This window comes from Phocoena phocoena, chromosome 5, assembly GCF_963924675.1.
Source record: "Phocoena phocoena chromosome 5, mPhoPho1.1, whole genome shotgun sequence".
NCBI lineage: Eukaryota > Metazoa > Chordata > Mammalia > Artiodactyla > Phocoenidae > Phocoena > Phocoena phocoena.
The window spans coordinates 39,879,638-39,999,174 of NC_089223.1; the positions used below are offsets into that span (position 1 = coordinate 39,879,638).

At 40.3% G+C, this 119,537-nt stretch overlaps 1 protein-coding gene across 1 annotated transcript; it reads right to left on the bottom strand.

Moving 5' to 3' along the window:
• Window positions 1–33,378: 33,378 nt before the first annotated feature.
• Window positions 33,379–89,172, bottom strand: GPAT3 (glycerol-3-phosphate acyltransferase 3). The gene is made up of 12 exons (XM_065877695.1): window positions 89,032–89,172; window positions 81,384–81,450; window positions 51,687–51,957; window positions 48,371–48,445; window positions 47,751–47,840; window positions 45,122–45,215; window positions 40,611–40,726; window positions 39,720–39,775; window positions 39,089–39,174; window positions 38,090–38,218; window positions 37,510–37,589; window positions 33,379–33,490 (listed from the first exon to the last, which is right to left on the bottom strand). The coding sequence occupies exons 1-12, from the start codon at window positions 89,170–89,172 to the stop codon at window positions 33,379–33,381; spliced, it is 1,317 nt and encodes a 438-aa protein (XP_065733767.1).
• Between the last annotated feature and the right edge of the window lie 30,365 nt (window positions 89,173–119,537).

Here is a 119,537-nt window from a genome sequence, read left to right on the forward strand (position 1 = left end):
GTGTAGTTGAGGGAAAAATGATGGCAGAAAGAAGACGCTCAATGTATACTGTCATCTTTTTGAACACCAGCGTGATGTGAACTAAATGGCACCTGTGTAATTTTAGCAGCATACTCTGCACATGGTTAAAAAAAATCAATTTTTCTTAAGAATCAATTTTTCTTAAGAGCCAAAGGGTTAAGGAGAGGTCGCAGGCACAATTGGAGAGCCTAAAAGCCAGATATTATTTTTGAGAGACTATAATAGCCTGGTGATCAGTTCAAGAAAATCACAGTCATTCAAGATGATGTCTTACATGTACTGGCTTCTCTGTAAAATGAATTTACCTTTTCATTATTATTTACTGAGTGAGCCAGTATTTCATTTGTATGGATTTTATCCAGCAACTAGTGGGGAGAAAACACAGAAAATCTAATAAAAAGATGAAGCTGCTGTACAATATTTTGAGTCTGTGTCCTGCCTTTTGAGGTCACGTTTCTGTCTTTTTTATGATGTTCGTTTTAGAAAATGAAAAAAAATGTGTACATACGCAGGTATGCATTTTATGTATTACAACTGACAGCAAATTCAACCTGACAAGTATAGAGACATACTTATCAGGAATGACAGCAATAGAATAGTGGCAAAAATAAAATCACAACGTCACAAGCGTTTATCATTTGAGTAATAATGTAGAATCTTGTCTGCCTGGTATAAGCATTTCAGTTCTACCATTTCAGGATGGGTGATGGGATATATTACAGTTAGATTTGGCATGTGGTGCCATTCTTCATAAAAAGTTGAACCTCTAGAAAAAATGTTCATTAGCAAGTCATCTCCTCTTGAAAGGGACCTTCACTAAACCCCCAACTTTTCCATTTCTCACCATCTACGGCTAATTCCTGTGTGATAGGGAGCTTCCCAATCAAACATCTTGTTTATAAGATCATTGCATCATGCTGCCATCCAGGTCAGAGTTCACTAAAAAGTATTTTAAAATTAAAATCTCTTGGGCTTCCCTGGTGGCGCAGTGGTTGAGAGTCTGCCTGCCGATGCAGGGGACAGGCGTTTGGCCCCAGTCCGGGAAGATCCCACATGCCGCGGAGCGGCTGGGCCCATGAGCCATGGCCGCTGGGCCTGCGCATCCGGAGCCTGTGCTCTGCAACGGGAGCGGCCGCGGCAGTGAGAGGCCCACGTACCACACACACACACACACACACACACACACACACACACACACACACACAAAATTAAAATATCTCATGCAATGATTTCCCATCCTGTGCACCCCAAGAGGCTACAGTGTCGCTATAAAGTTCTATTACTCCATTTTGGATTTTCCCAATTAATAGATACTAAAAATATAGCTACTGGAAGCAACCCAAGTGTCCAACGTCACGTGAATGAATAAGCAAAATATCGTATATACATACAGTGGAATATTATGCAGTCCTAAAAAGGAAGAAAATTATGACAAATGCTGCAACATGGATGAAACTTGAAGACATTATGCTAAGTGAAATAAACCAGTCTCAAAGACAAATATCATAAGATTCCACTTATACAAGGTACTTAGAATAGTCATATTCATAGAGACAAAAAGTAGAATGGTGATTACAAGGGGCTGAGGGGATGGAGGAATAAGGAGTATTGCTTAATGGGTACAGAATTTCAGTTTTACAAGATAAAAATAAGTTCTGGAGATGGATGGTGGTGATGGCTACACAATATTATGAATGTATTTAATACCATGGAGCTGTACACTTTAAAAAGGTTAAGATGCTAAATTTTATGTTATGTGTATTTTAGCACAGTTTAAAAATTGGAAAAATGTATGTATATAGCTACCATCATATAAGGTTTCTTTTGTTGTTGTTGTTTGAGGGTTTTTTGGTTTTGTTTGTTTGTTTTGGCTGCACCATGTGGCATGCGGGATGCAGGATCTTAGTTACCGGACCAGGGATCAAACCCATGCCCCCTGAAGTGAAAGCATGTAGTCTTAACCAGTGGACCACCAGGGAAGTCGCATATAAGTGTTCTTAAACTTTTTTTTTTAACATCTTTATTGGAGTATAATTGCTTTACAATGGTGTGTTAGTTTCTGCTTTATAACAAAGTGAATCAGTAATACATATACATATGTTCCCATATCTCTTCCCTCTTGTGTCTCCCTCCCTCCCACCTTCTCTATCCCACCCCTCCAGGTGGTCACAAAGCACAGAGCTTAAACTTTTTAACACAGCAGAGTCCTCATACAGAAAAAGGTCAGAACCACCAGTTTGGTGGGAAAAGTATGAGTGGGAAACATAGAAGCTGAGTTTTACCATCTCTCAGGCACTAACTAGGTTTTGGAACCTAAGCAAGTCATCTGTCATCTCTATGCCGCAGTCTTTACATCGGATAAATGAAAGCAGGTGAAGGAAACTTGCTGAGCAGTGTAAACCCTTCAAAGAAGATAGCTATAACTTATCCAGCCTCCTGCCCTATTGCTAGTAACCAGTACTCCAGGTATCGAATCAGCAACATTCATTTCTCGAGTAAATACCAAATCCACCTGGAAACATACTTATGACCCCAAATTCACTAATAAGTGGTATTCATTCCAGTCCTATCACTGGTTGTCAATACCTGACCATACTGTGGTTCCCTAACTCTTCAACTGCTGTGTGAGTAGTGGAAAGTTTACCTGTCATATGACATTGCTTCAGCATCCCAATACCTGAAGCGATATTCCCTTTTCATCAGTGAACCATCTGGGTGTCTGTCCCACCCAGATCCAGAGCCACAGAAGCAGTCCTGAACCTTATGGTCCATCAGGAGATAGTCAACAGTCACTCAGTCCTCAAAGGCTGCCAGAGTAGAGGGAAAAGCTGAGCCACGTGAAGCTGGTTGGGGAGATGGGGCAGATGTTGGCTTGCTTCCCCACCAACTATTACAAAACCTCCACTCTCATATACCTATTGCTTATTTCCCCTAGTTTGAGAATTGAAGCTAAATCCTAAATCTTAGCTCAAGCTGAAAATCAAAATTCAAGTTAAAAATCAACAATAAAATCTGCAGTAATTCTGAACAACTGTGGTCTTTGAAAAAACACAGCTTTTGTCCACTTTAAAGATAAGTTTCAGAAATTCAATACTAAAAACCTATCTGAAACCACAGCTCTGTGACCCATCTAGATGGATATAAAATAACATTATTGCTTGTACGAAATAACATTAAGGAGGAAAGATGGAATATGAAATGGTATTTTTAAGACAAAGCAATTGATTGATTATAACTAGGCAGAATGCTTATATGTACATTAATAAAGAGATTATTCTGAACAATAAAAATGGTTTACTATTTATTATTTTTTGGTAAATTTAAGTTTGGAAGGAAGTTAGAATAGAAGACAGAGATGTGCAGAAAGATTCAATACAACTTAAGTGGAACCAGTTTTAAACAAGGAACCTGTGATACTAACTCATAAAAAGCTCCCTTAGAAACCTCTGACATCTTTAGGATCAAATGTCCATAATCCAGTGGCCATTTCATTATCTAAATCCAGTGGGTCTAAATGTCCATTGATGGATGAATGGATAAAGAAGATGTGGTACATATATATAATGGAATATTACTCAGCCATAAAAATAAATGAAATTGGGTCATTTGTAGAGATGTTGGTGGACCTAGAGTCTGTCATACAGAGTGAAGTAAGTCAGAAAGAGAAAAACAAGTATCATATATTAATGCATATATGTGGAATCGAGAAAAATGTTACAGATGAACCTATTTGCAGGGCAGGAATAGAAACACAGACGTAGAGAATGGACATGTGGACACGGGGCAGGGAAGGGGAGGGTGGGATGAATTGGGAGATTAGGTTTGACATAAATACACTACCATGTGTAAAATAGATAGCTAGTGGGAACCTGTTGAATAGCACAGGCAGCTCAGCTCAGTGCTCTGTGATGACCTAGAGGGGTGGGATGGAGGTGCAGGGAGGTCCAAGAGGGAGAGGATATATGTATACATATAGCTGACTCACTTCATTGTACCACAGAAACTAACACAACATTGTAAAGCAATTATACTCCATAAAAATAAAAATTAAATAAATAAAAATAAATCCAGTGTGTGTCATCCTTGTCACACGCTCCACCATCACCTTTATTTTTGTTGTTTTTTGCTCTGCCCAGATCAGAAGCTGCAGGTTGTTAGAGAACCAAAAGTGCAGCCACACTGGAAGTAGGAAACACCCCGAAATATTCGTTCAGACAGTATTACCTGTCAGAGCTGGAGGGACACAAAGCAGATCAGAGAGAAGGGTCTCTGCCATATGTTAATGCTGACCTTCTCAGGAGCAACGTGCTCTCTTTAGCTTCTACACATGTCTAATCACAAGGGATTTGTCTAGCTACACGAATTTTTCATATTTGTCAGCTAAGTCAGTGCTCCAAATGCACAATGCAGCACTTAGAAACATTATGTGAATTTATTAAATTCTCTGGAGGACTTTGGGTCCATAAAGCAGTAAATTGATTACAGGGAATCGAGGCCATAATATTTTCATCAGCAACAGAAGCAGTCGGGCTCCCATATTGTCCATGGCATGTGAAGAGAAACTGTTCCTCACTTAAGCCAGAAGGCTGAGCAGCAAAGGAGAAGGCTCTGGGATGCCCCAACATGATCTGTCATCTCATCAGTTTCTTTTAGAATGCCAGCTTTCTGGTTTATTAGTAACAAGAACACATGTGAGAAATATAAATGGCCTCTCTCCACTCTGGATTTGCATATGAATGCTTTCAGAATTAGCCCTTGAGATCACCTGCTCATTGACTTTACCATGAAATTGTCTATTGACATTGCCATCAAAATGAGGAGCATTGATTACTAGTGAACCAAGAGGAACCGAGGTGTCAATGGTGACGACACAATTTTGATACCAAGCATCCTTATACATTGTTTGATGACCATGTGACTAACTACCTATACCCCCTTCCAAAGAGGGAAAAGACCATCCTAACACTCAGGCTCTTAAGAGGTCCCCAGTGGAACCTATGCAATTATTATGTTGATAGAACTGTTGGGATTTCAATAGGCTCCTAATAATCCTAATTATAATTCCTGTTTTTAAGTGAGAAAACCAAGGCTTACAGTAGTTAACTAAATTGCCCCAAATAACAGAGCTGATAAGTGGTTAGTTAAGCTGGGATCCGAACCAGAACTGTGTGTTTTCAAAGATATCTTGTTCTATGACCCATTTCAGTATAATTCCTGTATAATTCTTCTAAAAGCTTTGACTCTTGTAAAAAGTAATTAGGTATCTTTCTGCTGCTGCATGGGGCAACATTTACCATCTTGAATCTTTCTCGATGATGAGGAGAGGATAAACCTGTGGGCAATCTTGTTAGTGTCTTAGCGCAAGAGATGTCATTTTCAAGCCTTCTCCTAGAATATGACTTTGACCATTTCGCTGTGTCTTTGAACCTTCTACAGGCATCCTGGAAAAGGATATGATTATAAAATTCAGGTATGATGAGTGATAATTTTTTAAATCTATCACTAGATTTTAATAAACATCGAAAATGACTGTAGTTCTTCCCTGTTTGAAGGGTGGTAGTACAAGGGACACAATCAGAGGGTGAGCAATTCTCACTCTTCTGTAGCCTCCGACTAGAGAATGTTTCTGTATGAGAGAAGCAGGGACCTTGCTACAGAAAGGACAACGGATTTAGGGAGTATTGACCTCCTCTCCTTGCACCACAGCCCTTGGACTGAGACCTTTAGTTGTGATGGAGGAGAAGCAGAGTCTCCATAAGGCCTGAAAACAGCTGAACTAAAGGCTAACATGGAAGGAAGGGCTCTGTTTCACTAATTTGTGGATTCCCAGCGCTTGGCCGACTGCCTGGTACATAGTAGACCCCCAATAAGTGTTTATTAAATTCAATTGAAATATTAAGATAGCTCAGCAGTTTGTCAAGTTATACAATATCAGAATATTAAAAATTACTTTATGAGGTGTTTTTAAATGTAATAATTTGCAAACATGAATGTATTTCATGAGGTAGTTCGCAAAGCTAAGTCCAGCACTTCCCAGTTCATCTTAAAGCTGTATATTTAAGCAACTCTTGACCCTACAGCAACAGCTATCCATTATATCCGAATATTTCCTGGCATATGTGCCTGTCCAAAATAGTCTTTCAAAACTGGAATTATCCAGGCCACACCAGAGCATATAATAGACTTAGAATTAGCCATCATTTTTGTGTATTTTTTCTTCCCCGTACTATTGGCTGCAGTTGTATGAATTGCAAAGATTTTATCTCCCTCTGAATTTTTTGCTTATGGAGGGGGGTGGCTGGCTTTTCTCGCCTTATTGCTTGTCTGATGCTAAAATCCTATCAATCCTTCAGAAACTAATCTAATTCATTTTGAGATTAATGCTGTGAACTCAATACAGTCCAAACCCAAAAAGCGTCAATTGCTTCGTGAAACAGCACCACCTACTGGCAGAAGTGTCACATTGCGCCATCATATTCTCAGCCCTGAAACCCGTCCAAAATTGCTGAACTCTCTCCCTTTGGGAAATTTTGACAAGTAACTTCACAAACAGAACAGATTAGAAAGACTTAAAACTTAATAAAATTTTTACTGTATCTTACCTTCATGGAAAGTACTCCCTGCTTACAATATTTGTTAAAAAAGAGAAAAATATCTGATCTCTACCTCTTTTCATTGACCATAAAATTATAAAAGATAAAAGTTTCCTTCAAGTCTGACACCAGCATCAGATCGGTTCAAACCAAGCATTCATGTCTTTGCGTTAAATGAGTTCAGCAGTACTATCCCATGTGTAGTAAATACAAAGTACCAAAACTAGCTTTAATAATATTCATAGTTAGTTTTTTTGCTGTGAATATTTCTTTATTCCTGATCAGAACATTCAGTCAACAAATATTTACTGACACCACAGTGAACAACCTGGGTCTTATCCCTGCCACACAGAGATTATAGCCTAGGAGAAAGAATAGAAGGGGGATTCAAGGACAACTTTCTAGCAGGCACTGCTTGTACCCCACCCATAACCCCTCAACCCACACTGAAAGTCACTGTAGTCTCAATAGATAGTTGTAGCCACACTGATGTTTTTCTACACCAAGTACTTGCATCTCCCTAACTGAGGACTTCTGTTATGTACAAAATGGACCAGCTAAAAGTGTCAGGGAATTAACAGCCCCAAAGCAACCCTCAATCTACGAGGGATGGGAGTTGGTGGATAAATATGCCAGCTTCCTTGCCCCGTAATAGATAATCCTGAAGTGTATTCCACTCAGGCTCTTAAGAGGTCCCCAGTGGAACCTATGCAATTATTATGTTGATAGAACTGTTGGGATTTCAATAGGCTCTACAAATAACATCCATCTTTTCCACAAATGATGTTAGACGATTAAGAAAAAAGATCAGGGACCTCCCTGATGGCGCAGTGGTTAAGAATCCGCCTGCCAATACAGGGGACATGGGTTCGATCCCTGGACCGGGAAGATCCCACATGCCGCAGAGCAACTAAGTCTGTGCGCCACAACTAGTGAGCCCACGTGCTGCAAATACTGAAGCCCGCATGCTCTAGGGCCGGTACTCCACAACAAGAGAAGCCACCGCAATGAGAAGCCTGCACACCACATGGGAGAGTAGCCCCTGCTCGTGGCAACTAGGGGAAGTCCACGCGCAGCAACAAAGACCCAACGCAGACAAAAAACAAATTAAAAAAAACAGAAAGAAAGATCAAAGAATACGGCAAATAAGGGACTGGATATCACGTTGTTAAAACTGGAAGATGTGGCTCATCTCTTTAGGTAAGGGGATTCCATTATACTGAACCTAAGAGTTAAACTACTTCTGAGTCACAAGCACCACTGGAAAGGGACAAGCCTCACAGAGACAGGGCCTGTCCCTGGTATATTTATGGGAAGGAGGATCAGAGTAGAATGCAAGCTTCCTGCAGACAGGCTCACTCCCAAGAGAAAAGGGGAGAGTCTGGACCGTAGCGTCATAGTTCATCCTTCCACATCCAGCAGTCAGATAAGAGACTCCTCATCGAGAGAGGAACAAAGGGGCCGAAAAGGCCAAACCTATTATACCAGAGGAGCTCCCTTCACACAGGATGAAACATCAACAATGGCCAGAGTGTCCCCAACACCACCAACCGACACCACGTCCCTGTCAACAGCACTTTAACATAGTTTTGCTAGTCCCATGATTCCTCCACAACACCACTCAGTATAATAAGTAAAAACAAAGCCTTATAATTTCCACACTCCCAAATACCCTTTCCAAGTGATACTGGCCCCCAATTAAGAACAGAGTAATTGATTATATGAATAGACAATGATCATTAAATCAATGGTCTCTAAGACATTAATAAATGGATTTCAGCCATGTAGTGCCTGCCTATAAAAGGTACTTAAGAAAAGCTTTACTTTTTTCTGAGTTTTGTTTTAAAAATTGATTTTTGTTTTCTGATTTTTTTTGTACCCTAACTAGGTGCTAATACCACTACACATTTATTGAACCCTCACAATAACCTTATGAGGTGAGTACTGGTATTACTCCCACTACTCAGATCAGAAGACTGAGACTTTGGTTAGCAACTGTGCTGAAAGTCAGACAATTAATAAGAGTGGAGCCAGGATTCAAACCTTGGTCAATATAGTGCCAAAACCCATGCCCTTAAGCACTACCCTATTCTTCTCCTCTAATCATTAAGCTAAATGTAGGGTCTTAAAATAAATCATTTAATTTGCTTTAAATTAGAAATGCCAACAGGACAATGAGCTCTGAAACTGACTAATGAATAATGTAAATTGATTCCAATATTGTTTGATGATTAATTAGCCCTCAAGTGAACAAACCAAACTCTGCTTGGAACAAAAGACTAGAAAAACTAGAAAGAGGAAGAAAATGCTTCCATCTTTTTAGACAAACCATTGCCAAGTATCTTTCACTCTGAAATTCATCCCAGTAATATCACTAACTCTTTGAGGTTCTATCAATATTTACCCCTATTCTCTGTACAAATGAGATTCTCTTATTTCAGTGGTTTTTAATTTTACATAAGCACCACTTGTGAAATGTACAGAATTCTAAAAATGCTACAAGTTGAACATATATGCAATTCATACTGCAATTACAGCCCCTTACTACTTAGTATTGTAATTATTTTTCATGTCTTTAAGTTCAGAGAAGTCAGGGACATATTCCTAGGACCTAAAATGATACCTGACAAATATTAGGGGTTCAAATAACTGCTTATTTGAATAAATGATTGAATGTCTCTGAAGTGTTTGACTTACTAAAATAAGTTTCTCAGAGGGTTCTTTTCTTTAGAAAATTTTCAAAGATATGTTAAGTGAACCCAAAATAGATAAATTCAAGTGAACTGACTTTGTGGCCAAGTTTTTTTTTTTCTCCTTAATGGAAATAAATTGTTGGACCAGGAGTAGCCACTCTATCTGGACCTAAGAGGAATGCACACTGTCTAGAAATCCTAAGCTTGGTGTTGAATTCATCAACTCAATGCATCTTTGAGTTGCCTCATCTTGAAGAGGGGGTAAGTTTGTGCTGTCACATTGTACTCAGGAAAGTTAAAGTGTTTTCGCCCTTTCAGAGTTGTGTGCACAGGGAAAGGGTATGGATGTGTGCTGGTGTCCAAGTAGTGGAATGTAGTGGGTTGGGTTGCTCCTTTAGTTTGCTCATTTGCCCAGCAAGCATTCCCACATATTCTGTCACTACGGTAACATATTCATGTTGCTAAGGTCCCTTCTCCTCCACCCCCAACCACAGGCATGATCACAGATTCAAGGTGGCTGTTCATGGTGCCCATTCCCCATGCCAATGGCACTTGGCATGTGCCTCATTTGGGTCACATGCCAAGCCTTGTGCATGATTGGTACAAGGCTTGGCATGTGACCCAAATCAGGCCAGAGTTTGTACCTCAGTCATAATGCAGAAATGATTTGAAATCTGGACCTCTGACAACACTCTTCCCTGAAGCAAGAGAGGATAAAACCGAACAGAAATGAGAAACAGAGGAGCAGGTCCTGGTCACACTGGGTCCTGGATCTAGCCTCCAAGGCCATGGCTGCTACTTCCTCAGTTCTGTGAGATAACACCTTTTCTTACTTAATCAGGTCTCTTTCACCTGACACTGAAAGAGACCTGATTAATATACCAGGGCTCTGCCATAGCCAGATAATGTAATCTCCCTTCATGACACTAGTTCTATGGGGAGAGTTTTCAAGTCCAGACAGCCCAAAAGTCCTCATAAACTTTTTAAACAATCTTTCTGGCAAGCTGAAATGAGTTGAATTCAATACATTCATAATACTGACCACAAGATGGCACCTAAAGCATTCTTTCAAAGACTTCTCAGCCACTCAGGATGATTGCCAATGTCTAATGTCCTATTTATGCCCCACATAGATTTTATTAGACTGCAAAATCATTCCATTCTAGATGATTCCATATGCATTCTGGTAGTTACAGTGTACCTCACAGAGTATCTTGCACTTAATGGTCTTCAGTGGATGGTCAAATTACCAAAATGTTGAACAAATGTAAAAAGGTGAGGTTTGGTAATTTCTTTCAGGATAACAGGTCAACCTACAATGTGTTTGGGAAATTTAGTCATATCAACAAGTTGTAGGACAGCTGAGATCTCCAAACCCCTATTATGCACCCATGAAATTAGCCTGATTATCCGTTCTTTCTTCATGGCAAAACACAACTTTATATTATTTTTAAATCGTTTTCCCTGTTGACAACTTAGAGTCACAAGTTTATGTCCCTATCTCTAAACCAGATTTAATGTCCACCAATTGGCCCAAGAAGTCTTCTTAAAGCTTGCCTTCAGGTTTCAGTTACAACCTACTACACATAAGGTCAACACAAAAATATACTACATCTTACAGAGTGTATCACTGAATTATATTTTAATGTGAGTTTATGAAAATAAAGGACAAAGCCTCTTGGATAAAATGCAAAGTTCCTACCACCAGAATGAACGTTTGAACACTCTTTATGGGGAAAAGTCCTTCTCAATTACCTCTCCTTTGATAGTAAAACACCATCACATGTTATATCCTGACCACAATCTGTAATTTTCCTTTTTAGCACTTGGCACAATTTATAATTATACATTCCTATTTAATTATCTGCTTAATATTATTCTCCCTCTCTCTACAGTTACTATCTCCATGAGGGAGGAACTGTATCTATTCTGTACCACTATGTACTTAGCACCAATACCAATGACTGGCATTCAGTAAATATTTATTGAATGAGTAAACAAATGAGAGTGTCACAAATTTGAGTCAATATCCTAAATACAGAGAGTTACTATAAAGCAGGTGCAATTATTTATCAGGACACGATTTATGTCTTGATAAACAATGGCAGGTTCACAGAACAGTTCCAGAGTCCAACCCAAATCCCTCTATTCCTTCATTCATCATGACTTTGTTGAGTGACTATGCTGTTTTAACTGACATATCCCTCTAGGAAGATCTCCCTTCTCCCCCAGCAACACATGCACGCGTGCAAACACACACACACACACACACACACACACACACCTCTAGGCGCTGTCTTCTTGATCAAAATAGTAGTAGAAAGAGCTTCAATCTAGAAATCTGCATCTCTTTCATTTGTAACAGCCTAATTCACATGGATCAATTAAGGGAACATATGCAAATGTGTTTACATGCATAGGAAAATAAGATAGCATTTTTATTGTTAATAAAATATTATTTCCAAACCATTTTCCCATTTCAGGGCTTTTCTCCCCTTTCTCCACTCCCCTTCTTCAATTCCAGAAGCCTGATGACTAATGGGGCTTTTGGGAAGGGGGGATTTGCTTGTTTTTTGTTTTTTTAATGGTAGAACAAAGAGTCTGATAACCCAAATCCCAAGAGGAAGTTACAGACTGAAAATAGTTTAATATTTTAAAATTAATATGATAGTTTAATATTAAGAAGCAGGGGACATGAGGGTCTGTTCTCAGGAAGGCCCCGAAATGTCTCTCTCAGTTTCAATAGCACCTTGGATATACTCTAGTACAGCACATAACACACAGCATTCCTGGTAATTGTGTCTGTCTGTCTCCCAGACTAAGCCATGTGGTCTATTATCCTAGTGTCCACAGGAATATAGTCCGCCAGCCCTTCTTGAGCTGTCTCCTCTCAGGCTGGTTTTGTCGCGTTCACAATTCATCCTACCTTTCTTTGTTTCACAGGCCTCAGTCCCCACTGCATGCAGAAGTGTCTTGTGCATCCCCGCCTTTCCTTTAGTAGCCACGACCATGCAAGTCATCGTGGGTCCAGCTCATCCTCCCTCCAAGGCTTCTCCAAGTTCCTCATTGGCTCCCATTCAGTTCCACGAGCCCGTTGGTAACTGTTCTGTAGAACTGCACACGTGCGCGTGGGTGAGCTGTGGGAGGAGATTCTGCCTACGCACACCACACCATTCTGCTCTTCCTCAGCTGTACCACATTACCGTGGGGCTGGAAGAGAAGGACTTCTTTCAAGGCTTGCTGCCTTCAGGCTTCTCCTGAGATATAAGGGGCAGGTCCTCTCTGCCCTGACATCCTCCAAGACGTATTAAAAATGTCTCTCCTTTCTCATCCTCTACCTCCACCACATGGCTCAGTGTAGGACGCCCATCTCAAACACTCAGTAGCATCAACGTCTCAGTCATGTTCTCTCTGAAACTTCGCTCCCCACCAGTCACTTAGACTTTAATGCCTGTCTGATGGGGAACCACTCCCACAGCATTGCACATCCTTCTCCGGACTACAGTTAGAAAGTAAACTCAATGCTTAAGAACTCCTTTTCTCTCTCAGAAGTCTGACTCTTCCAATAGGAAGCCTGATTTTTAAAAGTCAGGCTTTTTTAAAGTCAATTCAGAAACTCAATTTTTACACTTTTTGGGGCCAAATCAGTGAATGCTACAAATAGGCAGTAGCCTATGGGGCAACAAGAAAATTTCAGGACAGAAAAGCATTGGTTATTATTTTGTAATTTTATCTTGTCACCCTAGTCTCTGTGTTATGTGAGGACTTGGAAATGAACAACGGAGGCATTTGGGTATGGTTTTCTAAAGTCAAATAATGCATTAAACTAAGTCAGCAGAAGTCTTGGGAACTATATCTAACATCATTGAAAGTCAGAGCTGGAAAGATCTGGAGAATTCATCTTTGTCTAATCCCCTCACTACAAAGGTAAGGCACTGAAGCTTCTGGGAAGCGGGGAAGAGATGGAATCAAATGATTTGCCCAAGGACATGGAAACAGACACTCCCTTTTTATTTTTAGCTACCATCTATTCAGTGCTTGCTCTGTGGCAAGCACTCTTCTGTCACTACATAGTCATTGTCTCATTCACTCCTCCCAGCACCCCTGAGAATTGGTATGATTCAGCTCATTTTACAAAGCAGTAACTGGGGCTTACAGAGGTTAATTTATTTGCCCAATGTCATATAGCTCTTAAATGGAGAGCCAGTTTTCAATGTCATGATGTTGGATGCCAGAGCCCAGGATTCTAACCTGAACCTACTGTTTCAGATACAATACAGAGAGCTGAAAATAGAAGGAAAAATAAGGTACCCTACCTGGCCCTGAGCTGCTGGATCTGCTGACAATACAAGCTACTGTTGGTCTGCTACTGTGACCTGCAGTGATATTTCTATCAGGTCAGGAACAAGGATTTCTCCTTGGAAATCTACCAGTAGCAACTACTCACTCAGGCAGTGTCGTTTTGTGCAAAGATGACAGGCCTTAGGGTCAGGTTCTGGTTCTAACCTCAACTCTGCTACCCACTCATCAGTTATGAGTCCTGTGTTAGCCTCTCTTCCCTACCTGCAAAAGCATAAAATGCCCATCCCAGTTAGCTCATAGGACTGTGGTGAATTTAAAAGAAGATTGTAGACTAGAAAGCCCTCAGCACAAGGTGAAAAAATATTGTAAATACACATCAGAAGTCACATTGCATGTTCTCCCACAAAGGTTTTCAAAACTCTTTATAAATAATTACAGTCAGTTCATGAAAGTTTTGGAAAGGAAGGCACAATGTGGTTCATAGTGGGAGGGGGAGGAGGAGGAAAGAAATGAACCACAGATAAAATGAATAGCATTAGCCGTGTTCTGGCTTGTAAGTCGATCGGTGGTCCCACAGGTGTTCAAATTATTAGTATGCTTCTTAATATATATGTGATACAGACATTCTTTTCTATTAATGTATTGAATAATAAATGTTTGAATTTTTAACAAAGAAAGGAAGGCATTACTGGAAAAAAGCTGTAAAGCAAGAGGTTAGAAATATGTGGACTCTTTTCTGAGGAACTTTTATGTTTAGGGTTCTTATATGGAGGGAGCTTAAGACCACACAGGTTTTGTGGGTAGAGGGGGGTTGAAAACAACATCCTTAACCACTGACTTCTCTAAACTCAGACCCCACCAAGTTTCAGCCTCAGTTCAATTAGGTGCTCACTTTCCCCATTTGAATGGAGGAGACCATTTCCTCTTCCAAGAAAAAACTCTCATCTAGTCTAGAGAGATAACATATGTGTCATAACTATAAATTTATTTGGAAGAACAACTGGGCTTTACATAGGCCATCTGGAGAAGACAAATATTTCATGTAAGCATTCGGGAAATTTCACTGACAACATAGTCAGCTAAATGAACTGTCTTCAGCATTGCCAAAATGAGAAAATTCCATCACACATGAGGAAGGTATCTCAACAATCACCTCAAAATAAATACAAATCAATCTTTTAATTTAACTAAAACATACGTAAAGGGCAGCTGTATGTCTTTTCAATGTACTGACAACCACATACACAGCCTCTGCAGAGAGATGAATTGAGTTCAACTCCACAGGGACAGCTCCGAAATCACTGCATTCATCTTTTCACGTTTAAAGAAATATGTCTTCCTGCAACCTCCCCTGCTTTGCACACCTTCCACTCCACTGAACACTGGATGTGACATCATGGAAGAGTGTTAGACAGTAGATCAGAAGTCCTAGTCCTACCCTCACTAATTCACAGAATGACCTCAAATCCTGTTACCATTCTGTTTTAGATTATCCCCTCTAAAATAAAGAAATAATTCCTTCCCAAACAAGTTTTAAATGATACATTAAACAAGATGGACTTAATTGGTATTTATATGACATTCCATCCAAAAACAACAGATTGCACTTTCTTCTCAAGGGCTCATGGAACATTTTCCAGTATAGATCATATCTTGGGTCACAAATCAAGCCTTGGTAAATTTAAGAAAATTGAAATCATATCAAGCATCTTTTCCGAACACAATGCTATGAGACTAGATATCAATTACAGGAAAATATCTGTAAAAAATACAAACACATGGAGGCTAAACAATACACTACTAAATAACAAAGAGATCACTGAAGAAATCAAAGAGGAAATCAAAAAATACCTAGAAACAAATGACAATGAAAACACGAAGACCCAAAACCTATGGGATGCAGCAAAAGCAGTTCTAAGAGGGAAGTTTATAGCAATACCATACTACCTCAAGAAACAAGAAACATCTCAAATAAACAACCTAACCTTACACCTAAAGCAATTAGAAAAGGGAGAACCAAAACCCCCCAAAAGTTAGCAGAAGGAAACAAATCATAAAGATCAGATCAGAAATAAATGAAAAAGAAATGAAGGAAACAATAGCAAAGAAAATTAAAGTAAAACCTGGTTCTTTGAGAACATAAAGAAAATTGATAAACCATTAGCCAGACTCATCAAGAAAAAAAAGGAGAAGACTCAAATCAATATAATTAGAAATGAAAAAGGAGAAGTAACAATTGACACTGCAGGAATACAAAGGATCATGAGAGATTACTGCAAACAACTATATGCCAATAAAATGGACAACCTGGAAGAAATGGACACATTCTTAGAAAAGCACAACCTTCCAAGACTGAACCAGGAAGAAATACAAAATATAAACAGACCAATCACAAGCACTGAAACTGAAACTGTGATTAAAAATCTTCCAACAAACAAAAGCCCAGGACCAGACAGCTTCACAGACAAATTCTATCAAGCATTCAGAGAAGAGCTAACACCTATCCTTCTCAAACTCTTCCAAAATATAGCAGAGGGAAGAACACTCCCAAACTCATTCTACGAGGCCAGCATCACCCTGATACCAAAACCAGACAAACATGTCACAAAAAAAGAAAACGACAGGCCAATATCACTGGTAAACATAGATGCAAAAATCCTTAACAAAATACTAGCAAACAGCACATTACAAGTATCATACACCATGATCAAGTGGGATTTATCCCAGGAATGCAAGAATCCTTCAATATATGTAAATCAATCAATGTGATACACCATATTAACAAATTGAAGGATAAAAACCATATGATCATCTCAATAGATGCAGGAAAAGCTTTTGACAAAATTCAACACCCATTTATAATAAAAACCCTCCAGGAAGTAGGCATAGAGGGAACATAACTCAGCATAATAAAGGCCATATATGACAAACCCACAGCCAACATCGTTCTCAATGGTGAAAAACTGAAACCATTTCCTCTAAGGTCAGGAACAAGACAAGGTTGCCCCCTTTCACCACTCTTATTCAACATAGTTTTGGAAGTTTTAGCCACAGCAATCAGAGAAGAAAAAGAAATAAAAGGAATCCAAATCAGAAAAGAAGAAGTAAAACTGTCACTGTTGCAGATGACATGATACTATACATAGAGAATCCTAAAGATGCTACCAGAAAACTACTAGAGCTAATCAATGAATTTGGTAAAGTAGCAGGATACAAAATTAATGCACAGAAGTCTCTTGCATTCCTATACACTAATGATGGAAAATCTGAAAGAGAAATTAAGGAAACACTCCTATTTACCATTGCAACAAAAAGAATAAAATACTTAGGAACAAACCTACCTAAGGAGACAAAACACCTGTATGCAGAAAATTATAAGACACTGATGAAAGAAATTAAAGATGATACAAATAGATGGAGAGATATACCATGTTCTTGGACTGGAAGAATCAACATTGTGAAAATGACTGTACTACCCAAAGCAATCTACAGATTCAGTGCAATCCCTATCAAACTACCATTGGCATTTTTCACAGAACTAGAACAAAAAAATTCACAATTTGTATGGAAACACAAAAGACCCCAAATAGCCAAAGCAATCTTGAGAAAGAAAAACGGAGCTGGAGGAACCAGGCTCCCTGACTTCAGACTATACTACAAGGCTACGGTAATCAAGACAGTATGGTATGGGCACAAAAACAGAAAGATAGATCAATGAAACAGGATAGAAAGCTCAGAGATAAACCCACATATCTATGGTCAACTAATCTATGACAAAGGAGGCAAGACTATACAATGGAGAAAAGACAGCCTGTTCAATAAGTGGTGCTGGAAAAACTGGACAGCTACGTGTTAAAGAATGAAATTAGAACACTCCTTAACACCATACACAGCAATAAACTCAAAATTGATTAAAGGCCTAAATGTAAGGCCAGACACTATCAAACTCTTAGAGGCAGAACACTACATGGCATAAATCACACCAAGATCCTTTTTGACCCACCTCCTAGAGAAATGGAAATAAAAACAAAAATAAACAAATGGGACCTAATGAAACTTAAAAGCTTTTGCACAGCAAAGGAAAACATAAACAAGACGAAAAGACAACCCTCAGAATGGGAGAAAATATTTGCAAATGGAGCAATTGACAAAGGATTAATCTCCAAATTTTATAAGCAGCTCATGCAGCTCAATATCAAAATCACAAAAAACCAAATCCAAAAATGGGCAGAAGACCTAAATAGACATTTCTCCAAAGAAGACATACAGATTGCCAACAAACACATGGAAGGATTCTCAACATCACTAATCATTAGGGAAATGCAAATCAAAACTACAATGAGGTATCATCTCACACTGGTCAGAATGGCCATCATCAAAAAATCTAGAAACAATAAATGCTGGAGAGGGTGTGGAGAAAAGGGAACCCTCTTGCACTGTTGGTGGGAATGTAAATTGATACAGCCACTATGGAGAACAGTATGGAGGTTCCTCAAAAAACTAAAAATAGAACTACCATACGACCCAGCAATCCCCCTACTGGGCATATACCCTGAGAAAACCATAATGCAAAAAGAGTCATGTACCACAATGTTCATTGCAGCTCTCTTTACAATAGCCAGGACATGGAAGCAACATAAATGTCCATCAACAGATGAATGGATAAAGAAGATGTGGCACATATATACAATAGAATATTACTCAGCCATAAAGAGAAATGAAATTGAGTTATTTGTAGCGAGGTGGATGGACCTAGAGTCTGTTATACAGAGTGAAGTAAGTCAGAAAGAGAAAAACAACAAATACCATATGCTAACACATACATATGGAATCTAAAAAAAAAAAAAAGTTCTGAAGAACCTAGGGGCAGGACAGGAATAAAGACACAGACATAGAGAATGGACTTGAGGACACAGGGAGGGGTAAGGGTAAGCTGGGACGAAGTGAGAGATAGCATGGACGTATATACACTACCAAATGTAAAATAGATAGCTAGTGGGAAGCAGCCACATAGCACAGGGAGATCAGCTCGTTTCTTTGTGTTCACCTAGAGGGGTGTGATAGGGAGGGTGGGAGGGAGACACAAGAGGGAGGAGATATGGGGATATATGTGTATGTATAGCTGATTCACTTTGTTATACAGCAGAAACTAACACACCATGGTAAAACAATTATACTCCAATAAAGGTGTTAAAAACAAAGAAATGTAATCAGGGTTAAAAAAAAAAAAGAAATAATTCCTTCCCTATTTACATCTTAGAGTTTTTTGTGAAGATACTTTTAACACCTCACGTTAGCATAATATTTTACAATTTAGTAAGTGTTTCAAACATATTATTATTTCATTCACAACAAATTTATGCCCATTTTATAGATAAGAAAATTGATGGTGTATTAGGGGAAAAGCAGGGCTATAATAAATAAGCTGTAAAACGTCAGTGGCTTAACACAATAAGGTTTGTTTCACATTCATGTAACAGTGTAAGGCAGGTATTCCTGGACACTGATTAGCTTTCCAGCATGAGATGATTGAAGAGCCCAGGCTCCTTCTGTCTTGTGGCTCTATAAGGCCCTAGGACCTTGGAGTCTCCTGCCTCCAGCTAGCAGACAGACAAGGAGAGAGTGGAGAAACCCACCCTCTTCTAAGCAACCTCTTCCTGGCAGTGACTCAAATGAGTTCCACTCATATCTCCTAGGTGAGAACCAGTTAATGGCTCCACCTAGAAGCAAGGGGTCACTGAGCAATGTAGCTCCTGGTTGGCAGCCACTTCTGTTATGATGCCATTCGGTGGAAGAGAGAGCATAACTTATGGTGAATAATCATCTCTGCCATGAGAGAGAGGTTATGTATTTACCTCAAACCTGCACAACTAGTAGGTAAGTGCATTAGCTATCTATTTCTGCACAACACACTACAACAAACTCAGTAGCTTAAAGCAACACCCATTAGTTTTCTTACAGTTACTCTGGGTAAGGAATCTAATCATGGGTTAACTGGTCTCTGCTTCAGAGTCTCACTAGGCTACAGTCAAGATGTCAGTCTGGGCTGTGGGCTCATCTGGAGGCTCAACTAGGGAAGGATCCACTTTCCCACTCACATGGTTCTTAGCAGCATTTGGTTGCTTCCAGCTGCAGGATTCATGGCAGCTTCCTTCTTCAAAGCCAGCAATGAAGAAAGACTCTAGAGTAAGTCAGCTAGCAAGACAGAGTGATATACAATGTAATGTAATCATGGGAGTAAAATCTCATTACCTTTGCTATATCCTATTGGTTAGAAGCAAGTCACAGGTCCACCTACACTCAAGGGGAAGAGACTACGCAAAAACATGAATATCAGGAAAGGGAACATGGGGGCTACCTTAAAATTTGTCCGTCACAAAAAGAAACTCAAGCCCAGATTTCCTGACTACGAATCTAGTGTTCCTTCTATTTAATTATGTGTCCAGCTTTGGATTCCAAAGTTATTATCTATGATAATGTGGATAATATTTGCATATAACATACCCAGTTGTTATGAGGAACAAATGAAATAGTGGATGTGAATACACTCTATAAGCTATAAAGTACTCTGTAAATTTAATGGGTATTTATTACTATTTTATCCCCTTGACTGTGATGTTTCTTTACTCTTCTTGTCTGTTTAAATCCTACTCTTCCTTCAAGGACCATCTAAATGTTACCCTGTGTCTTCCACAAAGCATGTGTATCAGTTGGTACTGGGTTCAGTTTCACATAACAAAAGAACAAAATGATGGCTCAAATAACATTGAAAGCTGAGCTCATAATATAGATCCACAGTCACTGGAGATCCAGATTCCTTCCAGATCTCTGGTCTGCTTGGTCTAGAGTGTGGCTCTTGTCCTCAAGGTCCACGATGGTTACTAGAGCTCCAGCCAGCACAACCCCAAACTAGGCAGCTAGGAAGAAAACATTTATTTTATAGATGCTTCCCCAGAAGTCCCACCCAATACTTGGACTGATGTCCTCTTAACAAGAACTCAGTCCCATAGCTATACCTGGTTACAATAGAGACTGAGAGTTACAGTTTTCAGTTGAGTATGCTGATATCTTGAATAAAAGTGGGGTTCTGTCAATAAGAAGGAGGAAGAAAATAAATGTGGGGACAATAAATAGTTTTTGCTGTGGGATGTTTTGGAAACATCAAGTATACACATCTACCCAGAGGAAAGACGATAAATAAGAATTTTGGTAGTTTGGAACCATATTGTGGGGAGCCTAGAATTTCAGGCTAAGGAACTGGCCTTCATTTGGCACCTAATAAGGAACAAGGACACTATGAAAAGGGTATTTTAGGAAGCTGAATCTAATGGTGACTTCATATTTGGAGAATTTTATTTCTAAGACTACTGTAATCTAGCAACAGAGTGAAAAGGTTTGAACATTCCCTGAATGGTGATGACAGAGAAGAAGAAAATAAGGGAGTGATCTTAAAGGAAGAATCCAGTTGTGTGTAGAGGGCTGGAGAGTGTAAAGAAGGTTCAGATGTTGCCAGCCAAGTTGATGGGGAGACAAAGGTGAGACAGAAGAACCAAAGGACATACAGTATCAATAAATTAGAAAAGCAATTAGAACTCCAAGGCAAACCACCAGAATTAAGGAAAATAAATGATGAGGAGGGTAGTAAGTTTGAAAAATAAAGCAGTTAAATATGTATGAGAGAAATATCTTAAATATATACCATCTCTCAAGCTGTGGGGCCTTAGATAGGCCCCCTACCCTCTGTGGACCTCACTTTTCTTCACCTGAAAATGAGGATAATAATTCTTACATTGCAGGGTTAGAGTTCCTGGTATACAGAATTCACAGTAGCAATGACACCTACTTTTTCAATTCAAAAGATTAAGAGAGGCACATCTGGCAGGTGACCACATGCCTGGCTGTGTGGCTCAAACAGACACCTGTTGAAGCAGGTCAAGTTCCTTTCTCTTCCAGGAAATTACATGAATCTAGTGGCTTTAGTGGGAAACCCAACACTGGGGGACAAGCAAAGAGAAACAGTCTCCCTTACCCCTGTTTGAACTCAGGAGTCTTCAAATGCCAACCACTTCCACTGGCCACTGACAAACATGTCAGTGTGTGTCGGCAACTGCCAGCATGGCTGGGGCCGCATCCAGTCCCTCCATGAGAGCACTACTAGCCAGCTCACAGGCCACGCTCCAACCACCACAATGAGAGGCTGGGGACATCTACCCCAAGACCAGAAAAAGATCTGCAGGCAACCTTAACACCTGCCCCAAGGCCACACCCACAGACCAGCAGGTGAGACACCCAACGTGGAAAATTAACATTTGTTTCTGTCCAATCAGAGGGTTGTCAGGAAAAGTTCTACTTCAGTGACCACTGCGTGAATGAATGAATCAATGTCTCCAAGCTTTTGTTTAGAAAGTTGAACTATAGATACAGGACAGGTGATTAATCCACAAAGTATTTTGAACTGTCACAAGATGATCCACTCTCTCAATTTCGTCTGTAAATATAATATGACAACAGCAGAACAAAATCTCCTGAATTGGAATTTATTAGGAGTTGAGAGAAGGAAGAAATTTAAGACCTTTTGGCCATGTAGCAATTTCCCATTATTTAAAAAAAAAAAAGGAAGTTGCTTATATGACATTACTTACTTTCTTAGTAGAAGACGAAGTTGAACTTTTGGCCTCAGACTTTGGCTTGTGTCTATGAAACTGGATTTTCTTCTAATGATGTAAGCAATTATTTGATGAGACCACTTTAGAAAGAAATGAGATCAGTACTAGGAAGTAAATGCTTCTTGCTCCAAAGCAAATCTCACTAGAATTCACATAACCACTTGGAAAATGCTACACTTAAAAAAAAAAAAAAATCTGACTTGGTGTCATTTCAGTGATGACTATACCTTTTGTTAGCTGAATGACTTGTGCTGCCAAGACACATGATTTCCATCCAAAACTACCTCAACGATGTGCTAAAAATAGCGAAGCAAAATGAACTGAGCACAGGCAACCAAAGCCAGACTGAGTGTTGGGGTCACAGTATAAATAGAAGAAAGAAAAGATGGAGAGAAAACAAGGTCAAAAAGAAAACCAAAATGGTTTTCTTTAATACAGACTGAGATTCCCAGGGTACAGTGAGGAAAAGGGTTACTTGTTACATTGCTTTATGGAAAGCTGTCATGGTTTACACATTCTGAGATTTTCTGAGAGTTGTATTCCTGCAGATCAGCATTCTCTCCTAAAAATAGGGGTTTGTTTACAGAAGAAAAGCACTGATACCTGCCTTCTCACTGGTCCCCCTCAAAGTGTAACTATAGCATTGTGGAACCTCTAACTCCCAGTATTATTAAACCCCTTTGAGAGTCTATTCAATCACACCTTTTATGTTCAGGTCAGTGTTGTGTTCTATGCCAAAATCTACCACTCTGCAGCATTACAAAATGTGTGTGTTTACTGTTGAACATGGGGACTTGCCTCAGGCGATAGGGGTGGAATCAGGTGTAGATTAACAACGAGAGATATTTGAGGCCTCAAATGTTCTTTTTCTCCAGGTCACTCTAAAAGGGGAGAGGGAGACTTCTGGAACGTCTTCCTCTACTTCCTGTGAGTTTGTGATAATTCTGCCCTGCCTCAGACTGACTGGCTGTCTGCCCTGGTCCTGACCAGAGATTTTGTACTCTGCAGCTGCTGTAAGAATCCATGCCTCTGTGGCTTCCATTGTCTGGGGTAACGCCCCACACTGGCTTCTCTACCTCAGACAGGAGTTCTGCATCAAGCAGGAAGCTGCCAGAAGCTCCTGGACACAATTATCTATCTTAGCTAGACTCAGGTTTAATTACGCTAATATTTAATTAGCTCAATAGTTGATGCTGTCCAAAAAAGTACTCTGAGGGAGACATTTAAATTCTATAAACATTGTCAGCAAGGTTTATTGTACTAGCTTTATTTTATTTATTTTTAATACAGCAGGTTCTTATTAGTTATCTATTTTATACATATTAGTTATATATGTCAATCCCAAACTTGCTTTATATTTAAACGATTAAAATTAGGCCCTACTTGCAACTATACCCCAATAAAAAATAAAAATAAATAAAAATTAGGCCCTACTTAATTGAAAGGGATGCATATTCAGGGGCTTCCCTGGTGGCACAGTGGTTAAGAATCCGCCTGCCAATGCAGGCGACACGGGTTCAAGCCCTGGTCCAGGAAGATCCCACATGCCGCGGAGCAACTAAGCCCTTGCGCCACAACTACTGAGCCTGCGCTCTACAGCCTGTGAGCCACAACTACTGAGCCCACGAGCGACAACTACTGAAGCCCACGCGCCTAGAGCCCGTGCTCCGCAAGAGAAGCCACCGCAATGAGAAGCCCGCGCACCGCAACGAAGAGTAACCCCTGCTCGCCGCAACTAGAGGAAGCCTGCACGCAGCAACGAAGACCCAATGCAGCCAAAAATAATTTTTTTAAAAAAATGCGTATTCATTGCTCCAAGCCTGAGCTTTCCCTTTTGTCTTGCAGAGCCCTAGGGTTTCACAGGGTTGCCCCAGAATATCAATGGAGGCAAAAGGAGACAGGGTGAATGGAGCTCTGGGTATCTGGAATCCTATCCCTGATCCAATGAAAGTATTATCTTTTGAAGTTCTAAGGGCAATTTCAGTTGGGGGGAAAAAAAAGAATTCCCTAGCTAAAAAAAGAAAAGTGCTTGTGTATGTACATGTATACGTATAAAATACTATACATACATTTTTATAAAACCATTTGTTTTAAGACTGTTTCATTTTCAACATACTATAGCTGTAAACTTGAACTCACTCTAAATGTGAACCCATCTAGCTTAAGTAGGAGGAAAAGATTTTATTGACTATTGTATCTGGAAATTCATAGGGTTTTCTGGCTTCAGGCATGAGTGAATGAAGGGTATCAAACTATACCATCAGGATGGGTCTCGCTTTTTCTCTCCACTTTCCTCTATGTTCGCTTTATTCTCACAAGGTACTTTCCATGTGGCAGCAAAGAAGATCCCCAAGATCTCTAGATCGGCATGGTTCTCCTTCTCCAATCTCAGAAAAAATAAGAAGCTATCTCTCTATATCCCTTTTGCTCTTTCAAAAGACTCTCCTTGACACTCGTAGGTCATGTGTACACCCTGGGAACAAAGGAAGTCCTCTAACTGGCCATCCTTGGGGGGATGTACCAACCTCTGTGGCAGAGGAAATCGATTGCCCTATACTGTAACATGGCAACAACAGGAAAGAATACAGGTAAAAGTAATAACATTTACCCTCTGCATCGCGGTAGTATCAGACCTCAGTTTTCAAAAGAAAGCATAGTCCTAAAACATCTTTAATATTCTTTGTTCATTAAAGCCAAATTAGAATTTATCCAGGAAAGTCACCCAGTTATGTAAAGAGACATGAAATATGTATACTTATGTATGTGTAATTTAAAGAAACATGTAAGATTGAAAGTAAAGGTTGAAAAATGATACAATATGCAACCACTAAGCAACCCCCCACCGTCCCAAAATTCAAAAAGATGGAAATGGCTCTTCTACTTCCCCTTTCTCTGCTTCTCCCTTTCCTGAACCCTTCAGTCCTAAAGCCACAGGTGGTGCAGAGTAAGGTGGGCCCCATGCTGGTGGCGGGAAGCCTGCGGTGGACCAGAGCAGGTGTCAGAGCCTGTGCAGGGGCCAGAGAACGTCCATGGAGGAAGGACCCACAGACTCATTTCAGGGGGAAGTGACATGATTCGATTATGACGCTAAAGGATTAGACCAGCTGCAGTTCATCAAATAGACTATTTTGGAGAGATGAGCAGAGGCAGATTAATCAGTTGGAAGATTCTTACTGTAGCCCAGGTGAAAGACGATGACTGCTTGGGCTCAGGTAGTAACGGAACGGTGAGAAAGAATAAATGGCTCCAAAAATAAGAACAGGAAACGTTTCAGAGGCAAACAATTCTGTGCTTATAAACAACCCTCTCCTATTGAATTTTTTGTTTTGTTTGGGCAGGGGGAAGGGAGGGCGTGGTGCATGTAGGTGCACATGCAGAACAAGGAATCCAGTCACCTGCATTTTCCCTAATTTCATCAGAGAGCACTTACCCTCTGTAGCTCGCTGCTCAAATGTCCTCCCTTCCACACCCGCTTTCATCCCCTGCATTAACCACTTCTTCAGACTCCACAGCATTTTGCTCCTGGGCCAGAAAAAAAAAAAAAAAAAAAGGCCTTGCCTTGCCACTTCCTCTTGTGGTTAGTGGTGTTCGTCTTCAGGTCCAGATTCTAAGTTCCTGCAGTGTGGATTCCTGTCTTGGGCAGCACAGAGCCTCAGTACCAGCAGAGTGAATCATTATATGCATTTCATAAAGTATGTGTTAAATATCTAAACAAAATCACTGTTTAACAGGAGCATTTTCAAAAGAGAGGTATTGGGCTTCCCTGGTGGCGCAGTGGTTGGGCGTCCGCCTGCCGATGCAGGGGACACGGGTTCGTGCCCCGGTCTGGGAGGATCCCACGTGCCGCGGAGCGGCTGGGCCCGTGAGCATGGCCGCTGAGCCTGCGCGTCCGGAGCCTGTGCTCCGCAACGGGAGAGGCCGCAACAGTGAGAGGCCCGCGTACCGAAAAAAAAAAAAAAAAAAAAAAAGAGAGGTATTAAACCAACGGATTTATTGGGCGAAGCTACAGCATCTCATTCGTCACTCTACTGGTTAACCAAATTACTGTAGAACCTGCTGAATAAGTCCTTCCTCTGCCGCATCCTGAACAAAATTCTGGCTCTTCGGGAACAATTTCAGAACCTGCTTTAAACAATCAGCGCTGAAAATTCCTTCCAGTTAGGAAGTTTGGAACTCTTTCACTTGTGCCTGATTTAGTAACAACCAGATGTCAGGGCTGCCTGTATCAGCAGATGGTTGCTATAATAAGCAAGCTTTAACCAAGGTCAAACCTTACGTCTGCTCAGCAATGAGCACTGTCAGGTGTGCATTCCATAGAGATTAGGGCCCCCCCCCCCTTCTCCCAGTCACAGAGCTCGATTGCACTGATGCTATACTCTAGCTGTAAGAGAAGTATACTTTCCTCTAAGCTCCTTCTAAAGAACGCTTAGGCATTTACTATCCCAGGCTTATATAAAAAAATTAAAGATCACTCTGAATTCCTTGTGATGGTTTTGTCCAAACATGTTTCTTGATTTTTTTTGTTTTCCACCTGCTTTAGTGGATTTCCGTAAGCCCATCAACTTTGTCTTCCTTTGTCATTGCTGTGTCCCCAGACCCAGAACAGCCACACATAGCAGTCACCAAATACAGGTGTTTTACTTCATAAAGCTTGAGAAACAGTAATGTGAATGCTTTCCCAAGAAGGCTTTCGTTCCCAGTTGATTTTTACAATTGTCAAGAACTTAAGTCAAGGGACACAATTTTCAACTCTACTCAAAAAAAATTAAATTCACTTATTTTTAATAGTAATGAGTATCATATTTCACCTTGTGAAGAGACTGACTCTTTGGTCTCAGTCTTCCAGGCATCTCACACCCTAATCATAGCTTAGAGCTCAAAGGGATTCAAAATATTTTAGTTCACCAAGACAGAGTATAAATACTCTATTTTCAAAGCTATCTTGGGCATCTTTTCCAGACATAGAGCCAAGAGGCCAACAAGTAGCCAGAACTGCTATATGCTTCCTACAACAGTAGGAGGCACCCATAATGGGGATTTTTGACTCCCATGAAGGGCCATCAAAGGCTTTGATGGGACCCCAGCCCAGGCTGTAACATGGGCAGTCAGAGAACTTGACAGTCACCCAAATATGCAGAAAATACCACTGCACCTGCTTTCAGCTGCCTTCATGCTGTTAGGTTTTAGCAGTATGGATGCTAAAAACCTCATAACTTTCCCTGTGTTGGTCCATATCTTCCTGTATATCGCTTCAACTTATAAAAAGCCTTCAGCAGAGTATTTAATTTTCAAATTAAGTTATGATTTTAAAGAAGTATTTTTGTTCTTTATATTAAAATAATGACTCAGAGAAACTATATTTCTTTTGAAAGTTGTTGCTTTCTAGAACTTTTATTTCTACCAACATGTACACACCCTCTTTCTATATGATAAAAGACAATTATTTTGATGGCTTCCATAAACTAGCAAGAAGGTTATGACCACTCAAGCCAAAGACTGAAGGAAGATAGGTTATCCCAGTAGATAAGCAGAGCAGAGAGGCCAGCTGTTGGCTTTCACCTTGAGGGTGTTGGCTGAGCCAAGCAAACTTCAGCAGTGGCTTCCAGAGCCTCAAGGACCTAAGGGACAAGAGACAAAGTTGAAGGCCAGCCCATGGTGGGAAGTCTAACTAGAAACCCTTCTCTGAAGGGTGGGATCTCAAAGGGCTACACCCTTTAAGTAAGAAGAAAGTAGAAATCATCCATCCCTCACTCCCAGATGCCAGCCTGATAAATTGTCTGTGTCAAACCTTAGTGCTAAGTGAAAGGGAAAAATAATTCCCCCTAAGGATTTAAAACCACTTGGCAATTAAAAGGCAAAAACTACTTATAAACATAACAACATGGAAGAATCTCAAAAACATTATGCAGAGAATTCAAAACCACCAGATGGCCTCATTTGGGTTTACAGGCTAAATTCTCACTATTTACATGGTTCAATAAATCTCAAGCCAATAAATTAAAGTGGTCCTGGATTGACTGTGCCCTAGAGCAGGGGTAGGCAAACTATTCCAGGTGAAGGGCCAGAGGGTGAATAGTTTAGGCTTTGTGGGCCATCCAGTCACTGTTGCAACTACTTAATACTTAACTCTGCTGCTGTAGCGCAGAAGCAAACACAGACAGTGAGTGAACAAATAAGTGTGGCTGTCTTCAATAAAATCTTACAGAAACAGGCAGAGCACAGGATTTAGCCTATGGGCTGTAGGCTGCTGATCCCTGATCTAAAGGCCTGAAGGCAGATAAAATTCCAAAGATGACACCATCATAAAAATTCTCTAACCACACAAAGAAATGACTCCATTAATGAGAAGCCACAGGGGGATAAAAAGACTCAGACTCGCAAAAGATCGAAGACTTTGGAATTGCAGGAAAAACATATAAAATCAATACACGTAAGATGCTTCAAAACTTATTGAAGAGTAAGCACTTTTGAAAAAGAATCAAATACTCAGGGAACTATATTCAATATCTTATAATAACCTATAATGGAAAAGAATCTGAAATAGATAGCTATCTATATGTATATAGCTATACTGGGTTGGCCAAAAAGTTCATTTGGGTTTTTCTGTAAGATGTTATAGCCAACCCAATACATGAATAACTGAATCACTTTGCTATACACCTGAAACTAACACATTGTAAATCAACTGTACTTCAATTTAGGAAAAAAAAAATCAAATATACCTCATAGAAATGAGATATATAAAAACTGAAATTAAAGACTCAATGATGGGACAGAACAGTAGATTAGAACTGAAGAATTAGTGAAATGGTACAATCATAAGATTGTCCAGAAACAAGTCTAGCTAGAGGCAAAGAAATAGAAAATATAAAAAGGAGATTAAGAGACAGGTAGGATACAGTGAGAAAGTCTAATATTTGTTTAAGCAGACTTCTAGAAAGACAGGAGAGGGCAAATGGGAAAAAGACATTATTGAAAGGGATAACTGAAAATTGATGAAAAATACTAAACCACAGATGAGAAACCAACAAGTCACAAGCAAGATAAATAACAAGAAATCCACACCTAGATACATCATAGTGAAGTGGTAAAATAACAAAAACAAATAATCTTAAATACACTCAAAGAAATATTACCTTCAAAGAAGTAATATTTATGCCTGGTAGCTGACTTCTCAATAGAAACTATGGAATGACCCTTAATGTGTTTAGAGAAAAATAACTGTTGATATAAACATAAACTTCTATATCCAGCAACAACTTTCAAGAAGGTGTACAAAATAAATAAACTTTCAGAAAACAAAAACTGAATTTGCCACCAGCAGACTCTCAATAAGGAACGTGATCCCAGATGGAAGGATTGAGATAAAAGAGGTAAGGAATAAGAAAGAAAGTGGTCAACGTGTGGGTAAACACTGACTATATAAAATAACCAAAGTGATGATGACAACAATGACTACGATATTTTGTGGGATTATATAAGTAATTAAAATGCATAATATCATATAAATTGGCAGGAGGAATGAATGACTGGAATTCAAGGTCCTTGTATTATTCAGGAGTATAAGGATAGTGATCAATTTTAGACTTTGATAAGTATGCAAGTTGAAATTTATAAAGTAACCACAGAATAAAAACAAATTAAGACCATTAGACTCCAATTTAAGTAGAGAAAATGGATAAAGTAATAAATCCAGTAGAGGGCAAGAAGAAGAGAGAGATTTTTAAAAATGGAAGAAAGAGAAAGCACAAAACAAGATTAAAAAGAAATCCAAATATGTTATTACACTAAATGTAAGTGTTGCTCTCATACACTGCTGCTAGGTTGTGTAAAATGGCACAACCTTTTTGGAAATGTTTGGCTGCTTCTATGCTAAAGGTGAAATGCTCATACCCTATCCTGGAGCAGCCTTAATTCCTACTATACAAACAACTAGGGAAACTCTTGAGCATACCTAAAAAGAGGTATGCAAGCATATTTACAATAAGCTAAAAGGAACCCTACTGTCCATTGACTGTAAATGGAATAACAGTTTGTGATTTTTTCATACCTTCCAGGATCCAGTCATTTTCTACTTATTGGCCTGGTAACAAGCATGCAGGTATCTATTTTTATCACTGCCCTTAAAGTGTACCTGCACACCTTCATATACATTTGTGTGTGTTCTAGAATTTCACAATAAATAGAAAGAAGACAAGCGAGAATCAGAGAAGTAAGTTGTCAAAGGCTGAAAAAGCTGATGAGTGCTAGAGCCACAATTAGAAAATGTCTTTATGACTCTTTATCTCATCTTAACCATTACTCCAAAAAAAACATCAAACACCAGTAGCATCAATTGGCTAGAAACCCGTGTTAAAAAAAGACAAAAGCAATCATATAGCTTTTGTCAAGTTCCTAATAGGGCCCCTAGTTTTCGGTACCAATCCCAGATCCCATCCTCCCCGCCAGCCTCCCAGCACAAGCTACTCAGACCCAGCAAGAAGCAGGTTAGATCTGCAGTACCACGTTTAAGAAAGTACCATATTTCAGAAACAACGACTGAGAGCAACTCTGGTCAAGAGGCAGCCCTCATGACCACAGTAACTTTTCTGTAGTCATGAGAAACCAACAGCCCTTATCATATATTTGCAGGTATCAACAGAACAACCCAAACGCAGCATGTGCACCGAGGGGATAATGGCAAATCACTAAGACAAAGTTGAGTTGGCCTTGGAAAGTCTGCTTATACAAGAAAACTTTCCTTGCCACTGTTCTTTGTCCCAGGCTGTGATCTGGGACTATTCCCCCTACACTCTGAGTGTATTTGCTGATTCAGACATGGCTGCTCTTCCAGTCCCGGAATGTGCCAGGACATTTCAGAAACCCTTGGCATTCTTGAAACTCAATGTCTATAAATGTCACCAAGACAAAGGGTAGGTAGGACTAAAAAAAGGTAACCTCAAGGCTCAGTGAATGAATCTGTACAAGGGTTAGATGAAAGTTCTTATCTAATGGGATTTTTCTACCAAATCTTGCCTACCCTTGATATCCCAATACAGTTACAGAAGACTCAGGAATACACACAATATTTCGGGCACAATATTTCTAAAGTGGGTATAAAATAATATTAGGGAAGGCAAGTCCAAAGAAGGAGTATAAACTAAATCTGAGCAGTATTTGCTTTCTAAAAACATGTTTTCAGTAACACTGTAATTCCTAAAACAACCTGAAAACTACCTACAAGAAGGTTCTGATTAAAATAGCATTAGATTTTCTAGTGAATACATGACAGCATTATTACTTTCACAGTGCCCTTGGAAAGATACATATTATCAGTGTCCAAACAAAACAGCTGTTAGTTGTTCTATCAGCTTTTCTGAGAACTGACCCAATTAATAAAATGGATTTATTAATTCAAGCTATATTGAATATGAAAAGGAAAACGGAAAAGGAAATCTTCTGAGAAAAAACAAATAAGACAAAGAGTCACCCCAACATACATATTTGGGTTTGCTGATTTTTGGTCAAGCTCACCCTCAGGAGAGTTTTTGTTTGTTTTGGGTGGGGGCAAAGGTTAAAGCAAGAACAAAGGGAAAAGATGGGAGGAAGTGAGAAGAGAAGGGTAGCTGACCAAGATGGTCAACTGTTCCACAAATCTTCCCTTGGGATCAAACTCCTATAGCTTGATAAGAAGAATACACACTGATAGCGTTGGCGCAGGCCTACCTAGAGTCAGTTAAGAGAGAGTTGCCTGAGTTCACCTGCAAAAGAACGGAATCCAAGGGTCAGAGTCCAGACAACTAGGCTAAAAAAAAAAAAGAAAAAACACACCAAAACCAGCGGTTCATGTTTCTCATTTCCCAGATGTTCCAGCCCCAGAAAATCTAACTCTGTCATTGAAATGAAAAACAAACAATCCTTGTTTGTAATGGAAAAGAATTTAACTTACTCAAAATCAGAAGAGGGTAAGAGGGTAGAGGTGCAGGGAAAATAATGCAACAGACATTTAGAAATATAGAATTTATTTATATTCACCGTAAGATAGTGTCACATTTTGTACATGGCTACCAGAAGAGGAATAACACTCTGATTGCACTAGATTGCTATCAACATTGCTTATTCTGCGGAGTCGGGAAACACATATTTTCTCCTTTAAAAAACTTAAGGCTCAGTTTCCAAAAGGTAATTTTACCACTTATTTTCCTGTTTAAGGAACTGGGAAAGTTCTGAAATAAAGGACAAAGGGGTGGAGGAGGAAGGACAGTGCCACACACTTCACTCACTCCCACCCCTGCTGAAGACACTCTGTGATCTGTGGTTTTGTCAAAGGCTCCTCCTATCTGAAATGTGTTTAGTTACAAGATCAAACAAATCAGTAGGTGGGAGAGGCCTTAGGTATGTACCTTTAGTAAACAAACGGGAAAACTAAAAACTTTATCACTAGTTGCTGGCTAACGTATGTTTATTTGCAAGTTGCCTGCAGATAAGTGTGCACACATAGTCATGTGGACTCACTTTCCTTTGGTAAAGCTCACCAAACAAGATGTCTCTTCTAACACACTAGTAAAAAGTATTTAATTTCCTTTCAACTTTCAGATCAAGTGGCCACAAAGCTGTCCTTTCTCCTAAATACTGTCTTCCATTTTTCTTTTCAACCTTGTAGTAGAACAAAACCATGATAGTAACTCAAACTGGTGTGTAATCCCTGTTTCAGTGATTAAAGAGAGTGGGAGGAAAGAGCGTGAGAAAGCTAATCGTGAACAAAGTTTGGGGTATTTTCTTGAGAATTACCATATCAACGAGTTCCCAAAGTTTTAGAAGCACGTTTTCCTGTACAAATATTTCATTCAATCTACAATGACATAATCATTTTACAAAAGAGAATCTGTTCAAATTCAGTAAACTACCTTACAGTTCATGAGGCTAATGCTATAACAACAACAAAAGCCAAAAAGGGCACTGTGGGTTCTGCCTCTGGCATCAAGAGGTAGAGACAATCACTGGGTAGAAAAGATTAACAATAAAAAACAAAAACGGTAAAACAAAACAACACGCCCTCCCCTCAAAAAAATACTCCACCACATTCCATTTCTAAGGACTAGTTCTGGAAAGCCTGGGTGGCATTCAGTCTAATTCCGAGTTGAGAGATCCATTGCCCACAATCATCTTGCTGTAATTCTTCTGCTGCTCTTCCTTAAATGTGTCCTTCACCTTGGCTCTCTTCAGCCCTCCATCCCTGAGAACAGAAAGACAAATAAATAAAAGATACTCCCAGCAGCGACTTAAAAGTGTTACCTATTAATACATGCTGCATGGGGCCATGACATTTAGCAGCTGGTCAGCGATTAGGCAAAAAACACTGGATTTGGAAGCAGAAGGAACCAGATTTCAATCTGCTCTGCCACTCAATCAGACCTGTGTTACTTTAAGGCAGGAACAATCTCTCTGATGTTTGATTAACATAAAACAATCTCTCTGCTCAGTTTCTTTTTATAAGTTAGGGCTGCTATATTCAATATTTGGATACTGTATTAAAACTAGGATTGTTTACCTATTTTTTCCCCCAAGGAAAGTAAAGTACTAGGTATTTTTAATCTAAATCGACCTATATCTTACTAGAAAGCCACATGGAAAATTTTAAATAAACACACAAGAAATGGCGAGGATACTGAGTATGTGTGGGTAAATTCCTTAAAGAGAAATGGGTTCATCATTATTCAAATCTAATCCTATGTCTAACAAGTCATGTTTTTATTCAAACCACTATATTTCAAGTACTTATAATCTTCCATATTCCAAAACAGACTCAAAATAAAACAAGCAACAAAAACATAAACTGCATTCAACCAATAATAGTGCCTATGTAAGCAGCATTCCTTAATTCAGAGCCAGTGAATCTTTGAACTCTCTCCAGGGTGGAGAAAACAGACCTGCCTGGGTTATAAGTATTCTGTGTGCACTTCCTTCTTTAGACAACACAAAGAAACAACAAGCTGGAAGAGCTGGAAGGGGACTGGACTGTCAGAACCACTCTCTCTCTCCTAATCTCATGTTTTAGATTTTAGATTTTAACTCCTAGGAGAGCATGGACCAAGAACTTGCTTACTTTATACTCTGCCTGTTTAATTTTAACCCAGCTAAGCATGAATGTTTACCAAGTGCTCTCTAATGATGATGAATGGATCATAGGTTAGCCAGTGAACTCAATGCCATGAAGACAGTGACCTACAAACAGATGGCCGCCTGAGACAACTGCCATGTCCTGGCCTCTAAAGTCAAAACTAAGACATGGCCCACCAGGAGGTCCTCAACTTAAAAATAGACTCCGGTCCACAAATCTTCCAGGGGGTCAGTTGTAGGAAATTTCCATGAAATAAGGTTATAAGTTGTCGTTAGGTCTCCAGAATTGTCCACAAGAGCCTCTTTTATCCACATGAGCTGACTCTAACTATTCAGAGCGTCTCTGTGAATTCTGAATAGTAAGAACTAGGGAAGGGAGGGAGAGACAGAAGAAAGGCCATTCCTCCTTTCCTGAGGTCCAGGCCAAAACAGATAAAAATTCACAGTCAGCAACATTTGTCCTTGAGCATCCTGACATTATTTTTACACAATTCTCCCTCCCAAGCATTCCAGTAAACCTCACGCTGCTCTGAGCACCCCAGCTGTGACTTGCCACCCCTAGAGACTTTAAAGTTTTACCTAATTCCCCTTTGCAATGACAGCAGATCTTAGCTCTTAAGGAGGGCAGTAGCCATATATAAAAGCCACTTTAAGATGACACAATCAAATTCTCATTTAATCTAGGGGGGATAAAAATCTAGACATGTTAATTCATATCCAAATGACAAATACATCTGGAAAGGCAGTGAGCCTATTTTCTTTTTAAAGAAGAGTCCAGGTAATTAAAGGTAACTTTTTATTATTAAACTGCAGATGGCCTGATAAAAGGAAATTTTAAAACTCTGAGGATCATGTGTGCCATTTCGTTCAAGCCAATCTGACCGGGAGTCTGTCCTGGAGCTAACTCCCTTAGGTTATTTTTGTTTCGCAAAGGTTTCTTCCTTTCCTTGGTATCTGAGACTATAGATCCAAAGCTCTAAGCTTTTCATAATGGCTTCAAGGGCAGGAGCGGGGCTGGGATGTCAGGTTCAGAGGAAGGGGGATAAAGAGTAGAAAACAATGAACAAGGAAGAGGAAGCCCATTACACATATGAACATGGGTCACTAGGACATCCGTAAACTAGGACATTGGTAAGCCTGTCATTTCATGATGGTAGGATGTCTGCAATTTAGTTTCACATATTCCAGTTTAGAGAGTGTAATACAAATATTAGTCTTAACCTGTCTTAACCCTAGTCTTGACTTTAGGGCCCTAAAGTGAGTTGTCCTAAATCAAGAACTCATACTCCCAGAGTGGTCAACTAGGCATTTAATCAGAAGGCCACCCTCCAGAGGTGCCACTATAAGGTTTCAACTATCTTGATCTCCCATCAACCTCCCAAGCTTTGTTAATTAGCATAATGAATTTTAGAAATGGGTTTTCACTGTAGAAATTAGTAGTTTGTTCATTAGCATGACAGATGCCAGAGACAGGCTTTCCTAGGTGAAATTAGTTGTATTCAAGGTATGTGAATGGATAAAATATTTTAGAGACATTCCCCACCCTTGCATTAAAGGGTATATAAGAATCTAGCCAGCCCTTCTTCCAGAGGCTTAATCCCTAAATAGTCCTACGTTCCTCTGCCGGTTCAGAAGGCTTTGGTTGCCTGGCTGACAGCCTGACTTGGTGAGCCATATCCTGCTCCTACAACATTGCCAAAATTGCCTCCAATGAACTTCTCAAACACCGAAAAGACAGCAGGACTTTATTACACTTACAGGACTTGAAGTATGGACTATTTTGTGCCAGTTTGCAAATCCTATGTCTGTGTGTGTGTAAGAATCAATCTCCTATTATAACCCTCACTGATACAGACTAAATGTTTGTGTGCCCCCCAATATTCATGTACTGAAGCCCTAATTCCCAATAATATGGCATTTGGAGATGGAGCTTTTGAGAGCTAATTAGGTTTCGATGAGGTCATCGGGGTTGGGCCCTCAAGATGGGAATAGTATCCTTATAAGAAGACACACCAGGGCTTCCCTGGTGGCACAGTGGTTAAGAATCTGCCTGCCAATGCAGGGGACAAGGGTTCGAGCCCTGGTCCGGGAGGATCCCACATTCCACGGAGCAACTAAGCCCGCATGCCACAACTACTGAGCCTGCACTCTAGAGCCCGTGAGCCAAAGCTACTGAGCCCATGTGCCACAACTACTGAAGCCCACACACCTAGAGCCCGTGCTCCGCAACAAGAGAAGCCACCACAACGAAGAGCAGCCCCTGCTCGCTGCAACTAAAGAGAAAAGCCCGTGTGCAGCAACGAAGACCCAACGCAGCCAAAAATAAATAAATTAACTAATTAATTTTTTAAAAAGACACAACAGAGAACTTCCAGCCTTCAGAACTGTGACAAAATAAATTTCTGTTGTTTAAGCCACCCAGTCTATAGTAGCTTGTTATGGCAGCCTGAGCAGACTAATACTCCCACCTACAGTCAATCTTGCTCAAAGAAACAAAAAACTGAAGCCATAGATATCCATACCTAAAATATTTCGCTTATTTCCTGTCAAGTTTTTAAGTTTTCTTTAACACAGTTATAGCTGGAGTTAAATATGAACAAGTCTGTAAGTTGCCCCTTGCCTCCCAGGGCCCATTCCTCCAAACCCATTCTCACTTTCTTCTTCAGTGAAAGAACCCTAAATTTTAGCTTGACATGTGGCCATGCAGAACAAAGACTACATTTCCCAGATTCCTTTGCAGCAAGGTGTCAGTTCAAACAGATACAAGTGGAAGTGGCTTGTCCAACTTCCAGCCTGTGCTCTTAAAGACATGAATGTGTCCTTCTTGTTTTAGTTCTTCCCTGCTAGCCATTTTGCTGTACTCACTGGGTAGAGGTGGAGCAGCCATCTTGGACCATAAAGTAGAAGCACACCAAGGATGGTAGACCAATACAGAATGAGCTGTTATAGCAGTCTAGACTGCCTATGTTTATGTATGGGAGATGAAATTCTATCTTAGTTAAGCCATCGTTATGCTGTATAAGCCACTGTCAGTGTCAGCTAAACCTCCAGCTAACAAGCATAATAAATGACACTATTAAAATTGAGTTTTTTTAATTTAAAAAAAAGTGATAGTACTTATGAAAAATTCCTTACCAGGGAAGCTCAGTCAACCCTCCTTGTATGGCAATAGCAGACTTAACCCGGTTAGCAAACTGGACTGCATCTTCTCCTTCCTGGAAAAAAACAATCACAAGTACTTTCTTAAGACAGAGTTTTCAAATAATGCTTTCAAATGTCTCACAATCATTTAGATTTGTTTTAAAGTATAAGATTCATATTTTAGCTAAAATATGCTCTATTCTAAATCATAGCAAATATCATTTGTTCTATTAAGAAAATGCAGTGCTGTACTGTTTAATATTTTTATCACGTATATATATGTTTATTATGCTCTATATTAGCCTTATTCAAGATACAAAATTCTACAATACCTGCAGGTTCAAGAAACCAATGGCAATTGTAAAAGCTATTATGGAAAAGAGTATCTGAATATAAAACCAGCTTGATTTTGAAGAGAGCTAGGTATATATACTTTTTAATGACTAATGCTGAGAAAGCAGAAAGTCCAACTGTAGCTAATGTGAGGAAGGGAGACACCCAGGTTTTCAGATAAAGGTTTTCTTGCCTTTATCTGACTAGATAAAGCACCAAAGACCAGCTGTCTATGGCATACCTCTCTGGTCATGGGGGGCATGTACCACACATCACAGACAATTGCCCAGCTGGTCATCATTCGAAGCAGGTAGCTCACCATGTTGTATTTACTACTGTTCCAAAATGCATCACCAAACTGAGGATTATACTGAGAAAAGAGAAAAGAAAATGCATTCCAGTTAGGAATTTAGTGGCAGTTTCTCTTATCCATGTCAATGGATGATAAGCCAAACATCTCTATCAGACCCCCCAAAAAAGAGAAGCTACTTCACTTGACAGAAAGGATCCAAAGAACAAACTAGATGTAGAAAACAAATTTATGGTTACCAGGGGATAAGAGGGGGAGAGAGAAATTGGAAGATTGGGGTTGACACATATGCACTACTGTATATGAAAGAGTTAACTAATAAGGACCTACTGTATAGCACCGGGAACTCTACTCAATACTCTGTAATGACCTATATGGGAAAGGAATCTAAAAAAGAGTGGATATGTGTATTTGTATAACTGATTCAATTTGCTATACACCTGAAACTAACACAACATTGTAAATCAACTATACTCCAATAAAAATTAAAAGAACAATTTAAAAAACTACACTCCATTAAAAATTTAAAAAACAAAAAAACAAACAAACAAAAAACCCAAAGAGCAAACCAGGCCATATAACTCACCTGACTAGAGCCAGAGAGCACTGATACAGGAGGGTTATTGACATGACTCTTAAATATCTGTCTTCCCACTTAACTGGAAGGTGGGTGAAAGAAGGAACAGTATCTGTTTTGCTTATCATGGTGTCCTCAGTACTCAGACACTGGCCTGGCACACAGTACCACCCCACATATCTATATACATAACTCAGTAGAGAGAAAAAGTGATCAAGCAAATGGGGCAATTGGTCAATCTGAGTAAAGAGTCCACAAGTATTCCTTATTCTTGCAAATTTTAAGTTTGAAATTATATCAAAATGACACTACCAAGTCACTGCCCTCTTTTGGGGGGGGTGAGGGCGTTTTACCTTAATGGCAACTGGATATATGGTTCCTCCAATTTCAAAGCTTCCCTTTTTAAACATCATGACTGAAGTATTGTTGATGCAAGTTCCTATAAGGAAAGGGAGTAGAGGGTGAATATTTTTTAAAGCAGTCATTTTTAAAATGAATCATTTTGATATAAAGTAATTTAAAATATTCAAGTCATATCAAACTACAGATTTTTTTTAAAAAGAAAAAAATTACAGATATTTTATTATTATTTTACAAATCAATTCCTGCTTAAGTAGTAGTAATTTGACAGTTCTAAGCAGGTTTAATAATGAATTTTTAGCTTATTATTGTCTACTCTAAAGATACAATTTCCTCATGACAGGTGACAATTTCAGCACATCTTAAAATAAGGACTTTGAAAAGTTATGGACAATACCTTTCTAAGTTCATTACCCAGAAACAACTTCTAAGGTCAAAAAGGTACCAGGACTTCCATCAGATCTCAAAAGAAAGCAGGGAATTACTAGCTCAGAGGCCGTCCCATCCCTACAGGACAGCATAGATCTGAACTAAGAATGCCAATTCTAGAACAATCCAATTCCTCATATACTTTCGGTACTTGTTAGCAATTATAGCTTGGTAATAAGCACTGTCCCTTCTTACCTTCAGGAAAGATTAATATGGGTAATTTTTTCTTATCAGCAATATGTTCTCTTAGTCTGTGAAGAAACAAAAAGGATCAAAATTATACCATAAAAAAGAGAGAGGTGGGAATCCTTTTTGGTATTCTTTACTCTCTACTAACAAAGATATACTTGTAAAGCAATAAGGAGGAAAGAAATAAGATACAAGTAAAGAAAATAAACTCAAGTTGGTCCCTTTCTAAAAAATGTGTAAAGGTTGGTAAAGCTGAGATAGAGAGATTACAGCTGCCAGAGTATATACTGCTGCTCAGTAATCTCAAGATGGGGAACAGTTTTCTAACCTTAAAGAGATTTCAACAGGTACTTTCCATTTTACTTTTAAAAGCATGGTCCACCTTCATCTTTACAGCAATGATCAGAGTGCCTTCAGTTAAAGGCCTCAGGTAAAAGCTGTTTCCAAACAAAGGTTTCTGGTAAACAACTGTACCCCAAGCCCCAGGAGTTCCTTCTCCTGTTCCATAAATAGCATTAGCTCTGTCTGTCTCTACATGGATTTAAGTGATAACGGTCATTCAGCAAACACTTAATCCACCAGCCAATGGTTACCAATTATTACCTTCAAGGTAGTAATTTTCAACTTTAAAAATTCAGTGACTGGACTATATCTAAGTCATGGCAATGTAAATGTATGGGCCTTCTAATCTCATCATGTATCCCACTATGACTACAGAATTCAAAAATTTTTTAATTTAGTTAAGACAGGTGATTCACCAGAAAAGGCCAACCACAAATAGAGCTCCATATGTTTTAGTTTTAACCTTTAGTACTGCTCTGCCTTCTTTGGCAGGAAGACCAAGGCTTGAAAGATTTTATGCTACCCCAATGGATACTGTGTAATGATGCTGCTTACCTCTTAGTAACCAGGTGTCGGTCCTTCATTTCTGAGCGTTCAAACCAGACATGTGGACAAGCCTTGACCATAGCTCTCTGAATAATTCCCATCAATCCACCATGAACCTGGCCAACCTAGAAGGACCATGAGAAAAAAATGCAAAGGCATAGCTGTCCAAAGAAAGCCTTTTTTTCTTTTTAGTACCAGTAAGTTCCTATTCCCCACTCAGAGAAAAGATTGGCCTTCTTCTACTGATTGAAGTTCTTAGTCTGTTCAAAGGACATGACTGGCCAAATATAAGCACAAAGTATTCTTTAGTAGCGCCTTTGAATTTTAAGCTATGTTGCTATACTAGCTTTACTCTAGCTTTCAAAAGTAGAGGTCTTTCAACTCAGTCAAGATAAGGGAAATACAAATTAAAACTACACTGAGGGACTTCCCTGGTGGCACAGTGGTTAAGACTTCACATTCCCAAGGCAGGGGGCCCAGGTTCGATCCCTGGTCAGGGATCCCTGGTCAGGGATGCCTCCCACATGCATGCCTCAACCAAGAGTTCGCATACGACAACTAAGGAGCCCAAGTGCTGCAACTAAGACCCGGCACTACCAAATAAATAAATAAATATTAAAAAAAAAAACTACACTAAAATACGATTTCTGACCATTCAAATCAACAAAGATTCAAAAGCTTGACAATGTGCTCTGAGCCAAGGCAGTGGGAAACAGGGACTCTCACACATTGCTTGGGATGAGGAGATTATAACACTCATAGCAGGAAATTTGGCAAATTTATCAAAACTACATATACATTTATCCTTCAACTCAATAATTCCAGTTCTAGGAATTTACCCTGAAGATATAGCTCCAACAAAATGGAAATATATATGCACAAAGTTATAACTGCATTATTTGTAATTGCGACATATTGGAAAATACCTAAATGTCCAAACAGAAGAACTTAGATGAATAAACCATGGTACATGCACACAATGGAGTACTATACAGCTAGGAAAAGAATAAGGTTGATCTCTATGACTGATAAGGAGTGATTTCTAGGAGATATTAAGTGAAAAAAGCAATTGCAAAAGAGCAAATAAAGTATGCCACTTTTTGTGTTAGATGGAAATATATACATGTATTTGTTTACCTCTACAAAAAGAAAACATATGCAAAACCAATGTAGTTGGAAACCTACAAGGATAGGAGGGAATGGGGTAGAATGGACATGGGTGGAGTGACTTCTATGAGTGTAGTTTTTTGTCTAGTTTTTACATTTCAAAGCATATTAATGTCTCACAAATTTAAAAAATAAATCAACAAGGATGCAACTAGCAAAGTGAAAGCAAATTTAAACAAATGAACCCAACTGTATTTCAAATGAATAAAAGAACACTGAAGGAAGGGGGAGGAAAAAAAAATCTAAGAAATTTACAAAGATAGTATTTGACCACATCTGCTCCATCTTGGGTGGGGTACCAAGAAATGCAAAATACCCTGAATTCTTTTTACAACATATTTTTCTTTTTGTAGTAAAACAGGTGAAGCAATTCTGAAGCAATTTTAGATGTATTATAGGATTGAGAAAATGAGTAAACATGTTGATATTGTTGGGAAAAAGGGTATTCACTGTGAAGAAAAGGGAGATATAAATATAGGTTGTGGAAAACTAAGAAAGAACTTGATGAGTTGAATGAATTGTTACAGACTCAGATTTCTAATATTATATTAGTATTACACATAAATATGACATATAAACATAATAAAAGTAGAAATATTTTACACACATTTTTACATAGAGAGAGAGAAAGCAGCACATGAGAATGTAAATAATAAAGCATGGCACAAAATGTTACCAACAGGTATATGTGGATAAAGGGCATATGGATGTTCCATGCAACATTCTTATTATTACAATTTCTCTCTAAGTTAGAAAATATTTCTAGATTTTAAAAAAAAGTAGAGAGCTTTGTTTAGGAAGAAAAAAAAAAACTCTGAAAAGGCACTAAGAAGAGATCTTGATGTATAGTTTATATTTAGCCAAAAGAGGGCAAATACAACCTCTGAAGGTTAGCTGTACAGTTCCTCCCACTTCTGCCTTCTGCTGCCTCTGATTTAAATCTGGTTGGCTTAGAAAGGATGGAGACGGGGGGAGGGGGTTGTGGGACAAAATAGTTGAAGAGGATTAAGAGGTACAAACTTTCAATTATAAAATAAATAAGTAATGGTATGTAATGTACAGCATAGAGAATATAGTCAATAATGTTGTAATAACTTTATATGGTGGCAGATGGTTACTAAACTTATAGTGGTGATTAATTCATAATGTATATGTGTTGAATCACTATGTTGTACCCCTGAAACTAACATGACATTGTACTCAAGTACAATTAAAAAATTAAAACTAAAAAAATAAATAAAGAAATCCAACTGGCTTTTGGTTTCTATCACTCAACCCATCAGAAAGTTCACAGGTTCTATGCTTTTCTAAGCCTTGGCTAATACTGTAAATTATACAATTGTATACTGCACCTGTAATTGCAGTTATATATGATCAAGAAGCATGGAAAATGCTAACAAAATTCTGAGGCCTTCAGTCACAAATGAGTTATACTCAACTCTTGTTGACCAGGACAGGGAATGAATATTGTATCAGAAACACAAAATCATGATTAGGCAAGTTGGTTAAGACGCTTGAACCTCTGCTTTCTCAACTACAACATCTCAGCCCTAACCCCTTTGGATTAACAGGGAAGGTCAAACACAATGGATGTGAACGTGCTTGTCCACATAGATGCAAGGAATTATTATATACACCCAGAAATGGGTGGGGTCTACCCAGGATTGTTAACATGAGGGTTTCTGGACGGGCTTTCTGGCGTCTCTGGATGGGCTTTCTGGGATTCATAAACATCTTGAAATTATACACAAAATTTTGTTTGTATGATGCAAATGTATGTTGTTGTTTTTCTAAAAAAAGGATACATAAATATTAACTGATTGCTAACCTAAAAAAGGTTAGGAACTACCAATTCCCATTAAGTCTTTTCAGAGTGGTGGTTAAAGCTTCCTCAAATTCAGAAAGAACTCCACAACTTAGAGAAATTTAATAACGTGTTAAAATGTGTTTGCCCAAGAGTTATATATCTGAACTTGTGTCTTAGATTAAATATCTGGCAGTGAGCTAGGAGCTTTTACAAAGGTCTTTAAACCCCCCTCAATGACTGTATAAGCCACAGATTGTCAGCTACCAACACACATGCCAGCACTCCCTACTTGCCTGTCTGCAGCAGACACTTAAATCAACAGTAGCTCCCTTCATATGCCTACCTTTCCAGGAATGCACACCAGACCATGAGTATCAGTCATAGGAGGAGGGGACTCAGAGGTACAAACTACTATGTAGAAAATAAATAAGCTACAGAGATACGTTGTACAGCACAGGGAATATAGCCAATATTTTATAATAACTATAAATGGAGTATAACGTTTAAAAATTGTGAATCACTATGCTGTACACCCGAAACTTATATAATACTGTACATCAACTATACCTCAAAATAAATAAATTAATTAATTAAATAATGGCTCCCTTCAAATGCCTTCCCAGGAAAGCACACCAGACCATGACTAATAGTCACTAGAGCTGACACGTGAAATAAAATCCATCTGTTCTCTCTGAAGCCCAAGCCACCACAATGAGATATGAAAAGAAGATTCCCCAGGATTCCTCTCTCATTATTCTATTCACACACCTGCTTAGGGCATATTTACCACCAGCAGGAAAGAACATCTTTAGTGATCCTCCAAATTTTACTTGACATATACATAAAAGAGAGGAAGAAAATCTTGACAAGTTCTTCAGGGTGACAGAAAACACCCTTTGAATTGAAAACATGCCAGAAATGCCACAAAAAGGTCTTTTGAGGTGTCTGATTTTTACTGTGGACTTTGTGGTTTGTTGATGGGTTTTTTTCCTTTTCTTTTCTTTTGCGGCTGTAGGCAAGAACTGAGAAAGGCAATGTGGTATATATATCTGCCTTCCTTGCTTGACCTTCATTAAAGGGACAGGGTTTTTTTCTTTAATTGCATATGACTCCCTGAAGGGAGACAGAACTAATTGGCTGGTGAGGGATTTGTACAGCTCTAAGGAGGAAGACTTTAACATCTCAAAGTGTCATTAAACATTGCAGGGATTTTTTTTTAAACTTTTTTTATTGCTTGTTAAACATTGCAGGGATTTTACAGGCAAGATGGTATCAACTTTATAAAGTCCAATCATGCTCAAGTATGTCTACATTTCATTAAGTTAATTTCTTACTACCTTAAATATAATGGCTGTTTTCCTTCTTTTTCTTGCACTATATATTCCTCATGTAAATATATTAATATTGATAACTTATATACTTACATAGTATAACACTGTCACTTTCTAATATAAAACTAACTTTCTGATTTGTGCCAAAATAAAACAAAAGTTTGAACAATCCACAACACATGCAATTACTTGAAATATCAACGCGTTGTTCTTACCATAGCATAGCACCCATCCGTTGTCAAGATCAAAACATCTATCGGTGAAGTATGGTTGGCAACACAAATGCCTCCCTTCTGGGGTCTGTACTGCCTGCAATTACAAACAACGGTTAATACTAAATCTTGAAAAATGGGCACTATTTTGCAGAACAGCATGTAGAAATTCACGCTATTTTGTTTTTAAAAGTACACTAAAAAAATAAAGTTTCAAAGTATACGGGTTCATCTTAAAAAGGTTGTCTCCAGGCAGTATGATGGGAGGCGGCTAAGAGTATAGGAGGAGGGGCCCATGTTTTCCCTTTACATACATTTATATCACTTTTCTGTAATGATCATATTGTCCTTTTATGATGAAAAAATAATTTTAAAACATTAGACTGAATTACAAAGATTCCATAACTTTAATAAACTTTGTGATATGTAAGTTTTACTTATTTTACCATAAGTATTTTCACATTATTTCAATCTTCATAAGTATCACTTTCAGTGGCTTCAGGATGATCCAGAGTAAATTCACTGTAGTTTCCTCCTTCCTATCCCCCTAAAACAGAGGTTGGCAAACTCTTCTTATCAGGCCAGAGAGTAAATACTTTAGGCTTTGCAAGCCAGCCAATCCCTGTCAAAACTCGACTCTGCGGTTTTGGCACAAAGGCAGTAACAGATAATACATAAATGAATGAGCATGGCTGTGTTCCAATAAAACTTTATTTACAAAAATCAGATGGCAGGCCACATTTCGCCTACAAGCCCATAGTTTAGTGTGCCAACCTCTGTCCTAAAGTTCAAGTGGTATTTCACACTAATGAAGCAAAGTGGTTTTCTTTGGACCCATACAGAGAAGAAAGGGAACCAAATGCATAACAACGTTAGTAGGTTTTCCTTAAAATTAGAAGCAATTCTACAATAGGTTGTGAACTCCTCTCTGTGTAATTAAAGCTCCTTTTCTGTAGAAGACGTTTCCTCTAATCATACTTTTAACAAAACATTTTCTTCTAATCCTCACCCCAAAACTCACAGCCCAATCACAAATCCTGTAATTTTAGAAATTTAAGGGGCCTTTTATGTTGGTAACACATGGTAAAGCCAAATGATGAAATGTTTCCCTTCTAGAAAAAAGACACAAACATCCAGTCACACAGATATAGGGAGCAAACGAGTGGTTAAAAGTGTGTGTTGGGCTTCCCTGGTGGCACAGTGGTTGAGAGTCCGCCTGCCAATGCAGGGGACGTCGGTTCGTGCCCCGATCTGGGAAGATCCCACATGCCGCAGAGCGGCTGGGCCCATGAGTCATGGCCTCTGAGCCTGCGCGTCCGGAGCCTGTGCTCCGCAACGGGAGAGGCCACAACAGTGAGAGGCCCACGTACCGCAAAAAAAAAAAAAAAGTGTGTGTGGCAGGGTTATCACAGGGGTGGAGAGTGGGAGGTGCAAACTACTGGGCAAAAGACAGGCTCAAGGATGTGCTGTACAACACGGGGAATATGGCCCATATTTTATAATGACTGTAAGTGGCAAGTAACCTTTAAAAGTTGTATAAAAATTTAAAAATTCTTTTTAAAAGATCCAGTCAGTAAAAAAAGAGATGCTTGTCCTAGAACTTTTTAAATAATGATATTAAATATAAAAAAATAAAATTTAGTTTCCAGAAATGTAATTCAAAAACAATCAAAATGACCTCCATGTAGCTAATAACTTCACTTACTACCTTTCTCCTCTCTGATGAGGGGTGAGGTAAGCAGAATGCTGGGTTCTGTTTTAAGGCTCAGTTGTGGGATTTCAGAAGTGGCAGAGCTGAGACTAGAAACCAGACTCAGGATTCCCAAGTCTAGTCCTCTTTCCACCATTCTGCAGGCCTGTCACCTTCACCATTTAAAAATTTTTACATGGATCCAGTTTAAAACCTGACTCTCCCATTTACTAGCCACGTGAACCTAGACAAGCAAACCCAGAGCTTCCATTTCTTCACCCCGTAAAACAGGATAACACAGCACCTTCTCAAAGGGATGACCTATGAGAAGTACGGGCCTGGCCTGCACACCATAAATGCCAATTTATTAAGGTCATTACATGTTTATTATTATATTCCCTCTGCAAATGGATTGCTTTTGAAAAGTAGGGGGTTTTTTTGTTTGTTTTTTAAACATCTTTATTGGAGTATAATTGCTTTACAATGATGTGTTAGTTTCTGCTGTAAAACAAAGCGAATCAGCTATACGTATACATATATCCCCATATCCCCTCCCTCTTGCGTCTCCCTCCCACACTCCCTATCCCACCCCTCTAGGTGGTCACAAAGCACCGAGCTGATCTCCCTGTGCGATGCAACTGCTTCCCACTAGCTATCTATTTTACATTTGGTAGTGTATATATGTCCATGCCACTCTCTCACTTCGTCCCAGAATGTCCTCAAGTCCATTCTCTACGTCTGCGTCTTTATTCCTGTCCTGGCCCTAGGTTCTTCACAACCTTGAAAAGTGTTTTTGTGCACTGTTATGTCTGTGACGCTCTAAGCAGTAGGGATGAACACACTGAAAATACTCTTATTTCACCTGCTTCCTCCCACCCACTACTGTCAATCACATGCTGATTTACCTAGAGAAAGGCTGGCAAGAAGCCAGCAAATACTCACTTGTTATGATAATGAATGGTACCAGAGAGTGCACGAACACAGATCCTGCAGCAAGTCAGGTGGACCAGTTCACTCAGCCGGTTTCTGAGACTGAAGGAAAGAGAAAACATTTTATTGTGCAGCTCTGGGCACTCCCAAGAAACAATACAATAAAAGCTTCAATGTGCTCCTTGACAGCAGCATACAGTTCAATTCTCACTGTCTCGCTGAGGTATTTAGGACAAAACTCTAATGGAAAATAGCTTCCACCCTGACCAACGATAAATCCTGACCAAGGACTAGCATGATAAAATTCCTGCCCAAGAAAGCTGAAGCTTCTTTGGTCTCAGCCTCATTAGCTTGACAATACTACAAGACTCTCTTGCTTTCCTTGAGTCCCTCAGTCCATTTGCTTCCTTCTCTTCATTTCCCCTTTTGAAAAGCAACTTCTGTCAATTTAAATGTAAGCATCATGGGAAATCAAATAAGTACTATGAAGATGAAGTGAGTGGCATTTTAATACACGTGCTGAGGCCATAAATTTGACGCAGTACATAGGAATCACACAAATATTCTCTTTGTGGACACAGCTAAGAAAACGGACAATCCTATTAATGGCTGGGAGGAAGGAAACAGTTCACCTGCTTTCTGGCAGCTGTCCAACCAGAGTAGTTCCTATAACCAAAAAACTGATCCCAATGAAAGCCAAGGTAACCCTGAAAAGGAAAAGAAACAGTAATGCAAAACCTAGTTGAACAGTAGGGGGGAAAGGGAAGGAATATAAAGTTCATAAAAAATTAAACTGTAAATAACTTGAGGAGCATCTACGCTATGCAATATGATGCAGCTATTCAAAGAATCGGGCAAATCTATAGATTCTGACATGGAAGAATGGTTCTTTGTACATTTTGAGAAAAAAAAAAGAGCAAACTTCAAAATAATGTGTAGAGTATGATACCATTTTCAAAATAACACCAAGCACACAACCAGTCTATAGATGCATATAGCAGGCCTGGAAATTTGTTCACAAAACTGCCATGTTCAACCTATGCAATCATCAAAGGGTTAAGTGGGCTAGTGAAGAGAATAAAAGTCTTGCCCTTCTGCTTTTCTGAAGTATTTTTAAAAATTTTTTTAAATATACACATATTACAACTTTTTTTTTTTTTTTTTTTATGCGGTATGCAGGCCTCTCACTGTTGTGGCCTCTCCCGCTGCGGAGCACAGGCTCCAGACACGCAGGCCCAGAGGCCATGGCTCACGGGCCCAGCCACTCCGCGGCATGTGGGATCTTCCCGGACCGGGGCACGAACCCGTGTCCCCTACATCGGCAGGTGGACTCTCAACCACTGCGCCACCAGGGAAGCCCTTAACTTCTTATATAATAAAAGAGTTTTATGCTGTATAAAGGAGTCATTTCAGGTTGAAAGTAGTTAACTTACTTTGTTTGAGATACTTTGGTGTGGCATGGTGAGGTTGTAAAAGGAAAATACCTTGCAAAGGTCTGAAAATAACTTGTTTTTCTATGCTTTTTAATGATGGGGGGAAAAGGGCACAATTCAAATTTTCCTCAAAGAAATTTATAGCAAATGACGAGAAAGTTTTACTTAAAGGCTCTTTCATAATAAGAGCACCAAGTTATATCACCATGTAGGAATCCTTCCATGCAAATCTAAGTGTGGTTCCTTTGTGTGGTTCTAGATAGCTCAGAAGTTAGTAAACAAGGTGACAGACAATATCTCTCATTTCCACAGACACTTTCTCATTTTTGAAAAATGCTTTTACTTCCAAAAGGTAAGAGTCATTCTTAGAAATGTAAATAGAATTACTCAAAAAGAAAAGGCTGAGATTTTATACCTTTCAAAATAAATGGGGCTTCCTTATAAAGGCCTTGTTAAGTTGTTAAACCTTGTTAAAGTCTTGGTTTAACACCTTTTAACACAGCGATTTGAAGGTCTGATTCAGTTTTTCTTTGGATGCCATATTTTCATGTCAGTCACTAATGCAATAACTAAATGACTGCTTAATCTCATCCATCGATTACACAAAAGTTTTAAAATAATGTTGTACCATCTTGTCCTAATGAGAATCACTTGTTCCTACACATTAAATCAGAAGAGGTTATATATTTTAATATGTTTAACAACTGGGTTCAAAACTATTGAACATTTTTATTTGCTAAATTAACAGAAAATTCTGTTTTCCAGTCTCAGTGAGCCAACATGAGAGTTCTCACAGATGACACAAGTTTTCTGCCACAATCTGTGTTGCTTAAGAGCTTTACTGAGATACAATTCACATGTCATACAATTCACCACTTAAAGTGGCAATTCAATAGTTTTTGCCACATTCACTGAGTTATTCAACCATCAACACAATTTTAGCACAATCTATTTTTTAAATGCTCACTTTGTAGCAACTGCTTCTTTTAAAAAGCATTTACAAAGCAATTCTTTCCCATGAAGAGTATGTACTAAGAGTAGGAGCCTCAATTCTGCCATTTTCTTCTTGTTCTTGGCTGCTTATATTACTGGATTATCCTAAATCTGTGGTTTCTTTGCAAGAATCTTTTATGTCACGTATCTATTTCATGAGCATTAATTTAAACTAGATAATAGAATCATATCACTATTTGGTGGGTACCCCCAGCAAGTGAAAGCTAACCAACATATGAGGGCATCTCAAGTACTCTGGGCTGTAAAATCCTCACTCTTTCTTCAGATTGCCTTGGATACGGTGCCTGACCCATGGACCAAGTGAAGATGTAAGAGCTCATCTATATATTCAACTTTACTGAAATTTCATTACTTTATAAGAATAAAAATAAAATCAATGGATGCACTAATTATAAATAGACTAGAAACTTCTAATAAATAAAAGCTGAAACATTTCCCAAACACAACAATGGATAATCTTGTGCATCCCCAGAGTGCATGAACCCCACTTTGGGAACACTGGCTTAATGTTCAAGCAAGTGTGTCCTAATTTCACTTTGTTATCACAGCTGAAATGATTCTCCAAAGACATACCCCAACATGTACACAGTGGCAACATGAGCACAAGAAAAGAGAAAGAGCTTCTTAGAAATGTGCCTTTGCCTATACTTAAGCAATCTCTTCCCGCATAATAAATCGGAATGAGGCAAGGATAGGCCACCCTAGGGATGGTAAAGAGGTTTCAACTCATGTGCCAATTTTAACTGGCTGGAAACAACTGCCTGGATAGCTGTATGGAGAGCACACCAAGGCCATGTCCAGGGAAATGAAGCAAGACAATCAACAGCAATACCATGCCTGGCACCCGTGCTACTACCTGCCATCACCACGCTAAACAGACCATAACCACTTCATCCCACTGCCCAGTGTCACCTCTTTAACTCACAATCCACACTGTGGCTCCAGTAAACTGGGCTTTGAGGCTACTTCCTCATGAGGGAGTACGCAAACTCAGAACCAAAACAGGGCCCAACTGGTGAACTTTTAATAAGAAAAGTGAGTGATCAAAATTGAACTAGGCGGAACAAATTCACCTTTCCAAATATCCCTCTCCTGTGTGGTAACCACTCTGAGGAATTTTTTTTCTCCTGTGCAGCTATGAATGGCTACAGACCAGCCAAGAGAGGCAGTCACAGTTTGGATGACACTCTGGTGAATGTGAAACTGTAAATACTCTCTCTTCTTTTTTCTAACTTCCTTTTTCTATCCATCCTCAAATTTTCCATGACTGAAAGAGCAACATGGATGCAGTTAATATATACTGGATTCTGAATACACACTTCCATTTGGGAAAAATGTGAGAGAATAAATAATATGTTTTTGTGGAGGTCACGTTTAGTGGTGTTTTCTAAATGGGAAGGGGTGGGTTAGTATCATTAATACTCTCATGTGGCCATTACATACATGATTTAAAAAGAAAGCTGAACCAATTGTACCATCAAGTTACTGGGCAGAGACGTACCTCAGAGGTAGTAGGACACAGTAGCGCACTATGACGCCCAGCACCCACACCATGGTGAGCTTCGGACTGATGTACTGGAAATTTACATTGGTCCTTGTGAGGAGATTCCATGACACTAGCTCCTCTGAGGAGAACCTCTGGGTCACTTCATCTTCCACAATGGCTTCCAATCCCTTCTTGGAGAAATAAAACACGTCAGACAGCTCAAAGTCCCTTCCTCGCAGACCAGACAGCCCTTTTTCCATGGGTGACTCATCTCTTTGGATAATACCTTAAAAGAAAGCATCAGGACATGAGAAAATGCCATAGGACAGAAGAACAACTGATCAAAGAGGCTACTTTAACTGTGCAGAAGACAAATAAATCTAATGGGTAACATGAAGCAGATTTCAGAAATAAAAGACAAGCAACTGAAGTGGGAAAAGAGGTAAAAATCCCTGAGTCTGCATGAAATGGCTTCTACCCAATGATTTCAATTCATTACAGAGGAATTTGGTCCTCAATAACCCTTTTGCTTGCATCTTCTCCCTACGAATCATTAGCAAAAGAACTCACAGAAACAAACTCTCCCCAAGTATAAATCTAGATTGTGTAGAAACAAAATTTATGTTTTCCCCAGATAAAAACTATAAAGCCATAAAGCAAGCAAAATGGCAGAAGGTATTACCACAAATAGCAAAAGTTTGATGTTTTTAATATGTAAAAATTATTTAATAAGAAAAACATAGGCTCCTGCAAAAAAGTAAGCAAAGTTCATGAACTGAATTCATAGAAAAAAGATAAATAGTTAATAAATATTTCAAAGCCTTTTTACTAGTAATCAAAGAAACATGAATCAGACAAAGAGTGGCCTATTTGCATGATCAAATCAGCAACATGTTTCTTTAATGATAAAGTTGAAAGACAGAAATGACACAGGTACTCTCATACTCAATTTGTACGAGTGTGGAACTGGGAGCAATTTTGTCAAAATCTGTTTGGCATGAAGAAACTAAAAGTAGTTTTGCTGATGAGTCAATAATTCCAATTCTAGGAACCTGTCATAAGAAAATAATCAGAAACGCAGGCAAGAGTGTTCACTGTAGCATTTTCATTATAATAGATCCAGACAGGGACTTCCCTGGTGGCACAGTGGTTAAGAATCCGCCTGCCAATGCAGGGAACATGGGTTCGAGCCCTGGTCCGGGAAGATCCCCCATGCCGTGGAGCAACTAAGCCCAAGCACCAAAACTACTGAGCCTGTGGTCTAGAGCCCACAAGCCACAGCTACTGAAGCCCGCATGCCTAGAGCCCGTGCTCCACAACAAGAGGAACCAACGCAATGAGAAGCCCTTGCTCACCGCAACTAGAGAAAGCCTGCTCACAGCAATGAAGACCCAACGCAGCCAAAAGTTAATTAACTAATTTTAAAAAATAGACCCAGACAATGAGATATAGTATATCCATTAATAAAAACTATAATGTTAAGTGAAAAAAGCCAGGATCTAAAACTATGGTTTGCTCTTAACTCTATGAAATATATATACAGTAAAAATGTCCAGAAGGAAACATTAAGTGGTTATCTCTAGGCAATAGGACTAGGTTTTCCTCTTTATACTGTTATTGTATTTTCCATAAAGAAAATAATTCAAAGATTTTTTAAAGTAGCATAAGTTTAGTAGATTGAAAAATGACTACTGCCACCCAGTTCTACCCACTGAATAAAAATAATAGATGAGAAGATCTTCAAAATAAAAAGCTATATACACAGTGACATGGCTATCCATTTGTCCCTATGGGGCATATCACAAATGAATTTACTTCTTACATTAATTAGAAAAGTCAAGACTTAAGACGTTAAGTTCCCTTTGATTTTCTCATTTTTCAGTTTACTAGGAAATCAATGAGGAAAGTGGAGACAGCTATGTTATCTACCCTCTGGAGAACTTGGATGTGCATCTGTAGGAGGAGCTGTAATATACCCATTTTTTGAAGGAATGGCAGCATAATGCACTAGAGAAGAAAGTGAAGAGGATCTGGAATCCAAAGTCAAGTTCTGTTAGGACAACCACCAGCTTGCTCTATGACCAGGGGTAACCAATAAGTCACCTCACTTGGTGTCCTCCTTTATAAAATGGGGGGCAGGGGGCTGGGAAAGTCCTTACAAAGGCTGAAGTTTTCTGATTTTACTTTTGAGTTTTTTGGTGGGTTTTGTTTAGTTTTGCCCACATGCAAAGCTAATACCTAACCACCTTAAGAATGACAGCACTAAAGTAAGTTCTTGAATGATCATTAGATTATCTTTTTCAGTAGCGTACTCCAAGTGGTTTAATCTCTCCTCATCTCTGCAAAGGGTTTAATCAGTATTAGAAAATGAACCAAATAGTTTTGCTACTGAATTACCCTCTTGCTCTGTAGGTACTGCAGTACCACTGAGAGCAGGTTACTCAATCCGAGTACTGGCCAATATTTAGCAGTGCAAGAGTTTCATTATTTAGCAATGTATAGACTTTTTTTTATTAAGTCTAGAAGGGAAGAGATGAACAGTTACTTGGGAAATCGCTGAATGAAATACACTGGAGACAGGAGCCTGCCCTTCTAAAAAAATAACCTTTTTCAGAAGGACCATACAAGTTCAAATACAAGTTCAAGTTGCCTCATATTATTTAACTGAGCCAGGAGAGAAGAGATCTGTAAACAGAAGCCAACCCCTTAGCCACTACATATTTGATGTGCAATGTTTTCTCTGCCCTCTGACCTACTTTATTCTGCGTAACTCAAATAAAATATAACTCAATTTTATATTTTCCTTAAGCCTCTTTTGAAAAGTATGTGGGTAACTGCAATGTGGGTAACTGACAAAGGATTCATTTCCAGAATATATTAACATACAAAAAATTAGTAAGAAAAAGTCAAAGAATTCAGTTAAAAAATGCTTAAGTATATGGCAAGGAATTCATAAAAAGAGTAAGCCTTAATGACTTACTTACTTTTAAATAAACATTTAAAAGGATGTTCAGCTTCCCTATAATCAGAGAAATGCAAAAACCACAATGAGATACTATTTCATACCCATGAAGATGGATAGAAATTTTTAATTGAATAATATCAAGTGTTGGTAAAGACCTGGGACAATGGAATGTAATTAGCACAACCACACTAGAAAACAATTTGGCACTGTCTAGTAAACTTAAAGATATTCACAGCCCAAGACCCAGCAACTCTACTTCCAGGTACACCGCAGAAGATCTGCGTTTAATAATTGCAAATATACAGAAAAACTGCAGTGATGGTTCACTTTACCCAGATCCACGAACTGCCAACGTTTTGTCACATTTGCTTTACTGTCATATCTCTGTATGTATAAAACGATACTATTTTCTGAACCACTTGAGAATAAATTGCAGACATCATGCCCCTTACCCCCAAATATTTCAGCATAGATTTACTTAGGACATGGAGCTTCACTTATTTAACCACAGTACTTTTTTTTTTTTTTGGCCTTGCCCCGGTGCTTGCGGGATCTTGATTCCCCAACCAGAGATTGAACCAGGGCCATGGCAGTGAAAGCACCAAGTCCTAACTGCTGGACCACCAGGGAACTCCCATAACCACTGTACAATTATCAAAATGAGGAAAGCTGACATTACTGCAACACTAGTATCTACAGACCTTATTCAAATTCTAACAATGGTACCAATATCTTTCACAGCATTTTTTTCCTCGTCCAGGATTCAACCCAGGATTGTACAATACCTTTACATGTCGTCTCTGTAGTTTCCTATTATATGAAAAGTTTCCTCAGCCTTTCTTTGTTTTTCAAGATACTGACATTTCTTAAGAGCACAAGCCATTTATTTTGTAGAATGTCTCAATCTGGGTTAACGTGATGTCTCTTCATGCTTAGATGCAGGTTGTACACTTTGGGCAGGAATACAATGTAAGTGATGCTGTATCCTTCTCAGTGCATCCCATGGGGAGGCACTGATGTCAGTTTGTCCCATGATTTGTGACGTTTAATTTTGACCACTTGGCTTAAGGTAGTCAGTGCTTACAGGGTTCCCCCACTGTGAAGTTACTATTTTTCTCTTTTTGATTAATAAGTGGATAATTATTACCTATAAGTATCTATAAAAGGGAGATGCTTTGAAACTACGGAAATATCCTGCTCCTCACACTTTCACCCCAAATAAATTGGTATTATGTGTCTTTTTTTTTTTTTTTTTTTTTTTTGCGGTACGCGGGCCTCTCACTGCTGTGGCCTCTCCCGTTGCAGAGCACAGGCTCCGGACGCGCAGGCTCAGCGGCCGTGGCTCACACGCCCAGCCGCTCTGCGGCATGTGGGATCTTCCCGGACTGGGGCACGAACCCACGTCCCATGCATCGGCAGGCGGACTCTCAACCACTGTGCCACCAGGGAAGCCCTATGTGTCTTTTAAAATAGTATTTTCTCTCTCCTTCATTCCTTCCACATTTATTATTTGGTATTCCACTTTAAGGAAGAGCTTTTTCCTTATATTCTAGAGAGTTTCTTATAAAATTGTGCACAAACAGGCATATATAAGAACATCTTGCCACATTGTTTATAATAGCAAAATAGTGGAATCAATACGAAGGTTCATTCAATAGGTGGATATACAGCAATGTATACAAATATCGGGACTTCCCTGGAGGTCCAGTGGTTAAGACTCTGCGCTTCCACTGCAGGCGGCACGGGTTTGATCCCTGGTTGGGGAACTAAGATCCCACATGCCACCCACATGGCGTGGCCAAGAAAAATTTAATTTAATTTAATTTAAAATATATATATACAAATATCGAATCATTATGTTGTACACCTGAAACTAATATAATGTTATATGTCAATTATACGTAAATAAATGGAAGCTCATATTTTTTAAAATGGATGTATGAAGTGTATACTACACAGCAGTTAAAAGAAATTAACTAAAATTTACCAAATTAGATAATTTGCAAATATCAGAAGGAACAAACATTTCAGAGTAATATGTGAAAGGTGATATTTTTATAGAGTTTGAATAATGCAAAACAATAAATATTATATATTGTTTAAGAATACATACAGTATGAAAATATGCATAAAAATAATAAACATCAAAATCAGAGTAGTAGTTTCAGGTTTGGCAGGGCAATGGAATCAGGGAGGGATAAACAGGAGAATTTGTTTTGTAAAGCTTTATTTATTAAAATAGGTGGTGGCTACACATGTGCTATAACCAAGAAAAAGAAAAAAAAAGTTACATGGAACTGACAATTGTTCCCAAGATGAAGCTCTATATTGTAAGAGAGCAGGTGCTAGCTTAAGAGCTCTTTAATAAGGCACACAAAATCTGAAATTAGGTATTATAAAATTAGATGTCAAAAGAAGCACTACTGAATTTATAATGTTACTTCCTTCCTAAATATTGACTACCGGAGGGTCAGAAATACTGACTGAATTCACCCTAAGTATGAACTTCTAACAGGAAAAAATATTCAATTCACTCCACGTATAGGGGATACTCACTATGTATCAGGCATCAAAATACACCTTAGAAAAAGAGGAAATATTTCTTTTGACACCAAAAAATGATCATAAGTAGACCAAAAGTCTTCAAAATATAGATATAAGTACATATCAGATTTAACTAGCACAGACAGTTTCTATACTGGTTTTACTGTCATTAAGGAAACCTCATTATTATTGATAAATTAATCCTGATCCTTCAGAGCAACCCATAGATCTTAAATTGGTAAAACCCTGATTCTAGAAAATATTTCCTTTTGTTTTGCAAGTTAACCTCAAAAAGGGAAAGCCATAAACATTTGAACTTTGTCCTTAACCAGTGCTTTGGCCAACTCGACAAGGTTCATGCTTGGATGAAAATAAAATTAGAACAATTATATCTAATGCAAGAGATGAATTGCACAAGCTGCCTGTGCCACCTGCCTTGAGCAAGTCACTGGTACATAAATAATACCAGCTATGAAAGGCCTGTTAAAAGAAATGGAGGCTGAAGTTAAAACCATCTCAAATATAATTAACTCTAAATTAGCTGAGTGAACTCTTGGAATAACTGCCCATTTATAAATCACACTAGTTTTTCCATCTTCCAGCTGTAAAGTATGCTTTCTAGGTCAGCAATTACGGAAAATCAGGGTCCACCACAGACCAAAGCTGGATACAGCAGGCTTATGTATAGAAGTTGATCCTTAACCTACCAATAGGCTATATTCCAAAAGTCAGAAGCTCAGAGTTTAAAACACACTCTCTCATGGAAACTTTGAATTAGTCTGTTTGAGCTAGAGTCCTATCCAATCATAAGCCTAATTAACCCAAAATATACGTGATCATATAGTAGCAGTACCATGAAATAGAAATCTCCTTTAGCACTATTTCCACAGAAAATTTAAAAATTAAATCTGGCTTGGAATCAACAAAAACAAAACAAAAAACTTCCTTGTCTTGTAGTGACTTAGAGGGGGCGTTAGGGGCACTTTCTGGGACACTGTTAATGTTCTACTTCTTGATCTAGATGAGAGGTCCATGAGTACATTTACTTTGGGAAATCCATCAAGTTGTACATTTATAATTTTATACTCTTGTCTATGTATATTATGCTTCAATTTTGTAAAAATTGTACTTGAGATCTGCTGTACAGTATGGCCTATAGTTAACAATACTGTATTGTACACTTAAAATTTTGAGAGGGTAGATCTTATGTGAAGTGTTTTTACCACAATTTTAGAAAAAAAAGAATTAAAGGAGACAATATCTGTTAATCCCCTATTTCCATGATTTACCTATTATAGGATTAAATAAATACTAAATAGTATTAAATAAATACGTCCCTTGAAAAAAAAAAGTTTACTCTATATCCCCCTACCCAATTATTAAGCAATTGGGCAGGAAGGAGTTTACCTGTCCCAGCTCCAACTAGTGGTGGCAAGGTCCTTTTTCTGCTATAAGAATCTCCTCTGAGGGTCTCCGGTTCTTGGCAAGAAAGCCAGGCTACATTCTTCCCTCCTATGCCCCAATATCCTTCCTGATCCATAAATGTGATTGGCCTGATTAAAGAGACCAGGGTAAAGTAGCTGTAAAGATTAACTGTGTGTGGGCTTCCCTGGTGGCGCAGTGGTTGACGGTCCTCCTGCCAATGCAGGGGACATGGGTTCCAGCCCTGGTGCAAGAAGATCCCACATGCTGTGGAGTAACTAAGCCCGTGCACCACAACTACTGACCCTGTGCTCTAGAGCCCGCAAGCCACAACTACTGAGCCCATGCGCCACAACTACTGAAGCCCGTGCACCTAGAGCCCATGCTCTGCAACAAGAGAAGCCACCGCAATGAGAAGTCCGCGCACCACAACGAAGAGTAGCCCCCGCTCGCCGCAACTAGAGAAAGCCAGCACGCAGCAACGAAGACTCAACGCAGCCAAAAATAAGTAAATAAATTTATTTTTTAAAAAAAGATTAACTGTATGCAGTTGGGGCTGGGGAGTGGGGTGGATCAGAGCAGCTGGGATTAAAGAGCGGAAATATTCAGCGCCAGCCTCCGGACAGATAAGACCCATGTTCAATCCCTTAGGCATAGTTCAAGGTCCTTATACAATTCTAACAAGTCAGAGCGAAGGACAGATCCCTGAACAGACCACTGAGCTCTGTCCTCATTCTTCTCCAGTTCATTAATCATCATAGATATTAACACACTAATGAGCGCATCAACTACGCAGTCCGCCAACTACACAGGTTTCCAGTCCACTTTTTGCCACCTTTTTTCAAAATAATTTACCATCGCAAGGCTAAGCTTGAGATATACCATATGCAAAAAATTCCCTGGGCCGTTAGTCAAGTTACAATTTCCAGCACATAAATTAGGCGATTTGACTATGCTTATTTCACAGTGAATCCTTCGTGTTCCTGACTACCACTGTTCTCCTTCCTAAGTACTTTTGAAAAATCCAGTTTACTGTTATTAACTTAGTTAAGTGTAATAATGGTATCCAGATTATGTTTTTAAAAAGTCAGATTTTTGAGATGCATACTAAGGTAAGTAGAGGCAAAATGACATAACATCTAGTTTTAAAATACTCCCACAAAAGGACATTCATCAAGGTGAGAGTACGGGGGATGGGGGTATGGGATGAATTGGGAGATTGGGGTTGACATATAACACTATTGATACTATGTATAAAATAGATAACTAATGAGAACCTACTGTACAGCACAAGGAGCTCTACTCAGTGCTCTCTGGTACCTAAATGGGAAGGAAATCCAAAAAAGAGGGGATACATGTATATGTATAGCTGATTCACTTTGCTGTACAGTAGAAACTAACACAACATTGTAAAGCAACTATACTCCAATAAAAATTTTTAAAATGAGTCACTACAATTATACATTAAAATACATGACAGCACACACACACAAAAAAGTGAGAATACAATGTTTCTGATTGCTTATCTGTATTCTCTGATTTTCGACATTGCTCACATACTACCTCTGTAATTAAACTTTTAATTAAATAAAATACTTCCACAAAGAAAAAACTGAAAAAAAGGATAGATAAAGCAAATTCTTGTTGAATTAGGGTGATGGCTATAAGGGAATTAACTGTACTATTCTCTTTACTTTTTAAAACTGAATACTGTATTTTCTTTTTAATCTGTTTAAGAAACTCATTTGAAATGTCAGTTTAGCTGGGAATCAATTTCCTCATCTAAATCTCATTCATTCGTTCATTCAGTCATTACAGAGAGAGTTCCAGGCCAGGCACTAAAATATTCAATACACAGATGGGAGAGGGAAAAAAAGGAATTGAACTAACTCAGTAATTCTCAAGCATGGCTGCACATTAGAATATCTTTGGAATCTATAAAAGTAAAGACATCAGGGTCCAACCCCAAATCAACTAAATTAAAATAACTACACTTTTTAAAATATATAGGAATGGGAGAAAAACTATAAGGAAAGATATCAAAATATTAGGTCTTTTCTGGGTAATAGGATTTCATATGGGTAACTTTTCATTTTCTTATACATCTGCAACGTCTAATTTTTCAGTAAAGTATATGTATTATTTTACATAGTGAGAGAAAAGTACTAAAAATGCTATTTTTAAAAAACAAAACGAGGGCTTCCCTGGTGGCACAGTGGTTGAGAGTCCGCCTGCCGATTCAGGGGACACGGGTTCGTGCCCCGGTCCGGGAAGATCCCACATGCCGCGGAGTGGCTGGGCCCGTGAGCCATGGCCGCTGAGCCTGCGCGTCCGGAGCCTGTGCTCCGCAACAGGAGAGGCCACAACAGTGAGAGGCCCGCGTACCGCAAAAAAAAACAAAAAACAAAAAACCCCAAAATGAGATATGTACTACTACTTACCCACCACATGGCTATAATTAAAAGGGCTGGGCTTCCCTGGTGGCGCAGTGGTTGAGAGTCCGCCTGCCGATGCAGGGGACACAGGTTCGTGCCCCGGTCTGGGAAGATCCCACATGCTGCGGAGCGGTTGGGCCTGTGAGCCATGGCCACTGAGCCTGTGTGTCTGGAGCCTGTGCTCCGCAATGGGAGAGGCCACAACAGTGAGAGGCCCGCGTACCGCAAAAAAAAAAAAAAGGGCCAAAACTACCAAGCACTGAAGGGGCTATAGAATGCAGACACAGCTCTGAGAGTGTACAACCATTTTGGAATACCATTTAGCAGTTTCCAACAGTTAAACACACTTGTTTACCCTATGACCTGGCAATTCCACTTCAAGGTATGTACCCAAGAAAAACAAGTAAACAGGTTCACAACAATGGTCATAGCAGCTTTATTCCTAACAGCTAAAAACTGTAAAATAACCCAAATGTCAATCAACACAATAATGAGTAAACAAATTTTTATGTATTTGTAAAAAGAAATACTCCACAACAATTTAAAAAAAATCCACTGATTCATGTAACATGGAGAAATCTCATAAACATTATGCTGCTTGAAAAACACACAAAAGAGCCCATTCTATATGATTTCATTTATGTGAATTTCAAAAAAAATAGGAAAAACTAATTGATAGTGACAGAAATCAAAAGAGAGGTTACAATGAGGACTGAGGGATGAGTCACGCCTACTAGGCAGGACCTGAGAGAACTGTGAGATCATGAATATGTTCAGCTGAATCTGGGTGGTAGTCACATTGGTTTACAAGTATGTAAAAATTCATCTTGTTGAACAGTTGATATTTGTGCAGTTTAATGTATGTTAATTATGCCTCAATTTTTGGGGGGAATCAGAAAACTGTTACAGGGACTTCGCTGGTGGTCCGGTGGGTAAGACTCCACGCTCCCAATGCAGGGGACCCAGGTTCAATCCCTGGTCAGGGAACTAGATCCCGCATGCTGCAACTAAGAGTCTGCCTGACGCAACAAAGATCCCGTGAGCCGCAACGAAGACCCAGTGCAGCCTAAATAAATAAATTTTTTTTTAAAGAAAACTGTTACATTTAAGAGTCTTCACAACTTTTAGCTATAATCCCAATTAGAGGCTCTAGCCAATCATACCTACCCTTCCCACGAATAATTTTTGTCTTCCTTCCTAAACTAAAAAGACAACTGACATTTATTGAATGCTTCCTGATGCCAGACTGTGTGCTAAACCCTTGACATGTACACTCATGTAATCCCCATAATCCTATGAGGTATTGTCTATTATCCCCATTTTACAGACTAGGAAACTAAGGCTCAGGATGATTGGGTAACTTACCTGGAGCCATGGGGAGAGAAAGGCATAGAACCAGCATTTGAAACCAAGTCTGTGACTCCAAAACCAAATGTTCTCTCATATTCTAAACCTTCAAATTCCATGTCACTCTGTCCAACAGTTGCTCTTTGACAAACCTCAAAGATGTAAGATCTTTCCCATCAACTCCACATCAGCCCCAGTTCTTCCTTGCTAAAGAGAAACCCTGAGTAGCACTTCTACTGAGTATCTGTCCTACCTTTGAAGGAAGAAATGGAACTTTGATATGGGAAAACCTATAAGTGGCCTCCATCTGTCATTAATCTGGACACTCACTTGACTGATTTAGGCTTAATCATCCCTCCCAGGAAGCAGGAACTCAAGTCACTGGTTTTTTTTTTTTCATCTGAGGCAGGAATCTTTTACAGCCTGGAGCACACCCCATTAGGTCTTCCTACAATAAGCCCAATAGAAAACAGCCCCTGGGCAGTGGTCCATTTAATACTCCCTCCGTTTGTAGTTCAGCCAGGTCCGAGTTGCCCAAGGAGGCTGTTCTGTCCAATCTGTGATTCAGCACACAGATGTCCTGCCGGTATCCTTCCTCTTCAAGTCCTCTCTGAGGCAGAAGCAGCTGCCCCAGGCATCTTGCAGGCTAGTCAAGGTTTAGAAAGGATAATCACCCTTGACGTTTTATTGTTGTCTCTGTTAGGGTTTATTCTAAAGTCATTTACCTCTGTTATATCCTCATTAACCTGGACTGTCACCCAGCCAAGGTTTGTAGAAAACAGCCTCTATACAACCTGCTATATCCTCAGCCATGACTCTACATTGAGTTCAAGGTCTCTGAGCCAAAGACAGATTGACTGTAAAACTAAGAAGGTTAAGCTTCAGTCTCCTCACCTGCATGGCCCCTTCCAAGCTCCCACACCTAATTTTGTGTATTCTTTTTCTTAAAGAGAGTCTCCAAATTGTATAGGCTTCAGGCCCCCACAACGTGGATTGGTCCCCACCTCTGAATCAAAATATCATTTTGTTGCTACAAGCGACAGATCTATGTTAACCCCTCACCCTACAACCTAAAATGATTTAGAAGAAGAAATACTTAGGATGAGAGAAACATGTTATTACCAGCAAGTATTAGAACACTGAGAGTTCACAGACACACATTAACATCTTTCTGCTTAGTTTCACCTATTATTGATAATATTTTATCTATTTGATTGTCAAATTAGCAATATACTTGTAAGAGGGGTTGCTGTTGGCTAGGTCATTTTTTGGTTGCTGTTTTAAGGTTTGGAAGTAGAAGTAGATCGGTAGAATGTAGTAGTAGAAGTAGAAGGAGTACTTCTTGGAAGTAGAGAGATCGGTCAGGATGAAAAACAAAAATATGAATACAATGCAAACTGAAGGAAAAAAACCCTCACTACATAAAAGTTTCACAAGTGTCCCTGCTTTAGAATGAGACTTGTATGTACCATAAAAAAAAAGGGGTCCATAAAAAGAAAAGGGGGCAAAATCAGAAGAACTATCATGACCCATGATATACATGAAATGTGCTCAAAATAAATGCTGACTTAGCATCTCCTTTGGTTCCCTAAGAGCTACTCAATCATGATTGCCTAGTTTTTAAAAAAGCTTTAGAGTTACGAAACTACTCGTGCTCCCCCCCCCAGTAATGCTTCCCCAGTTGGCACATTTAAGAGTCACATTCAACTTTTTTTTTTTCACATGAAAAGGGTAAAGTTTACTTTAAACACCTACACATCCCACTAGTTAATCCAAGTAAGAAAAACAAAATAAGGACAGGGGTGAGAGTCCACATATAATACAAAATAAGAATTTACAAAGAAGAAATAACATAAACAGAAAAGTATAAAAATCATAAGAAACAACGTTGTACAAAGTCCTATGCAAATGAATATAATAAAAAGCTAGTCAAAATGGATAGCTTTCTAACTAAGAAAACATTACTAATACTGACACCAAGAGATGAATGCTCTAAACGATGGGGGGGACGGTTCAGGCGGTAATGTGAGTGCTGGGGAGCAGCAGATGAAGCTTTGCGCAACCACCGCTCATTTCTTGCTGTGCGGCCCAATTCCTATCGGGCCTCATACCCGGGGATTGGGGACCCCTGCTCTAAAGAGAACCATTTTCACAAATGCAGTAATGTTGTGAGGAGTAAGAAAACTTTACCTGTCCCAGACCCGAACCGTTTTACAAGGAATTTTAGCAAACCTTCAAATCTGAGAAGAAAGGGCATAAAGGGGGAAGGAGGGAAGTAAGTAGGTAGGTAATACACTAATCTCAAATATAAAGATCAATTGCAAAAATCCTAACTCCAATTTTGGCACAGTTTCCAGCACCATATTATGACTAAGCAATGTTTAGTCCACAAAGATGACTCTAATATTAAGCTATTAATGTAATTTACCATAATATGCCTAAAGGGGTGGGGGGAATACTCATCACCAAATATTCTGAAAAGCATGACAAATTCAACATTCATTCTTGATTTACAAAACAAGCATCAAGAAGTATTTCCCATAGATGGAAAACTAGATCAAAGCCAACCTGGCGCTTACAGGGAAGACGCTGCAGGCACTACAGCCTGTCCCCAGCAGGAACAGCAACTAACACCACTGCTAGTCAATGCTGTATTGGGGTAGCAGACAGCACAATTAGACAAGGGAAAGAAATGAAGTATAAACTGGTAAAGAAATAAAATGCAAACTAAAGTTGAATAAGAAGTGGTAAAACTATCACTACTAAGATAAAATAGCTGCATGCCTGAGAAAAAAAAAAAGGAAATCTGAAACCTACATAAGTAGAACTCTTACTTTTTTATATCCTTCTGCCTTACTAAAATCAAAGCTTTCCAATATACAAACAACAATCAGTTAGAAGATATGATGGAAGAAGAGACTTCATTAATAATATCTACTGGAATTATAAACTTAAGAGGAAATGGACACTGTCTAAGGAAAACTTTCAAACACCTCTGGAGGGTACAAAGAAACACCTAAACAAATGGAAAGATATAATGTTCTTGGAGAAGAAGACTCAACACAGATACGGTCAAACCACCCTCAGTAAACTTATAAATTTACCACAATGCCAATAAAAATAGATAGTTGTATTTCCTCTGGAACATAGACAAGCTGAATGTCAAGACCATACGGATCACAAGCAAGAATTCACAAGACAGTTCTGTAAGGAAAAGCAATGAGAACAACGATCCCTGCCAGATATTAAAATGTCAATAATTAAAACAACGTACCAGTACATGAGAAGACAAGTAAACATTGCAGAATAGAAAGTTCAAGAATAGATCCAAAACTATACTAGAATTCAGGAAATTATTAAGGTTGCATCACAAATCATCTGGGTAGAGATGGGCTTTTTAATAGACAGTGTTGCAACATCTGGATAGCCATCTGGACAAATACACCAGAATAAAAGAATCAAATACTTAAATTGTTTTTTTTAAAGCCATAAAAGTAGTCAAAGAAAACACTGGAGAATTCCCTTAAGACTTGGCAGAGGGAAGATTTTTCTACTAAAAAAACTAAAAATCCAGAAGCTATAAAAAGAAAATATTGATAAATTTGACTACATAAAGATGAAAAATATCAGACTTCCCTGGAGGCTCAGTGGTTAAGAATCCGCCTGCCAATACAGGGGACACGGGTTTGAGCCCTGGTCCCAGGAGATCCCACATGCTGTGGAGCAAATAACCCTGTGCGCCACAACTACTGAGCCTGTGCTCTAGAGCCTGCGAGCCACAACTACTGAGTCCACGTGCCACAACTACTGAAGCTCGCATGCCCAGAGCCCGTGCTCCACAACAAGAGAAACCACTGCAATGAGAAGCCTGCGCACCGCAATGAAGAGTAGCCCATGCTCGCCGCAACTAGAGAAAGCCTGTGAAAGCCTGTGCGCAGCAACGAAGACCCAACGCAGCTAAAAATAAATAAATAAATTTATTAAAAGAAGAAAATATCTGCATAGTAAGAAGCATGATAAGCAAAGGGGAAAATACAATTGCAAACTGAAAGCAGTATTTTTATCTCAGCACAGACAAAAGCTAATTAATCACTTTAATATATGAGAAGGTCCCAAAAATCAAAGTGAAACAGAAATCAAGAGAGAGAGAAAAATGGGCAAAAGAAAAGAAAAATTGCCAAAAGACAGTTTCCAGAAAAAGAAATACAAATGGCCCTTAAATATAAAATGTGTACCAAATCACACTCTCTATAAAAGAGATGCAAATTAAGAGTAACATGAGTTTCCACTTCTCACCCATCAGACTGGTACAAACCCAAAAGTTTGACATACATTTACAGAATTGGTGAAGCTGTGGGGAAAGAGGCACTTCCATACACCCCTAGTGGAAGTACAAATAGTACAACCATTAATGAAGGGTGATTTGGCCACCAATCAAAATTACAAATGCTCTCTGACAGAGCAATCCCATTCATGTCACAGATTCATGTTACACGTATTTCATGTTACAAACAGTGTGAATCGCCACATATTTTTTGATAGCAAGAGGTGGAGAACTACAGGTAAGAAACCATTTGCATTGATGTAATGAAATTTCTTGTAGCTGTTAAAAAAAAAGAAACTTTCTAAGTAATAATATGGAAAGGACTATAGGCTATAAGTGAAAAACTGGCTCAGAGTAGTGTTTACTGTACATCATCTTTGGTATTAGCAACTCAAGAAAATAACAAACATTTCCATTACAATAGCACATTTGAGGTCACATAAAGAACCACTGGAACATCCATAAGACACTAACATGGCATAGAGGTAGAAAGTAACGGCTGGAAGCTACACGTATCAAAGCACATGTTTTTAAATCGCTATGATTTTTGTACCATGTGAATGTAAATACTACCTATGCCAGAAAGTTTTTAAAAGATGTGTAAACCCAAATTTAAAATGTTTACACAAGAACTTGAACACACATATCCTTTGTGTGTCATCTGCTGGCTCTCCCAGAATCCCATCAGTCTGATGGCTCAGCCTATGCAGAACTGCAAAGATGCAACAAAGTGAAACCGTACTACGATCACTTTCCACATAAACCAGTGTCATCCCTGCATTTCAAATCTTACCCTAAAATACGTAATTTCTACGTTAGCTTTAGAAGTCCCTAATAACCCCACCACCACCTCACATGTGTAGACACTCACAGAAAAGCAGTTTACAGATAAGGTATTCACTGTTTTTATTTCTGAAAAAGAGTTGATAGAAAACATCTATTGAAAAATATAGCACAAAAGAGTATCGGTGGACAGAGGAATGAGGAGAGAGAAAATATAGAGTTAGAACTCTCTCTCCTCTGAGTTTCCACTCTCTCTCTTTTCCCTGGTTGATCTTCATCTGGTTCATTTATCTCTTCCTGCCTGCCTTTTTTCTCTAGCCTCTATAAATGTCTTTCACTCAGTGAGTTCATTCAATCTACCATTTCAACTTCCACCCTCTGCAAATAATTCCCAAATGTACATCTATAGTCCTGACTTCTTCCCCAAGGCTCACATGGCTTTTTTTGTTGTTTTGGTTTTTTTTTTTTTTTTTGCGGTACGCGGGCCTCTCACTGTTGTGGCCTCTCCCGTTGCGGAGCACAGGCTCCGGACGCGCTGGCTCAGCGGCCATGACTCACGGGCCCAGCCACTCCGCGGCATGTGGGATCTTCCCGGACCGGGGCACGAACCCACGTCCCCTGCATCGGCAGGCGGACTCTCAACCACTGCGCCACCAGGGAAGCCCCAAGGCTCACATTTTTATATGGCTGCACAGACCCTCCACCTCTGCACCAGCCTCATGGCTCTGGTTCAAGGCCCCAATACCTTCCAGAATGGCTTTCCATCTACCACCCTCCTTTCTCCACTTTCCCCACCCTCTTCCTAACCCTGCTTCCAAAAAGCTACCAGATTTGTCCTGAATTTAATTAAGTAATTTCTTGGCTTCGAATTCAAGGCTTTTTAGGATTGAAATATCCAATCTCGACACTTTGCACCTCCAACTCATCTTCACTCATCCTAGCTCCAACCAGACTAAATCAGTTCTTGGGGCCCTAATATCTCTTAGGCTCTCCTACTCTCCTGCCTTTGCTTACAATTTCTTCCAACTGATACACCTTTTTCTAAAATTACTCAAGATTCTTCACATCAGCAGACCTCCATTTTCCCCTTTTTCATTTTCCTTGAGCCCATGAACCACCAACCCCATTCACTATATGATGCAGGAGTTGTTTTAACTGATTATCAGCAAGACAGGGAAAAAAGTCCATGTTACATCAAACTTACAAAATATCACTTATAAGTTTCTAAAATTAAATCAGGCTTACACTAAAAGACAGAATGGATGACTTGTCCTATGAGGGTGAGGGTGAAATGGCAAGGCAATGCCCTCCCTTAAAAAAAAAAAAAAAAAGATGTTAGTTCTTTTTTTTGATTACAAAATGCCTGTTTTTCTCTTGTACACATACCCTGATACACATGCCTCTCTATTGATTAGCAATCTTGGGCACAGGCTCATTGAGATAAGCATCAGAGGCTGAGCACCGTCACACGCTGGGATTTCGCAATGCCTGCTGGCATCACACACAATGTCTGTTGTCAAGGGTCATGTGGGTTGACCACTGACTGGCAAGGAAATTCACTGTTTAGAACATGAGTCACTGAAAATGAGGACATTCATTTAGTCAAGTAAATTTGTGCTAATGCTGTTGCAGAAGCAGGAAGAGGAAAGGATTCATCTGCATGATACACTAACAGATACCAACTTAATTTAATAAACAAAAAGCTTACCACACTTTGAAAAAAAGAACATACACCTACCCTTTGCAAAGGCTTGGAGTACTTTACATAGTCTACCAAGCAGGTGAATGCTTGAATTAATCACACATAGCCAACGTCTGTACTCTCTATCCAATCTTAATCTCATTTTCTCTCTCTCTTCTTTTTTTTAAGGGATGGTCTCTGGAATTCATTATCAACTTCCCCTCTGCTAGTTAGCTAGTTATTTATTTATGTATGTATGTATGTTTGTTTGTTTGTTTGTTTATTTGGCTGCACCGGATCTTAGTTGTGGCACGCAGGATCTTCATTGCTGTGTGCGGGATCTTTAGTTGCGGCATGCGGGATCTTTTAGTTGCGATGTGCGTGCTCTTAGTTGTGGTGTGTGGGATCTAGTTCCCCAGGGATCGAACCCAGGCCCCCTGCATTGGGAGCACGGAGTCTTAACCACTGGACCACCAAGGAAGTCCCTCCCCCCTGCTTAAATCAAGAGAATGCCACTGGTTTCAAAGGGATACCTGAAATCACTGCCCTTAATGCTGTTTTCTCTTGCAACTTGAAGAAGGTTGTCATGTGCTATGTATATGCACTGTCTCCAGAATACCTTAAATTTTGTAAAGGCCTGAAGCCATGTTCCTCCAAGTTGCTGTCCTCTGCATACAACGCATTTTTCCAGGTATCCAAAGATAATAAGGCCAAATGATCCACCGACAAAGTTTGTCCATGGCATCCCCTGCACCCTCAGGCATCAGGGTCCACTTCTATTTCCCAGGTGAAATTAGCAGATGCAGGCTGCCCAGTGCTCAACACCAGAGAAGCACAGAGGCAAATCCTGTTTCCAGAAACATCTGGAAAGGAAGAAGGCTCTAAAGCCCTAACAGAAAAGCGTCCCGTTCTTTACTCTCGTTCACCAGGTATCCCAGAAGTTACAGGAGACATAAGGGGTCTACTGGTTCTGCTCCCTGAGAAACCTTCAGAAGATGGGCTAGGGCTCCAGGGTATAGAAGCTCTTCTCTAGCCAGCCCAAGCTTTGGGGGAAACAGAGCTTTTGAGGAAGAGAAGCAGAGATACCAGGCACCTGACCTAGAAAAGCAAGGGAAGGGGTCCAGAGTAGAGCTTTTCATCACACTGTTCTGAGGTTGGCACACCAAGGAGGAGGGCCCTGCCTAAGAGTTTTGCTCACCCCCAGGGCATCCAGACATCACTGGCTTCTTCCTACCCCAACCCATGAAAAAAACTGTCTAATCACAAGTCCAATGGGATCTCTCCTTCCTCTAGCCCAAGAGCCTATTCTCAACAAATGTAGAACCCACACTATCTGCTCCCTATCTCCCCCACCTTGCGTGTACGAGGCATGTTTTGGTGCCCTCACCTCTCACTTTCTTGTTGGTTCGAAAACTTATGCTGCCCCAAGTGCTTCAGCAAGAAAAACAGAAAATTGGGAAATGCTATTACAAAATCTCTTGAAGAAAGGAGAAAAGGTGAAGAGGGCTTCAGGAGCTGTTGCTACTTTCTGGCAGAATAAAAGAACTGATGAAGGGCTTTCTCTACCCATAGAGCCAGTGGCCCACAAGCAGACACCGATGTTACAGAGATAAACACCACATAAAGACAGACTGAAAACTGAAATACTTAAAATATTTATAGGGAATTTGTTACAACCAAGACAAAAAGGCACTGCTAAAAAATGAAAAGAGTTTTGTTATATAATTTATACCTCTCCCAAAATTCTCAATTATCTATCCAATTTGCAAAAAATCTCTATGTAATCTACCTACTAGTCTGGTCCAGTTTTCATATCCTTTTTTGCTAATGAGAAGTTCTTTCTTACATCTATCAAATTTTTTACTTCAATTTAAGCCAATCTTTTTATTCCATCTTTTATGGATATGGAGGAAAAGTGGGATGGCTTCCTCCTTCTAATAATTAACCAACTGAAAAATGTATAATCCCTCAGTTTTTTTCTTTTTCTAAATTCAATAATCAACCCTCACAGATCTCATTAAACCCTTTATACAGGCTTCAGAATTTCCTCTTTACCACCCTTAATACAAACAGTAAACCTCGACTTACCTGTGCCTTTGTATCACATCTAAACTGCTTTGCATTTGAGGCCCTTCATAACCTAATCTTATTTCTATCTTTTGTCTCTTCTATAAACTAAGCTCACTCCCACTGCTATTTAAATGATTCCCTCATTTTCCCAGTTTAGAAAGCCATCACCTTAGTTAACCTCAATCCACCTCCACATGGCCAGTTCAACACCAAACATCCACAAAAAACCCTCTCTGATGTCCCCCATCCAAAATGATCTCCTTTCATGCTACGCTCATTAAGTTTCTTCCTCAAATTAATTATATTTATATGTTTGTGGACTTCAATAACACCAGTGCTGCCTGATTCTCAACTGCCACATAGATATCCGGATCTTGGTGATATCTCCTTAACTAGGCTAAGGGTCGCTTGTGGGCATAGTTCCGAATATAACGTAGGCACACGGAAGACACGCAGGAATCACTGTTCATGGCCAAGGCCAGGGCTAGTGATTCAAAGCAGCGCATCACTGTGTAGTTAAACATGCTGGCTCTTTTATGCACTGCAGCATCAGTCTAGGTTCTGTGCCCTGCTTTCCACTGCCTGCTTATCTAAAACTCTGCCTGTGGCTTTCTGAAGGGGCCAGTTCCTATCATGTATGTAACCAAGCCTGGTTTCTTATCCCATTTTGGAGCATCCGCCTTGGGTAAAGGATCTTGAATGTTTTCCTTCTCTCTGGTGGCTCATTCATCAAAACCATCAAGGTTACCTTAAACTCTATTCCTGTTTCCTAGGCTGTTTAAAACCTGACTAATTGGGCTTCCCTGGTGGAGCAGTGGTTGAGAGTCCGCCTGCCGATGCAGGGGACGCGGGTTCGTGCCCCGGTCCGGGAAGATCCCACATGCCACGGAGCGGCTGGACCCGTGAGCCATGGCCGCTGAGCCTGCGCGTCCGGAGCCTGTGCTCCGCAGCGGGAGAGGCCACAACAGTGAGAGGCCCGCGTACCGCAAAAAAAAAAAAAAAAAAAAAAAAACCTGACTAATTTAAGAGCATTCAGTCCACCCTACTGCACTTCAGTGATGTCAAAGTCATCAACGTAACCTCAAACCATACAACCAAATCTAAGCCAAACCCAATTACTCAACAGGTTCCCTTCCTTTCAGTTAGTGTCCTCTGATGAGCAGTGTGAGAAGCCCCATCTAATCTCCAGATCAGGAGTGTGACAAGGTTTCATCAGGAAGGCCAACCCCAGGTCAGTTGATAGTGAGAAGCTGTCTGCAGGTTTGTGCTAAAGAGGACTTTTGAGGCCACATCTTGGTTCAGTGACAAAGACATCATCAATTAGTGATGTCTGTCAGGGCCATGGGAAGGGTAACAGGTAGAATGGATTTGTTGACTGTGTTATTTGGGATTAAGATAAAAGCAAAAGCTTTACTGAAATAAAGTTTCTATTTTCCTGATTTCTACATGGTTTATATATCTATAATAGAATAATTTGCCTTTTTTGTATTGTGAGTAATTTTCTATTAGTGTCTCTCAGTTATCAAGACTAAAAGTACTAAGCTAGAAGTACTGGAGATGTACTTTTAGTCTCTTGAGAAAGGTGGATGAGAAAATCTACCTTCTTTTTCATCATTATTTACCCCAGTTAGTTCTCCAGAAACTTATAAAATAATCAATGCTGATTATAAAATGGGAGGATTTTAGCCCCAGATATAAATACTAATCACAGAATTAAATATGTGTGTATATCCATTTTAAAGCATAAGTGGGGTGGAAGTATGGACATTGCAATCAGTTGCCAATCAACACTGCAGAGAAACCAACAGGCATTTAGAATAACAGGCAGAGTTTCATTTTAACAATTAACATTTTAACATCTCATTCAATACACTGTTGACCCATATCTTGACTGACATCCACATTAACTTCGTTTATTTGGACATAAGTAGTCTGATTAAACAAGAAATCCCACAACACAGAAGAGTCCATAAACTTCATCATCAAATGAACCACCAATTCAATTAAAATGTCAACCTTATGGTTTGGCATTTATGTACAGTATCTTTGATCATAATGCTGGATAGTCTTAATGGATTTGTTTTCTTTAAAATTTCTGTTGATGATTTAGGATTGAAATGTTATGAGTTTCCTAGGATGTGACAAAGCCAACACTCAGCAGAGGAGATTCCATTTGTGGAAAAGTCACCTCAACCTTCAAAGGGAGAATTAGAAGACACTGGCCAGAGGGGCTGGTAAGGAAGGCATGGTTTAGGGTAGGAAGTGGTGGCGAGGGATTCTGAGTAGGAAAGACAAATTGGGATTCCTTTTCAGGCTACCTTTGACTAGCGATGTGATCTGAAGCAAGTTATTTGACCTTCCTCACCTGTAGTTTTCTCATCAGTAAAATGAGGATTAACAAGATGTTATCCTCATGTAAATAATGTAAATTAATTTTGCACAGTGGAGTTGGTGTATAAGAAATAGTGGTGATTATTATTATTATTGATAGGTTCTTATCTATAAGGCAGAAACAAAATGGAGAAGCTCTGGAGTTTTGATCAGGGTTTTCTCTGTGGGGTAGGGTGGCCAGAAGCGGTATGGTGAATGGGAGGTTAGTTTTGGGAACACTTTTTTATTTATTTATTTAACTATCTATCTATCTATTTATTTATTTTTGGCTGCGTTGGGTCTTGCTGCGCACAGGCTTTCTCTAGTTGCGGCGAGCAGGGGCTACTCTTCATTGTGGTGCACGGGCCTCTCACTGCAGTGGCTTCTCTTGTTGCGGAGCACGGGCTCTAGGAGCACGGGCTTCAGTAGTTGTGGCATGCGGGCTCAGTAGCTGTGGCTCATGCGCTCTAGAGCGCAGGCTCACTAGCTGTGGCGCACGGGCTTAGTTGCTCCACGGCATGTGGGATCTTCCCGGACCCATGTGCCCTGCGTTGGCGGGCAGATTCTTAACCACTGCGCCACCAGGGAAGTCCCTGGGAACACTTCTAAAATGACAAACTGGATTTTGAATTTGATGGGCACCTGAGGAGATGTCTGCTCCTCCCAACAGTAAAGACAACTCTAAATAAACAGGGGATGTGTTCTCAAGTTGACTGTCCTATCATCTGATCCTATTATCTTTTCACTCTCAAAGAATCCTTGTGTCTTAGTCTTCACCCAGCTTTTTCAAACCTCCACAGTTCTGAGATGAAGGTACCTTCTTCTAAACTACTGAGGTATTTGGGATTAAGAGAGCTAAATCACCAACAAGATCCCCAACTAGTTACTGCTGAGGATAGAAAGATTTAAAACCTGTTTATATTAGGTACATTTTTTAAAAAACTAATTTCACAGAAAATAGGGACAGGGCACAGGGCAAGTCATCCACTTTGTTACAGCTGTATGAAAAGAAAAATTATCTGACAAACAGTAGAGAGTATGTTTTATGGGCTAAAATATACCGGAAAACCTGGTTTATTAGCATGGGAGCCTTTCTTTCTGCGACTTACCACTTAAATTGCTCTTTCTCCACCCATCCCTCACAATGCAGTTAAAAGTATTAGTCTGCTCTGACATTCTGCCTTCCTCTTTCCTGCCAGAACCACTCCATCGCTTACTCATTGTTGGCCAAAATTACATGCTAAGTCATCTACTTTCAGAGGTGAGAGCACATACTCATATGCAAGTCTCTAACCCACTCTAAAGTTTCTCCTAAAGAAGCAGTCTATTTTCCTCGGATTACGAGGTGAAGTTTGAAGTCTGTCTCACCTCTACCTTTCCTTAAGGAACATGCCTCCTCTGCCACCATCCAGAGACCCTGTTAACACTGTGATTCCCATGCCTTACCTTGCATTCTATCTTCCCCCAAACCAGCCACCAAAAACTGTAGAAATCAAGTTCTGCTCCTTCAAGGGGCTATTAGTTAGAAAGCTAGAATAAATTATGCATAATTAGGCCAGTGAGAGTGGCATAACAGATTAATGCATTATTCACTAAGAGAGGTGGTTCCCAAAGGAATGGTCCCAAAGGAGGGAGGGGGGGGTGGGAAAGAGGAGGGTTTTTCCCGCAGGGGACAGTTGGCAATATCTGGAGACACTGTTCGTTGTCACATTAGGGGTGTGCTACTGTCATCTAGTGAGTAGAGACCCAGGACACTGCTAAGCATCTTACAACACATAGGACCTCTCCCTGTGACAAAGAATTATTCTGCCCAAAATGTCAGTAGTACTGAGGTTGTGAAACCCAGCCCTAAGAGGTAATATATTTCAGTTAACAACGCCTTTGTTCCACAGGTTTAAGTTTCTATTCCAGGCACTAGGCATGCTGACTAGAGATGTATTTTGGAGCATGTAAGCATCAATCACACCCCTGAGACAGGTACCTATTTTCTATTCATATGAAACTAGTTCCATTTATCAGACTACAGACTCTAGCTGAAGGCTTAATGATATTTTATTTGGTTGGTTTTCTTAATGTTTATGTTTAAAATACAAGTTTAACCAAAAAATATGAGTTCAACAAAGAAAAACTTCCATTGTCATATCTGCTTCAGATATTTTTGAAGAAAAAAATTATAGGTACAGTTAAAGCCCACCTCCCCATCTATTCTCCTCCCTCCTAGCAGATATATCATTTCCACATGTATTTTATACTTATCTACATACATCTACATAAATATATAGTTATCTGTTTAAGGTACTAAATTTTAAATGAATGTTATTATACTATACATTTCTTCTCTCTCAATGTTTGTCCATTTTGTTTTCTTCATGTAAATCCAGTTAGTTCATTTTGATCACTGTACAGTACAAATAAAGCAGCTTACATAATTTTCCTCCTAAGCAGTGACTGGGTCGTCTCCACATTGCCACTATTTGTATGCACCTGTAACACGTCTCCTAACACACACATGCTGAGAGTTTGGGTAGGTCTGGTATCTTAGGAGAAGTGGAATTGTGGGGTTACAGTGCTACGAATCGCCAAATTGCTCTCCAAAGTGTCCCTGAACTAAGTTTTCATTATATTGCACTTAGAAATGCAGATGACTGATCTTACAGTTTTAAAACAAGCAAACAAAAAAGAATCAAACCTTTGCCTTCTGCAGAACTATATTAACATATGAGGATTAAAATACATGGTATGCTAGTGAATTTTTTCAGAAACACCTTCTATCAAGTAATTTTTGTTCCAAGAAGAGAAACTGTACTCCATATGTCCAATAAAGGCAGTGTCAATAAATAAATAAGCAAACGCATTTGTGGACCATGACTGAATGTCAAATCAAACAATCAGTTATCAAACCATTTTGAAACTGTTAGAGAAATTTATATATGGACTATGTATTAGATGATATTAAGAAAATATTAAGCTTGTAAAAGGGATAAAAGCATTGTGGTTCTTTTTTAAAGTCCTTTTTTAAAAAATGTATAAAAAGATGAAATCTTATATCTGCACTGAATACTTTAGCAAAAACTGAGGAGTGATAGATGAATCAAGTGTGGCAAAATCTTGACAAAAGTTGGCTATATGGGTTATCACACTAAGTGAAATAAGTCAGAAAAAGACAATTATATGACATCACTTATATGTGGAATCTAAAAAAATAGCACAAATGAACTTATTTACAAAACAGAAACAGACTCACAGACATAGAAAACAAACTTATGGTTTACCAAAGGGGAAGCCAGCGAGTGGTGGGAGGATAAATTAGGAGTATGGGATTAACAGATACACACTACTATATACAAAATAGATAAACAACAAGGACCTATTGTATAACACAGGGAACTATATTCAGTATTCTGTAATAACCTACAGTGGAAAAGAATCAAAGCAAAAACAGATAGAGATATATACATATATACATATATAACCAAATCACTTTGCTATACACCTGAAATTAACACAATACTGTAAATCAACTGTACTTCAATTAAACAAACAAAAAACAAAAACAAATTGGCTATATGGGTCTCATTATACTATTTTTCTACTTTTGCTTACGTTTGAAAATTGTCATCATCATCATCGTCACCATCAGGCAGATAGACTAATAAAAGCAGGTAGACATTTGGCTGTGATAAAGAAAATCTCAACCTATAACCCTTCCATATGCCATAACTGGATTATTTTTCTCTCTGCAAGTAGTCAGACACGTTCTAAGATTTTATGAGCAAGATAACCCTATTAAATGCATTATAGTCCATATCCTTGAGGACAGCAGACACTGATTTATATTCAGAGAACTTACACCAAGACAATAGTACGAAATCAACTTAGCTGATTTAAACAGACTATCAAAAACGGCCCGCCCAAGACAAAATGAGTATAGAACATGACACTCCTCAAATTTCTGTTACAACGTTATTATCCCACATTTTCTGTGAAGTTCACATATCTGCTTAATATTGATGCAACTAATATTGTATTGGCATCAACATGGCTAGTCAATTCTCACAAAAGAACCCCAAATGTAGGGCTTCCCTGGTGGCGCAGTGGTTGAGAGTCCGCCTGCCGATGCAGGGGACACGGGTTCATGCCCCGGTCCGGGAGGATCCCACATGCTGCAGAGCGGCTGGGCCCGTGAGCCATGGCCACTGAGCCTGCGCGTCTGGAGCCTGTGCTCCGCAACTGGAGAGGCCACAACAGTCAGAGGCCCACGTACCGCAAAAAAAAAAAAAAAAAAAAAAAAAAGAATCCCAAATGTAAAAGTAGAGAGAAACGTTAGGCAGCCTGAATTCTCTCTGGACAGGTACAACATCAAAGGCTTCACCGTAGCATTTTGTCCTTTGTGTGTGTTTGAGGGGAGGAAGAGGTGGAGGGGGCTGAGGGCAAGAGATACTGGGCAGAAGAGAAACTTAGCCCAGGGGCTTAATTAACGGTGGGGCAGGTGACCCCAAATCCTTGCTGGGACAGGGCAACATGGAGGACCTGAGGAAGCAAGTGCATTTCCCACTGCCAACAATGCCGAGTCGGGCCAGCAACACACCCCAGGGAAAAATGCCGGAAGGACTGAGCCACGGCCTCTACTTATCTGTATTGTTTAGGACTCACTCCCCAGGCAAGGGCACCTTCAAGGCCTTAACTCCTGCCTGTCGACATATAGTCGCTAATCACTGTGATGTCCTAGCATCGTAATGCAATTACAGTGGCATTAATCCTGAGTCATGAAAATGACATAATTAATTACATTCATTTCAATCACAATTAAAATTACTGACTCATTCAAGTCTGACAGCATAAGTTTTGGAAATCAGGTACCCAAAGAGCGAGACTGGTGGCTTCTTAGAGTCAAACGGTCCCTTGAACTAGTTACAGCAGAGTAAAATGAAAGCTGCTAAAATCTCCATCAGACCACAAGCCAGGGTCTGAGAAGATGCATTTGTTCTATGGCTAGAGTGGTAAAAGTACAGCTGATGCAAAGCAAAAGACCCAATACCCTTCTCTCTTCTTGTTTTAACACACAGTTCTCAGGGAACAAAAACTAGGGTAGAGGGTAACTCTGTATTCTCCACTGAAGTTGAATGCTTACCTATAACACAGTTACTTGAAGGGAGGAGAAAATTTATATTCACCACTGTATTAACAATGAGAAAAAGTCATTAAACCCAGAAGAAGAAGGTACAATGATAGAGCTTCTTAAAGAGCTTTTATTCATGATCATATCTGAAGCTCAATGAGCTGGACAGAAGACATGGTAGAGTACAGCCAAGGACAGCAAAGAAGTATTTAAGCACAAAGATAATAATTCCCGAGGTTCAGCTTTCAGTTGGCTTATTCAATAAAAGCACAGAAGAAGTACAACACAAGAAGGGTTTAACTGGAGAGGGAGATTTGAAAACTGTTTCCAGAAATGTGCTTCATCAAGTAAAAGAGCAGCAAAAGGAATTTTCTGGTGCAGAAAATAAACGTAACTCTTGTCCCTCTTTACCTCATCTCTCCCTCTCAATTCCCTAAACCTATCATCAGCACTGTATCATTCAGACATCTCAAAATTGCACCCACACCCCTGGGACCCGTGGCCTGCCAGTGACCCTTGCCTAAGGCTCAACATTGACTTGTGCTTTGGCCGGCTCAACATTGACTTGTGCTCAGTTGGCTGAGGTACAGAGACACGATGCTCTGAGGGCAGGCGACTGCACCAGCCAGGCACATAGGTGCTCAGTGTTTCATCACCCTCTGCCTCTGTCTAGGACTGTGATACTACCTCTCGGCTGACTCTAAACACCAGAATGTACAGGTGTTTAGAGTCAGCTGAGACTGACTCTCAACAGGGCACACACCCTGCCACAGGGCGACTCAAGCAGGATGTAAGTCAGGATGGGAGTAGAGGTGCATACCATGTACAGTTGAGGTATTAATACAGATGAAAGCAGCACATAGCAGAGCCTAAATGAGATCTCACCTCATCCTTTGCTTATGCCACTATTTTAACACTTATCACAGTGGCCTATCAGATGCCTGTCTCCCCACAGGAGCCATGTCTTAATCATCTTGGGATCCCCTGTCAACCTCACAGGTAGCAAATGCTCAGTAACTACAATAGTCAATTCCCAACTGCACAGGCTAAAAGGGAGAGCAGCCACTCTGAATGAAATATGATAAATTCTGTAGGCATTAGCCACATTCTAAACCATTATTATATATATTTTCTCCTCCTACTCACTTCCACTCTTTCCTGGAGGTACCAAGAAAAAGGCAAAGACCAAAAATAGAAAAGACAGATGCATGATTAAAAAAAAAAATCCAACAAGTGGAAATATTCACTCTCATTAGGCTGAAAAACCTAAAACAACACTACAAACACCCTCAGCTAGTGGTTTTTTAATCCTCTTAACCTACCAAATTGAAACACTTTGTGCCCTTTTAAATTCATGGCCCAAGACATGCGCCACCACCACCCCAACCTGTAGGGTCCCATAGAATTTCACCCAAGAACAATGACAGCCCAAAATCTCACCAAGTACAACAAAAAATCAGCAATAAAGTTTGTTCTCTCCTTAAATCACAAGGGCACACATTTAAAAAGAACCCAGAAAAAAATTTTAGTAGATCTGCTACACCTGAGAGAAGGTATCTCTCAGGTCAATAAGAAGAGGACCAAGTAGAGCCAGAAATATCCAATCTTGGTTAACATGTTATTGGTGCTAACCCTTTGGTGTTTAAGTGGACACCATGAAGCTCTACTAGCTGCTTTAATCATTTGAACATAACAATCTAATTACACAAAAATGCACAGATGTTTTCACTCAGATTCTTTATTTCCTAAATGCACTATAGCATATAATTTCTACAATTCCTCTTAGACAAGCCTTCAGAAGATAAATTCCTTCTAGTGAAGTGTTTGACATTTTGACCATCTTTAACCCTATATCAGATGGGCACAAAATGGTTTCTATATTATTTTTGAAAAACACATAAAGCCTTAATCTTTTAATTAAATCAAGGGTTTATTTCTCCTTAATTTCACAGCCAGCACTTCCACAGAATTCTACTCCCCTTTGAACCCAGTGTCTTAAAAATTCTTAAAATTCTTAACCCAAGTGAAAGCGTTTATTGGGACAAAGGCAAAGCACACATATAGAAGCAGGGACTGCTTAGCTCGGTTGACTTGTTAACTCACTTCTAACAAAAATTAAGTGAGTTTCTTTACTACAGGAATTTTCTGAGCCTTTGTTACTATACATTATTAGCCTCCAAAAGGAATGTGTAGCATGTGGTGATTCCCAAGCTTATTTCACACAGGAGTTATTTTTTTATTTCATGCATTACTAATTAGTTTTTAGCAGGAAAGAATATTTTGAGGAACATAATTTGAGAACCACAAGTTATAAGGTGCTAATGAAACCTCAAACATAGGTTTAACTTAACACCAGATAGTCCGATTAGCCTTTTTTTTCTTAAGACCATTAACTACCATGGGCAACCACCTTTAAATACATACCTTTAGAAATACCCTATAAGAACACATAGATGAACCAGCACATATTACATCTTTACAGTAAAAACTCATCCAAAAGTCAGAAGGTGGCTATTTTGCATAAAGGTCAGAATTATGAACAATCCAAGGCCCATAAAATGTACTACTCTATGCATATTTGAAGTTCAAATTGGGTAGATACATCTACCCAATTTGGATACTTTAACCATTAAAATGAAAAGGAAGACTTACCAACAGAAGCTGAGCTTTTAAGAACTGATTCTTTTGAGACTCCTTTTTCAATTCGTAACGTGGCCCACTGTTCAAAAACAACAAGTATTAATGTAAACTGTGCCACAGACACAATGCAAGATATTTAAACCATGCTTATATAGACATGAAATTAATCATTAAGCCCTGGTGTTATGTGAATTGAAGAGATACCCCACTGAATCTCTGATATAATAGTATTCCAAATCCCAGGTATACTCTTATATTAGTTACTGGTAATGCCCAAATAAAAGGAGGAAAAGATCATGTTTACCCTATTAAAAAACCCTCACACACACGTGGTACCCCAATAAATTACTCCTTGGAAAGGTCAGAAAGCATGAAGGGCAAGAGCATAGACTATGGCATCAAGTCTATCTGGGTTTAAAATTACTTAATCCCTCTCAGCCTCAGTTTCCTCATCTGTAAAATGAGGATAATAGTTCCTATTCCATAGGGTTGCTATGAAGATTAAATGAGATTAACACATGTAAAGACATAAACACAGGGCACAAAGAATATTATTTTCATAAGAAATTAGGCATTCAAGGATGAGACACACTCAAAGATGCCTAATTGCCTGTATCAGACAAAGCTTTCAAAAGGAGCAGTGTGAGACTTGGAAAGCTGGAAAGGAATCCATGAAATCACTAACTAAAAAGACTTCTGCCAGGAGACTGGGATTGACATATACACACTACTATATATAAAATAGATAACTAATAAGGACCTACGTATAGGACAGGGAACTCTACTCAACACTCTGTAATGGCCTATGTGGGAAAAGAATCTAAACAAGAGTGGATATATATATATTACTGATTCACTTTGCTGTACAGCAGAAACTAACACAATATTGTAAATCAACGATACTCCAATAAAAGTTTTAAAAACAAACAAAAGGTTAAAAAGAGATGTGGGGGCTTCCCTGGTGGCACAGTTGAGAATCCGCCTGCCAATGCAGGGGACACGGGTTCAAGCCCTGGTCCAGGAAGATCCCACATGCCATGGAGCAACTAAGCCCGAGCGCCACAACTACTGAGCCTGTGCTCTAGAGTCCATGAGCCACAACTACTGAGCCCACGTCCTGCAACTACTGAAGCCCGCACGCCTAGAGGCTGTATTCCGCAACAAGAGAAGCCACCGCAATGAGAAGCCTGCACACCACAACGAAGAGTAACCCCCACTCGCCTCAACTAGAAAAACCCGCACACAGCAATAAAGACCCAACGCAGCCAAAAATAAATAAATAAATAACTTAATTTTTAACATCTATATATATATTATCTAGATGACTACAATTCTAGAAGCTAACAATGTCTAAATTGACCTTATTTGGGGAGGTGGGAGAAGAGCAAAACAAGAGGTAAAAGGCACTATAATTATAATTACGACTTAGGCACTCTTGAAGGGGCAAAAAGACAGAATTTATTAAATATGTCAAGGCAAAAACCTCAGTTGTTGCTGGGCTTGAAGGGCTCAAGCAGAGAGGTAAATATTTTTTCTCAAATAAATAAGAAAATAAGTAGTAGAGAATAAATAACCTAAAACATGTACACGAAGGTCAAGGAGCAAAGCATGATCTGACTACGTCAGGACCCCTGCACAACATCCCAAAGAGCAAAGTAGGAACATGCCATGGGTGCTTAGAAAACAGCCTATGAATAGAGGCTTAATCTTCCCAGCTTCAAGTGGCAAGTCACAAATGATAATAGGCTCAGAGTCTTAATCTGGTTGCGTCCTTTTCTCTTCCTTGCTGATCTAGGCAGGAATTCTCAAACTCCGGACTTTACCTCCCATCTCTTCTCAATAGAGGTAAAGGTTTATTTCCACAGTTTTTCACGTTAAAGCCTTGTTACCTATTATAAGTTGTAAGGAGACCTAAGACATGATTAAAATAAAACTTTGTCAACAATCAATCATCCTTATCCTGGAGCTCACTTTTTTCATTGTGGGCATGTGATTTTATATTTTATATAAATGGTAATTACCTTAGACTAGAACAATTAGTCCACGCTTATAAGATGGAAAACATTAGTATTCTTTGGCTATTATGGGCTGAATTGTGTCCCACACAAAGCGCCCCAGAAATTCATGTGTTGAAGCCCTAATGCCCAGTGCCTCAAAATGTGACTATATTTGGAAACTGGGCCTTTAAAGAGGTGACTCAGTTAAAATGAGGCCCTTAGGGTGAGGCCCTAATCCGGTATGACTGGTGTCCTTATAACAAGAGGAAAAGAACCAGGGTCATGTACAGAGAAGACAGACCATGTGAGGTCACAGCAAGACAGCACCATCTAAATCTAAGGAGAGAGCCCTCAGAAGAAACCAAAGCTGCTGACACCTTAATTTTGGACTTCTATCCTCCAACACTGTGAGAAAATAAATTTCCATGGTTTAAGCCACCCAGTCTATGGGACTTTGTCATGGCAGCAAACTAATATGGGGGCATTCCTCCAATAACATCATGTGCTCCAAAGAGCTCCCTGTGCCATCATCAGAAGTTTCAGAAGACAGACCCTCTCCTGAAATGCTAACTCTGAGGTCTATCCTCCAAAATGTAGTCACAATGTTCAAGATTAGCAAGTTTTAAGGTTGGAGGAGAAGTCACTTAATGCCAAAAGGAATTTGTGCTGGAAAACGGTTTTCTTCTTTGGGCTAACTCTCCAGTGAAAATGACCAAGTGCCTATGCTCTGCAGCTGGACAGACAGAAGTACACGTGAACTGCAGTTCTGCCACTTCCTTGCTGTAATCATCTCAGACAAGACTTTAACCTCCTGGGGTCTAAGTTTCATCATCTCTGAACAATACCAAGGGTTGTTGTAAAGATTAAAGGAGATAATCTATCCAATGACCATCACACAATCGGCCACAAGGTAGAAAAACATTGGCTTTCTCCTCCCTCCCTACATCTATATAGGTGCCAAAATGATCAGTTTGTTTTCCAGACCATCAGTGCATCTCCCAATAAATAGCTATTTCTCTTTCACCACGCCAGCTTCTCTAGCTGATCAGGTAAGCCCAAATACAGAGGAAGAATATCTCTTTAGAGGTTCTAAATCTCTTGAGGTATCTCAGGACACATCTACCTCAAGGCACCAGGAAAGACGCAGCTCTGTCTGCAAAGGGCCCTGAAGATAGCAGCTTCGAACAATCCTGGCTACCACTCCCCATCTCACTACCCCTACCAAGAAGGGTGACAACTTTCAATCCAGTTTTCACCCCCACTTAATTTCAAAATCCTCTTGGAAGAAAATAAGTAGCTGTCCACAATTCACCAAAATAAAGGGTTAAGTATAATTTTTAAAGCTTAGGCCAAAAGCTTGCAAAAACGAGACACCTAGACAATTCCACTTTCAGTTTTCACACTAAAAAGACATTTAAGAATTGACTAAATGGAAAGAAAAAAAGGAAAAATGTATAAAATTATATAAAAATTCAAAGTATTAGGCTTACTCAAATAATAGGTGGCCATCACCTGTAGCAAAACAAAAGTCTCTCAGCAGAGTCTGTCATTCAGGCAGAGTAGAACTCAGGCTCTAGATTCACATTAAAATCCTGATTCTACCACTGACAGCTGTATGCCACTGTCCAGACAAATCACCTCTCTGAACCTCCATTCTCCAGTCTATCAATGGGAATAATAACAGACCCTAACCCAGAGAGGTGCTGTAGAATTAAGTTATCTGAAAAGCATATTGCTTTGGTAGCTTTTCTTTATTATTACTTTCTGTCATAAAGAGTCATGGCCTTCTAGCAGATTTATTATATTTCCAACACCAGGGATAATACCTGAGTGTTATAATAAGAGGTGTTTATCATCTGAAAATTATTGACCTGCCTTTTTAAAATGACAGAAAACTAATTGGTGGATGGAGGAAATGGTAAGGGAAAGAATAATAACTAAAATAAAAGGCAGGAGTAGGTTGTTCTGAGTATGTATGTGTGCTGACCCATCAAAGATCTGAAGGTAGGTTAAATCTTAGCCACACAGGAGCAAAAAAAACCCCAAAAAAACACAACCAAAGAGTGTTCCAATTCAAACTCCACTAAGATTTGAGCACCTACTATGTATCAAGTGCTTTTATTCACCTCTCTTCATTTAATCTGCACAATAACTCTGTGAGGCATATTCCTGTATACACATGTAGAAACTAAGGTGGAGATGTTGAGTGATTTGCCCAAGGTTACAATGCCAGAAATTTGGAGTAAGTTGTTCATGCATCCATCTTATTCCTCAAAAGTTGAGGGAAAAATCAGTCCATTAACATTTATCTTCTCTGTCTACTATTTGTATTATCTGGTTAGATTAGATAATTTACATATCATTCCCCTGCCTTCTTCTTCTCCATCAATCCTATATTCTCTTCCCAATCTTTATTCCCCTCTATGAACCTTAAGCCAATGAATAGCAATCCTTAGGTCAATCAATAGGAAGCATCATTAACCTTGCAGGGTTGAGAACAGCATATTTCAACCTTTAATCCATACTCCTGTTTGACAAACATAAAAAATTCACACACACTCTCCCAGAGATTCAGATATATACATCCCACCATGCAGATGGACTATCCTCTACAAATCCTCTCAGCCAAAAGTTTTACTTTTCATGGTTTGTATTCCTAAAACAATTTTCCCTAATATACTGCTACCACATTGGCATATATACTCCTAAGAAATTGTTATATACCCCTTGAAAATCACTGGTTTAGAGAATCACTACACTTCTCTAGGCTAAGAATTCAAGCCTTACCCTCAAGCAGCTTGCCATATCAGGGACCTATGAACACATCTAGAGATATTCAGCAATGCAGAAGGCAGCATTCAGTAGGTACTCAATAAATAATTATTACCTGAACTGATGAGCTAAGAAAGGGCCCAAGAAGAGCATATAGCTGGCTGAGTTACTTGACAATTAGCAGTTACCACAGTCAGCTATTCTGAAGGAACCCCACACACATTGCAACTTCCAGAATTTGAGTTTATGATCACAAAAAATCTAACCATTGTCAAGAAAACTTATCAAAGTAAACACATCATGTACCAAACTAAATGACCTTTTAAAATGGTGTGTAAATTGTGACCAAGGAAACCTGTGAAATAGCTAATTCCAATCAAAGAGCCCAAAGAATATTCTTGGGACTGGAATGCAAAAGAAAGAAAGAAGCAAATCAGTTGAGAACATACTAAAGAATAATGAGTAGCAGAAGGGCAGAGCCTTGAATGGACTCTACAAAAAGGCAGGGTATGTTTCCAGAGCTAAAGATGTTCTAATATTAAACAACCAGCACACTTTTTAAGAGAATTATCCCCATAGTTGGCAAAAAAAAGCAGTCCACTGTACCAACCTCTGCCTAACAGAAATGTCTCTGAAACATCTAACGCTGTTCTGGTTAGAGGATGGAAAACCCTGGGTTGCCATCTCCCTCTTCTGTGCCTAAAGCAGATATCGCTGTGGAATGATAGCTCTTTCCTGAGGGGCCCAGCTGCTTCCAAACACAGGCACTCCAGGCAGCTACCACCAAGTCAGAGTTGGCTCACAAAATGAATCCCCATTCTAATTCCATATATGCCAAGCATCTCTCTGACCTAAAAACTTTGGTCTGAGCTAAGAGGATGGTTCCTTATGCTGCCATCTACCTGGTTTCCAAGCTAGGTGGTGTATCTCCCACTATAATTAGAAAACTAGCATTCTTGAGAGTTTGATTAACAAGGAGTGCACCTCTAAGTCTCTTCAAGTCTAGATGGACAAAAATTAAAACTTGAGGCCCTGCCACACTGAAGCCAGACCCTGGACTGGAGACATCCCTTCAAAGTATAATAGTTATTTGCCAGGCTAACAGCAACTAGCAGGCCTCTCTCCTTGACATCTCTTTAGCTGTATCCTGACTTACTCAAGCAAGCATATAGGAATCAGCACCTGGAAGACAGGGTGTGCAACTTACTTTAGTCTATCCTCACTTGGGGTATCCATTCCAAAAGACATTGCTACATGGGAGAACAGTTCAATCATTTCAGTTCTGAGAAAGAGTGAACACCAGCTGAAGAGGATCAACTGCTACAGGGAGAGTATTCTGAAGATCTAACAGTAAGAGGTAGCTAAGAAATTCACAGTAGAGTGTGACCAAGTTCAGAGTGTCACATCAACAAGATAAGTTCAAGACTGTGAAATATCTCCCAAGTAGAAACAACAGAACTTTTAAAACATGAGGGCTGAGGATGAAGAATCAAATATAACTTCAAAGACTAGACAGAAAAATAGCCACAAAGAGAAGTACAACAAAAATGTGGGGTAAAACAGGAGATAAGCAGCTAGAATAGATTTGCAGGAGATTAGCTGGTGGGAGATCTGCTGGTAATCTCCAGGTAAGAGATAAAAGATTAGAGATGTATATCTGGGAGCCACCCTCCTGCCTGAGGGAGAAGAGCAAATAAAGCCACGCCTGGGGGCAGACATAGAATAAGGGCAGAAAACTGCGAACCGTATTAGAAGGTACTTTAGTAGCTACAGAAACAAGGATGCTAGAATCTAAGTAATAATATTATTACTTTATTATTACTTTAATAATAAGAATAATATTATTCTTTTAATAGTAGCAAACACATACAGATACCATTCTAGGATGCTTGACATATTTTAACTCACTTAAACAACCCTATGGAAATAGTTGTTATTGTTACTCCTATTTTATAGATGAGGCAAATGAAGCACAAGAAGTAGGTGACTTCCCTATGGTCATATACTGAGAAGCAGAGCTGGGATTTTGGTACCAAATCAAAGCAAATCTGCATCCAAAGTCTGCACTATTAACCAATAGCTGCAGGCCCTCTCCTCAGTTAAGACTCCTGTCTCCACCACTTAATTCAAGCAAACCACTGAACTTCTCAGAGTCTCAGTTTCCTTACCTGTAAAGGGGAATAACACTTGCTCTCCCTACCTTCCAAGGCTTTGGGGAGCATCTGATGAGAGGATCAACAGGGAACCCTCTGTGATTTAATAAAGCCCTGTATTAAGGGTAAGCTGTAGTTGTTCCCCATCAGGCCCACTTAGAGTTGAGGTCAAGAAATACAGATTTTCAATGACATTTCAAGTGCCATTGGTTAGATTAAATTTCCATGACTCTGTTAAAATATAATTAGACTTCTTTCTACCATCCAGCAATTGGTTTCTTATATTGAGCATACACTAGAACATGATGCCTTTCTGGACAGGATGCCTTAGTCCACGAAAGGACCTCTGAAACCTGGGGCTGTAAAAACTAAGGACACTGAGGTGACAGCTGCCCGGCAGAAAGGATATAAAGAAATTCGGTGATAGAAAAGGTGGTTGCATTGATATTCTGATCAGTAAAAATCATAATAACAACAGCAGGGGGTGGAGGTAATTCTGCCTCCAACCACAGCAACAACAGGGTGGTCCAGTGGTTTTAGTCCGAATCCCTCCAGCTCTGCGGGAGAGGAGGGATGCAGCCGCGATAAACTAAAACGCACACCCCCTCCAGACCACTGACTTTCCTCACTGGTCCCCTCGCGTCTACTCGTCTTTCAGCTCTACCTTCGTTTCGCATCGCCCCAGGATCTCCCTAAAGCCCTCGGAGGAGGGGTCGCGGCATGCCCCCATGCACTCACCTCTAAAGTTTTCACCAGGATCTTCATGTAGAGCTCGGAGATGCCCAAAGACAACCCAAAGGCCGAAGGCAGGAGTATGAAGCCGAGCACCAGAGTCAGCCAGGTGTAAACGATCTTCCCGGCCAGCTCCCCGCTATCCATGGCTCGGCGCACCCAGAAGGGGTCCACGGAGGAGGTCCGAGCGCGACAGCTTTCCCTGTCCCCAGCTAGTCAGTTGGCAGCTCCGGGAGCAGAGGTGCGGGGCCCGGCTCCCCGGAGTCAGCGCCGCCGCCGCCTGCCACTCACCTCTGCAGGGAAAACAAGAGAGGACGGGAAAAACTTTCAGGAGGACAGTAATTTCCTTCCTCTTAGGGCTCCACCTCGCCGCGGCCGGCTGACTCTTTCTGGGCTGGAGGCCCAGGCCCCCTGCTGCCGCTTGCGCAGACCTGGTAGCGCCCGCCAGGCGACCAGGGCTGGGGGTGAGCGTGGAGACACGCGAGCGCAGTGGGGAACGTGTCCCACCCTGTGCCTGATTTCAGTTGGGTGGTGACTGGGTCAACTCAGCGTTGAGTCACGGAGGCCCTCCCGGAACGAGGATCCCTGCGGCGCCGTGCACCGCACCACCTCACACCAGCCGCTGGCGGAACTGACGCCTGGTCCAGGACTGCGCGGCTGGTGGGCTGGCTCGGACGCCCAGCGCCCAATTTCTGCACCCTGCCTTCGCCCCACCTCCTCCGCCACCCAACAGGGAGCTTCTAGTAGGGATCTGCACGGAAAGCGCCGCAGCCTCCCGGGCGGCCTCCAGTCTTCCCCGCGCCCCGCGTCGCCAGCACTCCCAGCGGAGGTTCTTCAGGGAACAGAGTTTTCATCTGCAACACGTTAGAATTTTCTCACCCCCGGAATGAACTACTGACGTGTCCGGAACGCTTGAGAAGGTCCTGCTTGTGTGTGTATAAAACGACCTCTCGGCAGGGCTGTCAAGGAGAGGGAAATGCCCGCGGCGCTGCTGAGTTGCGGCTTCCTCCGCTTCCAGGTCTCCCACCTCCCTCTTCTCCCTCCTCCTTCCCCTCCCTACTCTACGGAGCTGCCGGGCGAGATCTTCCTCTTCCTGAAAGTGGAAAGTTTTCTCCACGAGTCGCCTTCCCGGCTCAGCCGCCGTTTCCTTGGCACAGAAATCCTTCCGCCGAGGGTCGCTCTCTTCCTGGGGCAAGATTCCAACTACAGCTTCCCCTACCTTTCACCCAACACGATTCTCACAGAAGCCACAGAAAAACACCAGGCCCCCGCAAGCTTCATCCAGCTGACGCGCGCTTCCAGGGAATTCAGTGTCCGCATCGCTGCCTCGTTAGCCCTTCTTAGAACAGTAAAGGGCAAAAAGCTTGTACGGGTATTTACTTCACTGCGGTTCATGCCTCTTAGAAACCTGATCTGTTTTTAAGAGTAAGCATAAGAAGGGATGTTGAGATGTAGTAGATAAGAAAATCAGGCTCCCAGCGTTTCCAGATCGTCACTGAATGGGACCAAAATCTCGTACAGGTCTCTTTCGGGTGTAATTTCAAGCTAGAAAAACTGGGACGGCAAGCAAACTGAATTCAAAGAGTGTTGACAACAAATACTGCGAAAGAGGCTGCCTCGGCCCAGGGTGTGGAGGAAATGGAGATCGGAAGAGCCGAGAACCCCCTGCAAAGAATGTAAATGTTTGGCTTCTGCACCTCCTGCAAGGCAGGTATCACAACTCCTTACCCCACTAGGAAGGGAAAAAAACTGTAACTTGGTCCTAAAAACCAAGCTGAGAATGAAGAAGTTTCAGGTGCTTGGCTTCTCAAAATTAAACCTCTTCATAGTCTGCCATTTTACGAAAACAAACAACAACAACAAAAAACCACACATGCCAAAATTCGTCCAAAGTCTTTGCTGGAAACAAACAAATATTTAGCACAAAACTTCAAAGGTTATATTGACTCATTTAACACCATACATTCAGGCAAAGTTCTTACCCTCCTTTTATTTCCTCAAAGGAAGATGACTAAGGAATGCTGAATGATTGTACCAAAGTTTACCCAACAAGTCTCAGTGCAGGTAATTTCGTTTAAGGATGGCCTTTTTCTGCCCATCCAGACAGAGGAGCTGAGTGCCCACAGTCTCCAATGATTTCTTGTTGCTCATAACCAAATTTCATGAACGAGGTTTACTTCTTTGGTTTTGGTTTTGGTTTATTCTTTATGTAAGAATTATTGTCCTATAAGGGACTTCCCTGGTGGCACAGTGGTTAAGAATCCGCCTGCCAATACAGGGGACACGGGTTTGAGCCCTGGTCTGGGAAGATCCCACATGCTGCGGAGCAACTACGCCCGTGCACCACAACTACTCAGCCTGCGCTCTAGAGCCCGCGAGCCACAGCTACTGAGCCCATGTGCCACAACTACTGAAGCCCGCATGCCTAGAGCCCGTGCTCCGCAACAAGAGAAGCCACTGCAATGAGAAGTCCACGCACGGCAACGAAGAGTAGCCCCTGCTCGCTGCAAGTAGAGGAAGGCCGCGCCAGCAATGAAGACCCTATGCAGCCAAAAAATAAATAAATGAATAAAAATTTTAAAAAGAAAAGAATTATTGTCCCATAACGGAATGGTGGAATGGTAATAACGTGGAGTCTGAAGTCTTAGACTGACTCCAGACTGACACAGACACTTGTAAGTTTGAACAATTCGTTTAGTCTTCTGTGCTTCAGCTTTCTCATGAGTAAAATGGATTCTTTTTAGTGTCAAATGTGATTATGAGTTTGAAATTGCTCTGTTAAGGACAAAGCTCTGTGCAAACATCGAAGGCAGCTTGGTGCAAGTGTAAAAGCTCTCCACCTTTTTTTTTTTTTTTTGGCTGCGTTGGGTCTTCATTGTTGCACGTGGGCTTTCTCTATGGGGAGCAGGGGCCACTCCTCATTGCCGTGTGTGGGCCTCTCACTGCGGTGGCCTCCCCTGCCACAGATCACAGGCTCCAGCCACTCGGGCCTCAGTAGTTGCAGTGTATGGGCTTCAATAGTTGCAGCTTTCAGACTCTAGATCACAGGCTCAACAACTGTGGCACACGGGCCTAGTTGCTCCTTGGCATGTGGGATCTTCCCGGACTAGGGCTCGAACCCGTGTCCCCCGCATTGGCGGGCAGACCCTGAACCACTGCGCCACCAGAGAAGCCCAAGCTCTCCATCTTTATCTCACCTAAAACACCGGAGAGCCAAGATAGGTTCATCTCTACAGTGATGAGGGAGGGAGAGGGAAGAAGTAATGGTGGTGGTCCCCAGGCTCCCTTTCACTCACCTCACCTGCCCTTTTTTGCACACCTTAAGGCTCTTTCATTCAAACCTAGGAAGGATCCTCCCTCCCTTCCTGCACTTACAACTCCCTTCACTATATTAGTTTCCTAGGGCTGCCATAACAAATTACCACAAACTTAGTGACTTTAAACAACACAAATTGATTCTCTCAGTTCTAGGAGCCAGAAGTCTGAAATGGAGGTGCCTACAGGGCCAAGCTCCCTCCAAAGGTTCTAGGGGTGAATCTGTCCTTGCTTCTTACAGCTTCTTGGGTAGCTACCAGTGTTGCTTGGCTTGTGGCAGCATACTCACTGCCTCAGTCTTCACGTGGCCTTTTCTTCTATCTTATGAAGACACTTATCACCCTGGATTTAGGGCCCATTCTAATGCAGGATGATTTCATCTTGAGATTTTTCACTTAATTTTACTTAATCTGCAAAGAATTTTTTTTTCCAAATGAGGTCACATTCGCAGGTTAGGAGTTGGGCATATCTTTTAGGAGGCTACAGTTCAACCCCCCTACTCTTACCATATCTGTAAACTGGGGATAATAACACCTACCTGGAGAGGTTGTTATTGGGACTTGAGATTATACATTTAAACTTTAGCCGATAGTATATACTCAGTAATGAGGTTGTTTGAGACAATCCTGTTTTTCACCTGTTGCCCTGGCATATGTGTATATATATATATATATATATATATATATATAGTTTTGTTTTTTGGCCACATTGGGTCTTTGTTGCTGTGTGCAGGCTTTCTCTAGTTGCAGTGAGCAGGGGCTACTCTTCGTTGTGGTGTGCAGGCTTCTCATTGCCGTGGCTTCTCTTGTTGCAGAGCACGGGCTCTAGGCGCACGGGCTTCAGTAATTGTGGCACACAGCCTCAGTAGTTGTGGCTCGCAGGCTCAGCAGTTGTGGCTCGTGGGCTCTAGAGCACAGGCTCAGTAGTTGTGGTGCCCGGGCTTAGGTGCTCCACGGCATGTGGGATCTTCCAGGACCAGGGATCGAACCCATGTCTCCTGCATTAGCAGGCAGATTCTTAATCACTGAGCCACCAGAGAAGTCCCTGGCATATATTTTTAATGACGCTTCCTTTCACTCTCAAAAATGTCCTGGTTTGAGTGAAAAATCACATGGTTCACTTATTCTTACATAATTTCTAAGATCCTTTCCAGTCTTAAAATATTAGACTTTTGATAAAACTGTCAAGTCCATGCATGACCCCTTGTCAACATCTGAGGCCAAATGAAGTTGTATAGGAGAATGAAGAAGAGGGATTAGCAGGTAGTCCAGAGCTTCTCAAACTTTAAAGTGGGTAGAACTCCCTGGGGCTCCTGGGATTGAAGATTCTTCCTAGGGCTGGGATGGGGCCTGAGATTCTGCCTTTCTAAGAGCTCCCAGGTGATGCTGATGTCGTTGATGTACAGACACACCTTGAGTAGCAAGCCCTTAGAGTTCGGACAAGAGGGGAGTTTTATATTTAACTAATGACAAAAGGCCATGGGAAAAACAAACCTACGGTTACCAAAGGGGAAAGGTGGGAGGAGGGATATATTAGGAGTTTGGGATTAACAGATACACACTACTATATATAAAATAGATAAACAACAAGGACCTACTGTATACCACAGAGAACTATATTCAATGTCTTGTAATAACCTATAATGGAAAAGAATATGAAAATAGAATATGAAAATATATATATATATTACTGAAACACTTTGCTCTACACCTGAAACTAACACAACATTGTTAGTTACTTCATGAATAAAACTAAATAAATAAATAAACAGGAAAAGACCGTGGGAGTCCAGGTAATTCTCCAGGAGCCAACACAAGAAGAATTGATTCCAAAGAGCTCCTCCTTACCTGAGGACTTGTTGTATTATCTGCATCTTTTTCCATACCCCTGCTTTGACAGCAATTGTGAACAGAGGAGTTTAGGCTACAAAGCTTTGAGCAAATGTCAATACTCTCATGAATAGATGCCTATGGCAAATAAGATGTCATAGATGGAGCCAAATAGCAGATATTGATTTAATTTAAGAAGGAGGAATCCACACTGGCAAAGGAGAAATCTGGGGGTGTAGCAGATTGCTGAAGCATTTTTTGAACAGACAAGTCTTGCATTTCTTGTCTGCAGTCTCTGTGTGAGACCTCTCTTTTCTCTCATTTCACACCTTTCTTGGGCCTTCATCATACCCCACCTTGATTTGTGTATTTGCTTCATCATCCCACTGTAAACTGCTTAATACCAGGAACTGTGTCATTTATCTGTAGCTCCTTCCCACTCTTCTGCCCCTTCCACCTGCACAGAGTTTTACTTCATGCCACATTCTTGTTCAAAGCCAGCAGTGACTCCCTAATGGTCACAAATTAAAGTCCCAATATATCAAATATCTTAGGCTGGATCTTAAAGCACTCCAACTTTAACTCCCTGACATTCCAGCAAAACCTTTCTCACCTTCCCCTGGTTTCTGCAGAGCTTCTTATCTGGTTGCTTGATCACATCACAGTGCCCCAGCCCCACTCTCATCCTCCCACACCCCGCCCTTTGCACACCACTCTCCTGACCTCTCATCCAAATCTCTCACTCCACAAGTTTGGGATCCAACATGGGGATCCTGCCTGTTACTGAGTATGTTTATTCCAATTATGCATCCCAGAACTGGGGAAATAGCCACAGGATAGATTCAGGAATTCATTGGGCCCAGTGTTAGATGCACCTGAGCTAAAACACCATTGTTCACCTGACATCCACAAGCTCCTATTTTCACTGATAGACCAGAGTGACATTTTGGGTCTCTAGCAGTTAGTGTCACTTCAGAAATAGTGTCCAGTAATCCCTGAAAAGTCTGATTATTTCCCTTTCTTCAAAGAGCAGTCACCCTGATAAATGGCCTTAGGTCCCTTTGTAGAAGAATGGGAAACAGAATAACATTATAAAACTTTGGCAGTCTTCAAGGGGACCCGGCCTCCCCTTCTTTCAAGTGGTTCTGGGTCTGTAAACTGGCTAAAGTTTGTGAATTAATCAAGAGATTGTGACTCTTTGGGGATTTGAGTTAGACATCTGTTGACTAACCTAGAACTTTTCCACTTATACAACTGAGAATTTAGTTGATTGCCATCTATTTCTTTTGATCAGTTATTCAACGCCACAGGTTTCTTTGAGTCAGACTATTCTGATTACTCTATACTTTGACTCTGCTGCCCATTACAATCGTACTCATTTTGTCTTTGGTAATCAAATACAGCCACTTGGTACCTGGCTCCTTGGAGTCCTGTTATCCTCATTGCATTTAGGGACACTAGTTGAATAGTAGCAGTTCCCACTGTAAATTCTGACCTACAGAGAAGGGCAACCACCGAGCTCTTCAAAGATTCTGGGGCTCCTCTCACAAACATGTTTCTCAAAGCTGAGGTAAAAGGTATGTCTTTGGACCTTCCCAGGGTGAACGATCAGGTCTTACATGATAAACCCACTCTAACATTCCATCTCCCTAAGCCTTTGGATGCTTCCTCTACAGTATACCAACACAATTCTGGCATTTGAACTTATTCAGTGTAGACCACTTATGGATCCATGTTTCAATAACAAATCAAACTGTTAGAGTTCTTTCTAACCCCTTGAGCTAAAACACGAAATCTAGAATTTCTGCTTAGTGGGTCCATCTCAATAAATTCCACCTGATCCAACTTTCTATTCCTCCCACCATGCTCTCACACCCTTAATATCCATTTCCATGCAGAGTCCCTAGATTTCTGCCTGTATAAACTGGAAAAATCATTCAGTTCTTTTGGAGCATAGCTCACCTTCTCATGGAGGTACCTCATACTTTGTACCTCACCTTTCAGGGCCTGCCGGGACTTGAGTTTAATTACAGTTCTAGAAGCAAAGAGTGACAGAGTTAGGTCCTGAGGACGATCCGCAGTGTCTTGCAGGGCAAGTACTTCAGGGGAGGCCATTACAGGTTCTTTGGACAGAGGTAGAAAGCTGCTTCTACTGGCAAAGATGACTCAGCAGAATTTAGAGGAGGAGTTCTGTGTTCCTAGCTTCATCAAGATCTGCCCATAGATGTCCCCATGCCAATTTTCAGGATCCTGTTTCTTCCCAATCAATGCCCTCACTTTTGTGTTGTAGTTCAGCCACTGAAGGATGAGACTCTAGGTTTGGTTTTCAGAAATCTTGGCCAATATCTATAGGAGATAAGGATTTCCTTCTGGGCAGATATAGAAGCTTTCAGACCATTTATGTGAAGTTCAACCTGAGAATTTAAAGGCTTTTTCTCTTCCCTGCTGGAGGGCAGTTAGGAGCAACTAGCCAATTTCATTATATTCCTCAGTTTGACTAAAATGTTCTAAAATAGCTAATACATGGTCACCCAGAACTTTGCCTTCTCCTGCTATTGATTAGAAGTATCCAATGGCCATATTTTGGGTATCTCTTACATATTATGAAATGGACTACCAGTGCCCTTTCTAGCACTAAAAATAGAGGCATTTGTGTCTTTAAGTCTAGTTAAGTTAGAAAATGAACTCCAGAAAACTCATTCTTGAGATTCTGTTCTTCTTTAACCAGGCCCACCCAGGTTATCTAGGATAATCTCGCCTACTTAAAGTCAACTATGTACTTTAATCACTTATAAAAAATAATGTCACAGCTGCACCTTGATTAGTGTTTGATTAAGTAACTGAGGAGCCTGACCAGGTGTACACATCAAAAAGACCGTCAATCACACATGTGAGAAAATAAGAGTAAAAAAGTAAAATAACCTCTAAATATTACTATAAAAGCAGTTGTGACTTCATGCCCTGTAGGGGTTCAAGGACTTCTGGAGTCCCTGAGCTATCCTTTGAGAATTACTGACCTACATAAAAGTATTTCTCCAACAAAAACATGACAGTGCATGGAGGCACATTACTTAAAGTGAAGCTGCCTAATACCTCATGCCGTACTTTATGTCTCATTTAATTTATTTGAATTAAATTTTATGACTAAAATAATGAGAAGAGCCAAAATTGAATAGTAGGTAACATGTTCAGATGAGGAACATAAATCTGCTTTTCCTTCTGAAGTTCTCAGTTCCTGGGAGGTCTCTAAAAGTGTGAACATTTCCTCCACTGACTGTGATTCTGGTGTTTAATGCTAGAGTGCATGTTTTTAAGAGCTTAGCCCTGAAAGTCAAGCAACTAGTTCATCTGTGCTCAGTCCAGGAAACAATGAACCTATTCCAATACTGAAGGAAAAACTGACACGGTGATAGAGTCTATCAGTCTCCATGATGGAGCATTCCCAGGTAACTTTTCAAGGATAATTTTGACATACCCAACTTTTTCTTTATGGATGACCTTAGAACCTAATTCTTGGATCCAGGATGTGACCCTCTGAATTCTAATCTACAGTCTGATTGGGAACCACTGTGATAGGACGTGATATCTGAACCTACAAATGTTCAGATCAAGTCTCCAAAGTAAGAACGAATGACGAAAATGTTTCATCCCTGCACACTGTTATGATATAGTGATATACTCAATGCACACTTGCTAAATTGAACAGAATGCCCCAAAAGGGCAAGAGTGTGGCTTCAAGGATTATGTACACTGACAGAAAAAAGTCTCTGACAAGAAAGCCCAGGCTCTCCTCTTCCCAATCCATTTATTCACTGGTTATATGTAAATCAGCAGTCAGAAACCAGAGGGCCTTTACAATGATCCATACAATGTTTTTTAGAAAATTTGAATTGATTGCCCACATATTAAAATATTCACACTAAGATTAGAATTTCTGGATTCTCTTAGAATCAGGCAGCACTGAGCTCCCATTCCTATAGGACATAACCTCTCCTGTGTACTCTATGTCCATCCCCCTTGTGGTCTTTTGTCATCACCATGGCACTGATGTATTTCTTATAGTAGAGTGGACTTAAGGAGAAAATGACATGTACTTCTTACTTAAGTACTTATCAAAATTTTTCTTAATCCCAGCCTACTTCCTCATTTTCATTACCTGCCCAGCTTCTTTCAGTAGTTATTTAAATTTGAATATAGTTAAATTTCAGCTAGTCCTGATTAGACAGAATCTCTTCCACCAGGAATTCTATTACCCCATCACCACCAAAGCTTTAGATTCCATTATTTAGATTTCAGTATTCATCATTATTTAGATTTCATTATTTTTTTTTCTTTTCTCTTCTTTCTTCCTTTCTTTCTTATTTTATTTTTGTTAGAAAGATTAGAGAAGGAGTTTGATGGCCAAGTGCCCTGTGTCTCCAGAACAATATTAAGACAGAAGACCTCACCATAGATTTTGGCACCTCTGGGGAAGGGGAGAGAGATGATAACAAAGGAAAATAAAAGTGGAGGATAATAAGAATGTTGGCAAAATTTTCCATTAAGAAATGGTTCAGCTCCTGCCCCCTCCTCTCCTCTCTCTCCGCTCCTCTCCTCTCTCGCCTCTTACGCCCGCCTTCCTCCTCTTCCCCTCTCCTCCTCCCCCTCGGACTTTGGCTGTCGGGGCTGCTTAGGCCCTCGCTGGTCCGACTGGCAGTGATGCTGGCTTGGGGCTTCCTCAGGCTCACCGCCGCATTCTCCCCTCACCCTTGTCCTGGCGGCTGGAGACCTTTTTATTGCCGCCCCCCGTCGGAGCTCCCACCCATCTCTCCTTGCCCAGAAGATTGTCTGCATTCGCTGTCTCCAGTCTAGCTTCCTGCCCTAGCTCGCGTCGGGGATCCAGGAACCTAGGCCTTCAAACAGCGAGACCTCTCTGTTGTCTTCCTGCGGCTTTCACCCCACTGTCAGCTCCCTGCCCCACTCCCTCTCTCTTTCTCCCCTGACTACCCCTCCCATCTTTGGCCAGCCCAGCCTCCTGCGGCCTCTTTGTTGTCTGCCGCAGCCCTGGGTTCGGCACCACCCCCATCTTCATCCCAGGAGGACTCCCAGATAGAGACCTCGGAGCCCCAGCCCTTATACAACACACACATGTCTCCAGGGCGTCTGGAGTTCAGTGTGACCAATACCCAGCCCATGACATTCTCACTATGCCTGAGCCTCTGCCAAGGGCACTGCCATCTGCCCTTCCACCCCCCAAGAGCCAGAGACCTGGGGATTGGCCTCGTTCTCCCTGACCCCACCCTCACCTCACCCCACCCCCCATCTATCACCAAGGCCCACACATCTTTGCCTCCTAAAGCTTTCTTAGATCTCTGTCCACATCTCATCACCACATTCTCCATTAGATCTCAGACCACTGCTGTCTCCTTCCTGGACTGTTGTGACGACGTCTTTAGGAGGCCTCTCTGCTTCCTCTCTTGGCAGCCAGAGGGATGCTTAAATCATCAGTCACAGTCACCTCCATTCTCCTCACCTGGAAAAACCTTGGGAGCTTCCATCTTGCTCAGGGTCTGGGTATAGAGAGTAAAAACAGCCCCTTGCTACGCTTTCCTCTGTCTCTCCCACCTATAGAGCTTCTTATCTCCTCCATGCTCCCTCTTGCCACAGGGCCTTTGTACATGCTGATCCTTCTACCACCGTGTTATCTGATTAACTCCTCCTTTTCTTCTGTGATCATACTGCATTGTCACTTTCTCAGAGGAGACTTCCCCAACCTTTCCAGCTAGGTAAGAGACATTCATTCACTCATTTATTTATTCATTCTACAGCAGTGCTAGAAGCCCAGGATGCGGGGAAACCCCAGCTTTGTTTGCAGGGAGGCTGGGTGGGTTAAACACTAAGCATGTCCAGAGAATCCTGAATAAGATGATTCCTGGTAATAGATGTCTGGCTGGTTCAGAGTGCAGCCAGGCAGCCTGTGTGGATGAAAGGACTGAGCTAAGGGCTGGGGGAGAAGACAAATCAGACGAGGGGGTGGAGCCACATTGTGGAGGACCAGGCCTTGGTGTTTGGATTTTACTCCAAATTCCCTGGGAGGAGGCCCGGTGAAGATTAGAACAGAGGATGACCTGGTTCTGATCTGTGTTAAGTAAAACATGCCTCAAAACTGTAACTCAATAATAAGAAGAAAACAAGCCAATTTAAAGAATGGGCCAGAGATCTGAACAGACGATTCAACAAAGATATATGAACATCCAAGAAGCATGTGGAAAGATGTTCAATATCATTAGACATCTAAGAATGTGAATTAAAGCCACCATGAAATCATATGGTACTCTACACCTATCAGAGTGGCTTCGTAAAAGGGGACGCTGCTGTGTAAGTGCTCGTGAGGACGTGGAGCTACCAGAACTCTCAGACAGCACTGGTGGGGTGGAAATTGTTACCACCCCTTGGGAAGACAGTTTGACAGTTTCTTTTTTTTTTTTTTTTTTTTTACATCTTTGTTGGGGTATGGTTGCTTTGCAATGGTGTGTTGGTTTCTGCCTTATAGCGGGGTGAATCAGTTATACATATACATGTGTTCCCATGTCTCTTCCCTCTTGCGTCTCCTCCCCTCCCCCCTCCCTATCCCACCCCTCCAGGTGGTCACAAAGCACCAGGCTGATCTCCCTGTGCTATGCGGCTGCTTCCCACTAGCTATCTGTTTTACGTTTGGTGGTGTCTATGTGTCCATGCCGCTCTCTTGCTTTGTCACAGCTTCCCCTTCCCCTTCCCCATATCCTTAAGTCCGTTCTCTGGTAGGTCTTTGTCTTTATTCCTGTCTTAATGGCAGTTTCTTAAAAAGTTAAACAGAGACCTACCATATGACCCAGCCATTTTACTCCTAGGTATTTACCCAAGAGAAATGAAAGCACATGTCTTTACAAAGGCTTGTAGGCAGATGTTTATAGCAGCCCTATTTTTAATAGCTCCCCCTGGAAACCACCCACAGTCCATCAACAGGTAAAGGGATAAACTAACTGTGGGACATTTATACAGTGGGACATTTCTCAGAAAAAAAAAAAAAGAAATGGTTCACTTAGGGAGGGTCTTCTTCCTCAGACAGTTGTAATCACTTTTATTCCCAGTAGTATCCATAACTTATCAATCTTCCCAAAATATGGCTCCAATTTTGTAAGGATCATTACATTATTATAATAACCACTAAAACCTTTAACAGATTTTTAAAATTGACTTTATATTTGAATTTTCTGGATAATAACAACATTTTGCTCAGATGCTGATACATCATCTAGCTACTCTCTAGAGAGAGTGGGTAAAGTACTCATCTCTCTGGTGAAAGTATTGCACCGTATCTACATGCACACACATATATGCATGTACATAGGTCTTGCTTGTTTGGTGATTCCAGGCATGGTTTCATGATGTATAATTCTCTAATGGTCTAATCAATCCCACACTGAAATTCATTCATGACTGGAAAACTTGTCATAGAGATTGATTTTCTGTCTCTTTCCTTAAAGTATTCACATGTCAGGGAAAATTTTTAAAACTTTTAAAGATAAAAAATTTAAAAGACCAAAGGCAGCTCTGAATTATATATTTGGGCAAGTGGTAATAAATGGAAGCTAGTATTTTAAATATTATTCAGGAACGTACCTTCCCTTCACTAAGGCAGAATAAAAATAAGTAGGTTAGTAGTTAAACAGTCTATCTTATCCCAGAATTAGTCTTGGAGTCTTCCATTCTGCATGTTCATAAGTTAAAACCTTTTCAAATCAGGAACGTTTCCTTTAATTAATGGATGGCTGTCACCACCCTGTAATATATAGTGCTAAAGTTCACCTCTGCATTTCGAGCAGAGAGCAACTGGCTGACAAAGACAATAAAAAAGAAAACAACCTGCTGACTAATAGCTTCAATGCACTCTGGCCTCTGTTAAAAATAAAATCTTTTCAACTATCATGATGACTGTTATAACACAGTCCGATTATTTATAATGCTTCACCCACTACTCTTTATCTGTCCCCTCCCTGGAGTCCTGAAGAAAAACACGACCCTTATCAAATCAGTGTTTAGTTGAGCAACGCTTGATAGAGATAACGGTGCCAAGCACTTCCTGATTGATTTCTAGGCTTCAATAATCTCCACAATTCTTATTGTTATTTTAACAAACCAAAACGTTTTTGTTTTATTTACATTTTAGTCTGTCACATATTGCTCTCATTAAAAGACTAACAACACATTGGTCAGAACTTCAACCTAAATGCAAAGAAAACTGGTCACCCAACTTTGTCCATAAGTAAACAATCAGGTGAAAACCATCATCTCCCCAGTGCTTCTCAAAATGGAGTCCCTGGAACCCACAGGGGACACAGACATATTCTCAGGGGTCCATAAGTCCTCTGTGAGTAAGTAGTGGCCATCCACTTTTTTTTTTAAATTAATTTATTTTTGTATTTATTTTTGGCAGCGTTGGGTCTTCATTGCTGCAGGCTTTCTCTAGCTGCGGCGAGCGAGGGCTACTCTTTGTTGTGGTGCGCGGGCTTCTCATTAAGGTGGCTTGTCCTTGCGGAGCATGGGCCCTAGGCATGCAGGTTTCAGTAGCTGTGGCATGTGGGCTCCGCTCTGCTATTGGAGCAGTCATTTTGAAAGCAGTCATCAGCGTATTTGGGGTTATGCAGTCTTAGAGTCGTGTGTATGGTATCAGCATTCCAGCACAGATAAGGTTGTACTAAGTCCAGGCCTCTTCCCCATTACTGTCTCCTCTAGCATAAGGTGAAGGCTCTGGCTCTTTGGCCCTGGGACAAAAGCTCTGGATCTTCTGCAAGCAATTCTTGAATAAGCCCACACCCACCTCCTCAAGGGTAAGCCCCCTTTGCTGTAACCATCAACTCTAAGTATAAATAAAATCAAGAAACATTTCTCACCACAGAAGCAGATGAGTCTCAGTATGCAGTAATGATTCAACTATCTACAACTATTTAGAGTCCAAGCACTGACTAAGACTTCCGTCTAAAACATCTACATCCTTGTTTTTCTTTCAGTTCTCTCCTAAAAGCAAAGGGTAAGTACTTGCTTTACATTTGTGTAATCAAAGGGTTCATTCAGGTGATATCCCAGAATAAAGAAACATTTCACAGTTGAGTCAAAATAAGATTCCAAAATATATATTAGTTTTCTCTCTCAACTCAGGTAACCCTTTCGCCAAGTTTTGGTCAGGACTTCCACACCCCTGACGTTCCTTTGCCTGAGCACTGGTTCTTTGCCCGGCCCCTTTCCTTCCAAACTTTTAGGTCCTTGAGAAGACTTTTCCTGATCCCAACACTAGGGGGCGTAGGTACCTTAGCTATCCTTGCCTCTAGCTTTCTATATTTTTCCCACAAAGTGTTGATCAGAATTGTAATTATGTCATCATATAAGATTATGTCTATAATGTTTCCATCTCCAGCTAGATTATAAATTACATTGGAGCAGACACCATATCTATTTTATTATTCAATGTACCTTCAGTAGCTAGCAGGGTACCTGATTTAAAGCAGGTATTCATTAGGAGTGAATTCATGAATACAAGGAAAGTATAAGGCAAGATTCTTGCCCTCCAAGAACTTAGAATCTTTCTGAAGGAAGAAAAAAATCCAAGAAACACCTAACTAGCCCAACAGGCAATAATTAAGAACCAAATTGTACTCATTCCTCAAATATTTATTTAGTGTCAACTTTGATCTGGGCCTATTCTAGGGATTGAAAATAAAGTGGGAGTTTGGGGAGAGATAAATAATCTCTATTTGTATGACATTCACATTTTAGAAAAATGGTTGATATTGATAAAAAAAATCTATAGGAGCAAAAATAACTTTCCACAATGGAGAAACTAGAACACCAATAGGTGGAACGTAGATTTATAGAAAAGCGAGAAGACATGAAAGGGATTGCTGTGGCCTGAATGTTTGTGTGTGTGTCCCCCCACCACTCATAGTTTTAGTCCTAACCCCCAGGTAATGGTACTAGAATTGGGGTCTTTAGGAGCTGATTGAGTCAGGAGAGCAGAGCCCTCAAGACTGAGATTAGAGTCCTTACAAAAGAGACCCCAGAAAGGCAACACATCTCTTCTGCCATGGGAGGGTACAGTGAGAAGAAGCCCTCATCAGACACCAAATCTGCTGGCACTATAATCTTGGACTTCCCAGCCTCTGGAACTGTAAGAAATAAATGTTGTTAATAAACTCCCTAGTTTATTGTATTTTTGTTATAGCAGCCTAAACAGACTAAAGCAGGGATATAAGAAAATAATGTTATAGAGAAAGGGCATGATCTTGGTGGAGAGTGGAGAAGAGGTTGTGGTTTAGGGTGGTAGAAGATTAGGTGTATTACACAGTGAGGCTTTTAAACAGCAGAATAATCTTCTGCTTTAGGAAATGAATTAATATGCTAGGACTGCCTTAACAAATTACCTCAAACCAGTTGGCTTAGATAACAGAAACTGACTGTCTCACAGTTCTGGAGGCTAAAAGTGCAAACTCAGCAGGGCAGGGCTGGTTCCTTCTGAGAGCCAGGAGGGAGACTGTGTCCTGTGCTCCTTTCCTGGCTTCTGGTGGTGTCAGGGGAAACGCTGACGGAAACTGCCCGCCCTGGCCAGGCCCAATAGTAACCACTTACGTGAGTTCTCTTAGAACAGGAGGTCCTGGTAAGGAATGCGGAGCTAACAAGCTACCACCAGCCAGAAGAATTCGGAAAAGGCCAAAAGGAGAGAGGAGACGCCAGTCCATATATCCTACCAACCTCCCAGAATCCTCCCCGCTGGGATCCATGTTGGCTGAGCCATGCGTGCACCACAAGGAAGGACCCTGACTCAGAATGATTGGCCAGAGACAACCCAGAAACTAATCCCATTCCCATAAAACCCGAGACTGTGAGCCATGTGGCAGCGCAGTTCTCCTGGGTTCCCTTACCCTGCTGCTCTCCGCCTGGGGTCCCCTTCCCAATAACGTCTCTTGCTTTGTCAGTACGCGTGTCTCCTCGGACAATTTATTTCTGAGTGTTAGACAAGAGCCCACTCTCGGGCCCTGGAAGGGGTCCCCATTCCTGTAACAGTGGTTTGCCTGCAACCTGACATTATTTGGCCTGTATTTGCATCACCCCATTCCTGCCTTCATGTTCACAGGGCATTCTCCCTGTGTGCATATCTGTCTCTTTACATGGCATTCTTTTGACAATAAATATAAATCTTAGGTGATTCTTAAATGATTTGAGAGCCACTGATGTGGGAACCTATTAGCAGTACACCTCACTCATAAGTGCTTCAAAACATTTTCTGTGGTTATGAATCATATATTGTATTTAGTTAATTCATGTTGATAAAAGCAAAGATTTACATTTGTTTTCTCCCTACTTCGTTTCTTCCTCAGTTCTGATATATTTGTAGTATGAAACGGGTTCCCAGGAATGAAATTCCAATTTACAACATTGCGTCTCTAGGAAATAAGGACTTGGTTGACTAAAACTTTTGAGAACTGAAAAAACTCTGGGCTTGAATACTCCATTCAATCCCCTGCAGTAGGAAACGCCACCAAACTTTTACACGGCTTCTAGCAGCCTAAGCCCACTCCCTGAGGCCATCCAGGCCCCTACTGAGTTACTATATAAAAAAGTTCAAGGCTGCCAAAAGGTTTACTGTTTGTTCCAGAGAAAGACAAATACTGTATGATCTTATATAGAGAATTTTATATGTAGAATCTAAAAAAGTTGAACTCAGAAACAGAGAGTAGAATGGTGGTTTTCAAGGGTTGAGGGGTGGAGAAAATGGGGAGATGTTTGTCAAAGGGTACAAATTTTGAGTTACAAGATGAATAAGTGTGGGGATCTAATGTACAACATGGTAACTATAGTTAATAATACTGTATTGTATACTTGAAATTGGTAGGAGAGAAAACCTTAAATGTTCTCACCCCACACACACAAAATGACAACTATGTGAGGTGATGGACGTATTAACTAACTTTATTGTGGTAATCATTTCACTATATATATATATATATATATATATATATATATGAAATCATCACATTGTACACCTTAAACTTATATAATTTTGTTTTTAAATTATACTTCAATAAAGCTGGAAAAAAAAACCCGAGAATGATTTTGTTTCGACCTATAAAATGATCAGCATGAATATTCATGTTGGATCAGTGATTGGAGATTATTTTTTAAACTGGCACAAATTTGAAACTGTGATCTTTATGGCTCAGAAAAACCTTCATAGGTGTATGAAAACACAGGTACTCTGTCCTTGTGGGTCCTTCTGCTGAGAAGCAGACACAAAGATAGGATTAAATGTGCAGGAGACACATTGGGGAAAATGCCCGTGAAAGATAAATGGGGAGAGAGAGTGAGAGTAAGCGGGCAGAGGCTTCAGAATGCCAGCTCTCTGACACCTGGGAAAGAGAAACGGAAGGAAGGAAGACAGTGGAGGAGGAGTCTCAGGCTGCAGGGCAAGCTAAGAAAATCTCTACCAGGCTGACGGGGAGTCCTTGAGCCACAATCCCCTGTTGAAGGACTCTGGTATCTCTTAAGAATGGGCCTACATTAGTTCCTCCAACATCTCATGGATTGATTCGAAGCAGTCAGGATGGGGGTGGGGGCAGGATGGCCACAGAATCCACAGGGGCTGCAGGTGGAGGCTTTCCACCAACTGTGCTCCCGCAGTGGGTTCTCTTGAAGAAGACCTGACTGGAGCACATCTATGGCCATCACACACTCCATTCATTTTGAAGAAACTATATAAATAATGATATGCTGTTAAGATAACTTATTTTTTCCTTTATGATACTCATTTATTTTTATGCATATTTGTTCAAAATTTGATGTCACAAGTGCAATCATTGCTTTCCATACTCCTGCTATGATCCTTTTTATGAGAAAAATAGATGTCTAAAAATGCAAATAGAAAGGTAAAAAAATGCAGTCTTTCCCTGAAATGATTTGAGTTTTCATTAACTCATCTATTTAAAATGCCACAGATATTTAACAGAGATGAATACTATTGGATCCCAATTTAAGCAAGCAAGCACATACCTCTGAAGCATCAAACCTATAACTAACATGATTCTAATAACACAGCTAAAGTGTCTCCCTATTTTTATTGTTATTCTTTGTGCTGGCTTTATTTGATTACTAGGTCAATAACTTACATTGTTCCTAAAATTGTTATATTGTAGTGAACATAAATCCCTGGGTTTCATAGGAATTCCAAACAGAATGAGACTATACCTCATTACTTATGTCCCTGGTGGAAAAACTGTAATATTACTATTGATTATTACATAGACCAATGTGTAGATATGAGTTTCTCCCATTGCAAAAAAATAATAATAATACATCAGTGGAATTAAAAAGTATTAATCTACTATTTTGTCTTTTTCTGTACTCTAATATTTATTTTATTATTAATTTGATGTTTATTTACTTATTTTTCCTAGAATAATTATACATACAGTTCAATTTTTAAAAAAGTTTCAATGTTTGCAATTCTTTTCTGGACTTTATCATTATTTACTTCATTTTGTGATTATTACTGAAAATAATTTTGTTGTATAGAGGAAGGAATGTTAAAAAAAAAAAAACAACATACTTGCTCCAGATGTCAATTACACTAGACTCACCATTGGGAGTTTGCATGCTGGTCCAGATTATATCATCAGCCTGGCAATCCCAGTTTAGCTCTCTCAGACTCAAAATGGTACTTTAAGAAAAATTAAGAAATAATTGGCTTTTCTTGGGACTAATTCAGAGACCTTTCACTTAGGTAGCATATTAGGAGTTTACTCTTGGTTACAATTAAACAAAGGTAAAAAGAGAATATATAAAGGAGGAGACAAGATGGGAGGAAGAAAGATAGTCTAGGAATAGTGGGCTCTATTTTTTTTACTTAAGTCATCTGATTGACTGGAAAGCATCCTTGAGGGCCTGTCTAGGAGTCCACCCTGGGGCATGCTGACTGAGTCCTGAGGGAAAACAATTTCAGTTACTTGCAGATTGTCTTGAATAGCAGCTCTCAAATGTTAGGGCAGGCACTTGGGAGAGGTTGTTGAGACACTGAGTGCTGTGCTCCACCACCTGAATTTCTGATTTCTTAGGTTTGGGGTGGGGCTGGAGAATTTGCATATCTAACAGCTTCCCAGATGCTGCTGCTCCAGGAATAGCGTTAGGAGAATGATTGCTCTGAAAAGTCATGAGAGCTTTATCTGTAGTGTGTAATGTCTGCCTTTGTTCTTCTGTTGGCACCTCTATCTTTGTTAAACCAGGATTATACCCCTTTCCTCACCAGAGATTCTCAGTTTCACCCTTTTGGTCAATGTCGGCTCCTAAAGGAACCAAGTTGTCCATAAGGGCTGCTTTTTTTTTTTTTTTTTTAATATTTATTTACTTATTTTATTTTTGGCTGCGTCGGTCTTAGTTGAGGCCCGTGGGATCTTCTTCGCGGTGCATGGGCTCTTCGTTGTGGCGCAGGCTCAGTAGCTGTGACAAGCGGACTCCAGAGTGTGTGGGCTCTGTAGTTGTGGCACGCAGGCTCTAGTTGTGGCTCACGTGCTCAGTAGTTCCAGTGCACTGGCTTAGTTGCCCCGTGGCATGTGGGATCTTAGTTCCCCGACCAGGGATATAACCTGCATCGCCTGCATTGGAAGGCAGATTCTTAACCACTGGACCTCCAGGGAAGTCCCAGGGCTGCTTTTTTTTTTTTTTTTTGGTACGTGGGCCTCTCACTGTTGTGGCTTCTCCTGTTGCGGACCACAGGCTCCGGACGCGCAGGCTCAGCGGCCATGGCTCACGGGCCCAGCCGCTCCGCGGCATGTGGGACCCTCCCGGACCGGGACACGAACCCGCGTCCCCTGCATCGGCAGGCGGACTCCCAACCACTGCGCCACCAGCGAAGCCCAGGGCTGCTTTTTTGACACAGTATTTTTAATTGGAATTGCCTTGGGATAACAACTTCATAGCAACATTAAGTGCCTGAATGTCAACCAATGGAGAAAGGCAAAAAATGCAGTGACAATCACCAATATCATAAGAAATATTCTGAACCTATTTTTATATCCAATTCTTTAGCCAGCCTAGGACTAGCCAATTTGGATCATAGTCAGGGTTAAATTATGTATCACAGATTTTTGTTCAAGAACTTGTAGTTAGTTCAAAAATCCTTGCACAAACCAGTGACATGCAGCGTCTTAGACCTCCCCTGGTAATTTATCATCTTAATAAAATATGAGCAACTGATGGGTTTATTTTGAATATTTGGAAAGTACAACTGACCACTGGTGCATGTTGTGTTCTTTGAAAGCCACCGCTGAGATGGAATTTTGCCTGTAGGGCATTTATTAAGGACCAATGAAACCGAGCAGGACCCTGCGGGGCCTTCTTGGGTACAAAAGCCCCTCCATGTGCCCCACTTCTTGTTTGTAGAAAACTTTTAGCCTCCTAGGACTTCCCCAAGTTCCAAAGAGCAGACTCAAGCAGTTAATAATTAGAGAAGCAAGGAAATACAGAAACAAAGGAAAACCAGTCAAGAAACAACAATTCAGTCATAAAGCAGAGTCACAGGACTCCTAGTTCCTCCTGAAGGGACAGACATAATAATCTGAGGCATATCTTTGAGTTGTTCTGCAGAAAATAAGACCCCCCCACCCTGTGGAGGATGGTGACTACAAGCTGACCACAAGCACATAGACCACAGACCAGTGGAAAGCAGAAGACTAATGGTTAAGATTCCCAAAACATCACCCTGTTACTTCACCACAAATTAATCAGAAGAATGCCCACAAGCTGATCAGATACCCTGTGACCCATTGTTGCCTTTAAAAATCCTTTCCTGGGACTTCCCTGGTGGTCCAGTGGTTAAGAATCTGCCTTCCAATGCAGGGGACGTGGGTTCGATCCCTGGTCAGGGAACTAAGGTCCCACGTGCCACGGGGCAACTAAGTCCGTGCACTGCAACTACTGAGCCCTCACGCCACAACTAGAGAGAAGCCTGAACTCCACAAGGAAATATCCCACGTGCTGCAACTAAGACCCGACACAGTCAAAAATAAACAAATAAATTTTTAAAAAAACAATCTTTCCTAAAAGCCATTGGGGAGCTTGGGTCTTTTGAACACGGGCTTTCCATTATCCCTGCTTGGTGCCCTGCAAAAAATGCTGCACCTTCCTTCACCATAAGCCAGTGTCAGTAGATTAAATTTACTGCATGTCAGGTAAGGGGACTCAAGTTTGGTTCAGTAACACCAACACCTGGGAGGCTGGGGAGTGGTGTGGGGGAATAGGATTAGGCAGAAGGTGAAATCCAAGAGTCATGCAAGCCTGGCAAAGACTCAGCCAAACCAAATCCATAGGAAGCTCTGGGACATATATGACTCACAAGAGTTGTCCCTCATTGGGCCAAAATGGCCAGGCCTTTATACCCCTGCATGATCAGTTAGATGTCAGCCACTCTAGAAAGGGCAGGTCCTTGGACAAGGTAGCTTCCTGGAGCTAAGAGAAACCTTGGCAGCTGAAACAGTAAATCTTGTTCACCAGAATCATGTCTAAATTACAAGTTGCATTTTGATGAGGTAATCACAGGAAGAACTGTCCCAGGGATTCTCTCATTCAGGAGACAAAAATGTACAGTTTAAAGTATCAGTTGCTGTCTGAATTTTGTTGGTCTGATTGTGGAGGACAAATGCCCTGAATTGTATTAAATAAGTCACATAATCGTTTCTATATGCCTTGGTGAGAAAATAATTAGATAACAGCTTCCATTATTACTCCCTTGTCTCTTTCTATTCTTGATGTCTCTTGGGTTTCTTTAAGGCTCTGGAAGATAATAGTAATAGCAGCTAATTATTGGAGGCCTAGAGCACACTTGACCATGTAGATATGTTGCAGTTGATAATATTCCAGAGGGTTCCAGGGTCAGTTAATCCAATAGTTGCAAAGTCCAATGGTTGGAAAGTCCAATCCTTAGAAAGATTTGCAGTCACTTTGATTGTTTGAAAATCATATTTAGGGATTTTAAAGTCCATCATCAGATCATAGATCTTGATCCAAAGGTTGTGGGAGAAAGATGTTTGTACTGAGAACTGCAAAAACTCTTGGCACAAAAGACTCCGTCCAAACCCATGCACTAAGAGACTTGATCAAACCAAATGGCTTCTAGCAGATTAAGGTCATGTCCCTGGGATGACCCTGCTGCCCGTTGAATTTCTGTCTTGAAAAGCTGAAGACTGCCAAAAGAATTTGCTGTTTGTTCCAGCCAATACCGGATGATAGGCCCCTGACTTCCCTTTCTTAGAACATTTACTAAAAAGGGCTTACAATTATAAATCCTTCCTTTGTCCCTTTTCCAAGAGTGTCTTTCTCAAGGACCTGAAAACTATTCCTTTGAAATGTAATCATTGGGAGGGATAGGGTCTCTGTCTCCCAGTCTCTTTGGAAGGGTAGAAGCCTAGAAGAGATGCCAATTAGCAGGCACAGACGGTCTAGGTTTAATCATATTTACATTGACCAACTCTCTTACTCTTTTCTGGTAATTTTTCACCTCCCTGCTTCTGCTCAAGCCTCCACTCACTCCCCCTTCCTACTCCCTCATTCTTCCTTGAAAATGCCCAGTCACCTCTGCACAAATTGGAGTGGAGCTCAGCTCTTTCTCCTATGGTAGTAGTTACTAAATAAAATCTTTTTTTTTAACCACTTTAATATCCAACTTTGTTTATCTTTGACAATATCCGATGCCATCTTCTTGATACATAAAATGTTTGGCATGTAGACCTGAAACAGACTGCCAGGTATTTCTCCAGCAAAGATGGGTTTATTCGGGATCAGCAGAGAAATACAAGTTGGTGGTCTGCAGCCATGGCAAGCCACATGCAAGTTCCAAAACAACAAGGGAAGGAGCACACTTTTATAGAGAGGAAATGGAAATTGGGAGGACGATAGTAAACAAAGCATCCATGGCTTTTCATTTGCTGAGTCCTTGCCAGCAAAGAATGGTCTTTCTTCTTGCTGAGCTCTGCTGCCGGCTCAGGGTGTGAGAGCGCCCCCTTCTGGTCTCCCAATTTTATTTAATTGAGGTTTCTGTACTAATTTTTTACAGGAGAAAGCTTTCTACTTCTGGAAGTCATCTGTTTATGGAGACCATTTAATGAACGTCAGGATCAGATCTCCAGTGAACTAGATATCTGGAACTCTAACTGCATTAGGCTAGTGGTATGGATTGAATTGTGTCCCCCCAAATGCTTATGTTGAAGCCCTAACGAACAGTACCTCAAACTGTGACCTTATTTGGAGGTAGGGCCTTTAAAGAGATAATTAAGTTAAAATGAGTTCATTAGGGTGAGCCCTAATCTAAATGACTGATGTCCTTACAAGAAGAGAAAGTTTGGACTTCCCTGGTGGCGCAGTGATTAAGAATCCGCCTGCCAATGCAAGGGACACGTGTTTGAGCCCTAGTCCGGGAAGATCCCACATGCAGTGGAGCAACTAAGCCCGTGCGCCACAACTACTGAGCCTGTGCTCTAGAGCCCGCAAGCCACAACTACTGAGCCCATGCGCCACAACTACTGAAACCCACGGGCCTAGAGCCCATGCTCCGCAACAAGAGAAGCCACCACAATGAGAAGCCCACGTGCTGTAATGAAGAGTAGCCCCCGCTCGCTGCAACTAGAGAAAGCCCGTGTGCAGCAATGAAGACCCAACACAGCCAAAAATAAATAAATAATTAATTAATAAATAAATTTAAAAACATGTTTTTAGAAAAGAAGAGAAAGTTTGGATACACGAGAGATGTTTGTGCACTGAAGAAGGACCATGAGAATACACAGCAAGAAGGCCTCCATCTGGAAGCTAAGGAGAGAGACCTCAGAAAAAAAAAAAAATCCTGCTGGCACCTTGATCTTTGACTGTTAGCCTCCAGAACCGGAAATAATTTCTGTTGTTTAAGCCCCCCAGTCTGTGGCATTTTGTTATGGTAGCCCTAGCAAACTAATACAGTTGGGAAGCATATTCCCACAAGAGTATGCATTGGTGCTAGGAAACATAATTAGGATCTAAAATGTTCTTTTCTAGTATGTTCTAAGGCTGACTTCTCTTGGTGTGTTTTCTTAGATCTCCTGGTGGTACATCAAGGAAGGGTATGTCTGATAATGTTCTTTTTGGAAACATATCTTGTACCTGTTGGACATCTACTGTGGAAATGATACTTTGAAAATACTTGGTAAGGAGGAATCAATCATAGTAGGAGTCATGCCAAGCTTTATGAGCCTTCCTATAAGAATTTTGTATGGTGGGACTTTATGGGGGTTTTGAGGTAAAGATTGTATTATCATTATGTTGGGGTAAAACTTGGGCTGAAGGGAGATTATGCTTTCTAGAAATTTTAAACTATTTGGATTTTATAATAGATTATCTTCTGAGTTTGGGGACTCAGAATGACATGGATAATGACATCACTGATTCATGAAAGTATCTTGTATAGTTCTTTAAGTATTTCACCTGTAAAATGAGGTGTTTTTTTTAATTAATAGAATGTATTAAAGGAATCCCCAGATTGGAAAAATAAAATCCATGCTTTTTTTTTTTTTTTTTTTTTTAGCAAAATTTCAAGTATGGCAGGGAAAGTTTCAGTCTGGCCAGAAAATTTACAAACTCTTATTCAAACGTATTCAAAGCTAAGCAATTTGGGTAACTGGAGGAAATCTATTCGTAACTTTTAAAAATAGTTCTTGAAGTGGAGATTTCAGAGGTGCTCTATTACTCAGGTTTTCCTGAGTTATCATATGTTATCATGTTAATTATAGAGAAGGCAAAATAAAATCTAGTAAAATTATTTTCACCAATTGATCCAATTTGTCCCTGTCATTTTGGGTTATTCCTTGCAGCATTTGGTTACCTGTTTCTTTGGTTTTCTTTATTTTTTTATTTTTTATAAATTTATTTATTTATGGCTGTGTTGGGTCTTCATTGCTGCGTGTGGGCTTTCTCTAGTTGCTGTGAGCAGGGGCTACTCTTTGTTGCGGTGTGAGGGCTTGTCATTGCAGTGGCTTCTCTTGTTGTGAAGCATGGGCTTTAGGCGTGCGGGCTTCAGTAGTTGTGGTGTGTGGGCTCAGTAGTTGTGGCTCGTGGGCTCTAGAGCGCAGGCTATGTTGTAGCGCACAGACTTAGTTGCTCCGCGGCATGTGGGATCTTCCCAGACCAGGGATCAAACCTATGTCCCCTGCATTGGCAGGCTGATTCTTAACAACTGCCCACCACGGAAGTCCCCTGGTTTTCTTTAATCTAGAACATTTTCTCAGCCTTTGTGTTTCATGCCATTGACATTTATAAAAAGTACAGGTCAATTATTTTATAAAATGTTCTTCGGTTTGAGTTTGGTGTTTCCTCATGAGAAAATTCACTTTTAGCAAGAATATGGCTGAACTGATGTTGTCTTCTCAGAGCTTCATACCAGGAGCCATCTGATGTTGATTTGCCTCTTTACTGGTGATGTTAACTTTCATTATTTTATTAAGGTGGGGTTTGTAAAGTTACCTTTCCTCCTGTCATTCATAAATATCTTTGGTGGAAATACTTGGACACTACATAAATAGGCTGTTACTCAAACTTTACCCTTTAGTTTTAGTACCTTTTGCCCGTATCAATTATGATGATGATGATGAGAGTTGCCAAAAGGGAATTTCTAATTTTGTGATTCCTTCTACATTTATTAGTTGGTATTCAACTGTAAGGAAGAGCTTTCTTTTACCCCATTTATTTATTCATCCTCTCATTTGTATCTCTATGGACTCAAAGATTTTTACTCTATTCAATGGGACATCATTTATTACTATTGTTACTTATTTTGATACTTTGCCTCAGATTTCGTCAGTATCAGCCCTTTCCACCTGACTCTTATGTCAGGTTGACATGTTTACCTCATTTTTTGAGTCCATCTTTATTTTCCAACACCAAATAAATATTTCAGGCTCATCTTGTATTTTCTCTTGCTCCAGCTTTCAAAATCAGCCTTTTCTCTAAGGAGTACTAGTTCCTTTTAGTGAAGAAAGAAACAAATTACCATTAAAAAAACAATTTTAAAGCAATTCTATTGTTTGTATGGATCCGGTGTTTAGACTTTTGGTAAATGATCTCCGTTAAGGTTCCATTCCACAAATGGCATTAGTCTTAATTAGTAATTGCCTCTTTTTTTTAAAAAAATTATTTATTTATTTTTGGCTGCTTTGGGTCTCCGTGGCCGCGCGCAGGCTTTCTCTAGTTGTGGCGAGCGGGGGCTACTCTTAGTTGCGGTGCGTGGGCTTCTCATTGCAGTGGCTTCTCTTGCTGCGGAGCATGGGCTCTAGGCGCATGGGCTTCAGTAGTTGTGGCTTGCAGGCTCAGTAGTTGTGGCTCACGGGCTCTAGAGCACAGGCTCAGTAGTTGTGGCGCACAGGCTTAGTTGCTACGCAGCATGTGGGATCTTCCCAGACCAGGGCTCAAACACATGTCCCCTGCTAATTCAAAAATAATATTGTTACTAATCATAAGACAGGGAAGTCTTCCTAAACACGATACATTAGAAAGATTAAGGGCATGAATAGAAGCTTTAAATACAAAATTTTAAATCTTCTGTATTAAAAGTAATTTACCTTAAATGCATGTAAAATTTAAAAGCCATCTGGGGAAAAGCAAACACTTTCAATATTTGACAGACATAAGGTCAATATCTTTAACATATAAGTACTTTTAAGTCAGTAAGATATAAACAAGAAGATATCAACTCTTCCATTTCTATACAATATTCTTTCAATCTAATTGCAGCCCATGTTAGGGCTTCACCAAGTGGTGTTGGTGCCACAGTGCATGAGGCTTCTGTGTCAAGGTATCTCAGAGACTTCCTCATCCCCAGACACGTTTTACCTCCTTTTGTGCATTAGATTTTGGGTCCTCAGTCAAGGGGCCCCGTTTAGTCAATCTTCATCTTGATTTGTATGCTTGACTCCTGCCCCAGGCCATGCCAGCTCAGGTTTCTCATTGTATTCTTTGCTTTCCAGCTTTTAAAAAATTCTTCCAAACTGGGGTAAATAGAGCAGACTTGTTTGGTGCATTTTATTTTATTATTTTTTTTAATTAATTTATTTATTTATATTTTTGGCTGCGTTGGGTCTTTGTTGCTGTGCGCGGGCTTCCTCTAGTTACGGCGAGCAGGGGCTACTCTTCGTTGCGGTGTGCAGGCTTCTCATTGCGGTGGCTTTGTTGTGGAGCCCGGGCTCTAGGCACGTGGGCTTCAGTAGTTGTGGTACTTGGGCTCAGTATTTGTGGCTTGCAGGCTCTAGAGCACAGGCTCAGTAGTTGTGGCACACATGCTTAGTTGCTCCGCGGCGTGTGGGATCTTCCCGGACTAGGGCTCTGAACCTGTGTCCCCTGCACTGGCAGGCGGATTCTTAACCACTGTGCCACGAGGGAAGTCCCCATTTCTTGCGTTTTTTATAATAGACATTCTAACAGGTGTGAGGTGGTATCTCATTGTGGTTTTGATTTGCATTTCCCTAATAATTAGTGATGTTGAACATCTTTTCATGTGCCTGTTAGCTGTCTGTATGTCTTCTTTGGAAATTTTTCTATTTAGCTCCTTTGCCCATTTTTTAATTGGATGGTTCAGGTTTTTTTGTTGTTGAGTTGTGTGAGTTCTTTATATATTTTGGATATTAACCCCTTATTAGATATATCATTTGCAAATATTTTTTTCCCATTTGATAGGCTGTCTTTTCATTTTGTTGATGCTTTCCTTTGCTGTGCAGAACTTTTTAGTTTGACGTAGTCCCATTTGTTTATTTTTGCTCTTGTTTCCCTTGCCAAAGGAGACCATCTAGAAAAATATTGCTAAGATTGAGTGTCAAAGAGTGCACTGCTTTTCTTCTATGAGTTTAATGATTTCAGGTCTTACATTCAAGTCTTTAATCTGGAACCCTATTCTTTAGTGGTTTTAATGGAGGTTTCATTACTTAGGCACGGTTGATTAAATCACTGGCCATCAGTGATTTGGTTGCAGCAAATATAGAAATGAAGTTTTCCCTCTCCTGAGAACAAGGAAAATAAAGGGAACAGTGAACAGGCTAGAGAAGAAACATAACCTGGCCTGAAAGAGTTAATCACTCCTAGGTTTGCTGTTTGTTTTTTTTTTAACTGTCACTAATCTGTAGTGTCTGTAACTAGATTTGTACTTCACAAAACTAACCTATTACTCTTTAACACTATGTGAATTACATCCTGCACTCCCTTGTAGCAAATCACCCCTTGTAGCATTTGCATTTCAGAAAAAAGGTAGCAGGCCTTTATAACCCAGAGACAAACGGACCCAATTACCAATTACCGGGCCATCTGCAACTGTTCTGAAATAATGCAGGAAGAAGAAGAATGTAAGACCTTCACTACTTTGATCCTTATCATATACCCTGGACTGTGAGCCCCACATATACAAATCTTCTCCAGTTCCCTAAGGTGGGGGGCACAGTTCTTGAGGCTCTAGCCTGCTGTGTCTTCCCTTCTGCCTGGCAGAAAAATAAAGCCATCTCTCTCTTCCTCCAAAACCTCTGTCTCCATATTTCTGTTCCACATCGGTACACAGAGAAGCTGAGATTTTGGCAACAATTTAAACTCAGTCTCCAGCCCCTCTCACCTAAGAGGTCAGGAGTGGGGCTAAAAGTTTCAATCCTCTAATCAAGGCTTGGTCTTTCTGGAAACTAACTCCCATCCTTAAGCTCTCTAGTCCACCACCCTCCCTCCCGAAAAGTCACGTTAGCATACAGAAGACATAATTATCGCTCTGGAGACTCTAAGCATTTTAGGAACTCTGTTCCTGGATGCAGGAACAGAGACCAAATATATTTTTTATTATACCATTGCTATCCTAATGGGTGTGAAGTGGTATGCCATTATGGTTTGATTTGCATTTCCCTAGTGATTAGTGATGTTAAGTATTGATATCTTTTCATGTACTTATTGGCCTTCTGTATAGCTTCTTTAGAGAAATGTCTATTCAAGAAGATGTTTTTTCATTTTTTAACTGTTTTTTTTTCTGTTGTCGTTGAGTTGTAGCTCTTTATATATATATTGGATATTAATTCCTTATCAGATATATGGTTTGCAAATATTTCTCCCATTCTGTAGGTTGCCTTTTCACTCTCTTGATAGTGTCCTGTGATGGACAAAAGTTTTTAATTTGATGAAGTAGAATTTGTCTATTTTTTCCTTTGTCTTTGCTTTTGGTGTCACATGCAAGAAATCATTGCCAAATCCAGTGTCATGAAGTTTTCCCCAGTGTTTTCTTCTAAGAATGTTTTCGTTTTAGGTCTTACATTTAGCTCTTTTATCCATTTTGAGCTGATTGTTATATATGGCATAAGTTAAGGATCTAACTTCATTCTTTTGCATTTGTTGAAAAGCCTGTCCTTCCCCAGTGAATTGTCTTGGCAACCATGTCAAAAATCTTTTGACCTGGGCTTCCCTGGTGGCACAGTGGTTGAGGGTCCACCTGCCGATGCAGGGGACACAGGTTCATGCCCCAGTCCGGGAAGATCCCACATGCTGCAGAGCGGCTGGTCTGATGAGCCATGGCCGCTGGGCCTGCGCGTCCGGAGCCTGTGCTCTGCAAAGGGAGAGGACATAACAGTGAGAGGCCCACGTACCGCAAAAAAAAAGAAAAAAACTTTTGACCTTACATGTGAGGGTTTACTTCCACTCTCTTGGACTAACGTTTTTTATTTTTGAATCCTTTAGATCATTACTATCCATAAAACACAAATTACGTGAAAATCTCTTCGTATTAACAGTGATTATGCTGAAACGACAGCACGAGACAATTTTAGGGAATAAACACATAATCTTTAATTCTACACGTCTTCAGTGTGTTAGTGAAATATGGCTGCTACACAACAAAACCCAGAAATATGTAATATCAATTCAATTCAGTCTGATATTTTGCTGGCTTTCATTTAAAAACCATAGCTTTATATACAGTGTGTGGAAAATTGGCAAGCCCTGGTCGTCCTACTCCCCTTACGTTTATATCAAATGATCCATCACAGTACGTTTATACCTATCATTAAATCGTCAGAACAATGTTAAAAAGTCTGTATATTCTTTGAACTGAGTCCTCAATTTTCTAAAAGCAAGCAAACTCTCAAAGAAACCCGTTCCCCTCCTCCCCACTGCATGGGACGGGACATCGCTGGAGAGATCTAGAAAAGACATTCTCTGAAACGGTCGTTAGTATCCCAGAAGTTTCAATGGGTAATGGGCAGCATCTGACACTCTGAAAACTCCAAACGTGGCATTTCCATTGTGATATTATGCCACTAGGCAATGCCTCTATTCTGT

Bases quoted from the DNA above. Each gene is read 5' to 3' on its own strand.
- GPAT3 (XM_065877695.1), bottom strand. From the start codon at position 89,172: ATGGATAGCGGGGAGCTGGCCGGGAAGATCGTTTACACCTGGCTGACT. The intron at 81,451-89,031 runs GTGAGTGCATGG...GTTTTTGAACAG, and splicing joins TCCTGGTGAAAACTTTAGAG to TGGGCCACGTTACGAATTGA. The intron at 38,219-39,088 runs GTAAAACGCCCT...CTCTTTTCTCAG, and splicing joins TATATCCAGTTGCCATTAAG to TATAATCCTCAGTTTGGTGA.